The sequence below is a fragment of the Strix uralensis genome, chromosome 2, assembly GCF_047716275.1.
Source record: "Strix uralensis isolate ZFMK-TIS-50842 chromosome 2, bStrUra1, whole genome shotgun sequence".
NCBI classification, from domain to species: Eukaryota; Metazoa; Chordata; class Aves; order Strigiformes; family Strigidae; genus Strix; species Strix uralensis.
In genome coordinates, this window is record NC_133973.1 from 37,678,555 (window position 1) to 37,787,456 (window position 108,902).

At 42.2% G+C, this 108,902-nt stretch overlaps 2 protein-coding genes and 1 long non-coding RNA gene across 6 annotated transcripts; 2 read left to right on the plus strand and 1 right to left on the minus strand.

Annotated features, from left to right (window-relative positions):
• Positions 1-23,227: 23,227 nt before the first annotated feature.
• Positions 23,228-44,140, plus strand: LOC141940124 (interferon-induced GTP-binding protein Mx-like). 3 transcript variants are annotated; one of them, XM_074860908.1, is made up of 14 exons: positions 23,228-23,252; positions 27,037-27,359; positions 28,885-29,080; positions 29,914-30,051; positions 31,296-31,450; positions 33,095-33,233; positions 33,656-33,854; positions 34,583-34,661; positions 35,626-35,748; positions 36,544-36,685; positions 38,905-39,063; positions 39,991-40,067; positions 41,553-41,795; positions 43,632-44,140. In XM_074860908.1, the coding sequence occupies exons 2-14, from the start codon at positions 27,093-27,095 to the stop codon at positions 43,863-43,865; spliced, it is 2,151 nt and encodes a 716-aa protein (XP_074717009.1). In that variant the 5' UTR covers positions 23,228-23,252; positions 27,037-27,092; the 3' UTR covers positions 43,866-44,140. The 3 variants fall into 3 exon arrangements, with proteins under 3 accessions (XP_074717009.1, XP_074717007.1, XP_074717010.1); XM_074860906.1 differs by lacking the exon at positions 23,228-23,252 and adding an exon at positions 24,276-24,294; XM_074860909.1 differs by lacking the exon at positions 23,228-23,252 and adding an exon at positions 24,276-24,294 and having other exon boundaries at positions 28,888-29,080.
• Positions 44,141-45,230: 1,090 nt separating this feature from the next.
• On the minus strand, positions 45,231-67,310 carry TMPRSS2 (transmembrane serine protease 2). 2 transcript variants are annotated; one of them, XM_074858381.1, is made up of 15 exons: positions 67,165-67,310; positions 61,024-61,181; positions 59,718-59,788; positions 58,669-58,861; positions 58,267-58,350; positions 56,749-56,868; positions 55,300-55,429; positions 54,117-54,227; positions 53,223-53,266; positions 52,353-52,527; positions 50,563-50,738; positions 48,709-48,804; positions 47,721-47,863; positions 47,005-47,157; positions 45,231-46,808 (listed from the first exon to the last, which is right to left on the minus strand). In XM_074858381.1, exons 3-15 carry the CDS (start codon positions 59,730-59,732, stop codon positions 46,797-46,799), a joined length of 1,452 nt encoding a protein of 483 aa, XP_074714482.1. In that variant the 5' UTR covers positions 59,733-59,788; positions 61,024-61,181; positions 67,165-67,310; the 3' UTR covers positions 45,231-46,796. The 2 variants fall into 2 exon arrangements, with proteins under 2 accessions (XP_074714482.1, XP_074714483.1); XM_074858382.1 differs by lacking the exon at positions 67,165-67,310 and having other exon boundaries at positions 61,024-61,581.
• Positions 67,311-74,360: 7,050 nt separating this feature from the next.
• On the plus strand, positions 74,361-83,403 carry LOC141940125 (uncharacterized). Its single transcript, XR_012627887.1, has 4 exons — positions 74,361-74,406; positions 75,700-75,873; positions 81,103-82,085; positions 82,883-83,403. It is a non-coding gene; the product is annotated as an uncharacterized LOC141940125 (long non-coding RNA).
• Positions 83,404-108,902: the final 25,499 nt, after the last annotated feature.

Genomic DNA, 108,902 nt, shown 5'->3' on the forward strand with positions numbered 1-108,902 from the left:
ATTCCTTTACATTGTAATCACCCTTTGTTACATGCCTGAATTATAAAAATAACAATTACGGTACTAATGATTGGCAATCCTCAGAGTGCCAAGCTCTGAGGCAGTCCTCAGACTCTGTGCAGTCTGACAGTCATTACCTTCTACTCCAGGCTGCGATTACATCAATTGCAATTAAATTTTAGATCAATTTCTGTTTAGCAGTTACCATGAAGTGTACAAGTACTCCAGGTACTCCATTCTCTACACATATTCCATTCTTTACATTCTTTACATTTACTCTGTTCTTCACACTCTGTGCAAGTATTCCATTCTTTACAAATGGACAGCAGTAAAAGGTACATACCTGTATTCTGAATCAAAGATCAAACTACCCAAGAACCTTTCACAGCACAAATCCCTGCAAAATGTTCTTTTAACTCCATCACGTGTTCGCTTTTTGCAGTTGAGTCCTCTAGACAACAGTGTTAATCATCTGCAGTGCTGAATAGCTATCATCGGCTTTGTTTTTCTTTGCTCATGCTACAGTGTTTAAATATGGTAGGCAGAGGAGCCTCAAGTGCTTTGATAACTCTCTGATCTCAAGAAATCATGGAAAAGTGGTCACTTGAGCAAAAAAGATGCCACTTTTTCAATCATTTCTCAGATTAGAAGCAATTTTACAGAGAGTTGGTTGGAAAGTGGGATTTCAACTTTGCATACACAACTTGAACACTTTTCAATGCACTGTCTTCTAAAAAGGAGTAAAAAGCTTTTTTATGGAACAGTAATTCTGAAAAAGAATAATCTGGGGAAATGTTAAATAGTTCTGGATTTTAAAATAATCAAAAGATCACGAAGTTAAACATTTAATTTTATTTAGGGGCAAGACCATAGGGTGTAGGATCCCTAATGCAGCTCTCCTTCCTTACCTTCTCTGTCATGTGCTCTAGACCACAGACAAACTCCAGCAGTGGAGGTTAGTGATGTCAATGCCAGGTGATGCTGCCAACCACAAGCAGCAGGTAGGAAGTGATTTGCTGTGCTCTCCTGGGCTGGGTAGGTGCTGCGGTCTTCACCATGCTTCGTGGGTGGGTAGTACAGCCTGCGGGATCCCCGCCATGAAATAAGGTTAAAACCTGCAGAGCAACTCATCTTTTTCTCTACCCTAGTAGGCAAATCCAATGGGAAAACATGAGCTTTAGGCAGTAGCGTTACTCAGGTCTTGGGTTTGTGTATTTAAAAGCAGAATGGCACAGCAGGTGGCAGCAGTGTCTTTCGAGATCTTCAGCATCTGTTTGGAGAGGTACCTGGCCTCTCTGCAGTTACCTGTCCTGGACAGACCCTGGAAGCCACAGAGACGGGTGGAGGGCACCCTGCCTTTCGCCTGTGGCTAGCAGGGAAGCCAGCAGCTTTGCCTCCAATGTGCCAGACCTGCCTTCCTTGCAGGGGGAAGTGGCAAGCTCTCATTTTAAATACCCCCACCAAGTACCAGCCTGCTGCTCGACATTCCTCACAAGAAAGTCCCTCTTATCCCCTACCTAGCATTTAGGTAGACATTTTAGATAGAAGCAATTAGAAAAAGTAGCTGTCGGTCTCATTTTTCCATCCAGTGTGAACTTGACAATCAATCCCATAAAGAATGAAGTACCTGGACAGAGGGCCTGTTTATCTCTCCGTTTAAGAGAATGACAGGGGTCTTGACACACCTCTTAAAAGTTCATGGATCCCTGACAGTCCAATTTGATGGCAGCAGTAGGAAACATTGATCAAATAATAGGTAACATTCTCAGTTTCTCAGTGGTAACTGTTTCTTTAGGTTCTTTGTGTAATGTTATCTACCTCAAAGTGGGAAGTTTCCACTATATTTAAAAGAAAAATACATGAAAGGAAAAGTTCTTCAGCAGAAGATGCCCTTTCGAAGGCAGGCTGTGCTTCAAGCAAAACTCCCACTGACTGCAATCCACTCAGAAGAGCAAGGAGAAGCCGATGCTTTTACTCATACGTAATGCCTGGTGGGAAGCAATATATGAGTGTCTTATCTCTGATCTCTTCTTAGCTGCAAGTGAAATGCTGAATGATGACTAGAATTCTGGGGATTAAGATGGGTGTTTTTAATAATGTTTGAGCGACAGCAATTCCTCATTTCCTGGGACACTGAAGTTTTGATTTCACTGCTCTGCTGGGTGTTTTTTGTGTTGTTCTTTTTCTTTCCGGGGAGATTTTCAGCAGCATAGGAAATGTAGATTCTCTCATTTCAAATACAAACTTTATGCTAGCAGCTTTAAACTACTTTTTCCCTCTTCCAAAGATGAGAGCATAGAGACAGAAGCTTTAGCCTGTCCTAGTCTCCATTTCAGGTCTCATTAAAAATAAAAAAATATTTTTTTAATAGTTATGTTTCAACCAAAAACAATATGCATTTCAACCTTGTACTGCTCATACAAATCTTATACGTTTATGCTTTATATAACTTCTTTCTATCTCCTGGGTATTCTCTGTCAGAGTTCTTGGGAATTAGACTGAACTTCTACCTTCTCACCCAGGGCCAGGAGGTCTGTCGCAACCTGGACTTGAAAAAGAAGAATGAGGTCTTGAAGTAAAACTTTCCAGAGGGTTATTAGTGCTTTGAGGTCACATCTGACTATAAATTCCTTTTGCTCCCATCCTGTTTCACTGAATAACATTGTGCTATCTGATCAGATTTTATTGCCTGCAAGGACTGGAAGTGAAAGAATTAGACCTTGAGTATCTCTATATTTTGCAGCCAGAACAGAAAATCCAGTTTCTGATTTTCCTTCTGATAACTTACAAGATAGAACCGGAGCACAGTAGCAAAGCTCTGCTTTCTGTAGGACTTGTGTCCATCACAGTGATCCACATCTCTGGATGTTTAGTTAATTGATGAAGTCTCTATTTGCCATGTTTCCACTCACCAGCGAAGCAGGCATTCCTTGTGGCAGATGAACAGGAGCTCAATAATCCCAAATCAGCAGTCTTTTGATTGTTAAAAATCCCCATTGTAACAAAAATGGAAGAGGAAGACCACTCCTCCTCCATCCTCACCTCCTCCACATTCATGAGGGAGATTTCTGTGCAATGTGAAGTATTCCTGCCCGCTGCAGGCACAAGGCGGCTTGAATGGTTTGGGTCCTTCCACAAGAAACCTTCAGCCTTTCTGCAGTAAATTATTGCCTGCTCTACTGGGACCTAAGTAATTTCCTTGAGAAGGAAATCTAGAAACAATCAATAATTTTCAAGTAAAAGGAAAGGGACATATAAGAAAAGGGATTCTGCAATTCATTAATTACTTTCCATCAGAAATTTTTCAAGCCATTGGGTGGAGACATAAAAGCATAGTTAACAAAGATAATCTACTGCTATCCATTTAGTTTCAGCTCTAAGCTAACTGATTTGGTTGCAGAAACTAGCTGTAGCAATATGGAGCTCAACAGACTAAGGTAGGTGATGCTGGACCTCATGCTGCTTCAGCTCAACTGCTGCCAAAGTTGGTTTCAAGTCATTCCCTGAACTTTCTCATCTGCTAGTGGCTCTCTGGCATTGCAGCACAGCAAATCTCCCAGCAATAGCACTTGCCACAGCACCATGCAATTAGCCCTCCAGTTTACTGAAGAACTTGACCCTTAATCATCCCTGGAGAAGCATGGTTCTTGAGAATACAAAAAATAACACTGTTTTCCCTCATTTATTTTACTAGTTCTTGGTAAGTGTTGTCCTAGCAGTAAATAATCACTTCTAGTTTGAATTGTTCATTGATTATAATTTTAGTCCTTTCCTCTTGTTTTCTTTCAAAGCCTATAATTCTGCTTTGTCATTTTAAAAAAGGAAAAATTGGAAATATACCAGCCCCAGTATTACTCCATCTGAAAAAGCATTTAAGCATAGAGAGGCACTGCTGCCCCAACTGGTACAAATGTTAGCCCTGATTATCATCTCCTCTGGGAGATGGCATAGTGATATAAAAGGTAAGATTTATCTAGATCCTCTGAGATCTGAACTGTGCTCTTTACTAAAGGCTATGGCATTTTATTTTATGTCTTCAGCTTTCCTGATTTTTCCTACAGCTCTTCACATGTTTCACTGTGCTCTGATTAACACAATAATTTTTTTTTCCAGGTTACTTGCAAATAGTCAAGGTTTTAACAAAAATTTTTGAGAATCCCACCATTTGTAACCACTACCACCATCAACTGTACCCTCTCCTGAGCAGAGGTGGCAAACAGGAACATGTTCTCCAGCCAACTCACTAATGACCAGTTTAAAAAAAAAACCCAAACAGATCAAAAAACACCAACCTGCAGTCCTGGAGCTGGACAGAACTGGTTTTAGGGGAAGCAAAGAGGGCAAGGAAATAGTATCTAATGTGTAAACGGCACTGTATATAGTAAATTCACATATAACCTGGAGCTGCAGACCAATGAAGAAAGAGAATGGTTTAAATATGTGCTAGCAAACATATATATGGGATCCTAAGTGAAGGAGGAAGAGAGGGGGAAAAAAAAAGAAAAGAAAGACAAGAAAGAAGAGAGGAAGCAAAAACCCATGCCATGAACATTGTATTCCTCCCTGTGAAGGACTCCAGGTGCTGACAACTCACTGTAATATCCCACCACCAACATGAAACCACTGACCTTAGGACTCAGAGAAGCAGTGGAGAAGTGACCTAAGATGTGTTACAATTCTAATTGTATTATTGCTATTATTGTGACTTTTTCTGTATACTACCTGCATTATTGTTCTTTGTTTCTAATAATTGCATCATGTAATAATGATTCTTGAGTTAGTCTGTTAAGATGTCCATTATACTATCAATCAATTGGTGGCTTTACATATATGTATATATACATACACATACACATATACATATATGGTGTGCTTCCTTTTTGCCCATAAATCTGAACATAGGAGTGCACCTCCTGCTTGCAGGGCACTTTCTCCCTGGTGACCCATTAGAAGTGGAAATTTGTGCCTCTTCTACTACCAGGTAAAAGGTGCAAGAGACAACTTCTCAGACCTTTTTATCACGTCTCCCTTTCCACTTCCTGACTGAGGTATTCCTCGCCCTGCTCTTTGAGTGAACGAAGTCCCTTGCCTATAGCAAAGTCTTTCCTGTTCTCCAGGTAAGCTATAGGAGCAGAACATGAGAATGACAAAATGGCCCTACAGGTATTTGCCTTCCTTCAAAGCTGGAGCCATACAAACTGATCTTTTACAGACTCGAAAGCACTCTATTTTATACAGGGTCTCTCTGTCTGTTTAAAGTTATTACTCTCAGGATCATGGGTGTATATGCATGCCCTGAGTATGCATGTTCTCCATATTCAGACAGGGACATTACCCACCGATTTATTTAGAGATATGACTTGGCAAATGCCATTGAGACACTGTTTAGGAATCCCTTCACTCCTTACCCCCACATAACCCTCTTCTTTCCTGGGTAAAATTATGACAACAAGGCCATGAGAGTAATTTTGGCAGCCCAGATGCCATCCTTTTCAGTTTCCTATCTATAGCAGTCTAGACCCTTTCTCACTCCTCCTCCAAATACATAATATGGAGGGATGGTCTGTAACCCTCTTTGTCCAAGTTGTTTTGTTCTGCAAAGATAGCCAACAGTGCCAGGGGATTTCCAACATTTTCCAGTGTGTGAATCATTTAGGAATAGTAAATGGGCTTACAGGGTCTCGCATACGACTAAACCTCACTGATCTACTCCATATTTGCATGGAAGAATGAGCTAATTGCCCTAGGGTTTTTCCAAGCAGCAATCTGGAAGCATTGTTGAGGAAAATTAACTGCATTGAGCAGGAGACAGAGAAGTGGTAGGAGGGAGAGAAAGAGCAGACTGCTGCTGAAATAGGCAGGCCTTGTGGCTTGGCCCGTGTTTGCCCAGAGCTCAGCATCGGCGTAAACTGCCACCCTCTGTCAGGGGAGCCAGGCTCCCTGCTTGCTCTATCACAAACGTGCACGTAAATTCAGGACCCTCTCAGTGATCAGAGGCTTTCACCTGATGATGACAGCATCCCTGGGATACTATAAGCAAGAAAACAATCTCTCCCACTCCTTCTTTAGACAGCAAAGGAGGGAAATGGAATGAGAAAAGTTTGAGAGGTTAAATGGAACCAAGAAAGAAAAAGCACAGAGCAAGCCCTAAAATAAGAGCCTCCTGTGGCTACAAAACCCAAGCCTGTGTTCAGAAGAAAATCCTTTCACACAATCCTAATCAAAGTCTTCTTGTTCCCAGAATAACAGCCCTGTCTACAGAATTAAGTTGTTTCCCTCTACTCAGAGATGACGGCACACAGTGGTCTTTCTCTGTGCTAACCTCACAGCCCTCATTTGCTCTCTCTCCTCTGTTCTCCGGGGAACAAATTGTGGCTCTGCAGGGACCGCCCCCCCGTGCACAGAAAATACCTCCAAAGATCAGGACGCTTTAACTTTTACTCTTATAAATACGCCAGCTTCCCAGCCGGAGCCCTTTTTGGCTCTCTCTGGGTTCAGCATCTTGCAGCTGAGCTCCCACCTCTGATCTCACTGTCCCTGGCATCTGGGTGGCTGGGAACCTGATTCTGGTGTCTGTTCAGGCTTGGCTAAATACACTTTTCACTAGAAGCCATTAAAACCTGGTCTAGAGACAGGAGATGCAATACTCAGTGTATTACAGGGGTATTTATTCAAATGAGCTAGAAAAAAAATCAGAATGGAAAATAACCTCTTGCTCACTTTGCCTCTGTAGCTTATGTGTTCAAAGCAAAACAACAGCAACCCCTTCTGCAGAAAGAATGAAAAACAAATGTTCACCTCCCCTTTGGAGGCCACTGCTGTGTGACTCCTCACAAGTCTGTCTTTGATAACCAAAGACACCACCATAATCGCTCTGCAGTTGCCCAGTATTAAAGATCAAGGAATCTAACATTTATTGTGGGAAGTGCTTTCTTCTGACATGGAGGATTTTCTGATCAGGCTTTTAATCCCCTTCACTTAAAATGCACAGTGTTCCTTACCAGTGTATATTTGCGTGTGCAAGTACATTACCATTAGACCTGTTTTACGAACTGGTAGCTCAGTTTGACAGACAGGGTTGGGATGCAAAGCTATCCATGGGCCGGCACAGCTGAGAACCCCGCTTGGGTTCACCTGTCCCTGGGATCACAGATGCTGCCCTGGTTCCCTTCCAGTTAGCTCAGGCCCTGCCTGGCTCCCTCAGCATGGACCAACGGGGCCAGGTCTGGGGGGCAAAATGCTACCTGCCGAGACCCCCATGGCCTCACTGTACACAGCTCCTGGGAAATGAGGAGGTTGCTTTGGACAACCTTTTCTTTGCTCTCAAGGACTGTACACCTGAGAGTGACTGAGGTGCATTAGGTGCACTCCTGGAGCTCATCTGCTGGCTTGCTGTCATCCAAAAATAATCCAGTTTGGATGTGCTAAGTCTCCTCTGTGACATGAGGCAAAATGCTGCAGCTGGGGACAATCCCAAGATTTGCTTTAAAAGCAAGTCAAAAGTCATGGAGCTGAAGTAAAACGCACCCTTGGACAAAACAGTGCTGTCTCTGCATGCCTCGATACTGCAGGAGACTTGGCGTGGAAAGCTGGTAAAGTGAACCCTTCCTGCAGTCTCTAGGAAAAGCAATACAAACAGGGCTTTTAGGATTGAGCTTGCACCCAACAACCATCTCCAGTCTGTGCAACAGCTGGCAAAGCCAAGCCCTCTTCTGCTCTGAGAGCTATCAAACTGTTGATGAATTCAATGCAGGGCCAGGTCTTTTCCTCTCATTCACCACCCAAGGTAACTTCTGCTTTCTGATATTAAAAAGAAAAATAATCCGCTACTGGTAAAACCAGGAGCTTAACTGTTGCTTTCAGTAGCTAGTCTCCCTATGTTCAGGACTACCACCACAGTACACAGTGTTGGCTGAGGAGGAGTTTTTTGGTAAACAGCTGTTACAGTCCAATATGACATTCGTAATTCTGTACCCGTAGAGCATCACTTGCATTGTCACTTGTTTCAGGGACACTCCAATATATCATATGGGAGAAGATTGGGAGATTTAATGCACAGTGCAAAGAGGTGGTGGGTCAGATATGTGGAAGCAGCAGATGCCTCCAGCTGGGGCAGAAAAGGGTTAGACTGCAGGGTTTTTTCTGAGGACCACTTCTCTGGGCACTGCACAGGTTTGATCTAAAATTAGGTCTAATCTATTGATCTTTTGAGCATGTTGAAAGGTTCACTGTTGCAGGAGAAGAAAGAACCTCTTGCAGGGTCTTGCATTACCTATGCTGAATGAGGAGTTCCTCCTGAGTGGTTGTTAGTTACTCTTTGAGGTGGCTTTTTATATCAAGTACACAAGATATACTGTTCTCTAGTCACCACAAGAGGGTTGCAAAGGCTCAGTCAGGCATGCATGTCGATTCCATCAGCTGAAAAGTCCTGTAGACTCAAAACTGCTTTGCACAAATAAGTGATGAGTTTTAGAGACACGTAAAGTGTCTGGAGCTCAAAATTTACCAGGACTTCACACATCCCTGTTCACTTCACAGACTACAACGCTGGTCTGAGGGTGCCTCTGCACATAACCAGCAACTGCTTTAGAGTGATTTCTTCTGCTTTACTGACAGCCCCACCTCTGACAGCTCATATGAACAAACTGTGAGGGCTTTTTCATCCCTCTTCTCTAGGGTCCTGAGGTCCTGTTTCATGTCATTTCAGAAAAATGGGCCAGAAGCACAGAAAGTTCAGGTCCTGATGGACTTCCCTGTCACAAAACCCATGTCCACATACAGCTTTAACTGATGCTGCTGAGAACCCCCTCCAGAGGATGGGCTGAAGGCTGGTGAGACTTTGATGCAGAATAACCTTATTCTGGGAGACTGTACTTCCCCAAACACCCACAGTACTTCAACAAAGAAGTACAAGAAAATTTCCCTGCTGCTGCCCACAGCTCTCCCCTTCTAGATCAACATGTAACATTCCCCTGAGACGGGAGTCCAGCCCAGCACCACACTGCACTGCACTCCTCCCCTCCCTTGGCTAACAACACAATGGACAAAAAAAAGGAGGTTTTATTTTTCTTGTTGTTCTCTTAACATTTCTATGGCACTGTACTAAAAACAAGGGCTCAAGGGTTTTCTATGATATAATTTTCCACACTTTTTCTTGCAAGGCACCTCAGCAGGGATGAAGCACATCCCTTAGCTGTCAGGGCTGGCTCTAGCTCCATTAAGGATGCATTAAAACTAAGGAAAGGGAGGCTTCCTTATCCTGCTCAGCAGAGTGCAAGAGACTCCTTGTTTATGTGTATATCATAATGCTGCTGGAACTAATGTGCAATATCCCAGGGATTTCCTGCAGAGGAATTTGCATGTAGGGATTTACAAGGTAAGGTATGGTTTTGATACCGTAAAAGTCGGTCGGAGAAAAACTCTCTAAAACTCAGAAGTCAGAGTGTTAGAAAGCAGGCATTCTTTTATTTCAGTGCCGGGTGCATGGGGGATCTCTCCACCAAACATGCACACCTTAAACCAGTGAAACCCCGACTTAAATGCAGGTAGCTCATACATATTCATGAGGTCTTACAATACAAACATACACATTCATAATGATGTGTAATTAGTCCTAGAATTTCTGTATCAACAGTCTCTTCCATCTTATCTGAGACGTGATGTGTATCCTTGAGATTGATGTCATCCGCTTAGGCCATAAATGTATCAACATTGTCATGCTTTCCTCCACCTTATCGAAACATGATATGATGCGCATCCTTGAGTGGTGCCATCTTCCTTGGTTCTCGCATTTGATGTGTGATGCATATCCTTGAATGGGGAGTCATCCTTTGGGTTGCAAATCACAGGTGTCCCTCGTCTGAGGGGGGTGCAGGTGTCCTCCATCTCCAGGTATGCAGATGTCCTCCATCTCTGGGTGTCAGAGGCCCCAGTCCTTTGTCCTTGGGGCCCCTATCTTTATTTATGTATGCTTGTGTTCCTTGTTTTACAGCTCAGAGATGCCTTGCTTTTACAGCTTAAAGGAATTTTAGTTAAGTACAATTTAAGTTTACTATAGCTAACTATTTTACAGTTATGCTTAACTTTCTTAATATACCTATATCATTCCCCCCTTTCTCTTCACGGTTGCAGAATTTATATGATGCAACCTAAAACACTTACTTATCAGAGCTAAGGTTAGTTTTAAGTATAGATTAACAGGTTATACATTCTTATAATATACTTATATAGATATATAAAGCATGTCCTTCACTGTAAATACATAACATGATTTATAATTTAGACTACAAACGTCTACTACAGCGGTTACAGCAATCACAGCACTGAATAGTTAAACAAGTTATTATTATCATAACAATTATCCCCAGAATTAAAACAAATAATTGTTTCAGCCACTTGAAATTGGGTAACCAAGATGTCGGTGTATTCCAGATCTCTTCAAAGCCAAGAGAAGTATCATCTTTCTGCACCTCATGTAGTACACCTATCTGATGCTTTATTATGCTCATGTCTGTGTTTATCTTCCCCGTCTCATCAATGTATGTGCAGCAGCTAGTGTTTACAACAGCGCAAACTCCACCATGTGAAGCTAACATCATGTCTAAAGCCATTCTATTTTGGAGGGTGATTTTAGAAAGCTCTGTAACTTCTCTCTGTAATGCCCCAATTGCATTTGTTGTAGCGTTCCCAATTTCTTCCATTACCCCAGAAATACTTACTATAGCTTTTTCTAGTTCACTGACCCCCAGTGCAGGAATGAGCCATCTCACAAAAGAGTGAAAAGCAGTTGGATGAATAACTAATGGATTTGGAATATTTCTCTTTTGTCTTCCAATATGAACTTTGGCCCAGCTTAATCCGTGTAATTGGGGTACTACTTTAATTTGAGGAAGGACTATTCCTAACGTGCAGGCTCCAGTCCACCAAGGGGGTAGTGACTTTCTAGCTATATTCCCACAAAGCCAATACCAACCTTTTCCTTTTGGGACTTTCCAGTATAAGCCTCTTAAATTTTCATGTCTTTTTGGTAAGTGAATCTGGAAATACCAATCACACTGAGGATAATTTCCCACTGAGTTATTACCTCGAATGGTGGTTTTTCGATCTGTGACACACTTAACTTTTTCCTTTAATTGAGGAGTTCTAATCACCCAAGTTTGTGGGTCCTCATTTCGTTCTTTAAAATATTTTCTAGGGGATTCCCAAAGATTGTTCCAAGTATTATTGAAAGGAATGGGAAGGCCGATCAATGAGAGATTTGCAGCAGAGCTATGTCTTGGAAATTTAGCACACACCCAGCATTCACTCATATTGATTGCTAATGCCACCCGCTTTATCAATTGTATATGAGTATTATCATTCCATAATGTTCCCAAACCTTGTGAGGTGCCCCCTCGGTACATAACCAACTGTAGCAGCAAGATAATTATTGTCTTTTGAGCCGAAGCTTTAAAGGGGCCTCTTCCTGAGACGTCCATGGTGCTGGGGCTTTCTTGACTCGCGAATAATGTATCCAAGGTCCTTGCCGTCTAATTTAACAGCAGTATACGTTGTTAGTAAAATCTGATAAGGTCCCTTCCATTTCTCTTGTAGTGGATCAGAGGTCCATGATTTGAGGTAGACCCAATCTCCCGGCTGAAAGGAATGAACTGGTGAATCGAGATTTAATGATCTATTTATTACAACAGACTTATTTATTTACTGTATAACTTTCCCCAGGAGAATCATGTATTTTGACAGATCATTTTCTCCCTGAATTTTCATTTCTCCAGGTAAACCTGGAATCTGATATGGCCTTCCATAAAGAAGTTCATATGGACTCAGTCAGTGTTTACCCCTTGGTTGAACTCTTATTCTCAGCAAAGCTAGGGGTAAAACCTGTGTCCAGTCCATTGAAGTTTCCTGACACAATTTGCTTATTTGTAATTTAAGGGTGTAATTCATTCTCTCTACTTTCCCACTTACTTGTGGTCGATAGGGGGCATGTAAGTCCCAAGCAATATTTAATACATTTGATATTCTTGAGATGATAGATGCTATAAAATGAGGACCCCTATCTGATGACATGCCTATTGGCACTCCAAATCTGGGAATTATTTCTTTTAGTAATATTTTTGCAACCTCCCGCGCTTTGTTGGTGCGGCAGGGAAAAGCTTCTGGCCATCCTGTGTATGTATCTACTAACACCAATAAGTATTTTAAACTTCTTTTTCTGGGTAATTCAGTAAAGTCAATTTGCCAATACTCTCCTGGAGCTCCCCCTTCTGTCACTTTTCCAAAGTGTATCTTATTCTGTGTTTTGGGATTGTTTTTACAACATATTTCACATCTCTCTGTAACTGACCTTATGGTTTCTACCATATTTCGGCCAATTATAAATTTCTGTAAATGTTTCAGAAGATTCTCAGTACCCCAATGAGCAGAGTTATGTTCCTTTTTTACCACCTCATATAATAAGGGGTATGGGACTACTACTAAACCTGAAGCTGTTACAGCCCACCCACTTTCTTTCTTTTTGGCTTCTAATTTTTCAATCAGTTTTAAATCTTGATTATCATATATCGGATGCTCAGGTAAATCTAACTGACGTTCTGGGACTAGTGCCTGAACTCCTATTGTGATGCCTTTTCATGCAGCTCGTTCGGCAGCTTCATCAGCCAGCCTATTTCCACGTTGCTGTTTGCTGTCTCCTGTCTGATGTGCCTTGCAATACATTACAGTGACTTCCGCAGGCAGCTGTACGCTCTCAAGGAGCCTCAGGACTTCTTCCTTATGTTTTATTGCTGTTCCCTGTGATGTTAAAAGTCCTCTTTCTTTCCATATAGCTCCATGGGCATGGATTACTCTGAATACATATTTCAAGTCAGTCCAGATATTTACTTTCTTTTCTTTGCTCAGTTCTAATGCTCTTGTCAGAGCAATTAATTCAGTCTTTTGAGCAGATACACTCGGTGACAATGGTTCAGCTTCTATGACATTGGTCACAGTAGTCACCGCATATCCGGATGCACGCTGTCCATTTATAACAGAACTACTCCCATCTGTATATAGTTCTAAATCAGTATCAGGCAAAGGTGTATCTTTTAGGTCTGTTCTGCTGGCATATACTTCTTCAATGGTTTGCAGACAGTCATGCTCCAATTCCTTTGCCTCTTTTAAATCACCAGACAGGAAGGTTGCAGGGTTTAATATAGTTGTTGTTTTTAAGGTTGTGTCATCCTGGTCTAGTAGGACAGCTTGGTATTTAAGCATTCGGCTCTGGGATAGCCAATGATTCCCTTTCTGCTCCAAAACTGAAATTACCATGTGGGGTACATATACAGTTATGTGCTGCCCTAGGGTAAACTTCCGAGCTTCTTGTATTAACATGACTGTTGCTGCTACTGCTCTCAGGCATCCTGGCCACCCCTGACTCGCGGTATCTAGTTGCTTAGAGAAGTAAGCAACTGCTCGTCGTAAGGGCCCGAGAAATTGTGCCAGCACCCCTAAGGCTATTCCTTTCCTTTCATGCACAAACAGTTCAAAAGGCTTCTCAATATTTGGCAATGCTAGCGCTGGTGCTTTTAACAGCGATTGTTTTAGTTCTTTGAAGGACTGTCTTCCTTCTGTAGTCCATGCTAAACAGGAATCAGCAGAGGTTTTTAATATTTCATATAACGGTCTCACCATTAGTCCGTAGTCATCAATCCATAAGCAACACCAACCGGTCATCCCGAGGAAGGTCCGCAGTTCTCGGAGAGTCCTGGGTTCTGGGAGTTGACAGATGGCCTTCTTCCTTTTGGCTGACAGCTGCCGGTGTCCTTTAAAAATCTCAAAGCCCAAATACATTACAGTCTCTTGGGCAATTTTGGCTTTTTCTCGCAACACCCGATACCCACTCATTCCCAGGAAATTCAGAAGGCTAATGGTTAACTGCAAACATTCTTCCCTGGATTCTCCAGCTATAAGGATGTCATCTATGTACTGTAGAACAACGCCTTCCTGATTTTCTAGTCGTCAACCCTCAAGTTCTTTGGCAAGTTGATTTCCAAAAATTGTCGGACTGTTTTTAAATCCCTGTGGAAGCACTGTCCAAGTGTATTGGGTCTTTCTCCCGGTTTCTGGATTTTCCCATTCAAAGGCAAATAGGTCTTGGCTCTCTGGGGCCACGGGAATGCAGAAAAAGGCATCTTTTAAATCTAGTACAGAAAACCATCCTTGCTTATCTGTCAGTGTGGTCAGTAAAGTATAAGGATTTGCCACAACTGGATGGATATCCTGTACTGTTTGATTGATTGCCCTCAAATCCTGAACCATCCTATATGTTTTCCCATCTGCTTTCTTTACTGGCAATATAGGGGTATTGTATTTAGATTCACATTCTCTTATTAAGCCATGCTTTAAAAATTTTTGTATGAGAGGTAACAATCCCAATCTAGCTTCAATCTTTAAGGGGTACTGTTTCAATCTTACCGGCGTAGAATCTGGTTTTACATCTATTTTCACAGGCTCAGCTATCCAGGACCTCCCCGGTACCTCTCCAGCCCAAACAAGAGGGATTACTGCTTCTTCTACTTCCTTTGGAATCTCTTCTTTATTTTCTTTATCTTCCTGCAACAAAAATATTGAAGCCTGGACATATTTAGATTCTGGTATTAATACTTCTACTTCTCCATTTTTTAATTTAATTTTGGCCTCCAATTTTTCTAGCAGGTCCCTGCCTATTAGAGGTTTTGGAGCTCCCGGTAAGTAGAGGAATTCATGTGTTACCCACCGTTTTCCAATTTTAAATTTTAATGGTTTGAAAAAGGGCCTCTGTTCAGCTTTTCCCATTGCACCAATTATTTTTATCATATTATCCCCTAATTCATGATCTTTTGTATTTAAAACTGAAAAGGTTGCCCCTGTATCTATTAGGCACTCTACTGCCTCATTTCCCAGCTCAATTGTAACCAGAGGCTCTGCTGGGAGAGTGCTCCGGTCCCCTTCAGTCCTCTAATGTTACTATAGGTGCTGGTCCCCTTCAGTCCTCTAATGTTACTATAGGTGCTGCTCCTTTGTTCTTCGCTAATGCTGGGCATTCTCTTTTCCAGTGTCCCCTTTCTTTACAATAGGCACACTGATTCATGCTCAGAGTATTCGGCAGTGCTCTTCCGCTTCTCCTGCTTCGTGTCCCACCTCTTGTGTTCACAAACTGTCCCCGATTCTTCTGAATATCCTCCAAAACTGCTACTAACTTAGCCTTAGTCTTCTGTGTCTCCTCCTCTCTATTACGATATACCATCCATGCTACTTCCAGCATCTTTCCTAGATCTCTAGCCTCTATCCCCCGCAGTCTCTGCAATTTCCGCCTGATGTCATTCGTGGCCTGTCCCATGAATAGGGAAGCCAGCTGTCCTGCCCCTTCCTCTGATTCAATTCTCAGAGTAGTATATTTTCTAGCCGCCTCTTTTAGCCGATTTAAAAAATCAGTTGGGGATTCATCCTTATTTTGCTTGATTTCATATAATTTAGACCAATTAACAGCTTTTGGAGTTGTGTGCCGTATCCCAAATATGACTAATCTTTGGTAACGTATAATCATTTCTCTATCATCTGGATTATTAGGATCCCAGTTTGGATCTACTAGGGGGAAGTGCTGTTCCACTCATCCCTGCAGTGCGTTTGTGGCTATTTGACCTTCCACATGTAATCGCACTGCCCTCCGAATCATTTCTCACTCAGTGCTATCAAACAATACTTGTAGTATTGCCTCGATATCTTGCCAATCTGGGTTTTGAGTTTTAACTATCATTTCAAATGCACTGGCGACTTTCTCTGGATCTTCTCTATAACTTTCAGCAATTGAAAATGGAACTTTTATAAAGACCAGGCCGCTATTCCCAACTGCTTGCCGCAAGGGAGGTTGTAAAGGAGCTGGCAGCTCTGTTTTCTGTCTACTCCGAGTTCTTTCTGAAATAGGCGTGGAGCTTTCTGCTTCCACTGCCTCCTCTGATTCATCACTTCTTTCCTGCCTTGCTTCAGCCTGCCTGTCAGTTATTCGTAATCTCGGTGCAGTCAACAGGTCTAAATCTTCCTCTATCTCCTCCTGAGTCCATTTTAAGCACCTCTGCCCTATACTACATGCAGAGCAGCACCTTTTTAATTCCGTCTTGCCCCTTTTGTCTTTTTCTAATGCCAGGACAAGAGGATCTGATGGGGCAAGATTAATTCCACACTCTTTCTGCCACTCTGGATGTTGCCGTAGTGTGAAAAACATATCAGCATACATTACTTCATCCCACTTTCTTTCCCTTCTCAGAAAAAACATTAGTTGTAGCAAGGTATCATAATTTAAAGTCCCATTAATTGGCCATTTTTCCCCTTCATCCAGCTTATATAGTGGCCACCATTGATTACAATATTTTATCAAATCCTCCTTTTTGGGAGAACCCCCAGTACCTCCAATATGCTTCCAATGCCATAATATACAGCCTAAGGGGGATTTCTTTACTATTCCACCTGTAGAACTTCCAGCCCCCATTGTACAGAGCAAATAAGATATATATCAGTATAGCAGCAAGAAAATGTGTATACACAATAGCAGCAAAAGTATATGCGTGTATCAAATACAATATTTAAATAATTAATTCAACAATCACTTCGTCCGTCTCTGGCTGCACCTTTCGCGAGATAACAGAACCGCGGATCAGGACTCCGCACTCGCTTCGTACGTAATTGTACGTCTCACGTCTCACACACCACTCACACAATCACACAAGTTTGCGAGCTAAAGACAGTTGTTTCACAGCAGCTGCTTAAACAAACCAAACAAAGTTCACTTCTTAAAAAGTTACCAAACACACCAAACAACCAGAGCATATGCTAAGGAGCTATATTCCCCTTGTGGGCCCGTTCGGGGTGCTCCCCCCCTGTTTATTCTGCGCAGCTATGCACCTGCCGCTTATAAGCAGGAAACCAGAAAAACAGAAAATTTTAAAATCCTGAAAGAATGCCTTTACTTACAATTTGAAGTTCTTACTTCTGGCCCTTCAGTCCAGGGATCAGGGTCCCTCTCTGAGAAATCCCGGTGCCGGCTGAGGTTCCATGATCCCAGGATCTGTAGAGCTTCAGAAGCAAAGTCCCATCTGGGTTGCCAAAACTGATACCGTAAAAGTCGGTCAGAGAAGAACTCTCTAAAACTCAGAAGTCAGAGTGTTAGAAAGCAGGCATTCTTTTATTTCAGTGCCGGGTGCATGGGGGATCTCTCCACCAAACATGCACACCTTAAACCAGTGAAACCCCGACTTAAATGCAGGTAGCTCATACATATTCATGAGGTCTTACAATACAAACATACACATTCATAATGATGTGTAATTAGTCCTAGAATTTCTGTATCAACAGTCTCTTCCATCTTATCTGAGACGTGATGTGTATCCTTGAGATTGATGTCATCCGCTTAGGCCATAAATGTATCAACATTGTCATGCTTTCCTCCACCTGATCGAAACATGATATGATGCGCATCCTTGAGCGGTGCCATCTTCCTTGGTTCTCGCATTTGATGTGTGATGCATATCCTTGAATGGGGAGTCATTCTTTGGGTTGCAAATCACAGGTGTCCCTCGTCTGAGGGGGGTGCAGGTGTCCTCCATCTCCAGGTACGCAGATGTCCTCCATCTCCGGGTGTCAGAGGCCCCAGTCCTTTGTCTTTGGGACCCCTATCTTTATTTATGTATGCTTGTGTTCCTTGTTTTACAGCTCAGAGATGCCTTGCTTTTACAGCTTAAAGGAATTTTAATTTAAAGTACAATTTAAGTTTACTATAGCTAACTATTTTACAGTTATGCTTAACTTTCTTAATATACCTATATCAGTTTCACATATATATAATTTAGACACAAAACATCAGTGAAACATATACATCAGCCAGTGATCACGTTGTTCCTTGTAAAAAGGCTGTTTCTGAAATTCTTCAACATTTGTAAGACACAACTGATGCAATTCAGACATGAAACTGGCCCTGCAGGTTTCCTTATGCAGTTGTCCCTGTGTTTATTTTCAAGATGTGGTGAAAGCATTCACCTTCTCCCCCAGTCCACTGCTTGGTGTCTGCACCTCCATCTGTTTTGCTGGAGTGAAGCTCAAACAGCTCAAGATGTGAATGTATTTCATAGCAAAGAGACAGCATGGATTTAGTTCATAACCTGTTTTGCTCATATGCCATAGAAGGGGAAATTCAAATTGTAACTGCTCAGTAGTGATCATTCATGACCAAGGCATGATCTGGCATGGAGGGCAAGGCGAAGTTACCCTGGATGGTAGCAGGGATGCCAGACACAGGACTGCTCCCTGTAAGGGAATGAAGTTTCACCGGGTCATAAGATAAGAAATGCCTGTCTTGTAGCAATGGTGCAATGGGAGCACCCAGGGGCCACCTTTGGGCAGCAGAGCTGGTGCTGGGGAAGGCACTGTGGGGCTAAGGCACCCTGTGCCAACACTCACATGATGGGTATAGGTGCAAGTGTAAGTAGTTGGCCTGTGCCACATGTTTGGATAGCCCTTGTAGAACCACTCAACGGCAGTAGTACTCTGCTCAATACATTTTTCATTAAATCTTTTTGTATTTAAACACAAACATGTGTTTAATTCACCTCAAGGGGTACAATTTTTCCAACACTATTCTCCCAGATCCTCTGCTAGCATTTAGTTTCCTGTTGAAAGTGATAATTTACATGAATTGAGGAGCTCATCTCAGTAATTTTTAATGTAACAAGATTAAAGGAAGAGAAGTGGAGTAAGCACATGTAAAACTAGTTCCACTTAAACAGTTCATGGGCAATCATATACACCACATGCAATATTTTAGACTTCAGATTCTGTCCCCCCCCTCCATATTGACTTTATTTGCCTTATCTGTAAAAGATAATGCTCATCTATTCCTTTCTCATTATCAGAAGCTAGGAAAGTAGAAAAAAGGTTAGGGAAAAATATCACCACTTGTAAACATCCAGATCTCAGGATCCATTCTCTTCTCGCAACTGTTTATATACCATCAACACAAAGATCTGCGGTCAATGGCTCAATGTCCAAATGGAGAGCAGTGAACAGAGGCATTCCTCATGGGTTGGTGTTGGGACTAGCACTGTTTAACATCTTCGTAGTGACATGGACAGTGGGACTGAGTGCACCCTCAGCAAGTTTGCCGATGACACCAAGCTGTGTGGTGCGGTCGCCACGCTGGAGGGAAGGGATGGGCCATCCAGAGGGATCTGGACAGGCTGGAGAGGTGGGCCTGTATGAACCTCATGAAGTTCAACAAGGCCAAGGGCAAGGTCCTGCACATGGGTCAGGGCAATTCCAAGCACAAATACAGGCTGGGGGATGAGTGGATTGAGAGCAGCCCTGCGGAGAAGGACTTGGGGGTGTTGGTGGATGGAAAACTGACTGTGAGCCAGCAATGTGTGCTCGCAGCCCAGAAAGCCAACCGTATCCTGGGCTGCATCAAGAGAAGTGTGGCCAGCAGGTCGAGGGAGCTGATTCTCCCCCTCTACTCCACTCTCATGAGACCCCACCTGCAGTGCTGTGTTGAGGGACCAACATGAGAAGGACGTGGACCTGCTCAAGTGAGTCCAGAGGAGGCCACAAAGTAGATCAGAGGGCTGGAGCACCTCCCTCATGAGGACAGGCTGAGAGAGTTAGGGTTTCTCAGCCTGGAGAAGAAAAGGCTCCAGGGAGATCTTATAGTGGCCTTCTAGTACTTAAAGGAGGCCCACAGGAAAGATGGGAAGGGACTCTTTATCAGGGAATGTAGTGATAGGATGAGGGGTAATAGTTTTAAACTGAAAGAGGGTAGATTTAGGTTAGATATAAGGAAGAAATTCTTTGCTGTGAGAGTGATGAGACACAGGAACAGGTTGCCCAGAGAAGCTGTGGCTGCCCCCTCCCTGGCAGTGTTCAGGGCCAGGTTGGACGGGGCTTTGAGCAACCTGGTCTAGTGGAAGGTGTCCCTGCCCATGGCAGGGGGGTTGGAACATTCAGGTCCCTTCCAACCCAAACCATTCTATGATCATTAACAGATTTCAATATCCCTTGAACAAATAGGTTTAATACTCTAGATTACACAGTTTCAATTCTTAGCCACACTACCTTATATAAATTGAGGAAATGGTCCTCCTCTTTGAATGAATTTACATAACTTAAAACATGTTTCTATATGCTAGAAATTAATTCCAAATACTTTGAATGCACATTATCTAGTCATTGCTCACATCACTCCATGGGGAATGACAGAGTTTTCTACTTTAGGCTGACACTGCTCACAATAGGGATGCATTGAGCACTACACCCCAAATCCACACCCTTCTTCCCTGACAGCACATATCTGTGCTGTGTTAATGTTGCCCTTGCTGTGGAAGTACAGCCAACTCATCTGCAACTACCAGAACTATGCTCTCTCATCAGCAGCTACACAGTTTTACAGAAGCTATGAGTGTCTGTTCTGGCTTGATTGTGGGATTTCTATTTATTTATTTAGGTAGGGATTGCTTTTGTAGGGATTTTAGGCTTGTTTTTTTGACAGTATTTTTCTTAACAGTTGTCTGAGGATGTTAATATTTTGGGGGGGGGGGGTGGGGGGGGGGGGTGTTAAGGTCCTTATCCACTAATCAAGGACAGATGCAAAATTCTGCTCCTGGGACAGAATAAACCCCTGCAGTCCCATGAACTGGGGACTGCCTGACTGAGGAGCACCTCTGCTGGAAGGGACCCTGGAGGTTGTGGTAAACATTAGGCTAAACAGGAGCCAGCAGCATGTCCTGGCAGCACTGAACACTGGCAGCACCCTGTGTGGTGTGGAGAGGAGCAGGTGGGAGATGGAGGGATGTGACTGACCCCCTCTCCGTGGCACTTATTAGACCTCATCTAGATACAGCCTCCCGTTTAGAGGCCCCGGCATTGAAAAACATGGACAGAACAGCAAGTTTGAGGGAGGTCAGGGCAGGAGCAGTGGCCTCAGGGCTTTCTCAAGCTGGGGGAAGGGGTGGCTGTGGGGGTGGGTTTGTAGCAGCCCCCCGGCACCTATGTTTCAGAGAATAGTGCTGGGCTCTTTGCAGAGATGCACGGTGGGGGTATGAGAGATGGGGGACATAAATGGACACAGCGGGGATATATCCATCTGGATATGAAGAAGAAAAAAAAGTATCTCTAAGGCTATTTAACCACTTGAATGAATTTCACAGTGAGGCTGTGGAATCTCCATCCTTGGGGGCTTTCAAGAGTCAATGGGATAAAGCCTGAGACAACATGGTCTGAACTACTTTGAACTACTTTGAGTTATAAGGTTTGACTAGATGATACCTGACAGTCTCTTACTACCGGAATAATTTTATGATTAAGGATTTTGCCTAATGGTTTATGTCACATAATGATCCTGCCAACTAGTGCATTTACATTACAATTTGATATTCCTTTTTAAAAGTATAATATGAATTTGTTTTGACAAATGCTTGGTCTTTCATCCTTTGCATCATGTCCCATATTTATGTTGATTAAAATTGTTTCAAAACATACTCTACACTTCTGAGATTTGAAAGAAATTCTGCTTAATCTCTTTTTAAACATCCTTTATTGTGTTGTCTCAATCTGTAGAACTGTATTGTCAGTGAAACATGCTGTTACAAATCATTACATAAACAGGAAAATGGTTTTCAATGCATTACACTAAAACATTTCCCAGTAATGGGGCAAAGATTTTATTTTGCTGATTCAGGATAAAATAGAACAACTGAAATCTTAACATTTGGAGAACAGAGAACCCTGATTTCCCCCTTCACAGCAAGGCAATATTGCCCAGATCTCATCTTTTTCTTCAAAACATAGTCTTGTGATTAAACAAAACCCCAGAAGCGAATCATTCACATAACAAAAACACTGCTGAAAATTAATAAGCTAATCAGCAGCATGACTCAGAAGCCCATTCCCACTCAGATAGGTCTCCTATATGCTTGAGTACAAGAAGAGGGATGGTGGAGGAGGCCAGGAGAGCTTGCAGCTGCAGTCTCCTGCCACGGCCCATGCCGAGTGAGCCATGGTGCTGCCCGTGCAGCACTAGGTCCATGTCACTCCCTGCCATGCACCTGCAGCCAGAGCTCAGAGACAAGGCCTCTGAGTCCCTGTTGGATGAGGAAGTAGGAGGAAGGGCTGGCTCTAATGAACATTGTGTCTGCTGCTCAGTCAGATCCACGAACCACAGTGAGGCAGTTTGAAACACACACAAACCACCAGGAACTGAAAGCAGCTGATCGAGGCAGTAGTCAAAACCAGAGGGAGCGAGAAATAGGGGCTGATCCTGCATCAGGCTTGCAAAGTCACTGTCTGGACAAAGCAAGCTGATTTTGCTTAACAGCTTAGAACCTATAAAAACACAAAAAACGTGGGCAGGAGAGCAAAGACAGCAGAATAGGGAGCATCCTGACCCAGTAACATCGAGAAATGAGTGCCAGGACCTGAGAAACAGCTCAAGACCTTGACTGCCCTGAAGCAGTGCATAACACCAATAAATCCCACTGTGTATCCCTTTGCTTTCTTGTTGTCCATGTTCAGCAACCTCAGCCATACCCTGCAGCCTCCAACAGCAAAGGAGCAGCCCAGGTGAGCAGTGGCATGAGTTGCCACCGTAGCTGGGCTGGAAAGTTTCTCTGTGAGGTGGAAAAAATACTCCCTCTCCTGTGGAGGGGGCCCTCACCCACTTGCTTTTTGCAAGAACGGATGAGGAGGCTGAAAGGGTCCCCCAAATCATGCAGGGCCAGCATCCCCAGGGGGTATCCCTGTGGGGAGTGGGACACAGCAGCTTGCCCACTCTCCACTCAACCTGGCTGGTTTTGCCCCATGTGCAAGTGAGCTCACTCAGCAAGTGGACTTTTTGGGGGAGGAAGGGGGGGTTATTCCTCATGGATAATATTTCCAAACACCTCTGCCATTTGTCCCTGTCACCCTGCTGTGCAGTACAGCCAAGTGAGGAGGCAGTCAGCTGTGCTCGTGAGGAGTTTAATTTCTGTCATCTGCTAAACAACAGGAGGAAAGTTGGCTAGCATATAAGGAAATGAATGAGAGGAAAAAAACAGCACATTGCATTATTATTTCCAGAGCTATCATGAAGCGAGCCTTTTTCATATCAGAATTGGTTTCATTTCTCCTGACTCTTGTCACAGTGTGTAGGTGGAGCCTGTTAATAAAAAAGCACGGAGAAGTTGAAGAGTCATTGCTTCTCCTTGCTACAGGACAACACACAGGTAAAAGTTTCTCTTTTCCTCCTTCTAAAAATAATCACACATTTTTTGACTGTTCTCTTCATTCCTTTTAATAGTTGTGTGTGAGAAGGCTGTATATGAGTCTAAAGTAAGTATGGTCAAACAAGATTTCCAAGAGTAGGGTTTGTTGATTTCTGGGATGGGAAAAAAGAAAATATATTAGTATTATTTCTTTTTTTAAAGGGAGATGACTGAGAGACGGCATTTAAATTGGAACACATTTTTTAAAGTGTGCATTGTGTGGGGGCACATGTTGTTCAGCAACATGATTTAGCCGGCAGTATTCATGTGTAGCATCATTTTGAATTTCATTGCTTCATTTTTCTTCTGAGAAGACATCTAGAATTAATAAACTTACAAACCAGAGACTGCGTAGTTTACCCAAATATCCTGAAGTCACAGGATATGTCAGGCAGAAGTCCCTGCACTCCTCTGGCTGGACACAGAGTGAATAAATGCAAGAGCTGTGTGGGTTTGTGCCACAGCTTTGCACTTTGGGTTTGATCACAGATTTTATTACCCGTTGAGACACAAAGCCAGGATCATTAGAGAAAAACGAGGCAACTCCTCTTCAGCACCATCAGCAGGTTAGTGCTTCATGCAGACGTGGTTTTGTAGTGCAGTGCTTCATGTTGTGCTGGGAGAGGTTTCCAACACACAGGCAGGCAAACATCTAAAGGTAAGGTTCAAGGAAACCAATATAGTCCCAATGATGGAGGCAGGCGCAGCTCTGGTGAGGGGGGTGTTATCAGAGTTTCAGCATCAGCACGTCATCCAGGTGTCACGTTTCACGTGTGGATTCTGACTAATTTCAGAAAGGCACTTAAAAATTGCAGCTCTTTTTTTCCTCTCCTTCTTTCTTTCTTTCATCCAATGTTGTCAAGGCTCACTACACAAAGCAATCGCTATGCCTGCATGGCAGAGTGAAGGGTTGCACCAACCTATCTAACCTTTTTCAGGTCCAGGTGAAGAACAGCCGGGTAGCTCAGAAATCCACACATGCTGATTTACTCCACTGCTTACTGTAAGTATCTTTGTTAGACTGTGTATCTGTGTGTGCACGCTGTGATCTGCACTGTAGACTTAGCTAAAAAACCTAGGTCTGTGGTAACATATAGCCCTTGCACTAAAATATTTCAAAGTTGTCACTTTTTTTGTCAGACTCCTTAAGTCTCAGTTTCCCAGATGTCACAGGTTTATCTTGCAAGATCCTTCTTTTTCTTTTTTTTTTTTTTTTTTTGTTTTTCCTGGTGGCCTTACTACAGTATTTTTGCTTTTCATCCTGTTCATTTTAAGGGTAGCTAAAGTTTGTTGTATAACCTCTTTCTGAAGGAAACATATTCATGTTTAGGAGGCCATATGCCTAAAATCAGTACATTAATAATTCTGAACACAGCCCAATGAATATAAACAATAATGTAAAAGGGACAGAAAATTGTTCCTGGGTAATATTTACATTAAATTAAAAATTTATGGGAAGTGTTCATTCTACTCAATTGAAACACATGCAGAGAATGGGAGAGGCAATAAAAGGGATTACTATTAGAAACATTATTATCAGTAAATTATTTCCTGTAGTAATAGAAAATCACAAAAGAATCTGGTGGTCAGTGAATGGGGAATGCATGTTTGTTGCAGATAAAGCACTTAGTCTTCATTCAAGGAAGCAAAGTTCTGTAATTCATTAGCAGAAAGAGAAAAAAGTTCATACTGAAATATTAAAAAAAGGGTACATGTGGAGAAAGATGAGGGAACTGTAAAATGAATACCTATAAAGAAATTAAAGTAGTTCAGTCATCTTTTATTTCTGGTCAAAACCGAGAAGTTTCCCCATAGTAATTTATTTTTTATTTTGATAAAAGGAGACAGGAATATATATTTTAAAAAATTGTATTGCTTTATTAAAAAGAAAGACTGAATAGCAAGTGTGGAATTAATCTGTTTTTTTCTAAATTTCTTTTACACCTTGAAAGTATAACTTACATTGTGTCTGATCATCCTGTTTTGACATCTGCTCAAATTAGAAAACCTATAAACTTAACAAAAAAATTAAAAGAACAGGAAGTTAACAAGGAGCTCCTGGACAAGCTCAAACACAAAAGGGAAGGCTACAGAGGGTGGAAGCAAGGGCAGGTAGGCTGGAAGGGATACAGAAAACTGTCCAAGCAGCCAGGGATTAGGTTAGGAAGGCCAAAGCCCTGATAGAATTAAATCTGGCCAGGGACATCAAAAGCAACAGGAAAAAGTATGTCTACAGGTACGTTGTGATAAAAGGAAGACTAGGGAAAATGTGGGACCTCTCCAGAAGGAAACAGGAGATCTGGTTACCTGTGGTATGGAGAAGATCAAGGTAATTAACAACTTTTTTGTCTTCAATGGCAAGTGTTCCAGCCACCCCACCACCCAAGCTGCAGAAGGCAAAAACAGGGACTGGGAGAATTAACAGCTCACTGTAGGAAACAATCAGGTTTGAGACCATCTGAGGAAGCTGAATGTGCACAAGTCCATGGGACCTGACAAGATGCATCCATGGGTCCTGAGGGAACTAGCAAATGAGGTGGCGAAGCCACTATCCATCATATCTGAGAAGTTGTGGCAGTCCAGTGAAGTTCCCGCTGACTGGAAAAGGGGAAATATATCTCCCATTTTTAAAAAGGGAAAAAGGAAGGCCCGGGGAACTACAGGCCAGTCAGTCTCACCTCTGGGCCCAATAAGATCATGGAGTGGATCCTCCTGGAAACTATGCTAGGACATATGGAAAATAAGGAGGTGATTGGTGACAGCCAACATGGCTTCACTAAGGGCAAATCATGCCTGGCAAATTTGTTGGTCTTCTGCGACGGGGTTAGAGAGCTGGTGGGTAAGGGAAGAGCAACTGATATCATCTACCTGGAATTGTGCAAAGCTTTTGACAATGTCCCACATAACATCTTTGTCTCTAAATTGGAGAGACATGAGTTTGATGGATGGACTACTTGGTGGATAAGGAATTGGCTGGACAGTTGCACTCAAAGAGTTGTGGTCAATGGCTCGATGCCTGAGTGGAGAGCAACTAGTGGCGTTCCTCAGGGGTCAGTATTGGGACCGGTGCTATTTAACATCTTTGTAGGTGACATTGACAGTGGGACTGAGTGCACCCTCAGCAAGTTTGCCAATGACACCATTTTTGGAGAGGATTTTAAGCTATCAAGGGGGTCATTAAAATATTGAGCTTCTAAAATATGTGTAAGATTTGCCCCTGACAAGTGTTTCTACTGCAAGGGAGGCGAGTTGGCCTCATAGCAGACTATGGCTTGGTGTGTCCTACTGTTGTAGTCGTTGGGCCACCCATGTAGACCCTCCTTGTGCAGCCACACAGCCCTGTACTCCCATGTGACTGAAGTTAAACATTCACATACTCTTTCCAATCATGCCCAGCAGCTGCCATATTGATTATGCTTCTCAAAACACCTTTCAGCAAAATATTTCATTGAGGAAAACTGGCTTTTTGCAAAAACTGGTTTAACTTTTCCTCCCTCTCCCCAAAAAACATTCTTGTTTACTCTGTGGTAACTTCTTTTTTTGAAAACACAAAGAAAGCATAAGAGAGGCAGGGAGAAGTGTTTCAAACCTATCCTCTGGAGAGCAATTTCAGTGATTTGAAAAGAGCTGTGGCACTTGATATCTAATGAGGGTTTGAATCAGTAAATAAAAACGGTGTTTGATTTTCTCTGCTGTGATCACTGTTGCAAGCTGGAGTCACTCAGTGCCCCATGTTTGATTTCAGAAGCTGTATGAAACAGTGGTTGGACCAGACAGTAATCCCTATTTAGTGAAGCATTTATGGACAACCTACGTGCTAGGCCAAGAAATCAGCAGGCCATGGATAATAAGAATGCAGCTGTCAAACAACTTTCTGAAAGAACCAAACCTGCCCTGAAGAAAGATGTTTTTACATCACCTTCCTTACAAACATCTTTAGAAGCTTTTGCAGTACCTCTTCCACCAGACTTAGAAGATGAAGATCTGATGTCAGACAACATGACTGAGAGAAAACCTAACTACGAGCGGGAGGAGTTGAAGGAACAGTGTTATGGAGAACAAGACACGGTAAGGCAGATACCAGAAGAGGGCATAGATCCTTCCCACTCTTACTCCTATGTTTCACTTTGTGCCCCAAAATTAATTCCTTTGTCTCTTTGGGCAATCTGCACTTGTTAGGTCTAAGCAGAGGAATACTTTTGGGGTCAGGGCCAAGCAGTCATTTGTGTAACTAGGTAGGAAGACAGGTACTTGCAATTAATCTGCAGGCATAAAAAATGCAGGTCTGAAAAATAGGATGGCAGCAGCTTAGCAGCCAATTTAATGAGCAACATGTATCTGTTTCATTGGTAACAATTAGCAAATGCTGAACAGAAATCCTAAAATCTGAGATATTTTTACTTGAGCTCTACTACCTTCAACAGAAATGCAAAGAAAGGTTAATAATAACCTGTGTTGAATATTTGACACTGAAAACAGATTGGTTTTGAGTCTGTGTCATAGTTAGTGAAATTCCTTGAGAATGGTTAGGATTTACTAGTTAGTAAACATTGTGATGAAAATAGTGGGGAGGGGTTACCAATAAGGTTTTAAAATATCTGCCTCCAGTAATGTGTGCTGTCTTTCTCATCTTGAAAGAGAAATTTTCTCTGATTACATCTGATTGACAGACGTATTTTCAGAGATGGCTTTCTTAGACAAAGGTGATGGTGAGAATCTTCAATTTTTCTTTTCAAAAAATCAAGTATGAATGTGCCTGGTCTGTTAGGGTCTGTAACATATTGGTGTTTTCAAAACTGCATTTCTAAATGCAGTAGTCAGACTGGAATGCGGAGAGAGGAACAGGGAGAAGAGACAAAATTGATCTTTATACTCCTCAGCTGGGCATATTTACCAGCAGGCGGACCAGTTTTGTAAAGGGCTGGAAATTATTCGGCTTGTTTTCATGAAAATCAAGAGCCTATGTTAGTATCTGGCACATGTATCAAAACGAAAAAATTACAATAAAACATGTAAAAAAAATCACTCATATTCAGCCTTTACCCTAGCCTAAAATGAGCCAAAGAAGGAAGAGCCATGATGGTCTAAAAGATTTTAGCCACCTGTTAAAGACGCTACAGCAGAATGCTTTTGGTGTCTGCACACAAACTAAATCTTCAAAACAAAAATTTAATAAACTATTTTGTACTACATTCTGTTATTACTGGGACTAGTCTCCATTTGCATACACATACTTCAGTACATCTATGGATGAGTGGAAGAAAATGACAGTTATTAAAAAAAATAAATTAACAAAACACACTTAGTATTTAAGTCTCATTTTACTCTTTGCCTTCTCAGGATAGCTTACAAAGTTTGGTATTTTTATTACGGATAGTCATTGAGCCAACCTCAACCGACTTTGCTGTATTTACATATACCTGTTTATAACACGAATGTGTAAGAATGCATAGTGATATGACGTACAGCTTGATGCCACTACATAAGGTTTACTAGAGAATGATTAGCTGGAAAAGATGCCAAAAAGGGGTGTTTCCTTGTGGAAACAACTTATTTTAAAATTATGGAAAATTCACTGTAAGTTTAACTCTAGCAGGCAGCAGAACATACTTTGTACAACCAATATGAGGAAAAGATCCAACCCTGCATTGATCTGGTCGACAGCCTAAGAGCTCTCGGAATAGAAAATGACCTGGCTTTGCCCGCAATCGCAGTGATCGGAGACCAGAGCTCTGGGAAAAGCTCCGTCCTAGAAGCCCTGTCTGGCATTGCTCTTCCTAGGGGCAATGGTAAGAACTCACCTTCATTCAGTTTTCATCTGAATTTCACTTTGCTGAGGTGAAAGGGATCTCCCCTCCTCTCCCCTCCCCTCCCCTCCCCTCCCCTCCCCTCCCCTCCCCTCCCCTCCTCTCCTCTCCTCTCCTCTCCTCTCCTCTCCTCTCCTCTCCTCTCCTCTCCTCTCCTCTCCTCTCCTCTCCTCTCCTCTCCTCTCCTCTCCTCTCCTCTCCTCTCCTCTCCTCTCCTCTCCTCTCCTCTCCTCTCCTCTCCTTTTTCTTTTTCTTTGTCTTTTTCTTTTCCTGAGACACTGGAACAGGTTGCCCAGAGAAGCTGTGGCTGCCCCCTCCCTGGAAGGGTTCAAGGCCAGGTTGGATGGGGCTTTGAGCAACCTGGTCTAGTGGAAGGTGTCCCTGCCCATGGCAGGGGGGTTGGAACTAGGTGATCTTTAAGGTCCCTTCCAACCCAAACCATTCTATGATTCCATATAAATTCTGCAAGTTCTGTCTGAGTTGACAATACGATCTAGTCTTTCAGGCTGAACTTGAGGAAAAGGTTTTGATAGGATGTAGGTGTAGCATTGAAACAGGTCACCCAAAGAGGTGCGAATTTCCATCCTTGGAGGTTTGCAAGACAAGACGTGGCTGGACAGAGCCATGGCTGACCTCATCTAGTGCGGCTGATAGTGCTGCTATGAGTGGAAAGTTGGAGGAGACCCCTTTGGCAATGTCTCTTGGAACATTTCTGTGTCTCTGTGCAAAGTATTAGGCAACCCTGTGTATGTCACACAGTCCATGTTGTGTAACAACTGCTGACAGAGTTACCTCTGTCTTTGGAACTGCTGCAGGTATTGTTACTCGATGTCCCTTGGAACTTAAACTGAGAAAAATACCTGACACCCAGGCATGGAAAGGAAAAATTTCTTACCGCAACATCATCATAGAGCTCCAAAGTGCATCTGAGGTGGAGAAAGCAATAAGACAAGGTGAGTTGTAATGCATTCCCCTCTGATTTGGTTTGCTCAATCTCCTCTGAATCCTTTCTGCCCTTTTCTTAGGCTGAGCAGCAGTTCCCATACTAACACAGTGATTGTAGCCATGAGTAACATCAAGACCTGAATTCAGAGCAGAAGAAGCATAATACAACTCTCTCAAGACAGTTATGCTACTTACTACTTCAGTGGTGACAATGATCCATGATGTCCAATAAAAGCTCAGGCTGTGTCCTCAGCTGGACGCTATCTGCCTGGTTTGGGAAGGTTGTCTGCCAAATTGTAAACATGCAAAGCCTTAAATGGTTCTTGTCATCAGTTCAAAAGCTCAGAGAATGCTTGAGGTGTCTGTGGCTTGAATTTTTATGGTTTTGGAGAAAATTGCAAGAAGGCAGAGTGGAGGGCATATAGAGCTTCTGCCAGCTAGTGTGACCACAGCCTCAATCATTGTCCTTCCCATGACACAGCTTTACTTTTATGGTATTTCATGCTGTGTAAGGAAACATTTTTCTTACCCAAAGGGCAGTAAGCACTTGCTCTAAATGTGAAAGTGGGATCATCCTTATTTCCTTGACTAGCACAGTTTTGCAACATTGTTATTTGGCCTAATGTTTCTTCATTAGCTTTTCTATATATTATTTGGATATTTTCAATATATCCTTCCAAAACTGGCAAGGCAAGTGGTATGAACTGATTAAGCTAATTACAGAGCTGAAAATCTCTCATGAGAATGACTGTGTGGTTTCCTTGCTTCTCTGTGCTGTTCACAGTTCAAGCATTATTGCCTTACTCAATCTGGGACAAATTACTCGATATCTCAACTTGATATCAAAATGTGAAGAATGTAAAATAACATCTATTTGTCTTTCAAGACAGCCAAGGATTGATTAATGCCTTCAAAATGTCTCGATGTTGAGGAAGCATTTCTAAAACTGACCAGTATTTTATCTGGTCACTTTCATTGTGGTGTATTTTGTCTGCATATATGAGAGTTCTTAAGTATATGCTCTGTAAAATATTACAGTTCACATTCCAAAATGACTCCATGTATCCATGTATTGTATAAAAATTTCCTTAGATTTTTGCATAAATGGACTTACCTGCATGGTTGAATCTCAAAAAAGCCAGGCCTAAAAGAACCTTAGGTGGTAGTAGGTACTTTCCTAAGTTGTGTTCAGCTTTGCTTTGATGCACTGTTTGAAGCTTGTATTCATTGCCTTGCTCTTTTCTCCTTGCAGCCCAGGATGTTGTGGCTGGTACTAGAGGTGCCATTAGTGGAGAATTAATTTCCCTAGAAATTCGGTCTCCAGATGTCCCAAATCTGACACTAATTGATCTTCCTGGAATTGCCAGAGTGGCTGTGGGGGATCAACCAAAAGACATCGGGGAACAGGTAAAACTGTCTCATATGCCAACCTGTGCACAAGGTCACTTCTGTAACTTACCTCATATGCAAGCCTTTCCTGTAGGAAGCTGGAGATATTATGCTGGGCTTCTGAGCCAACAGTAGAGCTATGCTAACAAACAAGCAGGTCTATTTTTCAAGCAAGTAATTGCCAATAGGAACAGTGTAGTCCAGGATCTCCTGCCTGCCCTCCTGTCCTCGTGCAGAAGGGAGCTGCCCACACTAGCTGTGAAGGAGCCACCTCGGGTGCCTTGACACAGCCTATCCATGTCAGCACAGAATAACCTAGCTATGTGGACCCTGAACACAGTGCTGCCCCCATGTCCCTTGGCCAGACCACAGTCTGGATGATAGATACATCCCAAAATGAGTTGTCTCTTACCAGTTGTCTGGGTGTATTTGATAAAGGTGACTAGATCAAAGTCCTTGTAAGCTCTTCTGGAGCAAGGTGGCAAATTGGCCCACTTATAGGTTTGTTGCTCTGTCACCCCTTACTTACAGAACACATCAGAATCAGACCCATCCTGGTTTTTCTCATTCCTTAAGGAATCCCAGTAGACCCTTTTTGAAGTAAACAGAATATGCATTAAAGTGGAGGTGATCTCTACTCTTCTTCTGTCTGCTTTTAGAAGAAATGCTGGGGAATGCAAATAAAACTCTTGTTGGACAAGGCCAGCTGTGAGGGTGATATGCAGGAGATGAGTGTATTGTTTCTCCTAAAATACTTTTAAATAGGAACTTGGAATAAGAGTAGCTGAAACTAAACTAGACATATCAACAAAAATGAGACAAGAGTGCATTGTCTGTGCTTTACTCTCTGGGAGAAGAGTAATTTCATTTCACAATTAGATAGTAATCTTTCTATTGTACTCAGAAGAAAACAGCAGGTGTGACATGAACCACACTTTTCCATCATCCCCAGCTGCCTGCATGCTTCAGAGATGGAGGCTACAGCATTGTAGCGTGTCAGAAATTGGGATGGAAGGGAAGTAGAAAAGAGAGGCACCTTTACCAAACCTCAGAAAAAAAAGAGTTAACTTACTTCAGTATAACCACAATAGAGCTGTGTGAACATTTTGCAATACAACACAAACTACAAGAAACTCTTTTAGTTTGGCATTGAAATACAGAAACAAAGTCAACTAGATGTCATGCGTGACTTGGGGTTTCTTTTCAGATAGTCTACTGAAATATAAACCAAAGACATTTGCTCTCCTTTCAGAGATACAAATTTGAGATTTATCATCATAATCTATCTTGCTTTCTCTCCATAAATATGCACCTAGACACCAGAGCTTGTTTTTCTTACATGTGATTATTTATGAAATATCTTTAATATTTCCATAATGAAATATTATATGTATGAGAGGTTAAATGTTACATAGCTTTCAGGACAGACAAAACAACAGTCTGGCCTCATTCATGCTAGATGTTTGGATTAATCTTGACATAGGAAGAGGCTGCATACTTCCACTGACCCATTCCCATGCTATTCCTTAGCATGTAATACCATACTCAGTATATGTGACATTTAATGTCATCAGGCGGTGGCTCATATTGCTAGAAATTGTCACATCCTACAAGCAATCATCTGATTTCACTGAACTTCATTACTGCTGTATTGCATTGCAGATCAAGATGCTACTCAGAAAAATTATTGGCTGCAAAGAGACACTCAATTTGGTAGTGGTGCCATGTAATGTGGATATTGCAACAACAGAAGCACTGAAAATGGCTCAAGAGGTGGACCCCAGTGGAGAAAGGACATTAGGTGAGGCAATTTTTAAGCTACAAGTAGAAGAGAAGTGCAAATCTTTTTTTTCATTAAGGTCTGATGTTCTGTATTCCATGCCAGATCTGTGAAATTAGCTACTAGAAGAAGGAAAAAAAGAAAACAGCCTAAGTAAACTATTTACAAAGTTTGAGATAAGTACTTCTAAGAATACCTCAATTTTGAGTCAATTTTGGTTTGCAAGGCAAAAGGCATGGTGGGAGCCCAACTATAGAGCAAGTTTTACAGTTCAAAGCCCAGAAGCTGGAAGCTTTTTAGGAGAGAGAAAATGAAATGAAGAGAAGCTGCTTTATAAAACACAGTGCAGGAGCGTTCCCGCTCTGGTGGTGGCGTGTCCTATTGCACCTCTCCCACATTTAACTCCTGCACTCAACTAACTTTCTCTTTGGGTAACTTTGCAGGGATCCTCACGAAACCGGACTTGGTAGACAGAGGAACTGAAGAGACTATTATTAACGTAATACGCAACCTGGTCATCCCTCTCAAAAAAGGTTACATGATTGTGAAGTGTCGTGGGCAGCAGGACATCCACAACAAACTGACCTTGGCTGCTGCAATCCAGCAGGAGAGAAAGTTCTTCGAGAATCACAAACATTTCAGGTACTTCTCGCAGAAATGACCTAATAGAAAACGTACTAAAGTCACTTCAAAGCTTCCTGTTGACTTGTGGAGATTTAAATTAGGATTAAAAACAGGTATTAATTATACTCACTATTTCTCATTGCCCGTGTAGTGTTGCATTCCAGCAAACCAGAAGAATTTTACATGTCACATAAACTGATTTATATCTCTCCATAACCCTGGGAGAAATGCAATGAACTTCAGAAGTTCAGAATAGTCCCAAAGAATCCAAGTTAAGCATCTGAGCACTTCAAGACAAGCACTGAAGTATTTCTGTTCACTGGAAAACACAGTGAAACTCAGCATGAGAAAGGATACTGCCTGTGCTGAGGGCACAGATTTATCCAGATGACTCAGCAGCAAATCATACTATAGAGAATGGCAGGTGAAAAGGGGTTTGAATCAGTGTACTTCACACATGCAGAAATAATACAGCAGCACATTAATCTGCTGTTAGATTTTGTGATTTTCAGATTCTTCTCTGTTTCCCTTTGCTTAGCCAGTAGCTGTGAAACAAAGCTTGCATAAAAGCCATGGTGCCCAGAGAGTCCTGGGCTGCTACCACATCTGTACTAGCACTCCTCTGAGGGCCCTTTCTCTACTCAATTTGTGTAGTAGAACTAGTGAAAACAAAGCAAAGCATCAGTGCTGCCTCCTTGCCCTACACACAGGGTCTATCCAAAACCACCTTTTCCTCTTTTTTGCAGCATTCTTATGGAAGAAGGAAGGGCTACTGTCCCTCACCTGGCAGAGAAGCTCACAAATGAACTTGTGAGACATATTAAAGTAAGTAACAGAGGTGCCATACTAAGCTGTTTGTATCAGTTACTATGTAAAAATAAGTTCAGCCCTTCAACATTGGATTGCACCTTTATATGCACAGATAGTACTTAATTATCCTTCAATCCAGCAATCTGAGAACAAATTGAACTGAGAGTGAGAGGTAAAGAAACCCATGCTCTGTCCTCAGGTTTGCCTTTAAGCTGAACATTGACAAGAGGCAAACCATTTCATCTACTTGTGACTCATAACTCCAGCCTGTTCAATGGCAGCCATGATATTTCCTTTTGTTTGTGAAGAGTGTTGATTGGCTGGGTGACAAGTTACTGCTATGAGCTTACTAAAACACAATAACTTAAAATGTCTTCTAACTCTCAAGTAAGATCTAACTGTTTTATTAAATTACTGTACTAATGTAAGTATATTGGGTTTTTAGTTTTATATACACGTATCTGTAAGTAACTTATCTTATTCCATTAAGGAAAAATGCTAAAATACAGGGAACCTCTAAATTCAGTCCTGAAGGAGAAAATAAAATGTTATTATTTAACCTTACATAAAATAAGCAACTAAACAGCCATGTTCAATTAGGTGTTTATCAGGAATTGAGGGGTCAGTATATTCCCCGCATCACCACCTTCCTGGGGCAACCTGTGAGGACATAGTTTTTGGCTCACTGTAGGTGAAATGTTGCCTTAGACTGCAGCTACTCTGCCCACCTCACAGTGACATCCAGCCTGATTTCTCAGGGAGATCCTAGCCCCCTGCCTTCTCTCAATGAAGGCCATATTTGCACTTCCATTCTATCCCACTATCATGTGTGGGATACAAAGACAGCGAGCTCTTGGACTCCTAAGAGCAGCAAAGGTCATGTGTAGGTGTAGGCCACTCTTAGAGTGATATTGTTTTCCTTCCAAAACTAGACATGTTCAACCTACCTAAATGTCCTTCTTTACTGTCTACCCCCCAGAAAACTTTGCCAACACTAGAGAACCAAATACGTGAGGTGCTCCAAAAAACGTTACAGGATCTACAAAAGTACAGAAGAGGCACACCCACAACAGAGTCTGAGAAGCTGATTTTCCTCACAGATGTAAGTATCAATACAGAGCAGAACAAGGAGGTAAATGTGGGAGAAAAAGAAACCACTAAACTTAGCAAAACATTGGCATGGACCACCAGGAAGCTTATGGTATTTGTCACTGAAGTGTTTTGAGTAACATAGACAAACCTCTGGCAGGAATACACCGTACCTGCAAAAATAATGAACCACAGGAATTCATGGCCCCTTCTATCAACTTTTTTCCTGTGATTATGAGACAAGAGAACTGAACAACAACTCGGTTGATTGGTCACCTCAGAGAGGGAAAACTTACACTCCTGCCTGCCCAACATTTTTAAGGGTTTCCATTGTTTACACCACTCATAAGATCAAATGCATTCCTGATATCAAAATATGGTTTGTGAGTCCATCTAAGTGTCTCATTTTGGGGAGCTAATCCCTCACAGTAAACTTTCAGCAGGCCAGCAGAGATGATCAGGAAGGCTCATCAGCCTTCAAAGACTTCATACAAGTCTGGTCAATCAGAATTTAGTAAATGGTTCTAAGAGTCCACGGGAGAACAACAAAACCAAAACAAAACAGAACAAAAAAAATAGTATCAAGTTTGTTCTCCTCCAGCTGTGCTGGTTTTGAAAACAAAAAAAAATAAAAAAAAACCCAAAAACCAGGAGCTAAGAGCATAAAAGATGTAAGGAAGGGATGTTTTCAGTGAACCATGTCCCTGCTTTAACATCAAATGACTGCAAATTTACTTAACATATGCAAAGTTAGTCTGAAGAAATGAAACTTTACTACATTGCTCATTTGTTCTTTAATTCATTACAGTTGATCAAACTCTTTAATCAAGACATCTCTCTGGCAATGCGTGGAGAGGAACAGTTGTTTGGAAATGAAATCAGACTGTTTGCAAAAATCCGCAGAGAGTTTCAAACATGGCAAGTGATTCTCCTAGAGTGTGCTGCAAAGGGTAAGCATAGAAAACCATCATTTGCAGCTAACCTGAGATTCTATTTCCTTGCTTTTAAATCAAGACACAGCATCATCAACAGGTTGTCTTCAAGAAAGTAAAAAACAAGAAGCTAGGAGCATTCATCTGTTGTAGTGTTAGGCAAGTTATGCTTTGGTCCTTGGGGTCAAAGACCCAGACTGCCTTAAATGCTGTCATTACAGAGAGATCAGTGGATGTCTCTCTTCTCCCAGCAAAGCAGTAAAATCAAGACTGTGGACGCTGGCACAGAATTTGTTGGTGATTCTCTGAACCATTCTTCCAAATAACAGCAACAAAACCAACACCAACACCAATAATAATAACAACAACAACAACAATAATAATAATAATAAACAACTATATAATAAAGGTAGTAGTAGTATTATTTTGGTCTTTTTTGTTCTACTTTAGCTCTCATTTAAGGTGTGGGGAAAGTAATTCTGAGTCTGAAATACAGCCTTGTAAAGAGTACCCCTTTCTGTGCATCACCCATCTTGCTGTTTAACTGAACTCAGTTCTACACTTAGGTGTAGGGTGATACACACAGACTGACCTTCTACTATACACTCAACATCTTTTGCAGCATCTTTTTCACATCTTTCAGAGACTCCATCATTTACTCCTAGAGATGAAATAACATCAGCTGCCAGTCAAACAGTAGCTCTTGAAACAGGTTCTTTTAGTCTTTGATGCACATCTATGTTAACATCACTAATGACTCTAAAATGGTAGGTACAAACAGGCTGCAAAGGTGCCGTCAGCCAGAGACAAATATATGTATATATATGCATATATGTGAAAAGAGACAGACAGACAGACATTCGTCTATGTTAATGTCTCTTATGCCCCATCCATGAAGTACCAAGCCAATCAACATGATTTTATGGAGAGAAATAAAAGAGTAAGATAATGAAGGCATGAAGAAATTGATGTAAAACCGCAGAAAGCACTAGCAGAAGAATGCAGCTTCTTCAGAGGACAAAGAGCAACTCAGTTGCACAAGAAACACAACACATCACATGGCAGCAGAACCACAGTGTGGAATTCTCTAGGCACTTGCAGGTTATCCCCATTGATATAAACTAATACATCCAACTTCACAATAGGATCAGGGTAGCAGCATACAGCAACTCTTACAACAGCACAGCTCTTGCTGACAATATGCTAACCCAAACTCATGTGCACATATGCTTAGGTGAAATAGTTACATGTGCAGCAGAGTAAGTTCACTTGCATAGCTTGAAAACTAGAGGTAGCTTTAGCAAGCCCTTCCTCAACAAAAAAATTGTTATCAGCCACCGCTAGGATTTCTGAAGGTAAATCATTGCATGTCAGATGATTCTCTTTAACTTCAGCTTTCTTATGATGAATGAAAGTATTAAAAATAGCAGATACTTTGGAGACTTAAAACCTTGAACTTTCTGTTGCAAAGCTGATAGATGTTCTTTTGGCCATGTTAGAGCTTTGTACTACCTTAACTGTACAGGTACGCTTTCAGACTCTGAACCAGATACTCCACATCTACTTCTACTTTCTTTTTTTGTTTGTTGATTTGTTATTATTCAGCCATGGACTCACATACCTGAATGTTAGAACTGAATGCATTCATGGCTCGACTTCTACTTCCACATGTGCACTTGATCCATGATTCACAAATCTGACCCCAAAACAGCGCAATATCAAAACCTTTCAAAACACACAGAAACACATCTTTGCCTGAATATGTAAACTAATATGAAGGGATATCCCTCATCTGAAATGGCAAATTTGTATAATGTAAACAAAGAAATATTGACTGTGATACCTTAAATAGTCAACAGTAGATTCCCTGGAATAAGACTGTTTAGTAAGTTTGGGTTTTTGTTTTGTTCAGAGTTTTTTAAAACTCAGAAGTGACTGGTAATGGCCACTTCTGTGAGGGCAGCAGTTCCAAGAAGAATCAGTATTTTTGAGCACCATCATAATTTCTGGATTGCTTTCTGTCAGTTAGATGCTTGATCCAGTGTGTGAGATGGCTCATTCACTGGGCGATAATGTGTGTTAGCTCAGTTTTGTAGTAACAGTATTTCTTGAAAGATTGTCTCAATAGTTTTTCTTCTCAAGAGCATTTCAAAGAGGAGAAATAGACTTTCTTATTAAATATGAAATTTATAAATCGAGTGATTTAGTAGTAAAGCAATGTTATTTTAACATTACAGTTAAAAAAAATGTACCCAGTAAAGTGTGGAAATATGAAGACCAGTATCGTGGACGGGAGCTCCCATCCTTCACCAATTACAGGACATTTGAGGATGTTATAAAAGAGCAAATCATAGAACTGGAGGAGCCGGCCGTTGAGATACTGCACAATGTGATCAGTACGTCCTGCAGACCACATGAGCCTATTGCGTGGGAGACACTGGTGGGCCTGACAATTTTTTTCCAGGATAAGCTGATGTTCTCACTGCTGGAGCAAGAGCTCCAGCCAGGATACTTTAGAGTGGGGAATCGAATCTGATTCAACCTGGGGGCTCGCTTCCTCTCTAGAGCCTCCAGAGTCTCTACAGGTGGCCTCCAGCATTTGTTAATACTTTTCCCAGTGGCTGGTGGAAGGGAGTTAGAAAGTAACTAGAATAAATAACACAATAAAGGAATAGTATAGCAGAAATACCTGGTGCCAGCCAAGCAGCTTGGTATTCCCAACCTAGGGAGTGGCATTCACAAACATGAACTGAGAACCCAGCTTCTTTGGCAATACTTTGCATTACATTGTGGGTATTATACAGTGACTGCTGGGGCTGGGGGAAAGGGTACATAGTTCATCAGGTAAAAAACACCCAAGGAAAAATATGTCATGATCCTGTCTCTCTTATGTTTGCCTTAGAAGGCAGCTATGGTGTCTATGCCAGACTCAGTGCTCTGTACTATATGCACTAGCCCCTATTCCTGGGGAGGCCACTCAGAGGGTGAGATGCAGATGTGCCTACACAGCCGAGTGATGGCACATCTGGTCAGACACAGCTGTAAGCACAGAAATTGCTTTATCAAGGAAATCTCAGTGATACTCAATCTCTCAGGTGTTAAGCAGTTACAGAATGTCTTTAATGGCTCATACTCTTGGACCTAGAAATCTACGTTCCTACTGGTTTGTATTGGTCATAAAGGCATAGCGCATCAGTACAGCTGCTTAGCTATTTCTGGATGAATACAGAAAATGAGTAGTTTTTCCAAGTTTCATATTAACAATAGTTTAAGAACCTCACTTGCTTACCTGACTTTATTTTGTCTGTCTGTTCTTCCCTTAGGACTGGTTGAAGAGAAATTTGTGGAACTCACTAAAAGGCATTTTGCTAATTTTCACCATCTAAACAGAGCTGCTAAGGTGAGACACTACCTTTAACCTGAGATAAGACAAGAGCAGGACAGAATGGCATTTGTAAATACAACCATGCTTACAGTACCTATCCCATTGCATTACCCTTATGCAAGCGTGGAATTTCTTGCAGACCTACGGTTTTTATAAAATAAGGAAGAGCTTGAAAATGATACCATGTTTATAATGGCACTAATGAAAGTGCATTTTGCCTTTCAGTACAACTTTCAGAAGATCTAAAACATACACTCCTCATTCATTCTGATCACATTCTTGACACATACAACACAATGCAAAGAAAACCTGGTATGGCTGCCTTGAAGAATTTATAACTAATTTCAAATTTAAGTCCTGCACTTCTCTGTTAAGTGTGTGGGTAGCCTCAGAGCATTAAACAACGCTTTTCCCTCTCTGAAAGGCAATCCAGGCTGTTAGCCAGCAGGAATCTCATCTTTGATAAAAGGGAGCAGCAGCAGACAAGCCAAAAATCATTCAACTATGAGAGAGTTAGAGGGTGACTGTTCACAGTTTGGGGGATTACATGTTTTGGGGTGGAGTTAAATGATATGGATGTCAATCAAGGCCTTTGCTCAGAAAGAGCGTTGAAGGAGAGATGAGAAGCAATGCTGGACAGCCAGGAAGCAGAGTCAGCTCACAGGGTACTGCTTGAAAAGGAAACTCAAAGGCAAACATGAGTGAAATAGATGGTTTGCTATTTGACTTGCATGGCCAAACCCTACTGAGCTCCCAGGACAACCATACAACAAGCAAATAAGCTAGTTCAGCCAAACACAGAGGGGAAGGTCTTTAGGCCTTGGTGAGAGGAATGAAGAGGGAGGAAGTTCTGGTAGTCAGTGAAGATGAGAAAAAAGCTGGGATGCTTTCGTAGGGATGCTATTTGAGGATGCATTTTGAGGATGACTGAGGGAACTTTGTTGCCCCCACAGACTTTTAGGTGGAAGTATCAAAAAGGCCAGAAAGCATCAGATTACTGTAATAAAAGTGCCAGACAGTGAGGGGTTAGACGGTTGGTTTGCTGACAACAGATTGGAGACTGCGATTTTTGAGAAGGGCAGGAAAGGCAGTGGAGTTCACATCAGTGCCTGCTGTCACTGCCTACTGCAAGAGGCAGACACAAACAAATCCATGCAAAAACCAAAGACAGGCTGCAGGCTGAACTCATGGCTGGCCATTGCTGCTTGTTCCCGTAACCTTTTATTTTCCTTCAGGGTCCAAGCACCAGGTTTTGACTAATCCCACTCATGTTTAAGGAGGGGACAAAACCACCTCATCTTCCTACTATTTCACAACAGAGGAACCAGAATCTAAAGCATTACTCCATGTTCCCAAGAGCCAGTCTAGGATTAGACAGTGCTGCAGCAAGGACTGTTGAACACTGTGCCCACCTTGCCATTCCCTGGGGACACTGCTAAGCACCGGCACCTTTGCAAAGGAAGCAAATGTCTGAGAACTTCTTGTTTTTTTCTTTCCTAGACCAGAATTGAAGACATTAGAGAGAAAGAAGCAGCAGTGGCTGAAAGACATATCCGGACCCAGTTTAAAATGGAGAGCATTGTATATTGCCAGGATGACCTTTACAGTAATGATTTAAACTCTGTTAAGGTAGAAAACACTATCAAAGCTGGCAATGGGAAAGAGTTGCCGTTTGGATCTGTTTTGAATCAAGAGCCCTCCTTTGTCCAGGAAATGGTTTCTCACACGAAGGCCTATTTCAATGTGAGTTTACAGACCACAATATAGCAGTTCTTCTGCACCCTGAATGCTATAGCATATTCCCCTTATCCAGATCTGGCTGTAGTCAATATGAGTCTTTCATGCAATACTACCACTATGCAGGCAATAGTAGCCAGAGGGTATAAGTTTCTCATCCAGGTACATGCACAGTTTCGGTACAAATTATTTGGAGATTCTGGCCAGTGATGAAAATGCCAGGACAAAGCTGGTCTGATGGGCTGTGTCAGCAGTCGCAGGGGAGTAGTTGCACTCTGCAGGATATGGCGACTAGAAAAGCCTGCAGGTTGTTAAAATGACAGCTGGCTCTTAAACCACTTGCTAGCTACCCTCCAGCCTGGCATGGCTCCCTGCTGCAGCTGCCCCTCACTCGGGGAATATGCCATCAACGAGTGGAGTCCTCTTCACACCCTCTTCCAGCCTTTCATAGAGGAGGTGACTCCCTGTTTCCTACACAGCCCCACACCAGTACAATGCTCTCTTGCTGGCTTTCCTATGGGGACAAGTGTCAGGGGGAGGATAGGACAGTAACTTCCCAGCATGGAGGAGAGAATAGGATGGGAAAGAGCCCTTGGCCCTGTAATTAGAAGTTATTGATATTCAGTTGAAGGCAAGCCCCCCTCTCCAACAAAGGAAGCAACACTTCTAGGATTGCTTTCCCCACTGCAAGTTTGTCTCATGGTTTTCAAATAACACTAATTTCCACAAACTTAACAACATTATGTACAGCACTTCATTGTTTGGCACAGCGTCTGAGAGCTCAGGTCAGCCTCAAGCCCCTCTGCATATTCCTGCTGCCAGCAGAAAGTGGCGTCAGTGGCTTGCAGTCAGATCCTAAACTAATGCAGCAGGAGGAGTGATAATAAAACGTTAAGTTAAAATGGATTCAGCTATCTGTAGAGATCAGAGTGCATATGTTGTACTGCAGATAGCTTCATAGAAGTTAAGTCTCTGAAGACAAATGGGATGTTTTAACAAAGGATCATGTTAAAGAAAGACAGCAAAGAGAACATGCAGTATCAGGATTTGCTTTTGATCTTTGTTTTGTAAAACTCCCTCAGAAAGCAACAAGCTCAATATTAATAATGCAGTAAGGTAGGTAGCAACTCACCTTGAATTTCAATAGCAAGGTTTTGACAAATTCATGCAATTAAATGTTCAGGTTGCTCAGGCTGATAGAGAGAAAACCATCAGCTTTCAGAGAACAAGAGACAAAGGCAGAACTGCATAAGCTCTTCCCTCCTGCCTTGCTATACTCTCTGCTATAACACAAATGTCTTAGATGTTACACATTTCTGTAAATGCCCTAAGCGCTATTTTCAACAATAACAAATGTCAGTGCATCATATCTCCATGAGATTTATGCAAAGCCAAATACACTTTGCATGAGATAAAATCTCTTAAGTGTCCATGGCCTTTGAAAATGGCATGCATGAATCTGCGTTGGCTATGGCAGGACTGTCAAGATTTTGAGTAGAGTTTGGCTCCAGAAAAGCACCCATATTTAAAGCACCTAGGCTTCCTCCCACCATGGTCAGTAGTGCCTAGAGAATATGTAGGCTCAGTAAGTGCTTTACCTGACTCAGCTGAATTGCTTGCTATTGACTAGATGTCAGCAAACTAATTCCTAATTTTTAGATCTTTAGGCACAAAAGAGACTAATGGCAAACACTTTTTAGTTCCTAGAAGCACCCCTAAACAGTAACTCAGTACAACATTTTAAAAAGGTGCTGTCACTTCTTGCCAGATTACATATAGCCCCTTCCATTTTTAGTTCTTTTTGGGAAACAAGTCTTCTGCCTTTTTCCCCCCTTCTTGCAGGGAGCAAGTAAACGCCTCTCCAATCAGATACCTCTGATTATCCTGTCTTCTGCCCTTCATGATTTCGGGGATAACTTACAGACTGCAATGTTGCATCTTTTGCAAGAAAAAGACAAGCTAAGCCAACTCCTTGAGGAGGACAGTGAAGCTGCTAAACACAGGAGCTACCTCAGTCAACGAGTTAATCGTCTCGCCAAAGCCTGCCAGTACCTGAGAGACTTCACCTCACTGTAGATTTATTTTTCAGAAGTATTTTTCTACTCTTGCTTTCTAGCATTTTCTAGCATAAAATCCCCTAAAAACATAATGCCAGCACAGACCTTTAGCACTCATTTCTAATGTTCAGTTCTGCTTTATTTTCCATAAGCACTTACATGCAGACACCTACTCTTATGTAAAGTGCTCCGCTGGGGGAGTTATGATTAAATAAATGTTACCCTATTTTTTAAAATTTGCTTCATGAACGCTGTGTAATCATTGAAATAATTATTAAAAAGCTAGAGCGCTAAGAGTTGTTGTGTTGGGGTTTTTTTTAAATGAGGATGAGGGCTTTCAGCTGTATAACTCACAAACTGTAGAAACCAGATTATCTAACTAACTTTCCTAGACAAAGCTAACCACACAACCCTAGCAATCCACCACTTCCCTTTGTGTTTTTGCCTTGCTGTGGTGGTTGTCGTTCCTGCCATCACCTGAAAGATGAGTCTGCAAGGTGTCGCCACTGTTAAATCCCAGCCCAGTATGTACGGAGGGTGGGCATGAAACAGTTTCAGCCTAGAGGGAAAAGAAAGATCGGTACATCTACAGGATGCCAATGGTTGTTTCTCCTTTTTCAGTTCTCTGATTCATAGAGAAAGGCTAAAAGACTCTTTCTTTTGAATGCCTACAGCATCCTGAAATTTTGGGACTGATGGGCAATTCAGCAGATGGCAGGATTTGGATATCCAAAGGGATTAAACCACCCAGGATGTTAAACATTAGAATGATGTCTCAGCATGTTGATTGCTGCCTTTCTTCTTCCCCTTGCCCAAGGCAAGCAGAACCTTTCTAAAAGCTTTCATTTCACGGAAACCAGTGCAAAATATAATACTGCACCCTGTAGCAAGGGTAATGTGCATTCAGCTAAAAAAAATGTGCTTGTACAGGGTGCCATATAGTAATTTCCAAGATGCTTAGAAGAGAAGCCTTCTCTTCAGGCTAGAAATGACAGGTGTTTGACCCTGACATGAAACTGCAGCAACAGATGGCTGGCATCTGTGGCACAGCATTCACCTCAGCACAGCATACAGCTTTCCTAACCTTGTTTAGTACTACTGCCATTTTTCCACATTTCAGTATACTGTTTTGATACTATTGACTTACAGTGCTGCAGGTCAGAAGCCATAAAAAATCCTAATACCATAACAACTTTATTAATTTCTATTTTGAAAGTACTTTAAACTTGTTGACTATGTCATGGTATCCCCCAAGGCACACTTTACACTCATGTTCTGTTGAAAACACCGTGTCTCACACCTAGAGAAGAAAGGCAGGTACACATTGCTTCAGGCAACATGAGATTAATAACAAAATGGGGTGCAACTCCCTCAACCCACTGCCTTTAGGCTAAACTTCTTTATTTAATTCAATTTCACAAGTCAGAGTGATTTCATCAGACCCAGCCACTAAAGACATCCAACATTCCTGGACACGCAGCTCTCTTTCTCTGGGTTTGTTCCAGGACGTGAAATACTGGAATGAACACAATCTCTTGGATCACCCTCTTGGGTCGTTTTTCTTTTGCCTTTTCTTTGTTTTGGGTTTTTTTTCTTTGTTGTTGTAGGGTTTTTTGGGTTTTTTAAAAATCAGATTCTCAAAGCATTTCAGACACTGAATCCAGCAACTGCTTCCAAAAAAATCCAAGCAAACAGATATAAACCACTACTAAAGAAAACTACTTGTAACAAAAAAAAATAATAAATTTATTTGGTGCAGTGTTTACATGCAAGATAATTGCACTTCAGTACCAAAAGAGAAGACAAGACTAGTAATTTCATTCAAAAGATTTATCCTTCTTAACAAAAGTGACTTGGTATGGCTTTTTGATCCTCTGTACTATGATTATAAATTATTTTCAAAATCCTAGTTGAGGTGGCACTCTGATATTAATTACATTTTGCTAAAGACATACATGCAGATACATAAAGGAGAGCTCTAAGGAATTAAAAGCCGAATTTAATAAATGAGGTAGTTCAGCCGGTTACGCAGAAACGCAGGTTTGTGTTTCTTTGTATGAAACATCCAGCCTCTGTATGTGTGCCTGCAATCAGAGGTCTATCGCTTGCAACACAGCCTTACTGAAAAACTTGGCCCTTTGCCCTTCACAGCAGGGAGAGTTCAAGAGTCAAACTCGATGTGCGCAGCCAGGGACCTCACCATCGGGACACTTAACTCACCGCTTGCTGCTACAGCTCCAGAGCATCCCTCTCTCTCCGTAGCCTACATGGAGAGTGATGGCACATCTTGCCCTTTATGGGTTCAGAGCAGCTTAAGGCAGAACAGCACTTTTAATTACTTGAGACAGTCAGACTGATCTCACTTCAAACAATCTGACTTGGATGACTGCTGTGTCAAGATCCTGAGGATTTTTTAACTACCTGAATATACAGTATTTTTTATCCGTGCCTCTACTGTAGTGCATGAAAACTTCCCTTCATATATACCAAAAAACATTAATTTCTTTTAAAATTGCTAACCAGCAGCTCAGAGATTCAACGTTCACATCACTTAACATTTAATTTAAAACACTATTAAACCGTCTCAGCATCCTGCTATGAAAATCTTAAATTAAATCGTGATTAAAACTGCCATTATAAGCCTGTACCTGATTATCAAGTGAAAGTTACTCAACTAAAGAGAGACATTTCAGCAAGCAATTGACAGAACTACTTTCTGCCAGGCACCACAAGAAGAAGAAAGGTGCTCATTGTGATAATCCTTCACTGATTAAGATCAGTCACTGTAGCCAGCACAGAACCGAGTGTGCAATCCTTCATGTTATTTTTTTAAAAGAAAATTCAAAGAGAAAAAAAAAATCATTTGCAAAGTGAATAAATATCCCAGGCACCCATGGCTTCACTTATTCTTGTTCTCAGAAACATCAATCAGCAAGGACAGACAGCGTTGTCATCTGTTTGCCTGTTTAAAAAACAGAACAGAAAACAAAGGTTCAAGTTCTGCTGACAGGCTGACAGACTATCTTATCAGTTACTTGGATGCTTCTCAACAGAATAGCTTCATTAGCAGACAAGTCAAATTTATTTATTTTTATAAATAAAACCAAGTTTCAGGATTTGGGACATTTAAAATTATTGAACACACGCAAATATTTTACCTGCATATTTTTATAAATCCAATCTGTAAACACAGTCATATTCCCATACACTCCAGGTCTATTGGGGCTAGCACAGCCAGTTCCCCAGCTTGTATCTCCAACCAGCCACCACACCGAGTTTTTGTTCGTTACTAGAGGACCCCCACTGTCACCCTGCACAAAATACAAGCAAGTTATTAGTGACCTGGCCACCAGGAAAGACACAATCCATTTCACTTCAGGAATACAGGTTAAGTTTCAAAAAAAGCTAACCACCATTTCAAGGCAGTCATTAAAACAAAATGCAATGGCAATTACAGTATTAAGTGATGACTGCTTGCAATAAGGATGAAAATTGTTCATCATTGAGCACTGAGATAACCATTACTGACTTTCTTGTTCACAAGCATAATGCCGGGGTATCACCATGATTATGAAGATCATTCCTTCACTTTCAAGTACCAGATAACAAAACATCCTTGAAGCATTAAAAAGGACTGCCTCACACTCTTTGGGTGTTTAGAAGAACTCAGCACTGGCAGCCATTCAGAAGATGAAACAAAAGCTCTCCCCTTTGAAGGGATGCACCACAGAAGCAACTAGAAGCCCAAGCAAAATGTTACTACTTTTTTTTTTTTTTTGCGCATATGATCTGTTTGTAATTAATAGATGATTAAAAAAATCCTACTAGTAAGACCACAAAAATAATCAGATTATTATTAGGAATTAGGAATTACCTGACAGGAATCAATTCCTCCACCTAGATATCCAGCACAGATCATTGTAGGCAAAATCATGCCATTATAGATATAGACAGAATTACACCTAGAACGTTCTATTAAGGGCACCGTAACATAATTCAAGTTATTTGATGTTTTACCTGAAATTGAAACATGCACAAAAACACACATACAAAGACAAAATTAGAACAAGCTTCATAGTACGTTGCTATTACAAATCCCAGCAGCTAGCACTGTTCAAGATGAAATAAACTTACTAGAAACATTGGGATGGACACTTAAAATGTATGGTCCATCGCACAGAGGCAACCATGACATTAAAACTCCCTTCCAAGAGGTCAGCGAGTTACCCTGCTTTGCTGTCAGTGTACTGTAAAGCAAGAGGACATGACAACTACCTGTCTACTCCAGCCCCAAATCAACTGTGTTATTTACAGGGCTACTAAAAGCACATGAAGTCTGCAAGAGGCAAAGAGGATTCCCCATGGTTTCATGATCCAGCATATTTCCATATTCAGGGTCCAGCTTCCCCAACACTCCCCTCCCTGCCCAGTACCTTCTCATACTGAAAGACACCTTTCCTCCCTTTCCTTTTCACTTCTACAAATTCACTTGCATCATGCTATTTTAGCTTGAGGTGGTGGAAAGGACAGGCTCCTCCATAGAGGACTGGCTTGGCATACAGCTACCCTCATTACAGGAGAGGTGGCCCTCCTAGCAGGAGCAGGGACTTGTTTCCTGCATGAATGTTTCTGGCCCCTGGTACTGATTTGAGGCTCCTTTGCAACCTGCTGAATGCAACACATCACAACTTGCTTTGAGATGGAATGCCTAGTGTAAATATTAGGGGCTGTAAAATGGGTGAAAAAATAGTGTATCAACAGATCTGGCTCAAACTGCCCAATTAGCCCATGCAGCAGTTATTCATAGGTTAAAGAGGACTGGTTTATGTAGAAGACCAAAATATTCCAGAGCCACTCTTTACCTCCTTGGTACTCTGCTCCCCACCCAGATATCCAGCACTGCTGATTAGGCTGGAACATCATTCCTGGATTAGGCAGACAAACAGGCCGTACAGTATCTACAAAACAAACACAGTAACATCTGTAATGCCAGATATCCAGGCATAATTCAAAATAAATGCATATGAAGCATCTCAGCATGACCACTGATTTGCTGAAAACAGACTCTACAACTCGAATAGAGTTATAAAGCAGGTAGGTTTACTCCGGCGCCAGGGTGCAAGGGGATTTCTCCACAAAGCTTGCACACCCCCAGCACATTTTACCAAAAACTTACAGAGTGTGGATATACATATTCATTGGATTACATAACACAAACATACATATGCATGGGTAAGGCTGGGTTAGTTTGAAAGGCTGTTGTCAACAGCTTATGTTATCTTTGCACCTGCGCATTCCCTCCTGGTGGTCCTCGGGAATCTTTGGGAGGAAGGCTCACAGTCTTTCTCACCTTGTTTTTTCCCCCGGAGCATGCGCAGATTCTCTTAGCCAATTTCTTGAACAACAAAAATGTTTTTCAGCCGGTTTACTCATCCTATCTTATTTAAGAGAACCAATGAAACTTCTACAATCCGTATATGGCTATCTTTACTCATTACCAAGGCTCAACTAGTTAGAGCACACCTGTTCCTCAAGGACAAAAATATGATATTTTGCTGAACACTGCAGTTCTTGGTAGATTTTCACAGTAAACTGCTTTGTTTTGATGGACACAGTAGTCCTTGGTAAAATTCCACAGAACAGTCTGGGCAAGCAGGATTCTTAGCAATATTAAAAAATACTATAAGTAATACTGTAACTTGCTAGAAGTAAGTAAATAAGTTGCTAAGCAGTTTTCTATAAGTAAATAAGTCTTAAAACAAGTAATCATTTCTCTGTATCACCACCACTGAAGTACATACATACCATGCATTTTCTCTTTACTTTACCTTCCTTACAGATAGGCAATACTGTGCAATGCAGGCGGCAGCACAAAGCTTACCAGCTCTCCCTTCCCGGAGGGCTACCTAATCTTCACCTCAAAGCGAGGAACAAGCACACTTAGTGGTTCTAGCTCAGGCTAACTAGAACAATTAACACCAGCTCTTCTGATCAGTAGAGGACAAAGGAGAAGAAAAACTTAAGACAACTACCTCCCCGCATTCTCTTTGCAAAACCCTGCTGAAAATAATCACAATGCAAGCAGGATTCAATGCCTATATACAAGAAGTGTGAAACACAAACACCTGGTAAACAGACAACCTCCCTGCTCTCAGCAGCAGAAGAGCCCCTCCAGTTTACTTCTAGTAGCTTTAACTGATGCACTGAAATACAACGGACCTATACACAAAAAGCATTTAAAGCTTAAATAATGGTTTGTCCTCTATTTTTTACTGCTTGCTTACAACCTACATCTACTTTTAAGAACTTGTCATGTTGGGTTTTGGGGTTGGTTGGTTGGTTTTTTTTTTCCCCAGTTGTTATTTGACATAACTTGGTTTAGGATTTTAGTCAGCTGCTCCACTACTATATCCTGAGCCTACACATGTAGAAGTGGCAATACTTAAGCATCGTACAGCATTCTGGCGTAAAAGTACATTATTGAGATAAACCCAAACTCCCTTACTGTGTACTAGATTTAAATAGATCCTACTTAGAAAATCAGAGGGTGTGCCCTCTGTCTCTAGCTCTACCCTGTCTGTCTGTCTCTAAGGTGCCTCTACCCACACTTTGTGTTTTTCCCATAAGAATTTACAAGGATTTCTTGAATTTCAGAGGCTTTAAAATATGTGCTCATTGCCTTTGGATTTTTGTCTTAAGAAGAGCAGAATACATACCAGTAAAACTCAGTGGTGTCTCTAACTTCATAAGGGCAACATCATTGTCTTTAGAATCTGTATCATAATCTGGATGGGAAATTATCTGTTGCACTCTGTATCCATTTCTTAAGAGCATCTCATTCTGATTCAGAATCCCAGCATAAACCCTCCAGCTGTATGGGTCAGAAAATCGTCTACAGAAAAAAGAAAGGTTAGAAAGTTTGCTTCTCTGGTAACAAATCAGATTATGATCTTCAAAAAATTGTCTTCAGAGATGTGTGACCAAGAATGCACGTGCATTTGACTACCATTTCTGAAGAACAAGGTAAACAAATTGCAAGACATCTAACTTCGGGAAAGCTTGACTCTAATTTCATAAATATATCCAAAAAATCTTTGAAATGGGTTAAGTATCACTGTCTATCCCCTTAGTCACTCAGCACAACAAATTATAGTCTGAGACTGCAACACTGAAGTCTATTGATTTCCATGGCTGAGCAGTTATTTCTGAGGTCTCATATGTCAGCAGTATCATTCACGTGTAAAAGCACACAAGTTCAGCAGAAGCCAGAATTACTAAAAACATGATTTAATGAAGGAATTTCACTGTCTTGAAAATGCCAGGGTTTTGTTTGGTTGGTTTTAGTTTTTGGTAGCTTTTTTTATAATGTTAAGCATGCTCACTAGATGTAATTTAAGTAGCCTCTTGTGCTCCAGCACAGTTTACAAATGCTCAAAACTCCCCACAAGTGTTAAAACTCCCTCCATGAGAACTGCCAAGGTAGTGGTGCTTGCAAGTCATCCCCCCTCAAAAAAAAAAAAAAAAAAAAAAAATCAAGACTGAAAAACAGTTTTGTGCCAGCTACAGCTTGGTTGCCATTCCTATAGCTTTTGCATACTACAGAGCTCAAATCAGAAAACAAAGGAAGGATAAGATTGTCACATAAAAATAAAAACTTGCATTCCTTTCTCAAGGTTAAGGACAAAGTTATTTTTCCTTGGCTTAGCCTCTAAACTGTGATCCAGCCAACCAATTGTTAAAATGCTTTTGCTTAGTGGGTTTTCCCTCCAACAGAAGCAGCCACCTTTTAAACATATTCTGCCACTGAGCACAAGGTACCACAACACCCTCAACACTCCTTTGTAGGTTAAAAATGTACAAAGCACCAGCTATTTTTCTTGTTGATGCCTATGTAAAGTGCTCCTTGGATAGGTATAAATCTACATTTAATATTGACTTGGGCTTTATTACCATGTGGCACAAAGATACAGAGAAATAAATGGTGCAGGCATCTTCAAATTGATCAAATCTACAATTGTGCAATATTTGAGGGTTTGGAATTTTTTTCTTTTTTTTTTTTCTTTTCTTTGTTTTTCCTTACAGTGTAATTCAAGATCTTCATGAAAACACTGTACTGTCTGGCATTAAGTTTGGTGCCTTGAGGTTACCTCTTAAATTGGGTGGGTATCTGTGCCCAACACCACCGCTCAATTTAATTTCCACCTTTAACAAGTAAAGCAAGATTTTCTTCCTCTAGAAAGCAGACAGATGATCTGCAGTCAGCCTCCTCCAGAAAAATTTTTCCCTTAATACTTGAAAACCATACTGCTACATAGACGAAATATTGTACCTAGCACCTGTATTCAAGGCAGGATGAAGGGGAGGAATGGTATTTAATTCAATTTTAAAGCAGATAGTTGGGAGACTTAAGTAAATTTGTGCATTTCAGCCTGAAGCAAGAAACATCGCCATTAGAGGGATGAATGAGTGAGCCGGTTGCTCCAGCACCCACGTGGGTGAGACTCACCCTTCCACGCAGTGTGCCGCCGTCACTATCCATTGGTGGGTGATGATGGAGCCCCCGCAGACGTGGATGCCGTGCACGTGGAGGCTGACCTGCCATGGCCACTGCCCTGGCGTTGCCCCGCTGCCACCCACGATTCGGTTCATAATATTCATGCTTTTAGTGGACAGGCCGCACTCTAAGGAATCAGTTACACACACAGAGGCATGAGTTAACGAGCGAGCTGGTCTGATAGATGGCTTCTACAGCTCAGGCCTCACTAGGAGAGGGGAGCACAGACCATGTCCAACCTCTGTGCTGCTGGCGTTTGATACGCTGCTGCAGCTCGGGTCCCTGCCCTGGACACCAAGATCCCAAGTCTCCCGTAGCCTAGACCCCCTTCACATTGCAAATGTCAAGATGAGTATTTGGTAGCTGCTGCCCTCAGTTCACCACAAACCATAAACCAGTGGGTCATTACACCTTTGAGTGTGGTATTCAAGCATCTCTGGCGAGCCATGCAGACACATGCCTTTGTGTTGAGCAACAAAACAAACAGCAGCCAGGAGTCACCTCATGAACAGCCATCACAACTGCCCACTCAAAGGCTGCAGACGTCCCACCTTGGCTGCCCGGCGAGGGCTACAGAGCTTCACTGCAGGCAAGTTATTTAAAGGAACCAGTGGCAGCAAAGACAAAAGCAACCAGGGATCCAACATCCTCCTTGTCTCTTCTCCCACCCTGCTCCTTAAACTGTACTGTCTGAGACTTGTGAACCAGAGTTAAATCATCTGCCCATTAAAAGACGGCAATTATTTATGCAGATTCAAAATGATTTCCCAGCCAGAGCATTTCAAAGCATGAACAAGAAGTTTAAGAAACACGGTCACTTACCTATGCAGCGCAGAGAAACTACATTTCCTGATGCACAGGAATCACTGCAATAGAAATAAAAATACCAAACAGGATTTTAGGCACACAGTGAAGCAAATGGTGGGTAAAGTTCACCCTCCAGCTACTTCCTACCCTTTCCAGCTATGTGCCCTGCCTTCACCCTCATCTTCCTGATGAGGGTTCCCTCCTTTCTTCACTCTCTCCAGCTACCCTACCAGCAACCATCTGGCCTCCACCATTTCTTGCATTCACCAAAACGGTCATGTGGAAGACTGCAGTTGCCAGTACAAAAGGTTTGTAAGCCTAGTGAGGAGCAAGATGAAGAACAGCATGAGAAAAAGTCCAGCTGATTCATGAAGTAGTTGTAGAACGACCTAAACAAAGGAGCCACGGGAACTTTGCAGGCACAGTGGTCTACAGGTTTAGAAACTAGACACTTCAGAGTTGTTTAGTGAAAATAAAAATGATACTTTCCACAGTGAAAGATCCATTTTGCATGCTGTGTTTTCATGTGACTGAAAAGAAAAGCTGTACCAGCTGCTGTGAATGTGTTACAGCTGGCAGCTATTGTCACCATACAGAAACTTCTGTTGACGGTCAAAGAGCCTTAGAAAAGTATCTTTGACATGGCAACCTTCTAGACAGCATGGAGGGAACAGGATGGAACATCTTCTCTTTTAAAAAAAAAGCGGAAGAAGGATGGAAAAATGACAGCTGTGTTTTTAAATAGAAGGGAGAGCAGTTGCTGCAATCAGATTAAAAACAGTCTCTTTCCCTCTAACAATCCCCATCAAAAGATGTATTTGCATTGTGCTACAGGCAGAAGCTACACCTCTTACAACAGCTAAGAAGACCCCTGATAAAAGGAAAGAAGTTTGTATTAAACAAAGATACCTGCTATACAGCTTTTTGTACAAGTCTATATTCCCAGCACTTGTGTTCAGCTTCATGTAACTTTTAAAGCTGACTTCAGTTGCTACTCCTCGACTATAGTAATATGTATCTCTGCAAAACAGAAAGTCCATTATGAAATCCAGTAGTTTCAGTTTTCAAACAAGTAACAATAAACTGTGCCAAGCTAGAGCTTCTGACATGAACAACACTAAAAATATGATTTATTTTAAATAAACACAGAACACCGGTAGTGTAGAACAGTGCCAGAAACTCAGATTCTTTAAGCATTTGTCAAGTTCCAATTCCCTTCAAACAGTTACTAGATTAAAATAATATTTTCATCTAATATGCACACATGGTAGGAATCTTCAGCCTCAAGAAACAGGGCAAGATGAAGAGATGCCCTTGCTGGTACATTTACACAGCATAGCAAAGTTCAGGTCCGGTAAGTGGTGACAGCCACGTTTCTGTGGGAAAACAAGAGGGTCAGCAAGTGCTGCTGTTCTGCCAGGCTTTCTACCTGACAACCAGCTCTGTGTAGTTGTTGCTGGGCTCTTACTGGAGTTGGAACTACTGGGGTCAGAGACCTGAATTCAGAGCACCACGACACAGCATGGGCACACACAAGTTCTACCTGCTTGGGCAATAAATTCACTCCATTACTCCATGCACAACAGAAGACAGTATTTGCCTACTGTGTCAAAGAGAGGCAATATCAAGTATTCCAACCACAGAAGAATTCAGGCTATGGCGTTACATGGGGAGAACATGGGCAGCCCTCAGGGCCACAAATGTTTATGGTGATCTTCCACATGAGCTGGTGTTCCTTGTGTCCTCAGAAGATCAAGGCTTTCCATGTAATACCGGTGATGACAGGTTAAGTCAGATTGGATGTTACTGAGCAATTATAATGATCTGAAGTGAGCTCTGGAAGATGGTTGTAAGTGAATGTATTGGATACTCACTGAGTAACTACTGCATGTGTGCCAGACCCTGTTACTTATTGAAGCAACGTTTCATTTTGATTCTGTAACAGCTACTATCATTAAAATCAGACCCACCTGGGTTCACAAGAACTAGATTGCCAATCACTTTTTATTTCAGATACACGTTCTTAAAAATGGCAAGAGGGAAATTTTAACCTTTCTACGTACATGCAAAGGCCGACAAAGGTTAGACTTACACACTGTAGCCCATGTCTTTACATGCAATCTTCCCATAATCGTCATTCCAGTCATCTTGACAAACAGGATACCAGGATTTGCTGACAGGTGAATAAACTTCCAGGATGAAGTCTGGTCCAAAAAGTCTAACTGCCGGGAAAGGAAGAAGAAAAAAATAAAACAAAACAAGAACAACACATGCTATATTACTGCTCTTTCTCTACTTGAAAGTATTGTTACCCATAATATTTGCTTGTATGTATGAACTGGTGTTAATATAATGCTGCCTTCTACTCAAATTCTGAGTAAATATCAAGTAGACAGAAATATCACAATGACTTAATTCTTTTGTAAGGCAATTTAAAAGAATTACCAGTTTAAAAATGCAAGTATACAAGATAGTGTTCATCTTCTCATTTCAGCTTTTATGCTTAAAATTCTCTTTCATGTTCTACCACTGAGAAAGACTGCAATAGGCAATCTTTTCCTTTTATCTATGCAACCATGTATTTCTTAATATATCATATATTGTGTATAAATAAAATAATATATTGTAATATATTTTATATTATATCTTAATACACTAAATTTCTTCAGAGAAGCACTTGTAGAGCAAGAATGTAACCAGGAGCAATTAGCTCTGACATTCCATGCCCCATCATGTATTTATTTGCACAAGAATTTAATATAAAATTGTTCAAGCAAAAGAACAGACTGAACAAGCTTCTCCAAAACCCCGTTACTGAATGAAATGGAGAGGAACAGCTTTAGAGCATATGCCAGTAAATGCTAACCCTGCATGAGGCATGTGCAGAATAAAAGTTCCCAGAGAAAGCATAATAGCACAGCTGGAGATTTCCAGAGTGGCACTGGCACAACACCGGTGTTAGAAACAAGATGCCACACCTTTGGCATGGACAAATTGATGATGTTTCCACCTTCCACCTTCAGCTCTGCACTAAAGCTTCCCTTGGCACCTTTTCAGTTGGTAACACTGATCAGACCAGGCCTTCTTACACAAAGGAGTTATGAAGTAGCTGAAGCACTGGTGGGAGAATGAGGAATGCAAAATATGTGGAAAAAGACAAGCCTGACTGAAGACCACCAGATTTTTGTTATCACCTGAAGTTCAGCTAAGAAGTCAACGGTGACTGTTCATTCCAGAGACGTTGCGTTCAGTTTTGCACAAACTCCACTCAAATAAAAGGCAGTATTTCAAAACCTGATTCAAAGTTTAGCCAGCTCAAACCCATGAGTCAGTCATTTTGTTTCAGCTTTTCAATCAGACTGGAAACAAACTGAATATCTAGATAGAGGCTTCAAAGCACTCAAACATCCTAAACCATTTTAAAGATATGACTTAGGCTAAAACGGTCCTATTGTAACTCGGGCAAGCTTTGGACAAGGCAATTCACTCAAAAACTCTTGCAGTTGGCTGACGATCCCTGCCCTTGACTACTGGCACTCACCACACCGGGTTTCATCCTCCCCGCTGGGGCAGTGGCTCACTCCATCACACCACTGTGAGGGCGGTATGCACACTCCTGAAGATCCACACTCTATTAAGGAGCCCAGACAACGATTCTCCACTGTGGAGAGAGAGTAACACATCTTAGCCTCAGGCAACTACTGCCAATTCTCATCTTAAGGAGTATTCCAACTTTGATAGCGTAAAACATCAGACAGAGCTCTTAAACTCAGAGATGGGAGGAGACCTAGCCTGACACAACAGATGTATTGCTCTGAGCTTTACATGGCTTGTCAGATTAAGTCACTGATGCAACTGATTGGATTTTGTCCACTGCCTCCCCTGAATAAGCAGGCACCATTAAGTTGTCTAAAAGGAGTTAGCTTTACACTGACAAAGCATAACACTTATAAACAGAAAAGGAGGAAGAAAGCACTTACTCCAATTACATCCTTTTGCTTTCGCTGCCATTTAAAACAAGATTACATTCACCCTGTATAAATCAAAGTGAGTAAAAAAAAAACCCTAAGAACACATAGTGTCATCCTAATAGTTTTAAATGAACTTCCTTCTCTCGTCCTGTCCTTTCTTTTCCTGCACAGAACAGAAAGGAGAGGCTCCTAAAAACATAGCAAATTGTTTTTTAGTTTCCTCTGAAAAATGGCTTTCATTGAAAGTGAAATTAAGATAGCACAAGACAAACTTCACCTAAACCAAACAGAATTGCTCTAGTCCAGCTTCAGAGTTCAATCACCCCAGTTGGGGATGACTTCCAAGACAAATGTATTATTTGTGGTATGGCTTACAGTGGTGAGACAGGCTAGGCTCACACAACATTAATACAATTTCAAAGCAAAAGCCTCACAGAAACAAATAAATGGACATGAAGTACTTCTGCTCCAAGAGAGATTCCATTTTACCAAAATAAAATATACCTTGACTGTTTACACTCTTGCAATTAAGGTATACAAATTTACTTCAATCTCCTTCCTTCACTTGAAATTAAGTGAAGTTCAATTTGGAACAGAGTTCCATTCCAGAAAGGATGCACAGCAGTGACTTCCCTAATGAAATGCACCACAGCATGTGTTGGCCACTCACAGTCATGTGCCAGTGCAAAAACCCTTGCAAGAGGTCAAACTACTCGTTACTAATAGCTACGGTGCTGTACAGCTGTACTGCACCAGCTTTTGCCAGATAGATTGGAGCTTTCCAGAGGAGACACCTGAATAAGCCACTCCAGAGGAGTCAAAAAGCTGATGACATCACTTAATATCAAAAACATATTTACTTGATGAAGGGAAAGTGACAGCAGCATTGCTCATGAAAAAGAAAGGAAAAACCACAAATCCACAAACAAAATGAGCCATTAGGAAGCAGTATTAGTTCATCTCTCAGGAGATAGGTAACAAAGACTTTCCTGTCCTTAATTCAGCATAAAATGGAAGAGAAGAATGTATATTTCTAACTTTAAAAGTTTAATACATCTTTTCTTTCAGAAACAAACGAAAAATCTTACCAAAATACCAGATGAAGAAAGCAGCAATTGCACAACAAATTACTAGTAAAATGGACAATATAATGACTATGATTTTCTTTACACCTGAAATGAAAGCAAGGAGAAAAAGAGAAATTAGCTTCACAAATAAGGAAGTTTCCAGCCACAGGCACTATTTATTTCCTTGACATTAAAAGCAGGCATCTTTTGCCAGATAGACCTTTCTCCATTCCACCACCCTTCCTCCAAATCACCCAGGTTCCTGTCCAGTTACAGCGGCATCCCAGCCAGCTATTACTTCTTCACCCATGGGGAGGTGGCTCCTTCAATACAGAAGATGGAAGGGAAGATCCTTTTTATCTGTTATCTTACACTTTGGAAGACCTTAGGTCTAAAAGTGGAAGAAATCCCGACAAAACTTACTTGATGCACATGTTCTCTCAGATGAATGTGCTACTGGCCTACTCGACTGATAGGTAGCAACTCTTGGGACATAGCTTGGCACTGATGGAGCATTTGTTGAGAAGTACTGTGGATATGGGTTAGCACCTGGCTGCCTAGCAGAATAGATGTTTTCTGGCTGAAAGCCATGATTTTCATAGTATGGCGGCGGACCCTAAACAATAATGTTGAGGGAAAGGAAACAGGAGAAAGTAAAAAACAAGAGGCAAGACTGCAATTAGGACAAAGTAAGTTTCAGATACCATTTACATTCAGAACCCTATTAAGTAATTCTGACAATGCAGAAATACACCATGCATGTATAAACATACTAGTGACTCCAATTTACACAGAGAAAGAGATTTACAGTACATGCCTAACAGCTCACACTTTGAATAATAAAAATAACAGAGTGAGCCTGGAAGGCATATGAAGAGATCAGTTTCCTGATCCAAAGTAACTCAACCTAAGAAGGATTCTTGAGCCCAGCCCTCCAGCTGGCCACACAAACCATTGCACTGGAACATCTGACAGGGTAGAAATAAGCAGCGAGGACAGTTTTAGGCAGTACCACCATGGAAAGAAACACTGACAAGTAACAGCCTTTGTGTGTGCAGTTGTCCAGGTGTAGGATAAATGCTTACTGCCCCATTTTGTCCTATGACACTGACTATACCTCAGCAATTTCTGAAAGGCACTGGCCTACAACAGGTTGTGGAACATTTATCCTAGAAGAGCTTTAAGAACTAGTTAGAAGCCATTCCAATCTATCCCCCCAAAATAAGCTTTAAAAGCATAAATCTCTCCCAGGAGTATCTGAGCACTTGAAATGCTAGTTAATTCAAGACTCTTACACCTGACTCACAGTATATCTTTCCTTTTTTGCAGAAAAGAAAACACAAAAAATACTCCAAAATTTAAAAGACTTGTTAACCAGGACATCACTCAATAGGCTGTTACTTGTAAAGAAACAAAATGTCATTTAAAAAAAAAAAAATGAGAGGAGTATTCTGAATATTTTGATTACTTACTACAGTAGAGGTCATCTTTCCTTTGTCAGCAGTAGCAAAACAATTCAAGTGTTCGGAGGGAAAGCATGAACCTGTATTAAAAAAACAAACAAAGAAACAAATCACCAAACAGAAAACAATCACAACCAGAACCTGTGTCCACCTTTCTTTTCACTTTTTCCTTTGGAAAAATGCCAAATCGGGGGGGGGGGGGGGGGAATACGGAAGTATTTCAAGAGAGGGTACAAATTAAGGTGCAGCATGAAATCGGATCTCAATAGCCTCTCAACACAACTTTGAGGATTATACAGTGGCAACTATTCATTAACACGAGCGCCACACAAACCAAGAAGATTAAGTTAGTGCTCACTCTCGCTAACAGAATGAGAGTTAAAGAATATCCTGGCAACAACCCACATGGTGTCAGTACCAAGTTCAGGTCCTCCTGCCTCTCTCAACACTTACTCATGTATCGCTCTTTAGTTTATGACACAGAAACGAGAACATGAACAAAGCATCAGGAAATACAAATTCAACTAACTCATTTGATAACACCACAGCCAGCAGCCCCACAAGCCACATCTTCTCCACTCTTGTGTGTTGCAAACAGCTGTTTTCTTGGTTATGTGTTGCAGCCACCCCAACAAAAACAGGGAGAGAAGCACAGCAGGGAAATGATATGCCACAATAACATGAAAGTTTTTTAAAGAGTAAAAGAGGAGCTACATCCAATGTTTGAAGCATATAGCAGTTTATTTTAAAGTTAAACATTAACATTAAGTAAAACCACAGATTAACAAAGACACAAGAAACACAAAATGTGTGTTACTACAGTTCTAACATAGGCAGTTATACACCCCCATAAGCAATCATTTTAATAAATAATTTAACCTATTGAGTCCTCTCATAATGTTACTCTACATGAAAAAAAAGCCTAGGAAGTGCCTCAGTCACGCACTGAGAAATACCTTTCTCCAGCTTGCAGGGCAGGACCCTGCACACAGGCACACTGCCATGACCCCTGTTGAAAGCCAGGACTACAAAGAGCAGTTGCATTAAGACACAGCATAATTCAGCCCGATGTATAAGGTTATGTTTTAGAACCTATACCAAGGTGTCATCTCACCCAAAACTGAACTGTAAATGTCTTTGAAGCAGATTTCAACAGCAGCTTGGCACCTCAAGCATGCCAATATTTTGTGACAGTTTAGGAAAGCTGGTTCTGGTATTTGCTTATTAGCACTAGCAAAAAAAGTAAGTAATAATGCACTGTTGAACACTTATTTGCATGGTAGACAAGTGAAAAACAAGTCTTACTCCTACTTACACTAAGTCCATCAGATTGGTGACTAAGGCTTCAGGACTTCTGCTTTATGTCGCATCCATTCTTAGCCAGCTCTTCACAGCAGAGTCAGGAGGTGTAGCTCTGCCCAGCCTTAGAGGACAAGTAACAAGTTGCAGGAAGGTATTTTTGTTCCTTGTTCTCTGAATAGGAGAGGGGAATAAATAGGATTAGGAAGTTTAGTGATAGCAGGCAGAAAAATACGAGGTGGTGAGGCTGAGGCAAGCCAACAGAAAAGATCAAAGAAAAACCCAAATATTTTTTACATTACTGTTTGAAAGGCTTTGCAAATTGACAGATGACAGTCTTCCTTATTCTTTTGGGGGTTTTTTTAGGTTTGTGGTTTTTTTAATGAACTGAGGGAAAAAATATCTCTGCTGCTTAACAGGCTTTCAACCATCGCTCCCAATTTAGTTCCCAAATCCAGCTTCTGATTAATAACAGTCTTCTGTTAACATACCACAAAACACAGGGATGTGATAGGTACATACATACAGATTCCCACAGTATTGCACATACACATTTGCCAGCATATTAAAAACAGATTAAACCAAAACCACTGGGCTCCCATTAGTTTGCAAATGTTTAGGGCAAAAATCAATATGTGGCATCCAATAATGATATAATCTAGTTTTCTTAAACATGCATCAGTGACACACTTCAAAATGTTTTACAAATACATCAAGGGTACTGCAACAACTTCACAGATAAGGAAGCTGGGTCATGGAGAAACAAACTGACTTGTCAAACACTCTCCATCCCAACAACTATAGAGCTAGAAGAGACTGGTCCATCTTATCTCAGTCTAATACTTTGGTCTCTAACTTACCTCACACATCAGACAAATTTAACTAGATCCCTCCTGAAAGCATCATAAATCCACTCTGGTGCAGAAGAGTTTAGTGGGAACGCACAACTACCCTTCCCTCCCACTGCCAGTCATTCCTCCTGATGTCTGCGGAACTATAACAGCACTTTAATGGGTACATCTGAAGAAACAAACCTCAAGAGTCCTTTAAACTGAGCTGGTGGCATTAAAGAGTACAGAGATCCCCAGACAAGGAAACACAGGGAGCTTACCCCGCAGCAGGCTTGAAGGTATAAGAGACAGGGTCCAGAGAGCCTTGCAGGTCGGCTTGCTAACACCTTCTAGCTTTGGACAAAGTATACCCAAATAATGAAGGGGACCCATCACTCATATGCAGTCAAGCCCTTGAATTTCAGATCCTAAGTTTACTCCAGTATGGATGGGGCAGAACCAGCATTTGTACCTCCAGCAACACAAAAGGTCCAAAATTGAGTGTGCTGTTGTTTCATAACTCTAAAAGTAAAGAAATAACTCTACTGTTTCTAATGACAGTCAATAATAAGAGTATAAAATGCACAGCCATCACTGAAATAGTATACTGATGAATACAGTGAAATGTACGGCCTCACAGCTTGCAGCTATTATGTGAAATATCTTAGCTTCTTCTCACATATGCCTTAGGTAGGAGTGTTATAATTAAAGTTCTGTCGTGGGTCATTAAGATTTAAAAAATACATTTTTTTTCCAATAAAAGTTGTCAGAATAAAAAACAAAAACAAACAACTAAAAAATTTGAAAATATTAGATTAATTCAAACCAAATTTAATCTAATAGTGTTTTTTTAGTTTTTCTATGGATTTTTGCAAATCAATTCTTTAAGCAAAAGTTGCAGTAGAGTTGGTCTGTACTTCATTTCATAACATACTATTTAACTGAGTATAGACTTCCTAGACTACTAGTCCTCCAGAGGCTTGTCCTCCTCCCTACCACAGTGATAGCCACTCTGTCCCCTGGACAGGAAAAGCAGCAAGCACAGAGTCATGCTGCTCAGCTGTAAGTGGTCCTCACCACCACACCCTCCTAAGTCCCTCACCTTGCTACTGCAGGGCGAAGGTGAGCCTCTACTTTTGCCTCCTTACAGCGCATCAGGTCGTAACTCCTTTATACTGCACATGTCTTTCGCTAGCCAGAAGCCAACATCCCAAAAAGACAACTGAAAGAACGAAAGGCAAAAAACCCCTAAAGATTTAATCACAATTTTGGTAATGAAACCAACTTGCTGACTTTTACCCTAGTTCTCCATGCAAGAAATAATAATGGTACTTCCTCAGTACACACCATGTCGTAATTGTTAATTAAGAGCAGTACCATACTTTGGAGGCGTAGATTTCCACAAGTACTGCAGGCTATATTAGTTTCCACAAGCTTTTATATACAGATCACTGTATGTTGTTTCCTTGCCCAGACACCTAAGTCAATAGCATGGAATAATTACCTTCAGATACCCTAATATAACACTGTGAATTCAACTTAGTCAGTGTAGCCAGTTACATTGGTAACAGTGTATTTCCTGCATTTGCATATTAGTTCAATACATATTTTGTGCTATTTCCCGAAATAGAAACATCATTAGCTGTTTGCTAAGCTCTATGATAGGTATCAACAAGTGAAAAAACAACAAGCACAAAAAACCAAACTAGTTCTTCACAGTCAGACCTAAGTAAAAGCAACCACACGCAAACAAGGAGGAAGAAGACAGAACGGTTAACAGTCAAATGCGTGAAGTCAAGTTCATCTTCTAAAAGGCAGAAGCGTAAAAGGATCCAAACACTACCTGAACGCTGACTAACACAGTGTCACATACAAAAGCAGTTCCCTTTATCTGGATAAAGAAATACAGCACATGCAAATGAACAAACTGGCAAAACTTATTAAGATAGCAAAGGAATAATTCCAGTGCAAAGCTCAACCTTAAAAAAAGGGCAAGCCAACAAATTATGGCTTTTGTTGATGATACTAGAAAGGAAATATGATTTCATTTTTTTTTATTCCCCACCATTTTATGACTCCTAGAAGTTTCAGTAGCATAACCTTAATCACAATATAACCAAAGTGGGTGGGAAAGGGAGGAGTGGCAATAAAAAAGAAAAAAAAAGAAGCAAAGAGGTCATTCCAGATTCATTTACATGATCTTTTCACACACTGGGAAATTCCTGCCTCTGCTACCTGGACAAGAGAAAAGAAACATGGTCAAGATTCCGGTTCAACGAGCAGCACTAAAAATTATCATGACTTGCAAATGAAGTATAGAAAGGTTAAAAAAAAAATCCAGTTATGTATGAAAAAGGAAGTAACTTAATAAGAATTTTCTTCTAATTTTACCCCCAATATTTTCTTGATACTTCTTCAGGAAGTAGTACTGAATAGTTTTATTGTAATGATTAAAAAAAGTTAATGTCATTTACTCCACAGGGTAAAATTTATCCTCTGGAAGGGGTCAAAGACAAATCAACAAGCAACTGAATGCCTCAAAGTCATCAAAATCAGGTTTTTCCAATGTCCTGGCCTTTCAGCTAACCTTCTCAACAGAGGTAAGGTCTAGTCAGCATGCCTATGCAGTAACATGACACATCTTGCAGAGAACCATACAAGACTATGTAAATATTTATACAAAAGGTTACCACAAATAGAGCCTCAGCATTCTTAGATTTCCTAAGAAATAGCTTTGAAGCTATTCTAGATTAGCTCCTAAAATCAACCTGATCAACAGGTGTCAACAACCAGTTCCTCTTTATTTGAGCTGTTGGTAGTACTTATCAAGTCCACAACAGTATTCCCAAGGTCAGCAAACCAAGATTAATACTACCTCCACATGCAAAAACAGGCCTTGAAAATCTCTGAGCGTAGCAGTCTCATTTTAAACAATTATAGGATGCTATATTCATACTATGAATAATCATTTGTCTTCTCAGAAAACAGATGTTACCATGAAACTCAACCTATCTCAAGTACATCACGCGTCTCAAGTACATCACGCGTCTTTGTTAGGAACGGTGGGGTGGGAAAGGAGGTTGAAAGCTGTTGCCTAGCTGAGTGGATCATGAATGGCAAAAGACCCTACAAAAAAAGTCATTTCTGAAATAGAAAGGACAAAGAGCCCAAAAGAACCAGATTCGCTGGCACAGTAGGAGATGGACATATTGGTCAGGCAACAGCTGCAGAGGCAGCCATTGCCCACAGCACCTGCCACCTCATGCACAGATCTCCATGTTGCCAGAGGATGCAGCAACAGCCAGCCTGGAATTCGGATTCTTTCTTCCCCTACACTACATCGCCGGTTCTGCCTCTGCCCTCCTCCTTTCACAGCAGAAGCAAAAAACCTCATCTTCTGGCAATAAAATTCAAGCCTCTGTCTATGGCACTGAAAGTCTCTCAAGAATACCTGTTTACCATATTTGAGTTGCAAATGAATATTGTATGAATCTGGTACTAGTAGGTACCCACTCCGCAGAAAAATAAAAACTAGCAGTTTTAACAAATCAGACCTATTTAGGTATTTGTCCAGGCCAGCTGTTTTCAGCCCGTGAACTACAGATCTGAGGAGCTGCAAACCACTTCCAAAGGGTCTATGAAAGATAAAAAAGAAAAGCAAGCCTGCTGGCAGGAGGTTTGAATTCACTCCAAGGGGAGGCTCGTATTGTCAGAGACAGGTTTAGGGATCCACCCATCAAAGACATGGCAGAAGTACTGATGTAGTAGCGAGGACACAGCTGAGCTACCGTCATGCTACTGGAACTACTCTGTGTGGATCGACCCTTGACTAACACAGGAGGAGGAGCCCGTATCTCCAGGAGCAGCAACTCTAAGAGAAATATTTTGACCAGAAACCTAGAATACTGTTTCACTTTGTTTATCCATCAACATCCAGGAACATAGTTTCAACTTATTTCCATTTCCAGGTCAGACTACCTTGACAGATCTGCTCTAGGCTGGCTTTCCTATGTACCATTATAATTTTTAACAGTTTAAGAATGAAAGGAAAAAGGAAAAAAAGCATGTCAAGTCCTACTTTGACATCAAATTTTATCATAGTCCACCTGTCTTTTGGCTTTACATTTACGTTGATACCCGTGGGTAATAGCCACAACTGCAATCATTTCCCAGTTTCATTAATCTATGCCACACACAACGTCCATCTCTTCCCCCATCGAACACTGCCTTAGTCGATGCAAAATCATCCTTCAGAGGTGAAGCTGCTTCTTTTGGCTCTTTCTTAAGCACTAAAGGCATTAGTGTCACTTTACTCGGGGCAAACAGGGATACTTAGGACAAAGGCACAATGTGGGAATGGTCTTTTAATTTCACTGACACCCACCTACCCACTCAGAAATCTGAGGTGAAATTCAAGGTCCAGGTGAGCTATGAGCACCAGTAAAGCCACCTGCAATACAGAGTGGGGTTGATTAGAGCGTTGAAAGCGGTGGCCCAGAAGTTTCAGTGATACGGCTCCTGTGGGAAAGCACTCGATCAACGAAGTTACTCTTCCAAAACTACTTAAGTTGACAACTGTAACCAGAAATTCGCGCTTTTTCATTAAACCAAAGCAGCGGTGACATTATGACACAACGAAGTGGCCCCAGAACTACATGCTGTTCTGGTTTATTCTCCGTCTGAGCGACTACTCGCTCCGTGACCTCGAGAAAGCCGCCGGATCCCTCAGCGTCTGCCTCCCTTCATCTCATCGGCAAGAATGGGACAAACCTCCACCTCGAGAAGTCCGCGGATGGGTCAGCGCGGGCGTGCGCAGAGCACCCCGTGCCTCTTCTCCTGCACCTCCTCGGATCGCCCTACTCCCTTCTCAACCCCATTCACCTCTCCTGGGGTAGTTTATCTCCCGCCTTGCCTTACGCACCGCTCCGCGGGGAAGCTCAACTTCTCCGTGCTGCACCTACCAGCAGAGAAACCGGCTGCGGGAAGGGAGAAACGGGCTAAAGCAGAGGGAAACAGCGCTGGAAGGGGCGAGTTTACGCGCTCCCTCGATTTTATCAGCCACCGCCACTGCCCCCAGCCCCGGGGAGCGCCCGCGGGGCCCCGGCCCCCCCACCCCCGCGGGACGGGGATTTTCAGATGCCTCCGGGCTCCCATCGCACCCCACCCCCCCCCAAAAAAAACAAAGCCGAAGTTCCTTAATTAAAAGCCAAACCCCGCAAGGCGCAACTCGGAACGGCCGCGATGGGGCCCCCAGGGTCGGCGGCTCCGTCGCGGGGCGCAGAGGCCGCGGCCGGGCCGGGCCGGGCGGCGGGGAGCACCGCGCTTACCTGGGGCGGCCCCCACCGGAGACGAGCCGGGACGGGACGCAGCGCACCGAGCCAGGAGCGGCCGGGGAGGAGTTACCGGGCGGGGGGAGCGGCGGGGAGGGGGCAGGTGCCGCCGCCGCCAGGTGGATGCGTCGCCCGGCCCCTTCCTCCCGCCGCCGCGGGGAGGAGGAGGAGGGCGCTGCCCGCCTGGCTCGCCCTGCCGCCGCCCGGAGACGCCGCGGGCCCGGCCCGGGGGCGGGGACGGCAGGACGGCGCCCACCAGCCCTCCGGGGGGGCCCTGGCCACGCTGTGCCGCCGCTGGCGAGGGGCTGGGCAACCCTTCCTGCCCGCTGGGGGCCGGCAGCCGCCGGCAGCCAGACCGCACTGGTCCGGGGCTCCCCTTTCCCCCTTCCCGCAGCCCTCCTTCTCCTCCTCCTCCTCCCCCTCCCACGGCCGTTTGCAAGACAAACAAACCAGAGGGAAGCGAAGAGAGCCCCGGGACGGACGGCGGCGGTGTCTCCCGGATTCAGCCCCCCCTCCCGGGGTCGGAGGTGCAGCGGCTCCTCCGGGCAGACCCTGTCCCAGGCTGTGCTTTTGCTGCTCTAACCTAAGCGCGCTGGGATGAGGGCCCGTGCCCTTTTGGAACGGACACACCAGTCTTTCTCAGCCCGCGTCTCAGGGTGTTGTATGCACATACATTGTATTTTCTACACAACGCTTTCCTGAACAGGGTAGGTCAGGCGCTGATAAGGATTGCTCATAAAATACCCAGCCCAGGGAAATTACTTCCCTTTTCTTTTGCCTTTTAGGGGCATTCAATAAAGGGACACGCTGAAAAACTGCTGCAGTCTCAAACATCATGTTACTTATAATGCTTTAATGACTTGTGGTAACTCTCCTGTAAAGCAGATCTACAAATGAGTGAGGTTTTGTTCTGCCAAAGCTGAGCTCTACTGCAAAAAAATCCACTTATATCCCAAAACCTCAGAGTACGACTAGAAAAGTGCATAGGTGTTTGGAGAAATTCCACTCACTTTCAAGAACAGCTCCAAATTAGCTACAATATTGCTTCATGCTATGCTTAACTTGTCTGTAGGGACACTACAGATAAGGCAAAGCACGCAAGTTTGGCATGGTAAGTGTTTGGGGTTAGTTTATATTTCCCAATGCATATCAAGGAATTACATTATGTGCACCAGGAAGCCAAGATCATACCTTCAGCATTTTTCCAACTCTATTTATTCAAAGACAACTATGTATCTTCAGGCCCTTCAGTACAAAAGCATAAGGAAACATCTTTAAACTTTAGGCTTTTCATCTGAACCTTTTTGTAGGGCTATTTCTGCTCACGCTCTCCCAAAAGGAATCAGTGAGATTCAGTAATTTTCCAGTATTGATTCAGTTGCAGGAATTGGACCTCAAATTTCACCTGAAGTAAAATGTAAAATTGTCCCAACTCACAACACAATGCACTGCATTGTCACCTTCTGTGGTTCTCTAACATGTCGCCTGTGTGGTGTGTCCTTGTCTTTAATCTACAGTAACTCTCAGTGGCTTTCAGAGCTTAGAGATCTTTTAGGCCTGAAGCAGGGTATCTTAACAGGTTTCCCTGTTAAGTTTCCTTACCAAGATGGGGAGAAATGGACCTGCAAATTGTCACATCATGATCATCAAGGACTGACCCCTCAAGATCTATTTTGCTCTATAGGAGAACCTGAACATTTCTTACTTTGGAAATTCACATCTTTTTTTCTTTGAAAGTCATTTGGAGGCTATGTACTCCTGTACTGATGATGTCTAGTTCTTCTCCCAAGGCAAAGCTCACTTAGTTATTAGGACACCTACAAATTTGTGTTTCAAGAAGGTATTTCTTTTGAGCTTAAAAATATCCTGGATCTCACTTTGGGTTTGTCCAAATGTCTTGCACAATAGCTACAGATAAGGAGAAAGGGAGATGTAAAATACCGGGGAAAAAAAAAAAAAAACTGGAACAGGCAGGTTTCCCTGTAAGCTGATGTTGTCTCTATGGAGCCACCTGTAAGGTATTACATCAGTTCAGGTGTTATGGGCAAAACTGGGCAGGGCACGGTAACGGGTAACAAATATGCTGTGCTGAGGAGCAGTGTGCTCCTCTGACAGGGAAGTTTTAAAGTCTTTAGGAGGACCCATGTTGCTTTGTGCACGATGAAACAATACCTGGGGGGGGTGGGGGGGGGTGCATATGATATTCAGTATAAGCCAACAGCTCGTTGATTACCCCTGTTAACACCTTTTCTTCTCCTAGAGGGCTGAGCTGATCAGGAACAGTGATTCCCACCCTCTTCCCCCAGTTCTTCCCTCCCTTTCTTCAGGCTGGTATCTGGCTCACTAAAGGGTTGGCCTTTCAGATCTCTAACGTGGTAAAAGCTTTTTTTTTTTTTTTTTTTTTTTTTTTTTTTTTTTTTTTTTTAACTGGGTTAATATTCCCCAAGGTTAACTCAGCTTGCTAACAAAGGTCAAAGGAACAGCAGAGCAGAGCTGGAGCAGCCAGGGTGGAGGTGGGGAGGGGGACACTGCCTCCTCTTGGCAGCAGAAGCTGTCAGGTCTGTTCAGCTTGTCTTTTCTAGTCGAGGAGTGAGCTCGCGGCTCTGTCATCTCTTCCGAAATAGTTGTATCTACATATTATTGTGTTTTAATTATGCAAGCTTTTGAAGAGCAGGATGCCGAGTGTTCATTTTATTAATGGTGTATAAGCAAACTTTAAAGGAGAGATCAGGGCAGGGTTTGGTTTTTCAGAGTGGCTGCATGCTTTGGGAAGGCCAGGGTGAGTCCCCAACGGGAGAGGGACTTTCTCTTGCTGAGGAGCCTGGAGTTCACTGCCCACCACTCCAGGTGTCAGAGTCTCAACATGAACCAGCCTAACACTGCTGATATCCGCACTTACTCCAAACACCTTTCTCTCACTTAAATATTAATAGTTAAATGTTCAGTAAACCATGTCCTCCTGAATATATATGTGCAGGGCAGGGGAAGGACGCTTGGATGTTTTCTTTTGTTTTTTACAGGCATACAAGCTAACATTTCCATAGACAGATGCTAAGCATCTGAATTTCAGTATATAAAATAAACTGATCTTTTTAAGTGTCTGGCATCACCTGCCATTGTACATTCTACCACATGATACTTTTGGCTTCCTATGACACCCCTTTATTCTCTAAGGTAGCTCTGCCCACCCATTAATCATAACTCACTTTGTTTCTGCAGCACTTTGTTATCGCAGTTCATTTCCTACTCTGTTAATACCCAACATATCATTTGCTCCATTGTCTTTTGTACTTCTGAAGTTTTGCCTGTGTTTCTAGTGTCTAATCAGAAACCCAGGGGAGTGGGAGATAAGGTCTCTGTAAACCCAAACTGCAGAGTACTCATTCAAAGCATGTCAGGATGAGCTTGCCCTTGCCACTTTGGGACTACAGCATAAGACTTTCGTTTACCATGCCAATAGAACTAGAATTAGAGGTACCTCCAGGGAAATTCAGTGCTAAAGCCCACAACTGGGGGGAAAAAAAACCAAAAACAAACAAACCCAAACCTAAAAACATTCAGATAAGGAACTGGTTCACCCAACTCAACACCTCCTTCATTTTCACAACCCAGCTTTAAGCACCAGGTTTCTCATTATGCCCTACTGCGGGGGAGTCCTCTATATGTTTTTTTTTTCATCGGTACCATGAAAGAGAGCTCTGTGGTTGTTGACATTTCACGACAGACGTTACAGTTATGCACTCACCCATAAAACTACATCAAACCTGGGAACTTAATTAGTCATTTAATAACTGAGCTTAAACTAAATGTATGTTGACTTTAGAAGCCCATTTGCATCTGCTGGTACTACCAAGAATACACACATAAATTTACCCACTACAGGTATATTTGAAAATCAAAATAAAAGGGCAGACATCTTCAAAAATAATCTTTTTCTAACTGTTGAATGGCTGTGAAACAGGAGGTAGTCCTTTGTTGGGGTATTAACTAAATATGTTGAAAAACCACAACTCCTTAAACCCATTACCCTGTTATCTGGGAACTAGAAGAAGGTCTCACGTGCCTGCAGATTAGAAAGGTGTGCTCACTTCTTTCCCAGCATTTCAGAAACTTTTTTAGGAGTTTCAAGCCCTGCACAGATGACAAAAAAAAAAAAATTGCTCCAGCTCTTCTTGGTTCTGATTTTTTTTTTCTTTTTCCTCCCAGCTTAGCTTTCTACTATAGAGACAAAAAAGGCCTCAGAGATTAAATTCTTTGCTGTCTCCCAGAGGGAAGAAACTGTTGGGAATAAGTGACTTTAACTTTCCTTTAGGTGCATGTTGTTTCAATGGATTTCTTGTATGTTACTGTAAAACAAGAGAGAATAAAAATTCAAATACTGCTTTTTGTTGGATTTTTCTGGGTGTACCATGTAAATACAGCTGCATAGAATTTGACCTACAAATTTGACCTGCTACCCACATTAAAATAATGCTACTCTTGTGGCACAGAAATTGAATTACAACTTCAATTTATTGTATGATTTTTTCTTGATACTCAGCATCTTTTTTTTTTCACTGATCTGGTTGTTAACTTTGTCTTGCACTTGTAACACAAAGCAGCAATAAATCCATACTACTCAGCCAGTTAAACCACGTTTATAGTTATTCTTGTGCCACCAAACAGGCCTGAAGCTACTACAATGCATCAGTGAATATGGGTTTCGATGCAGACTGATCTCACTGTTCTTATAAAAAGAAATTCCACAACTACATTTTGACTTACATTTTAAAATACATAATTCAATATGGATTTGCTAAAGGAAAATTACTCAATTCTTATGCAACTGACTTTAAACAATTAGTGACAGAACTGTGTTTCAGTAAAAATTAGAATCAAATATATTTAGTTTTACTGGTGCATACAGAAAAGTACTGATTGGGAAAATAAAAAGAAACAAACCACAATAAATCTTAAATTGAGATTTTTATATTTTTTTCCCAGTCAGAAATCAAAAATGATGTATTGGATCCAAATGTAATCTTGGACAAAATTTACATTGATTTAGTGCAGCCAGATCTTCTCAACTGATCATTGAATTATAATCTGTTTTATAAATGTTGAATGTTACTCATGACATCTTACATCAACAAATAACTTATTTTTTTATAGATCCAGGAAAATCACTAGTTTTCATTTCTTTGGTAATAATTCTGTGCTACAGAAGTTTAAAAAAAAAAAAAAAAGGAACAAGACCTTCTGAACAGCTGAATTTTCTGAATACCTGCATGAGATAACCAGAGATAAATCATATCCGAAAAGAATTGCCTTTTGTTTGTTTGAATAATAAAGAGTTAGGGTTTTTTTCACTTTCAATCCTAGTTCAGCTCCAGATTTGTTGTATAGCTTTGGCAAACTTGTTTCCATCTGCCTTCATTTCCTGCTCTGAAAAAGGGAATTAATGGTATGCTTTATCAGGAGGAGTATAGCTATTTTCACATTTAACCAAATATTTGTAGAAGTGCTTGGAGACTTGTTGATTAACCTGTTATAAAAGGGTAATAATAAAGTGTCCTCTTTATATTTACCTGCAGCTAGGCAAGCTTTTATGGTCTGTTCCTGCATCAGGTAAAAGTACTTGATTTTTATCAACAATTGGACATTGTTTTAATTCTGTGATAAACTGTAAATCACCGATTGGTTGCAAACAAAATACTGATCCAGTTCACTGGATCAGGCATGCTATAAGCAAGTGAAAATGCAGTTCAGTTTCACCTGTTTATATTCTTCAGCAAACCAGCAATTAACTCTGGAAAAAATATATTTAATTGCAATTACAAGAAAGTGCTGTTTGCATATGCAAATTCAAGATTTCAGTTTCTGTGATTGTACATCTGAACAAATACTCCTCACAAAGGGACGTCTGCAGTTCTTTGACATTCAGAAAGCTGTGCTTTCCATGGAAGCAGCTAGATGTGTTGCCCGTAACTTTTCACAGGATAACTTCATGGTTGTGAGTAAGGCAAGATTTTACAGTTTGACTCCAATATGTTCAGTTATTTTTCTTGACTTTTTTTTTTTAATTTTAACTGAAGTGGTTCAGTGATGCCCTATTTGCAATATGAATGAATCTTGGAGTAGAGAAAAAAATGGTGATTTCTGAAATTATTTCTGAATCACAGTTACCAGTATTCCACATCTCAGTATAAAAATTATTAACCTGTAGTAGAACATCACACACTTGTCACTCTTACTGCTTGCTACAGTTTCCTCATTAATGACTAAAATATGTTTACATTTCTTCATCTTACTTCATCATTCTTAATTTAAGTCTGATTCTCTTCACTGGTTTATTTTGGTTCAATGGCTACATTAATTCCTTAAGAAAGAACTGTGTTTGCTTGCCTGCTGCCTATGTAAAGAAGTCTTGTGTTTGAAGGCACAAATAAAACAAAGCCAAAATACTTCTTATCTTTAGAGAAGGCGTCACAAGAAAACAGATCCTTTCTGGTGAATAATGAGAACTGTAGCATTACTATTTTCCTCTAAGAGGTGAAAGATTGATGCTTTAATTCCACCTTTACTTAATTGCCAACACTTTGGCATTAAGCAAGTAAATTTTTGAAGAGGAAATTCCTGTGCTACTTTAACTGCTTGCTTACCAAACTTTTTCTTACTAGTTCTATAACTCTTTTGGGATCAAATCCCAACCACATTGAAACATGTCAAAGCTTCATATGAAGCTAAAAGAAGCTAGCTGGAAGTATTTGTTTTCTCTGGGATTGATTGGACATAGGTCATCCAACTCCTGTACAGCCACCTGGTGAGTAATTTTCAGAAGGCAATTTGAACCCATCCTGTGAAAGGAGTACAAGCTGGCTAATATGAGTTTCTGCTGGTGATGGACCTCTTTTTCTAAATACTTCACTGGTAACAACAGCAACAGTCCTCATACAACAAATACCAGATAGGACTGACATCTTCACCGCTGTTCTGCTTAAAACTGTTCAAAGTATAGGTACAAGGAAAAACACTTAGACACCATTCCATGTACACTGTAGAAAATGGCCTTGGGAAATGGGTATTTCCATAAACATCCAAAGTTGACAAAGCTATGCTTTAGGTCTTAACACTGTACTGCTATTACTAATTGGCCAAGTGGGGCTTATAGAGTTTCTTTGCAAAATACTAATTATCTTGCTGTCTGTCTGCACAGGTTTTGAAGAAAAAAACAGAAGAGATAGCATAGATGGAAGTCAGGTAACAGAAGCAGATCAACTGATAGTTAATTTTATTAATATGCTGCGTCTGTACTCAGGCTTTTTTCCACTTCTAGCATCATCAGAGACACATGAATGCTAGAACTGAAATAATAACATATAAAAAATCGCAGTAGGTAGATCATATTATTTTGGAAGCTATACAAGCTTCAGGGAACTGGTAAATATTTGAGATACTTAGAAAACTAACTTTCCTGACCTGCTTGGTTTTTTAAGTATTAAGTAAGTGTCTTTACAATAATTTACTAATCAAAATTCAGATTGCTTTGGAGTTGTTTGCATGCAGCTATTTGAAAGTTTAGTTGCTTTTCACCAATCCATATTTTTCTGTAATATTTTTGTATTGAAAATTTTAAAGAGCGGTTGTTCTGCTTTATAGTAACTCCTTATGTAGTTTTACTAAACAAGATTTCAGATGTCATATTCTTATTATCCACAGAGAAGTTATGGAGGAAAAAAGCATGAAAAATTAGGTTACTTGGTCCACATCCCATGAAGAAATTCCTGTCTTGGACAATCTTCCATGATAACAGACTTTTTTCTACCATTCTGCTTATCTGCCCGTTATGTGCCTAAATTTACCTTCCTTCCAATCTTTTTCCAATCATTCAAACAAGCGTTTTCTACCTTTCTATATTTGTAGGCAGGTTCCACTTTTCACATGGTTCTATTCAATTAGTCCTACTATATACAAAGCATCCCCTCTCTAATAGTGTTAATGTATTGCTCCAGCCTTCATAAAGCTCGCGTTGCTATTGACTACATAGCTGTCCACACAGAGATATAGGTACTGCAGTATCCAGGAGCACATGGAATACTGCAAGAACATTTCCTCGAGGAGTAAAAAGATTGTCTGTGAGACAAGATGCTCCTGTATCTGGACTGGATTAATATTGCCACTTTTTTTGCTGTTACGTTGCTACCTAATCCCATAGATAACATGTATCTGAACCAACTGAGTTATAGTTGTTTTGGGGGAGTTGTGTTTCCGTTCCTTGTTTTATTTTTGAAAGCCTACTTCAAGACCATCCTCCCTTATTCATATTTTGTGGGGGACACATTCCAAATATCTAATGATAATTTTTTTTGTCATATTCATTTATTTTACCCCTTTATTAATGGCTTTGTTTTTGTTTAACTTCTACTTGTGTCTATGTACATGTTGCAACTGTTAATATTAACTATACAATAAGTGAATACATGACCTTATTTTATTTTCTCTCCTTCTGTTGTTGCATCTTTGAGACAAAACAATCCTCTGCTCTGTTTCCAGTGAACTTAGTTCTACTGAACTACTCCAGCCTGATAAAGAGGATTCTCACACCTTTGAACGCAGCGGGAATGCTGCAAGGTGCCTATCGTATGAAAACAAGGAGTTAGCCTCTTCTTAAACTGGCTGTGCTGAAGAGGGGGAGAGAGAGTTATAACTTCATATAGCTGCTCAGAGGTAAGCGAGCTCTTCAGAAGTGATGTGAGAGATTGGTGCTTTTGTGTCCTGCTGCTTCCTAAGCTCTCCAGGCTTGTTCCCAGGGAGACTGGCTTATCAAAAGAGTGCCAGTGCAGAAGCTGGGAGGGTCAACAGGTGACCCTCAACACCCTTCAACACATGAAGGTTCAGACCTTGGAAACTAATTTAAAGGGTGATGGGTTGGATAGCCTGATAAACTCTCAAAGAGCAGCAGGAACAGCCAAGGTGGACACCTCACCACAGTGCATGTCATACATGTTGGCAACACTTGGGTGGGCTAGATAACATATAAAGGTTTTTAATACATTTTTCCTATGGCTTATAAATACAAAATAATCCTCTTAAAATTATGAAGTTACTATGCTCTTATTTGTGTGTTTTGATACCAGTCAGATTTGTTAGAAAAGCCTAGTCAATATACAATCTTTTAGCATTGGACTGCACTTAAAACAAGAACTGTGGGATTCCACCCAGAAAATATGATTTCCTGGTATCCTTGCAAAGATCAGAGACTCAGAGAGGAACTTACCCTGTAAGTGTTTGGAACTGTTAGATCACCTTAAGGCGAAGAATCCACAAAATAGCCAGAACTTCAGCAGCCCATTACATGCCCCACAAGGGTAGGTATAGAGCTAGCAATTCAGGAAAGTGCCCATACTTCAGCAAGACACCACTCGTTTGAGCCCTATCTGAGAAGACTTGGAATTTTTGTCTTAGATATGCTAAAGGTGACAAATTAGCGTAGATGCCCCTTAGTCATTTCATTCAGCACACACTGATAGACCTTCAAACATTCAAGTCAAGTCACTTATAAAAGACTTCAAGGAGGCCACAGGGTCTCCTGCATCCTGTGCACCCAAAATAGCTCGATCCTGTGTATTTTGAATGCAACCCATCTTCACTAACCCAAAAATTGTAGCACTATGTGATGGGGCTACAAAAGCTACAAAAAAACAGTGAGAGCAGGAAACAGTATAAAGACACACCTCCTGTCCCATGAGAGAGGGACAATCCTGTCCTAATAGTCTCATGGGCAGTAGGCCTCTTTGCCTAGACTGTTACCTAGATGGGATGCCCAGGCTCTCTGTCAGGCTCCAAATGGGGCAAGAACGGCAGGTTTTGACTATGGTGAGATTTCACACATTTGCTTGTAAATGGGGAAGACTAGTGCCACCCTTTCTGCATGGAGGCACTTCACCAGCATCCTCAAAGGGCTCCCAAAAGGATCAGCAAAATCCTTTAACAGCTTCTTCAGATGCTCCCTTCTGGAGGAAGAAAGTAGGCTAGCAAAAATTATTTCAGTTGTCTGAGGTTAGCCTGCTTGTCTTGTGAAGGAGAGGCAATGCCAAGTCCCTGGAGCACATAAGCACACAAATCAGCCTTCACAGCCAGGAAGGACTTGTGGTGTATGCCCAATAAATTAAGATTGTGCATCTGTCCATCTGTGTAAGCAGACTATCCTGATAAACCCAAATGTAAGTTGTCCAGAGGTTAAGTGGAAGATGGGACCCATACTCAGCAGGCTGAGGATGGAGGGCTTAGTCTGCTCCTCCTGGGGCAGAGTAGGCCTCCTATGGACTATGCTGCTGTGACACGTAGTATAAGCTAAAACAGGGGTAGGTTAATGGTGGAAGTACTTATTAACAGTGCAGTGTCTCTTGCTCTCAGACATGGTACACAAGCACACAGTGATCCAGAAAGATTTGGTAATTCAGAGAGGAAAGCAACCTTGCAAAGCTCTGCAAAGGTCAGATATATATCCCCAAAACAGTCTCTCCCTCCCAGGAACAACAGTTCTCTGTTTTCAGCTAGGAAATTTTCATATCCTGTTGTCCTGGGGGACATCCAGTGTCCCAGTGCAAAAGGTGAGCAGTCCTGTGAAACACCCCTGTAACTGGATGTCTGTTTTTGTAGATGCTGTTGTGCTCATACCTATATACCCAAAGCTAAAACCACAAAGTGAAAAGCAGGTAGTCTGTCACCCCTGTTATGGGGTAACATCCATAACACTGGCAACTTTTTCAGAGTGCTCTTGAACCTGAGAGATGTCCCAATTGCTCTTCCATCACCTGAATGAAAGGAAAGTGAGCATAAAAAAAGAAGACTAAAGAGAAAAACTGTGCACTTCTCTCAGAGGTGTCTGAAAGATTGAGTCCACAGATTGGTTTAAAACCCACAAGAAGGTAATCTCTTTGGTGAGACTTTTAGAAAAAGGTTGCTGTGATGCACAGAGAGCAAGCATCTTGGCCAGCTTCACAGCAAACTGGTTACATAGCGTGAAACTGGTTTCATGGCTGTGCTCTGTAAGGCCTCCAGAGCGGCGGAGTCACTGTGCAAGTGTCCTGGTTTCAGCTGGGATAGAGTTAATTTTCTTCCTAGTAGCTGGTACAGTGCTGCATTTTGGATTTAGGATGAGAATAATGTTGATAATACACAGGTGTTTTAGTTGTTGCTGAGCAGTGCTTACACTAAGTCAAGGACTTTTCAGCTTCTCATCCTACCCTGCCAGTCAACACAAGAAGCTGAGAGGGGACACAGCCAGGACAGCTGACCCCAAGTGGCCAAAGAGATATTCCATACCATATGACATCATGTTGAACAATAAAACTGGGGGGAGTTGGCTGGGGGATGGCAGCCCACTGCTCGGGGACTGGCTGGGCATCAGTTAGCAGGTGGTGAGCAATTGCATTGTGCATCATTTGTTTTGTATATTTTTTTATCATTAGTATTCTTTTCCCTTCCTTTTCTGTCCTATTAAACTGTCTTTATCTCAACCCAGGAGTTTTACCTTTTTTCCGTTTCCTTCCCCCATCTCACTGCGGGGCAATGAGCGAGAGGCTGTGGGGTGTTTAGCTACCTGCCAGGTAAAACCACAACAGCAAGTCACTAGTCTGTAGGGCCAGAAAAGAAAGATAAAGCACCTTGCTTTCTCTCTGATGCTTTTTAGGTTCTCTCCCTTTTTTATTTTCTGGTCAAGTGTCCACAAGAACACTAAAGCTTCTTTAGGTTACTCTCTACAGACTGCCCAAATCAGGAGCTACCTCATAAATGTGGGTATCCCCTGAAGCAACTGGAAGGAACACTGCTCCAGAGAGTGCTTGAAAAGCCCCTTTGGTTATGTGTAAGACTATGATCCTCACAGTACATACTGCTCTCAGGTCAGTACTTCTGTCCCTCAGGAACAGAGAAGTTGCAAATTACCTTCTATTGAAGCTATTGTCTAGTGGGGTTATGGATCAGAAACTTGATTTTCCCTTCTGGCATTTGCATAAAATGCACAAAAGCCTGCCAGCTGAGCCACCCAGGGAGACTGGCTACCACCCACAAGTTCTGGATCAATAGGATGTTTTGACTGAACTATCAAATATGTGCTGAAAGAAGATAGAGGGGCACAATGTATAGCAATATTACTAACTGCTGCTGATCATCCTAGGAAATGTCACAAGCTTCAATGTGATTTCCCCACACTCTGTCTTAGGAATGTTTCTCCGTAAGAAAAATAGACCTATAATAGAGATTTCTTTTTAACACACCAAAAAGTGTTCAAATATGTTCTGTCTTAGCTTCAAATATTGGTGGGTAGGCATGGCAGATCTGTAAAAAGCCTGGTTTAGGAAATGGAAGTGTTATGGGAGAGCCTAGAGTCAGCTAGACTTTAAGCCTGGAATCAAGACTCTTCTCCCACCCTCCCTCACCTTGTGTGATCCATGCAGGCTTATGTCAGCTCATAAGTGAGCATAAAAGAATCCTGCCAAATATCTTATGTGACCTACTGAAACCTTGCCTGGAAAAACAAAATAGACAAGATATCCAAAACTACAAATCCATGACAAATCAAGAAGGAGCTGGTTCTCCTTCCTGGTGCAGACAGAGCATTCACTGTACTTGTGTGAAACCTTTGCCAATGTTTTCATTACTGCACCCAGAAAACCACTGAGCTAAGATGAGTTGTAGACTGTAAAGCCCCTGAGGCTTTTTCAGAAATATTTCCAGAGATGAAGAGTTATGTTCAGTCTGAGGGCAAGTGTGGAGCTGGCATCCCCATTCATTTGGGCTTTCTTCTCCATCTTCTTCAGGAATGTCAATACCATGTACCAGTTTGACATTTACTCAGGCCTGTCTTAAGAGATTACTAAAATACCTGGGAAAGGTCAGGTATGTTATGATCCCTGTCTTAATGCAGAGATCTTCTGGAATTCTTCTCCTCACTGGTGCTATTCGATGTGTAGAGATCTGCAGCTAAGTCTGAGATCAACGTACCTCATCCTGGCACCTTGTCCTTAGTATTCCTCCACTTATTTAAGTGCTGTGGTCATCTATGGCACTGTAAGTCTTACCTGTAGCTCCTGATGACTCTGCTGCATTCACTGCAAAACAAGGGCTTCAGCTTGCTCAAGTGCACTACTAGCCAATGTCCAAGCTCTCCTGACGGGAACTGTCAAGTACAGCCTGGCATTTGTCAAAGCAGTTGTCTTGTTTCAAAGCCCAGTTCCTCAGGATAAAGAGGCAGGTATGTTCCTCTTTTTCCCCTTGGGCATTTACAGATGGTCTATCTCATGTTGTGCTGCCTTCCATGACAGACTCCATGAAGGATACCACTGAAAAAAAATAAGGCTTTCAGGATCTTGAAGGAAAAAATCTGTGCCTTGCCAGTAAAGAATAATCCTGATAGGTGACAACAATGAGTGCTTTGGAGGGGGGAATCTGTTATTCTCTCAGGAGGTGGGTGGAGAAGACCATCCGGAATGGACCTCATCCAGAATGACGGCTGAATATAGCAATGAAATGCATGGGAGTCATGGCTCTTTAAACACACAGAGATGTATCTAAAGGTGTCACGACTAGATTGGGAAGACACACCTGAGTGCTAATGTTACCAAAAGGGATACCACCCTTTCTAAGGAAGTAACTCTGCTGTTGCTGACCTGAAAGGTCCCTCAAGACCTAGCTCAGATCTCAGCTAGTGGTAGGCTGTTTGCACCTCTGACAAACACCAGCAACCCACTTCCCTACATCCCACCCTGCAGCAGAGCAGCAGCAGCAACTTTCAATAAGAAGGGACCTGAGCAGGATTAGAGCAGACCCCTGCACTTCAGAACTTGGAGGCTGTTCATCTATTCCTGCACTCTCTTTGAACTGCTCCATTAGTACCTGCTCAGGGGACTGACTTTGTCCTGGGCTGCTGAATAATTTTTTTTCTTTTTTCAGGGAAGAGCCCTGCTGACTGACACTGTCCGCATCAATGTGTCTTCTCTTTGGCTTTGTCCCAGATCATCTGAACTCAAAGCAACATACAAGGGTGAAATTAAGGAATATGGCCCCTGCAGGATGGTTTGAGAGATGGAAAATAAAGAGTTCACTACAAAATAATCTTCCACACTCTCCAGAGACTGACTGATGGACAGATATCCTCTTGAGGAGGCAGCCTGGCAGTATCAGCCTCAAAGGGGCAGACAGTTGGAACAGGCTTTTCACCCTAGGAGTGCACCAACTTCAGAAAAAGCAGGATGGAGAAACAACCTTTATCTGACAAACATTTAATGGAGTATTGCATAAAACAGATGACTTGAAAGACTTGTTTCAGTAAAGCTGTGTGGGAAACAAACAGAAAGACAGCTATTTTGTGTCACACGATTTTTTTCTGTTTTTTTTTCATGTGGGTTAGCAAGTCTAAAGCTAGCATGTGCTCTTTTGTGCTTCAGAAACTAGTGCATGTCTTACCTATTCACTAAATGTAAGTCAAGGTTGCAGGGCACACTTTTGTATAGGTTTTCCTCAGACACATTCATCCGAATTGTGAGATGTTAGAACAACATGTACCACAGGTGCCTGCACACATTTTTGTCCTTTGGGTTTTTTAGTGTCATGCATCCCTTAGGAGGAACTAGAAGAACTCAGATCTAACACAACATTTCACACACTACAGTAGACCAAATCCTGTTCATGTCCCACCACCAACTGCCTCTGTTAGTCAAGTTGAAATAATACATGTATAAATATTTATCCCTAAAATATAGTGTACTGTAAGAGATGTTCACTTATTCCTAACTGAGTTTACAGGAGGCATGCCTAAGCTTTCCTGTGGAAGCCCCTGGTGGAGGAGCAGACTGCATCATTGCCTGTTCTCTTTTTGAAGACTGAGGCAGAAGAGAAAAAGGGTTGACCTGTTTGTAGGCCTCCAGGCTTGACTGGTAGGTATCAGTGGTGTCACAGGCTGTCCTGTGACCGGCATTGCAGTTAACCTGAGCATCAAGCCTCATGGTCAGCAGTTCTTTCCAGCCACTGAGAAACATGGTCCTGATGAGCTATATATAGATTGTAGATTGAGACAATATGTGATATGGGTCACATATAAATGGAGAAGTTACCGTCTTAGGAAAAGTGCTGATATATTGTAATAGTCAGCGGGTGCAAGCTACAGCTCTTCATTCACCCAAGGATCTGACTTGGTTTGCTGTTGGAGACTGCCTCTCCCTTCTTTCTCTGCCCATCCTGGTTGGTTTCTTCAAAATTAGAGGCTTCCCTATTCATGCCTTCTGTTTGTTAGCTGCTGCTTTCTTCCCTCCTTTTTTCTTAACAAAATCTACCATGAGAACTGAGGCTTTGATAGCTTGCTATTTTATTATTTTATTTTGCCCCTCCTATAAGGGTGAGACCTAGTTTGTCTTCAAATGACTTGAGCCTTTTGCTGAGGTAGATGCTGGCAAGGTACATATATAGAAACGTCATGGCTCACCAAAATGTTAATGTCTATAAATAAAAAAAAATAAAATTAAAAAACCTGCAATCTAAAAAAATCCTTAAATCAATTCTGAAAATTTATTTCCGCAAAAGCTACAATAAAACCAAGATTTCACCCCTAATATATAAAGTGACATAGTCCTGCATGGTTTGTATATCATAGAAGATGCTGTAGCTGGCATACCTCTATCTGTTTTGTTCAGATCCATGAATGTAAACTATAATTCTCTTCATTTTTTTCCTTCAGGTTGTTCCTCCCACCCTGCAGGGTGATTGTAGAGGACCTGCTTTTTAACCTCACTTGTGTGAGATGGAGCTTGCTTGACAGAGTATTGTTGTTACATGGACCCAAGAAGTAACATGTTGTTACATGGACCCAAGCAAATGAGTGTACAGGTGTACCCCGTGGCAGCTTTCTCTTCCTTCTTATACTGTTGAAGCGACCAGTCCAGGAGCTGACCTGGTCATATGAACAGACGTTGGGATGTGCTGGCAGGAGTTGCCTAGATGTGGACATGAGCTGCCTGATGATCTGAACATCTGCCTCACTTCCACATGTGCCTGGCTGTGTGATCCATATCCAACTTCTGCTTTTCCAGTAAAACCAATATAGATGACCTGTCCAGTTTCCTCCTCTTTTGCCCCAGCTCTTTCTCTTCCTGCCATGTTTTCCTGATCTTAAATTTGCAAGATCATCACATTGCTCCATTCAGACCCTTCTGAAAATATACTGCCATAATAAAAACTCACCTATTAACGCAAGAGAAAGGGGAAACCTCTCTGAGTGTGTTGTCAGTAAGACAGAGGGTTTCAGAACTGTCTTCACTGACATTTTGTTGTGAACTTCTGCCAAGTCCACTTTTATCACTGTATAAAAAAACATGAATATTAATTCTTACAGATTACTCATATGATCAGCTATATAACTAAAATGAGCACTCAGCTTCTCATAGACTGTGCTGAAATGACAAAAATTAATACATTGAAAATAAATAGCAAGAACCAGCTCCTTCAAAATCCAGTTTGTTTCTTCATCATACCCTAAGTAGGGTATGCCATTTTTAAGGGAATACAATGTACCTTCATCCTTATCAACAAAGGCTGACCTTACATAGCTCAGTATGGACAAGCATGCATAGCTTATAACTGACTGTTTCCTCTTGCAGTTAATCTGGTGGAACATCTTGCTTAAAAGCACAAGTTTAAGATTGCAAAGGTGCATTTTTGCCCTTGATTGCAACACAGGTGAAGTACAGTTAATACCTGCAACGTGGCCCCAGCTATCCGGGTGGCTATTGGTTTTAAGAACTGAGATTTCTAAGAGCAAACAGGGTCTGAGCCAAGGGCCCCTTGCTGGGGGCGCTGCCCCCCAGGTGCGCTCCACTTGGACAACCCTTGTTGCAGTGAGACCTGCTTCTGTGGCGGGTGGGGAATGCGGAGGGCAATAAAGTGAGCCTAGAGAGACCTCTGCTTTCTAACCTCAGGCATTTTTTCACAGTATAGATAAGGTCCCAGACATTCCTCTGGCTGGAGCTGGGAGACCTTCCGGGCATGGTGGGATCTACTGGCACTGCACTGCTCCAGATAGGTGGTGTACAGATGACAGGTGGCCATTGTTCTTCATATCATGAACATATGCAAAAATCCACAGGTGCTCAAACAGAAGTCACTGTTGAAGACACAATAAATGGTTCAAGAAAAGGCTTGATTCAAATTGGAGCTGGGCATTTAAGGGATTAGATTAATGATCTGGGGGAGAGACAGCTTAATTAAAGCCATAATGAAAAATTCAGGCTATTTACAAGATTTAAGTATTCTTCAGAAAAGTGTTTTGACTCAACTGCTACAAGGAAGAACATAGTTTGCAAAATTAAGAACTTGCATTTCATTTATCTTTTCCCCCTTTCCCCTTTGTGACTAAAATCCTGAAGACTGATTCAGCTTTCAGAAACGTGTCTTTCAGAAAGTCAGATCTTCCCCCTTTAACCCCAAACCCAATCAGGTAATTGGGAAATGTAATATTTTTAATAGAATTTAAACCATTCCTTTTTGTTTCTGGTATCTCCTTGAATGAGGACCACAAATCAGGGGAGAGGTGGTATTAGGAGGCTTAGAGAAAACAAAGACATGAGCTAAAAATAATAGAATGAAATTAAGATGGGAGGTAATCAGAAATGGAATGGAAAAAATCAGAAAACTTTACTTCTAAAGGGATTTAGGATGAAAAGGGTCTACTAACTGTATGAATTTGCAGTAGAATGCCTGTGTAAAATAGTCTAAAGCTCTGACTATTAGTATAGTGGTCCCAATTCAAGGAGATACCAGAAACAAAAAGGGAGTACACAGAAGGAGAAAGCAGGGATGACCTACCTGGGAGGTGTACAGAGGTATTGCCTGAGCATGCAGGGATGGGGTTAGGGAAATCAAAGCTCAGCTGGAGGTGAATCTAGCCAAAGGGTGTGAAGGACAACAAGAGAGGTTTCTGTAAGTGTATTTGCAGCAAAATGAAGGCTAAGAAAAATGTGGGCCTGCTGTTCGGTGTGGCTGGGGACCTCATGCCTAAGTATTAAAAAGGCTGAGGTGCTCAGTGCCTTTTTTGCCTTATTTATCACTGGTCAGGTTTGTCCTCTGGCCTCTGAGGTGTCTAAGCCTCCTAGCACAGCCTGTGGGATTGAAACCATACTCAGAGTAGAGGGAGACAGTGAGTGCATGGGCTAATTAGCCATAGGCAAGTCCATGGGACTAGATGAGAAGCATCTAGGGAGCTAGGGAAGCTGTCCTATGTCACTGCAAGGCCACTCTCTGTCATTGGTCACAGTGAGGTTCCCGATGACTGGAAGAAGGCCAAGAAGGGCAAGATTGATTCGCGGAAACAGTCTCTGCAACTCAGAGAGAGTTATAAAGCAGGTATGTTTACTCCGGCTTTGGGGTGCAAGGGAATTTCTCCACAAATCTTGCACACCAACAGCACATTTTACCAAAAACTTAGAGTGTGGATATACATATTCATTGGATTACATAATACAAATATACATATGCATAAGTAAGGCTGGGTTAGTTCAAAAGGCTGGTGTCAGCAGTTTATGTTATTTTTGTGCCTGCGTATTGCCTCCTGGTGGTCGACTTTGGGGGTCTTTTGGAGGAAGGCTCACAGTCTTTCTCACCTTGTACTTTTCCTCGGAGCATGCGCAGATTCTCTTAGACAATTTCTTGAATAACAAGAGTGGTTCCCACTGGTTTACCACCTCTATCTTATCTAAGAGCACCAGTATATTAGTTTCTACCACCCATATATGGCTATCTATCCATTACAAAGACTAAACTTGCTAGAACACATCTGCTTTCCAAGGACATGTTTCTTATTTTTGCTGAATATTGTAGTTCTTGGTAAGTTTCCACAGAAAACTGCTTTTTTTTGATGAACACAGTCGTCCTTGGTAAGCTTCCACAGAACAGTCAGGGCAAGCAGGATTATTAAGCAATATTTGGAAATCATTGTATGTTGATATAAGTTGCTATATGTAAATAAGTTGCAAAGCAGGTGATCATTTCCTTGTATCAAGAAGGAGGAGTTGGGGAGCTGGAGGCTAGTCAGCCCCAGCTTGGTCCCTGAGGAGGTCATTGTCCTGGGTTCAGCTGGGATAGAGTTAATTTTCACAAGAAGCTGGGAGGGGGCACAGCCAGGATTGATGACCCAAACTAGCCAAGGGGATATTCGATACCATGTATTTATATACTCAATATATAACTGGGGGAGCTGGCTGGGGCAGGGAGGGATCGCAGCTCAGGAAGGGGCTGAGCATCAGGTTCTGGGTGGTGAACAAATGCATTGTGCATCACTCGCTTTATATATTCTTTTATTAGTATTATTGTTATTATTGTTTTTTCTCTCCTTGTATTGTCCTATTAAACTGTCCATATCTCAACCCATGAGGTTTTACCTTTTTCTTCCTATTCCATCCCACCACAGGAGGGAGGAGTGACCGAGTGGCCACATGGTGCTTTGTTGCCAGCTGAGCTTAAACTATGACAGTCCTTTTTGGCACCCAGCATGGGGCACGAAGGTTTATGATAACAGACCTAACCAGAGCGTGTTAAAACAAATTTGTTGCAAACATTTCTTATATTAGTTAAATAGTTGCTGGTCATAATGTTGGTTTATTTGTTCACATGGTGGTGTTATGTAAATCCGTATACGCACTGTGTATTCGCTGTGGTGATGTTTATCACCTCTGGGCGAGGGATCAGGACTATGAATTTGCTGTACTGGTTAATGTTGACTTATGATATGATTACATCACTGGTCATAAGGTTAAGCTGGTATTTGTATGTGGCATTGTTATGCCTGTACCTCGGGCGCCTTCTCTCGGAATTTATCAGTAATCACACTCAATCTATGGGGAAGACAGGGTGGGATACTTGCTCCCAATCTTTTACCTCCCCATTCTCCTTCAGGCTAATTATAACAGCGTTTGAGAATTTTGAATATCCTTGGGATGCTCAAGACAGCATGCTCTTATTGCTCTGTCTCCTGAATTGTTTCAGGTCTTGTTTAGGGTTACAAAAAACATTTTTAAGAATATCACCCAGAGATCTGCCCCAAGGCTGGATAGTCAGGGGTGGCATGGCATGTGGGACAATATGGGCAGGTATCTAGAGAACTTCTCAATTCCAATCGTTTAGAACTTCACTCTTGAACAATTACAGGACCCTGATAAGGTGATAGAATGTTTGAAAGGAAAATAATGTGGCTATTCCAAAGAGGCACAGGTTACTGCACTGTGCTGGGCCCTGGCCAGTATCTACCAAACGCTGCTCAGTATTATGCAGCACCCTCAGGGAGAAGGGAGGGAAAGCAGACTGACAGGCATTGCAGCTGTTCCAACTGTTATGACAAGCACTGCAGCTATCCTAACCCCCCTGACAGGCACTGTGGCTACTCAGACCGCGGCGACAGGAATGACAGCTGAACCAGAGAACAAATCTGTGCTGGTATCGGTCACCTCCATACAGAAGAAGAAATACACAAAAAATTCAGTTCACTTTGTGAGGGATGAAGGTGAACCAGGGTCATCACAAGAACAGGAGAAAAGAGGCAGAACCAGGGATAATCACCTGAACCCTATCCCTGAGTGAGCTGCGAGATATGCGAAAGGATTTCAACCACCATCCAAGTGAGCACATTGTTACCTGGCTTCTCCAATGCTAGGATAACAGGCCAGTAGTTTGGAATTAGAGGGTAGGGAAGCCAAGCAGCAGGGATCCCTATCTAGGGAAGGGAGCATTGACAAGACAAGAAAAAAGGGGACATTGACAAGAAAAAGGACACAAGCCCTCAGCCTCTGGAGGTGACTTTTGTCATGCATGAAGGAAAGGTACCCCTTCAAGGAAGATGTTATATGTCACCCAGGCAAAGTGGAGCACCATGGAGAGAGGTATCCAGCACCTGAGGGAATTAGCCATGCTGGAGGTGATTTATAATGATCTGCATAACAAGTAGTTACCCATAGATCCAGATAAAGTTCAATGCACACAACCCATGTGGCAGAAGTTTCTACAGAGCTCACCATCATTGTATGCCAACTCATGGGCAGTAACAACCTGGAAAGACAGAGAGGAACAAAACGTGGATGAAGTGACTGGCCAACTCCAGCAATACAAAGGAGATCTCTCTTCCTCCCTGTGGGCCTGTGTCTCAACTGTGAAAAAACTGTCCTGGGAGTTCCAGCAGTTCAAAGAAGATATGTCCTATTCCCCATCTGTACAGTCCCGTATCTCAGCTATTAGGAGTAGGAGTTCCTTTGCTCAAGAGAGAGGATATAGTGGGCACACACCACAGGGCACCCTGTGGTTTTACCTGTGTGACCACAGAGAAGACATGAGGAAGTAGGATGGAAAGTCTACCTCGACCCTAGAAACATGAGTATGTGAGTTGCAGGGAAAAACAATCACATAAGGGGATCCTTCCAGGAAAATTCCTGCTCCAGTTTCCAGCAGGCAGTTCCCCAGACAGAGTAGAAGGGCTGACCTCACTTTTGATCCTCTTGAATGGACTTCTGATTCATGTTTACAAAAAGTGAGAAACAAATACCATGACCAGGATTAGAGGGGCCCTGCCTCCAGCCAAGTGGAGGAAAGGGACAACTGGGTTTATTGGACTGTGTGGATATGATGACCTGGCATGTCAGAGCCACAAGAGTATAAGGCTCTAGTGGACACAATATACCCTAGTGCCATCAAGTTATAAAGGGGCAGAACCATCTGTATTTCTGGAGTGACAAGGGGATCCCAACAGCTAACTGTATTGGAATTGGAAGTAAGTCTAACTGGGAATGAGTGGCAAAAACACCCCATTGTAACTGGCCCAGAGACCCCAAGCATCTTTGGCATAGACTACCTCAGGAGAGGATATTTCAAGGACCCAAAAGGGTACTGGTGGGCCTTTGGTATAGCTGCCTTGGAGACAAAGGAAATTAAACAGTTGTCCACCTTGTCCAGTCTGTTGGAGGTCCCCTGTGTTGTGGGGTTGCTGAAGGTTGAAGAACAACAGGTGCTGATCACTACCATAGTGGTGCACCAGCGGCAATATTGCAGCAACCGAGACTCTGACTCTCATCCATAAGCTGATTTGTTGACTGGAGAGCCAAGGAGTGATTGGCAAAACTCACTCAGCCTTTAACAGCCCATTATGGCCAGTGCAAAACTCTAATGGAGAGTAGAGACTAACAGTAGACTATCTCGGCCTGAAGTCATGCCTCCACTGAGTGCTGCCATGCCAGACATGCTAGAACTTCAATACAAACTGCAGTCAAAGGTAGCCACAAATGATATCGCTAATACATTTTTCTCAATCCCTTTGGCAGCAGAGTGCAGGCCACAGTTTGCTTTCACTTGGAGGGGCATCCAGTACACCTGGAATCAGCTGCACGATTCTGGAACAAGGTGAAGCTCTGGAACACCTGCAATACCTTGATGACATCATTGTATGGGGCAACACAGCAGAAGAGTTTTTTGAGAAAGGGAAGAAAATAGTTCATAGAATCATAGAATCATAGAATCATAGTTCAAATCCTTCTGAAGGCCATTTTCCCCATAAAAAGAAGTAAGGTCAAGGGACCTGTGCAGGAGATCCAGTTTTTAGGAATAAAATGGCAAGATGGGTGTCGTCATATCCCAACAGATGTGATCACCAAAATAACAGCTATGTCTCCACCAGCTAGCAAAAAGGAAACACAAGCTTTCTTAGACATTATGAGTTTTTGGAGAATGCATATTCCAAATTACAGTCTGATCGTAAGCCCTCTCTAGCAATTCACCCCAAAGAAAAATTACTTCAAATGGTGCCCTGAACAACAAGCCTTTGAACAAATCAAGCTGGAGATTGTTCATGCAGTAGCCCTTGGGCCTGTCTGAGCAGGGCAAGGTGTTAAAAATGTGGTCCACATGACAGCTGGGGAGAATGGCCCTACCTGGAGCCTCTGGCAGAAAACACATGGGGAGACCCGAGCCTGACCCCTGAGGTTTTGGAGCTGGGGATACAGATGATCCAAGGCCCACTATACTCCAACTGAAAAATAGATATTGGCAGCATATGAAGGAACTCAAGCTGCTTCAGAAGTGGTTGGTACTGAAGCACAGCTCCTTCTGGCACTCTGAATGCCAGTGCTGGGCTGGATTTTCAAAGGGAGGGTCCCCTCTACCTGTCATGTGACTGATGCCACGTGGAGTAAGTGGGTCACACTGATCACACAATGGGCTCAAACAGGAAATCCCAGCCACTCAGAAATCTTGTAAGTGTTCATGGACTGGCCAGAAGGCGAAGTTTTCAGAATATCAGCAGAGGAGGAGGTGACTCTTGCTGAAGAGGCTCCACTGTATAATAAACTGCCAGAAAATGAGAAGCAATATGCCCTGTTCACTGATGGGTCATGTCACATTGTGGGAAAGCATGAGAAGGTTGCTGTATGGAGTCCTATACAATGAGTCCCAGAAGCGGCTGAAGGAGAAGGTGAATTGAGCCAGTTTACGAAGTGAAAGCCGTCCAGCTGGCTTTAGATATTGCTGATCTAGAAAAATGGCCAGTGCTCTATCTCTATACTGACTCATGGATGGTGGAAAATGCTCTGTGGGGGTGGTTGCAGCAATGGAAGCAGAGCAACTATCAGCACAAAGGTAAACCCATCTGGGCTGCCCCATTGCGGCAAGATATTGCTGCTTGGCTAGAGAAGCTGGTTGTAAAAGTACATTATGTAGATGCCCGCATATCTGAGTCGGGCTACTGAAGAACATCAAAACAACCAGCAGGTGGATCAAGCTGCTAAGATTAGGTGGTTCAGGTGGATCTGGACTTGCAACATAAGGGTGAATTATCTATAGCTCGGTGGACCCGTGACATCTCAGGCCTTAAAGAAGAGATGCAACGTATGGGCTCGTAATTGAGGGGTAGACTTGACCATGGACACTATTGCACAGGTTATCCATGAATGTGAAACATGCTCTGCAATCAAGCAAGCCAAGCAGTTAAAGCCTCTTTGGTATGGAGGATAATGGCTGAAATATAAATATGGGGAGGCCTAGCAGATTGATTATATCACACTCCCATAAACCCACCAAGGCAAGTGCCATGTGCTTACAATGGTGGAAGCAACCACTGGATGGCTGGAAGCATATTCCATGTGCCATGCCACTGCCCAGAACACTATCCTGGGCCTTGAAAAACAAGGCTTATGGTGACGTGGCACCCCAGAAAGAATTGAGTCAGACAACAGGACTCAGTTCTGAAAAAATCTCATAGACATCTGGGCCAAAGAGCATGGCATTTGAGTGAGCATATCACATCTGCTACCATGCACCAGCTCTGGGAAAATCCAATGATACAATGGACTCCCAAAAACTGCACTGAGAGCAATGGGGGGTGGGACCTTCAAACGCTGGGATACACATTTAGCAAAAGCCACCTGTTTAGTTAACACTAGAGGATCTACCAATCGAGCTGGCCCTGCCCAAAACTTTCACGTACTGTAGAAGGGGATAAAGTCCCCATAGTACACATGAAGAATATCTTAGAGAAGACATTCTGGGTTATCCCTGCCTTGGGCAAAGGCAAACCCATCCATGGGATTGCTTTTGCTTAGGGACCTGGGTGCACTTGGTGGGTGATGGGGAAGAATGGGGAAGTTCAATGTGTACCTCAAGAGGACTTGATTTTGGCTGAGAATAACCAGTGAATTAAATTGTATGATGTTAACTGCTAAATAATCCTACCATTGTATGTCATCACTACTATAGTTGCTATATGCCATATCAATGATATTACAGTAAGAATAACCCAAATCACTGAAGGATGGACTTTGTTGAAACTGAGGGTAGCAGTGATGGAACTTGGACTGTCTTCAGCAACTGGCACCCAGCAACATCCTCAAAATTGACATCTTCAACCTGCAGATCATGAACATGGGTCACACCAAATACACCAGCCACAAGCCCCAGATGCAGGAGGCAGCAACCAACACCACATACCATCTCTCCTGCCCTGGAAAGACTGTTATGACAGATGGAGCCCCAAAGCCATGGATTAAATGAACTCAATGGACACATTAGAGGAATGACCCATAGACTAAGGGAATGATATCTCTGTGTGTATATATGTGTCTATATATATCTCAAAGACAGGAAAAGTGGTGGTGGAAAGTGTAGGATCTGGGCATGACGTAGATGGTATAGAATAAGGGGTGGATAATGTCCTGGGTTCAGCTGGGATAGAGTTAATTTTCACAAGAAGCTGGGAGGGGGCACAGCCAGGATTGATGACCCAAACTAGCCAAGGGGATATTCGATACCATATATTTATACAGTCAGTATATAACTGGGGAAGCTGGCTGGGGCAGGGAGGGATCGCAGCTCAGGAAGGGGCTGAGCATCAGGTTCTGGGCGGTGAGCAATTGCATTCTGCATCACTCACTTTATATATTCTTTTATTAGCATTATTGTTATTATTGTTTTTTCTCTCCTTGTATTGTCCTATGAAACTGTTCTTACCTCAACCCATGAGGTTTTACCCTTTTCTTCCTATTCCATCCCACCATGGGAGGGAGGAGTGAGCAAGCAACTGTGTGATGCTTTGTTGCCAGCTGGGCTTAAACCATGACAGTCATACAGCAAATTATCTTACAAGCCATTTCCAAACACAGGAAGGACAAGAAGTTGTTTTGGAACAGCCAACATGGATTTACCAAGGGCAAATTGTGTCCTTCTAGCTTGAATGCTTTCTGTGATGATACAGCTGGCTCTGTGGACAGAGAGAAGTGGATATCATATTCCTAGACTCCAGCAAGGCCTTTGACACTGTTTTCTTCAATATCTTTATTGCCAAACTAGTGAGATATGGACTGGATAAGTGGATGATAAGATGGGTAGAAAATTGGCTGGACCACTGGGCTCAGAGGGTTGTTTGTAATCCATCAGTGGAACAAAGTCCAACTGGTGACTAGTTACCAGCAGTGTGCCTCAGGGATCAATACTAGGACCAGCAGTGTTTTATGCCTTTATTAATGACTAAGGCAATGAAACGGAGGGCACTGCAAGTTTCCACTGTGGGAACAGTCAATAAACTGGAGGGCAAGACTGCTATTCAGAGGGACCTTGGCAAGGGAGTAGCCAGCAAGTCCAGGGAGGTGGTCCTTCCCCTCTGCTCAGCACTAGTGAGGACACATTGTGAGTGCTGTGTCCAGTTTGGGGCTCCAGGACAAGAAAGATATGAACTTACAGGAGCAAGTCCATCACAGGGCCACCAAAATGGTCAGGGGCTGGAGCACAGGACATACGGACCGAGCTGGGACTGTTCAGCCTGGAGAAAAGACAGCTCAAGGGGAAATTATCACTGTCTGGACCTATCTACTGGGAAGTTGCAGAGAGGATGGAGCCAGGCTCTTCTCAGAAGTGCAGGGTGACAGGACAAGAGGCAATGAACACAGGTTGAAACATGGGAAACTGATTAGATACCAGGAAAAAAAATATCACCATGAGGTTGGTCAGACTGGAGCTGAGAGAGGTTGTAGGATCCCCATCCTTGGAGATACTCAAAACTCAGTTGCACAATCCCTGAGCAGCCTGAGCTAACTGGCCCTCCTATAAGCAGCAGGTAATACTCAATGACCTCCCTTCCAACCTCAATTATTCTGTGATCCTAATGATTCTCCCTATATTCTGGGATGTCCAAATATTGTCTTACTTTCTGTCGCAGATTTGAAACAATTTTAAGACAAGTGAAAAGAGTACCAAAGGCCTGGACAGGAGTTATTTGCATAGCTGGGTGTAAGGACTTATCTGTGGGGTGTAATAAGAGGAAGACCTAACCTGGGTTTCAGAGAGAATATCAGGTCTATTTCTCCATGTTACCTCTACTTATTATTTTTTTAGAATCCAAGTAGGTCTTGTTTTAGCATACGGTCTCTTCAGATCTTTTCTTCCTGTTGAGTTTTCTGTCCAAATTAATTTAATTAAGAAGGTGATACACCTAGCAGCCTGGTTTTGGCACGAAGTTAGACAAAAACCTAATTACAGTAGAATTATTTTGCATATTATCTAACACATGCAATACCTTCATTTTATTTGAAGTTTGCTGTTAGAGAACACAATATCACAATCAGTCATAAGGAAGGGAATGTTCTTCACATCTGCCTGGTTGCCTGAGGAATTACCATAACATGATAAAGGATATTAACAGTTAAACATAAAGCTGAGTTGAAGGTGCCCCTTGGTGCCTTGTAATATGAATAAGTCAAAACTTTGAATAGGAACATTTCCGTTGGGCTGTTTTGCTACTAGAGTGCTATTATTTTATAATCTTATAATTAGTAGTTGCACAACTCTGTTCCGCTCTGGCATGTAGCCAGTCAACTGTGCCTATCATGTGCTGGGTTTTGGGACTCTCAGGAGTTCAAGTTACACAGAACAAATTTAACGTACAACAAGCATTTTAAACAAAGGTCTTGTGGAAATCGTCACTAGGAGGAGATAATGTATTGAAATGGACTGTACAAATATAAGCAGAAAACTTGGGATTGTATATTTGGAGACATCCCTAGGAGCGGATGTGTGTGCTGAGATACTGCTTTATAGGGTTGTAATGTATGGCCTGAGCTTTCTCTTCTCCTCACCGCTTGTCTTCATTTTAATAGGAAACCAGAAAGGAAGGTAAGTACAACTGGAGTCTTCTGGACTCTACAGAAGTCTAAAGGAAAGAAACACTGGGCATGAGGGTAGAGATGTCCCTAAGGAAGGTCACTGATATGAGGATGGACACCCTTCATACCTGTGGACTAATCACCATCCTGGCATAGGGAAGATCCACATTCAAGTTATGGTCACAAATCAGGTGGGAGGTGGACTGAAGTCTTCTTCCCTGTCCATGTCCCAGCTGGCATTTCCAAGCTGTAGCCCATCTCACTGACTGAGGGTACCTGCTTTCTGGATGTGATTATCTGCAAGGGTGCAGTCTGGCCCAGGGAGCACGTGCCAGGGTGCACGAGACCAGCAGGGGAGAGCCCCTGGGCACCTCTGCAGTTCAGCATGACCGATGGCTCCAGGTCACACAGCTAAGAGGTACAGAGGAATAGATGGCAGCTGATGGGGGCCATCAGGGGCTTCAGCGGTATTAAAAATTTGGATTTGAGTACTTCAGCTCTACGAGACTTGACCTCATTTTTCCTTGGCTTCCTTCTCTCAGCTATTAAATGGGAGCAGACAGTAGTTGCCTGCTCAGTTTTGTGAGGGTAAATGCAATAAATACAGCATACAGACACCAAGATGGGGAAGGTAGATTATCTTTTATACAAATAAAGAACAGCTAGGTCTTCTAGCAAAAAAAGGGGAAAGATAAGTAGTGAAGAAATTTGGCTTCACTTGGCCTAACAACGTGCATATTACACAAACCTGTGCTGTGGTGTTTGCATCGCACTGACATGGCCAATCTGCCAGAAGCAGTTATCGATCAACAGGACGTATGTTGGCACCTTTCATCCAGAAATGCTGTACAGGCAGTGCACTCTCTCAAGAGATGGGATATCCATCAAGCGTTGCTTTCCCCCGTATTTTAATCTAAATAGATGTGTGGGAGAATGGGTAAAAAAGCTTAGAGATATCTTGTGATAATTTATCACATGCATTTGTACTGTTGGCATCGGCCTTTTTGAATCCACTCCATTTTTCTCCCTCTCCTTCTGTGTTGCTCAATTTTCCGGTCACAACTGGGAGAACAAGTATCACAGTTAATAATCTCTGAAGCATAAGAATGAGTAAAACATGTTATCTTAAACTGCAGGTTAGCTATAAAAATAGCTGCAAATATTAACTATAAACATATAATAACATAGAAATATTAGGAAAAAAACAGCTATAAAATTTCCAAAATGCCATTCTTTTTCTCAGTTCTGCCCAGCTGTGTATGGAGCCATATCCACACACTTTGGAGACATAACCGTGTTGGGGCCCATGTTTTCCCTCTTTCTGTGACTCTGGAGATCTCATATAGCCAAGGGAGGTACCTGGATTCTCCCCTTAGCTAATGATTAATGGAATTAAATTCTAGCTGAGGAGATAAATCCTGCTTCCTGCTTCAACCTACACAGCCGCTTCCCTCCCCCTTCCCAGTAACGCTAATCAGAGAAGAGGACTAACTGGGGATTTACATTTCTCTATCTTCTCCCCTGCCTTCACGCTGCACCCCTTTACACATGCATTGGAGATTGCTCCAGATTTGAACAAAAGAAAGGGTGTTCAGTGAGAAGAATGGAGGTGGTGTGTGTATAAATAAAACCACATCCGCTCATGGTGTTTCTGTTGCAGATTTTGTGCTTTACCTGGCTTGGTGCTGGCTTAGTTTGCCTGGCATTCTCAGTGAATAGGATTGGATTTTAGGAAAAAGAATCCCACCTTTCAACTCAGATCTTCTGCATGACAAATCAGTCTCATTTCCTTCTGTGACTGGGGAAGAGGCTTTGTGGAGAGAAGGTACAGAGCTAGAGAGACAGACAGACAGAATGATGTGGGTAGGACATGATTGCAGATACATATGCCTAAATTTAGGTTCCTGGAGTGTAAATAACTTCATGCAAGCTAAACTTCTACATTAGGATAAGATGAATTGCCCTCCCAATACTGTTTATTGTATAGTAGAATCTTAGTCAATAATGTGAGCTTAAGACACCTGCATTTGGGGCTGATTCCCCCCTTTTGGCATTCTGTCCTAACCTGAGTAAGGCTTTTGAAATCAATTCTGAATGCTACAGTTTTCTTATTTTCTTCTTTTCTAAGGGCAATATCCTGCTTTAGGGTAACAGACAGGGGTACAGCATTGCTTTATTGTGACAATTCCATTTCATATTTGCATTATTGTTAACATTGATTACATTTCTGTAGGTAAGTTAGTAAAATATTTTAATCTTGATAAATCTGCTGCAGCAGAGTGGGAGTGAAAGCTGGCTTGGACAACCATGCTTCAAGAGCAGTTTTCAGTGGTTCACTGTCAAAACAGTGGCAAATTCTTTAGAAAAGACTTCTAGGTCTACAGGACGTCAAAAGCTAAGCATGTCAGCAATGCCATGCTTTTGTGAAAAAAACAGACACAACCTGGAAGTATAAATGAGAGCATTGCCTGCAAACAGGGGAAGGAATCCTTCCTGCCTGCTTTATCATTGATGAGGCTGGTTTTGCATTCAACATCTCAGGAACTGATCGAGCACATTTAAAGAAAGCCCAGAGGAGAGTGGTGGGAAAGCTCAGTAGCAAAACCTCCCTCCCAGGAAATACTGTAGTATTGTTTAGCTTAAAGCAGGTGGTAGAGGAGTGTAAATTGTGCACACACATAGAAGCTGGAAGGTGTAGTGGTTTCAGCATCACTTTAGGACTTTGCATCCAAACCAGGTTCATTTTTATTTCTTTGATGTACATACCCTGGAGACAATCTGCAGACCAAAGAGTATTCAATCAATAATTGTTCTTCTGAAAACACACAACCTGCATAAATGTTTATAAACCCAAATGATGTCACCATGCAGGTGAATGACAGCACAACAATGGTGAGGGCTGCACTCCTCTGAGCTATGAAGTTGTTCCTTAGCAACTGCAGAGGCACTGGACAGCCTTTGGAGCTACTGCCAGTGCAAATAGGCTGCTACGTGACAAATGATTGAGAAAATATCTCAAAATGATATTGCACAGAGGAGATGTTGTTAATCGATTGCCTATTTGTAATTTACAGATGCCACTTTCTGCCTGTGGGTAAACTATTAAGTAAAAATTTCTCTGATTAACAAGTATGCTGTTATTTCATTTCATATTTGTGTTAGTATTAATCATATCTATTTTATATGTTAAGGTATTTGAAATCCAGTGAGATAGCATTTGGGAGTTGCCATTGTGTAAGAAAAAGCATGCTGAGATGAAGTTTGACATTAAGATAAACTGATCAAGTGACTGCTAAAAACTTGAGCACCAATGCTTCCCTGGCTTGGGACTGAATTTTGAAGCACAGGGCTGGGCATAGAGGCAAAAGAGAGAAAGGGGAAAAGTAAAGGCTTTATCTAAGAGGTCCAGATACTTATTAAATCAGCTAATCATGACATATCAGCCCAGTTAATAACTACTGGTGCAAGGAACACCATGAACTAAGCCACGCTGATGCTCAGTGCCTCCAACAGATGACAGAAAGCCTTGCTCTGTCCTTCCCCTGTGTCTGGCTACAGCGCTGCTCCCCGCTCTGCCACTGCGAGCCTGGGCACATCTCTTTACCATTTTGTAAAATAAAGTGAATAAGATTTTCCTGTCCTACAGTTAATTACACTGTAGGGGGTTGTGAAGTGCTCTGTGGCCACATCTGGAAGTAGAAGGGCCAAATATCTCCCCAAGTTTCAACACCCATCTCCATATAGAATTGCCTAAATCATCTGCTTCCCTGAAAACCTGTGACTGATCAACTCATGTATGTGGAACTTGTGATTAGGGACCCCTCTCCTGCTTCTGGTAAAGCCTGACCTATAGCCTCGGCCTATACACTCCCAATCATTCATGCAATCCTTCTTAATAGGCCCCTGCTAATCCAACTTGTAGTCCATTGCAGAAATGCTAGATGAGTTTGATCATTCTCCTTAGTTTGTATTCCAGTTACTCATTGCTTTTGAGGAGAGTTCTTAGTATTTTTAGTTCCTTACCTGTGGAGAGAACTTACCTGTACTTGAGAACTAGACTGGCAGAATTAAAGATCCTCAGCCTGAATTAACCTGGGAAAGAATAATGTTCTCCATGCAATCAGGCACAACATTTATATTACCACCAATGGGAATTCCACGGCTGCTTCTCAGCATACTGCACTGAAAATTAGCTCTAAGTCATAAATGGGGTTTTTTCAAAACCAAATGCTCTTGAATATGCACATGACTTTACTTCTACCTTGGCAAAGACTGCTTTCAGTTAGATTTGATGAGGTGACTTTCATTGAGCTACTTCCCCTTCTCTTAAGTAAGATCATTAAATATTTGTTACGTTTACCATATGCTAGAGATTGCCATCTACCTCTCTACTGAGGCAGGAATTGTCATCTTTTTCACTTGCTTATTCAAAGAAAGAGATTACCGCTCTGTGTTAGGTCCAAGGATTTGTGGCAACCAGTTTGGGAGGAGTAAGGGAAAGGGGCTAGAGAGTAAAATAAGTGTGGTGTATGCACAAAGTAACTCTAATGTGCAGTAGGAGCCAAATCAATCCAATTTCAAATTTCAGGATTAAAAAGAAGTGCAACAATCTTGGGCTGCAGGAACACGTTGCCTTTGGAAGAGAAGTTCTGCTTGAGAAATTCTTCCTGTCCTCGGCTGCTCACTCCCCAGTCACAGCATTTGCTGCCTCCTCTGCAGAAATGTCAGTGTGGCCCTGCTGTAAACTGGATCTCTGAAATCATTTGGCATAAATCTTATATTTTCTTTTTTCTCCTTTTCTTTTCTCTTGTTCTTTTCCCTTTTCTTGTCTCTTTTCTTTTTTATGAGCTTATTTCTTTACAGCCTAGATCATTTTAGAATGCAAACCTGAGATGTAAGTATTTGTTCTGGGAGGATGAGCAGTGAAGTGTGGCACTGGGAACCAACACGTTTTGTAACACTGCCCTCATCTGACTAAAATCTAGTTATCTGATGTCTTAAACTGTGGAGTACCTACCTTCACCTCAGAATTAAATAACTTGTGCCCCAAGTGTTTCAATTCCTCAAGTACTGCAGAGTGAGCAGAAGAGGATGGGAATTGGAGACTGAGGGACTTGAAACAACAGAGATGGTAGAGGCAGCTAGAGAGGCAAGTAACAAGCTTTGTCTGAAAGATAGGAGAAATTTTCAAGGGGAGCAAAGTTATATGCAAGGTTGTCATGTGGAGGAGCAGCAGGTGAGTTGAAAGGGAGATACTTTAAAGGAGACGTAAACTGGAAAAGGATGTGTACACATAACAGGGTAGCTGTGAAGCAATTTAGAGAAGAAGGGAAGATGGAACAAGAGGCTGAAATGGCTGCATCTCAAGTAGGTCTAGAACAGAGGAATTAAGCCATTGTCCACAGCAGGGCCATAACTTCTCAAACAAGGGAGCTATTTGACCTATTAGTACTGAAAGATTACAGACCAAATACTTGATCAAGTGTAACTGACCCCAGTCTTTAGCTAGACAAGAAAAAACAAACTTCTGTAACATGTTATGGACCATTATGATGGCTGGTTAGCTGCAGTCTGCTATTCTGGGATCACCACCTCTCATTGCACGCTGCCTTTAGACAATGTTTCAGCTCATCTGGAAGAAACCATAGCCCTCCTACTTTAAAAGATTTACCTGGAAGCAGCAGGGCAGGTTGTGGTGCCACCTCACATCAATCACTTGCCACAGAAAATTCCCAGCTGCTCCTTTCTCTTTTTGTGCCAACTAAGTCCTATTAATTGTTGCATCAAGAGAGATCCTGCACTGAAGCAGTGGGTGTGGAAGGAACACACATTGTATCTCCACAGGACAACCCTAAAAGATGTTTTAACTTATTCCCCTACTGCAAAACGCCCATCCTGGCTACTGAAGAAGAACAAAATTGCCATGCAGCAACAACTTCTATTCAAACTTGTGACTTACCATAAAACCCAGCTGAAAACACTTTCTTCTGCAGAGGCAGACTTCTATAGCTCAATCACGTGAGAAAGTTCCCTGCAGCTGTGTTTTTTAAAGGCTTCCCAGGTGCTTTGCATCTCTCAACACTTGCAAAATCCATGGAAGGTGGGGAGCTGAGGAGACTTCAGGGAGTTTCTCTTTTGCTGATTTTGGTTATGCACATAGCTGTTCTACAAAAGCAATGTGACTTTTGGGCTAAAAGGTCTGATTACTGCAACTTCCCTTTGTCAGGAGAGATGTCATCTTGGAGGACTAGTCCATGAAACAGCAGGTGAGAATGAAAGCAGCTTATGGTTATTCTCTTTCTTGTTTTCTTGGTTTTGCTTTTTGTCTTTTCACCATGAACCTGCCTGTGGACACCTTTCTTTCAAAATAATGGGGTTATGTTTTGCTTTAGTAAGAGGAAATTACTTGTTTTCAGTGATCTAGCTGATGATTTTTAGAGGGCTAGAGCACTGACCCTATGAGGACAGGCTGAGAGAGTTGGGGTTGTTCAGCCTGCAGAAGAAAAGGCTCTGAGGAGACCTTATAGCGGCCTTCCAGTACTTAAAGGGGGCTACAGGAAAGATGGGGAGAGACTTTTAATCAGAGTGTAGCGATAGGACAAGGGGTAACAGTTTTAAAGTGAAGAAGGATAGATTTAGGTTAGACATAAGGAAGAAATTCTTTACTGTGAGGGTGATGAGACATGGGAACAGGTTGCCCAGAGAAGCTGTGGCTGCCCCCTCCCTGGCAGTGTTCAAGGCCAGGTTGGACGGGGCTTTGAGCAACCTGGTCTAGTGGAAGGTGTCCCTGCCCATGGCAGGGGGGTTGGGACTAGATGATCTTTCAGGTCCCTTCCAACCCAAACCAGTCTATGATTTTGTCTGCCTGTTGGTAGCTACAGGAAGGGAGAAGCCACACCTGAAGGAAAACAGGTGGAATTAGGGCATTCTGCCTCCCTGCTCTGGTGTGGAGCATTAGTTGACACGATGTGAGAGACAGGTGCAAAAATTGGTGAACTCACCAACTAGGGTAAATTGAAGGGAAATACTACACAGAAATGCTTTGTGCAGATACACTGAGGTTCAAAGTCTGTCCAGCTGTTTTGGCATCACTTGATTCACAAAGGCAAGGCTCTGGTGGGGAGCTTGCCGGGGTTCTGGTAAGCCTGCTGTCTGTGACCCTCGGTGTTACAAATCTCTGTTTCCAAGGAGTAAGTTAACTTTGAATCGCTGGGGCAGTGGCGCAGAAGGGAGGAGCCTCCTCACTACCTTGTACCGGTTCTCTAATGCCGCCCGCCTAGGTCGATTTTTACGAGGGGTGAGGTGGGGGTACCGCCCCCCCGCGCACCAGCCGGTGAACTATCAGCTGTTGCTCGGCTAGCCCCGCGGCCTCCCGCTCGGCTCCCGCCCCGCCCAGGCGGGGCCCGGCCGGCAGAGGGCGCCGCCGGCCCGGCGATGGGTCTGCGGCGGCCGCGGGGTCCGCACCGGGGCCTGGCGGCGGTGCTGTCTCGTTGGCGCCCCGCGGCGGCGGGGGAACCGCGCGTTGCCTCGGCGGGAGGGGACGGGGCCCCCGCCCGCCCCCGGGAGGGGCAGATGAGTAACGCGTCATCAAAATCGTCGGGGATTTAAAAAAAAAAAGAAAAAAAAGGAAAAAGAAAAATCCCCCCAAAAACAAACGAAAACAACCCAACAGCTACGCTTCGTTTGTATTTCTGGCTTCATTAGTAAGTGGCCTTGTTGAGAGCGGCCTGGCTCTCGGTTGTCCCTCATGGCGAGCTCGGCCCTTCGCGGGTGAGGCGACTTTGGCGGGAAAGCGGAGGCGCCGCTCCCCTTCCTGAGGAAGCGGCCACCCCGTGAGGGCCTTCGGGGGGCCTGATGGGCAGGGAAGGGTGAGCTCTGACCTCCCCGCCGGGGACTGTCGTGCATGGCCTCCGGTCGTGGGCCCTTCTCCCAGAGGAGTCAACCTGCTGCTGGAGGTACTGGGCTTTCTGCTGCAGCCAATTCTGTGCAGCCTGTGAGGGAAATGGTAGGGTGCAGTGGAAACTGGAGGGCCCCCAAGTAACTACCACAAAACCATCATTGGCAGCCATTATTCCATATGGAGGAAAGGCCTACCTCCTTTAGGCCTTTTTTTTCTTTTCTTGAGTGGTAAATGTGAGTTCATAGTCCGGATCCTGACCTTCAAGAAAAGCCCTTGCGTAAACTCATGGCTGTTCACAGGCTGACCAGAGCCCCTGTGCGGAGTGTGAGGGAGATGTTGTCAAAAGCACTTGGCCCCCATCCCAGGGGCTCTAGTGCTGCTGTGTTGGGGTAGCCCTGTTAGGACCACTAGTGCAAGTAGTGGTCCAGGCTCTGGATGCAAAGCAAAGGCAAAGCTTTTCTTTTTTTTTTTTTTTTTCCTTTTTTCACCTTAAATTGCATAGATTGGAGAAGATTAAAAAAAAAGTTTTGACAGGGTTCATGGGAATGCGGATATCGCATGCTTTCCATGTACTTTTGTCAGTAAGTGTCTGGCATTCACGTATTAGTATGTGACTTCTTAACAGGGAAATGGAATATTGAAACCACCCCATCCCCAATAAATGCAACACCAAGGCTGTAATAGTGCTGTATTCAGGGAGCTCTTAGATGAGAAATCCTTTGACTGAGTCTCATTTTGAGAGCCAGATTCTGATCTGACCAGCTTTGTGTTTGCTCCTTTGGATATTATGCATTGAAATAGTGAATGGCATTGTTACAGAGCTGAAGGGGTTCAGGTCTTGTGGTAGTTTGCAAATGTGCCTCTTCAGTGGATCTTATTAAATAAATACATAAATAAATAAAATTCCAAACTCCTTAGTGGCCACTGTGTCTAGCCCAGTGTGTGAACTTACTCTCTCCACCTAGTCTTGTTTGTCCACTTTCCCGTCTGGCATATCGTTGCCTGAATTTGAGGCTGTGAACTTCGGGTCCTCTGTGGAAGGGCACGTCTTTGTGGTGCTTGTTTAGATGATGCCTCGTATAATGGTGTCCTCGCCTGAAGGTTTGTAGTGCTCTTGTACAGTTGCAATAAATAAACTCTTTGAAAGTATCAGGTGAGGTAATCTGAGTGATGCATTTGTGTGAGAACATATATGGCTGTAATAGAGCAAAGACACATGCAAGGAATTGATGATATTTAAGCATTTTGCTAGTGAAGACACTAGCTGTCCTGTAGGAACAGGAAAGCTATTGTGGACCTGAATCTACCTGCCTTCCTCTGGTGCCAGTGCTCCACAAAGCATGCATTTTGTACTTTTAATGCTATTCAGCTTAGCAAAAGGTACAGCCTGAGACCAGTCAGAGAACATAATTAAAGAACACTCAGCTTCCATCCCTCATATAAAGGTCGTGTATTCATATTTCAGTTATTTAAGTCAGCCTGCAGTGTTCATAAAGTGTCTGATGTTCTCTTAGTCCTTGTGTAAACAATAGCAAAAACAAAACAGAATTAATTTTCAATTAATCTGAGACATTCATAACAGGCATTAGAACAATAAACAAGTTTTATAATCGTCCTTCCTCCTTGCGTATGAGATTATTTGACCTCTTTAGACTAATCAGATTTTATTTGTCAAATTAACTTTAAAATTCAGCATTAGTAATTCCAGACAGTCAAAACTGAGTCAAGTTTCATCCCTTCCTATTCCGTTGCCTCCAGGTGGGGGAAAAATTATTCTTAAAATAAAGTTTGCAATATGAACAGTCTTGATTTCATTTAAAAAAATAAAAAATTAGTTTTCTGTGTCTCATTTTTAACCTTTAGAATTTTTTTTTTTCATTTTCAAGCTTTTTATTAGCATTTCTGAAGTCTGGAAACTTTTTTTAACGAAACCTGAGATTCCTGCATAATTGGTTGCCTATGGGAGTTCAGATTTTAATTAAAAAAACAACAACGTGGGACAGTTGTGATAAAATCATAAGAACTGGCAACGCATTTGAATTTCTAAGCCAGGTAGGGAAGCATTGTGAAGGGGAAGAAAACAGCCTGTCAGGAGACTTTCCTGATGATGAAACCCTGTGGGATTACATATGGCCGGCTGGGGTGCCTGGAGGATGCAGAGAGGACATTATAGGTCACCTATACCCACTGCAAGCACAGGAAAATGTGAATCTAACCATCAGGACCGCCTTGTATTCGTAGTCTTTACTAGGCTAATCCTCCCTGTTCCCCAGCTCCTTATCTGTTGATAATCTTTCCTTATCGTGATACGCATTTGAAGTGCGGTGCACTTTTCCTGGCAATGGTAGTGCCCTGTGCCAAGCAGATGCTTAGGGAAAATCAGCAAGGCTCAGGGCAAAAGTTGAGACTGTGACCATCTGTATCGGGCTATATTGTTTAAATAATGATTCATTGCTTGCTCAGAACAAGGAATTGGGCAAGGCTTGCTCCCTTTCCCTGAAGGACCCTCATGTCTGGTACTGAGAGTGGTGGAAAAGTCCTAATCTTCAAAGAGGGAGATAGTAAAAGTTCCTCTGTCAAAGGTGTTTTAGATAGCACTGAGCAAAGTCTTAGAGAGCTATTGACTACATTAAATCTGAAAAGGAGATAATCCAGCAGATCTCTAGTTTTGCACTGTAGTATAATTACAGGTGAGCTTTGCTGTCACACAGCTGGCTGTGTTCCTGGGCGCTGGGAAGAGAACTGGTGATGCCTTACTGCTGTGACTCTTGTTTCAGCACAAAAGCACACATCTCATGAGCAGGCATGTCTAGTCAGAGAAACAGCATCGTGCTTAGAGTTTATGGTATGCAACCATATTGAGAGCTATTAATTCATGCTCTGATGAGCTTGTCTTAACTCTGCTTTTTGTATTGAAGTTCTGGATGTCATAGCTTGTTATTCTGAATAGATGGCCAGAGAGCGTTGTTCTCCTAGTTTAAGCTCAGTTAATGTAACACACAGCTCGGTAAGAAACGAAGAATTGGGGTAACAATGGAGCCTGTATCCTGCTCTTACCAGTACCTGTTAGCGGAAGTTCATTCAGTAAGACAGCACCAAACACAGTGTGGGCAGAAGGGAAATTCTCTCGTTCAGAAACGCTGACCTAGCACTCAAGTGAATGGAAAGTGCGTCACCCTTCAACTCCCCAAAGGAGCAGTGTCCTTATCTCAAGCTTGCCTTGTAGTCAGGGACATGACCCTGCTTTTTAGCCACAGGGCTTCAGTGTGCAAGCCATGGTGGTGGCTCATCCTGTCACCTCATTCTCTTCCTCGTACTGCTGTGTTCAGTATGTATGTATGCTCTTGTACCCTCCCGATACTCAGCACTTAAAAAGAAGGCAATTTGATTTCACACAATAAAAAAACTAACAGTACTGTCTTGTACCAGTGAATTATCCTGCACATTCAGGTGAAGTCACTCAGAGAAAGACTAAATAGTGGTCCAGTTACCAATTTGACATGTTTTTTCATACTAGGAAGACATCTGAAATTATCCCAGCTTTTCCATTGTGAATTCTGTCATTAGACTATATTAGAGCTGCTTCTCCATTCATCTTCCTCCCCAGTGCTCTGACCCGTTTCAGGCTGGTGCTTGCTGCTTTGGGGAGCTGTTGGCTTTGTGTTACCATCAGAGAGAGAGGAGGAGGAGGAATGGCCCTCCCCAGTCAATCCGCTCTTAAATTAAAGTATGTTTCAGACGTATGTTTAGCTTTGATTGGGAGGGGTGGGAAGCGGTTCTCCTGTCTCGGTTTGCCTCTATTTTACTTTGAAGCCATCAAACATCTTCATTGCCTGGCCTCTCAAACATGGGAGCCAGCAGAGGGAATATGATGAAACAGGTATTTAAGGCAATTAAGGGGCAGGCTGGAGCACAGGCTGAGTTATCAATCATTGCATGATCTACCTGGAAAGGTGAAAGAACAGTGTGGGTACTCGGCACATATCCATCAGGTATTAAAGAGGGGCTACCTGGGGATTATTTTTTTTTTTAACTAAATCTGCAATAAAGTAGATAAAGTTGTTACTTTACCTGCTTCTGTCTTACAGTTTCAGATAGTGCTCTACATCAATACTCTGGAGGAGCTGAGAACAGGAAATAGCTTTTCCAGAGCTCAGATCTAATAAAAGCTCAGTTCCAGGACTAAAGCAGAAAGAAGATGGACTCAGAATCCCAAAGTGACACACAGCTTTTAACTTTGGCTTTTTTAAAAACTTCTCACGCAGCTGCAGTAATCCAAAACAAAAGTGCTCAGCTTAGAGAAATCCAAAGGATAGAAGTGCTTTAGCCCACCAAAAAAACCCCCTGTCAAAGATCAGATTACATCCTAAAATGTCTTCATCTTGTTATTCCTGCTCAAAAAAAGTAGAAATATCTTCATCTTGTTTATTCCTGCTCCAAAAAAATAGAAATAATGAACTGATTTTTACAGTGTCCTCTGTAAAAACCCTGCCAACTGCATCAATAACATATTTGCACTCAATGTATTAGTGATTCAACAGTAAGAGTCTCAGGCAAATATTTATTTGGTTTACTGTTTACAGGATAATACTCTAGTCATTACAAATGGTACAGATGAAAAATTCTGCCTGCCCCCAGTTTAAATTATTGGTTGCTGTCCTGCAGTTTGGAGCTCTGCTGGTAGTTTGAGGCCATGGAGCCCATCTAACCAGTAATGCTGATGAGCTTGCTAATACTGATTGACTCTACTGATGGGTTTAGGTCCATGAAACACTTTTAAAATATGACAGTGATCTGTTGACCTCAAACTCTGAAAAGCACTGAGTCTAAGCAAAGAATGTGGAAAGGGAAAGAAACTGAAGCAGTGTGTGGTAGCATGACTAAGCTTACAAAACATTTGGGAAAATAGACTGGGATTTTTTTCTGTAGCATCAGTAACTTTTTAAAACTATTTAAAAAAAAAAAAAGATTTAATGGTAATAATGTTTTTCAATAAATCGTTCTCTGATAGTTTTTGTAGTGTTGATATTTAAGTAAAACCCCACTAGGTGTCCTCAGCCAGTAATTTGACTTGAGAGATGACAATTTCTCATAGGAGAGTTGTAGTCTGAGGTGTGGGAAACAAAGCCGGAGAAGCCTGTTGCGGCTTGGAAGGCTGCGGGCTTCCTCCTCCTCCTCCACATGCCCGCAAAACAGCTCTGAAAGTCGGCTCTGGCCCTGCGAGCATACCTGTGTCAGTAGCGAAGCACTCATCGGTGTTTCTGTGCTACAAAGAGATGCCTTTAAATGTAAGAGTAAGCGTGTTCTTCTGAATACATTTTGACATAGACTTTAGGTGTGTTGTCTACTTGCAAGCACATGGATCACTCTGTCCATCTTAAATGCCAGATGAAGGAATAGATTTGAAGAATCTCATGTTCGTTTGGAGCAAAATAGGTCTGTTATAATCAATGAACTGGAACAAAGAACCTCAGTATTTATCAGCATTAGTTTGAAAATATCCAAGTGCATGTGCATGCAACCAGATTTTACCTGAACTTGCAAACCTCTTGAGTCAATGAAGGTCATCTGGAAATCAGAAGGCTTTCTTTGGAGTCTTTTAGTACATCTTTTGCTGTATGGTTACGAATACCCCAAGCACTGCTTTCCTGCTACTGTCTCGCATCTCTCCCTTCACTTTGCTAGAGGTGGTGGGGAGTGTGGAGAACACTCCAAATGCATCTCTGCCTCACTGAACCTATTTCATCCTGTTCATTGCCTTTTGGGTTGTGTTGATAGCAGAAGTTCAAAATCTGTAGAAACCAAAGATGTTTGAAGTGTTTCAGGCAGAAGATTAGTATGTTGACAAGGACTGTCATTCAGAGTGTCTGAAACCCAAATTTAGCCTTATTAAATAAAAAAAAAAAAAACAAACTAAAAATCTCAACGGTTGTTTTCTGTGTACTTCCAGCAGCCTTGTGTTAGTGTTCCTAATGAGTTTTGTAAATAATCTTTAAAAGTAATCAAAATCTGGACCGAAGCTCTGTAAGGGGCATGGTGACCTTATGACAGACCTTGGAATTACAGATCTGTGCACAGTGTTGTTTCTAGTCTACTATATATCAGTGACAAAGGTGGTTGGACTGTAGGTTTTAAGGGGGGAAAAGAGAAGGCAATCAAGGCACAAAACTAAGAACCTTTAG

Excerpts from the sequence above, each read along its gene's own strand:
- LOC141940124 (XM_074860908.1), top strand. The coding sequence starts at position 27,093 with ATGGACAACCTACGTGCTAGGCCAAGAAATCAGCAGGCCATGGATAAT. Across the intron at positions 33,234-33,655 it reads CAGTGGAGAAAGGACATTAG|GGATCCTCACGAAACCGGAC; the intron begins GTGAGGCAATTT and ends GTAACTTTGCAG. Across the intron at positions 35,749-36,543 it reads AGCTGATTTTCCTCACAGAT|TTGATCAAACTCTTTAATCA; the intron begins GTAAGTATCAAT and ends AATTCATTACAG.
- TMPRSS2 (XM_074858381.1), bottom strand. Across the intron at positions 54,228-55,299 it reads AAAGACATGGGCTACAGTGT|AGATACATATTACTATAGTC; the intron begins GTAAGTCTAACC and ends TCTGTTTTGCAG. Across the intron at positions 52,528-53,222 it reads AGTTTCTCTGCGCTGCATAG|AGTGCGGCCTGTCCACTAAA; the intron begins GTAAGTGACCGT and ends CTGATTCCTTAG.